The 109,093-nt window shown below is 42.0% G+C and overlaps 3 protein-coding genes and 1 long non-coding RNA gene across 8 annotated transcripts; 2 read left to right on the plus strand and 2 right to left on the minus strand.

Moving 5' to 3' along the window:
* Positions 1–8,571: 8,571 nt before the first annotated feature.
* Positions 8,572–10,204, plus strand: LOC138419634 (zinc finger protein 678-like). The gene is made up of 4 exons (XM_069552479.1): positions 8,572–8,587; positions 9,164–9,568; positions 9,603–9,753; positions 9,906–10,204. The coding sequence occupies exons 1-4, from the start codon at positions 8,572–8,574 to the stop codon at positions 10,075–10,077; spliced, it is 744 nt and encodes a 247-aa protein (XP_069408580.1). The 3' UTR covers positions 10,078–10,204.
* A 20,480-nt stretch (positions 10,205–30,684) lies between these two features.
* LOC138419237 (zinc finger protein 571-like) lies at positions 30,685–90,883 on the minus strand. 5 transcript variants are annotated; one of them, XM_069551813.1, is made up of 7 exons: positions 90,731–90,883; positions 90,050–90,133; positions 85,872–85,958; positions 72,387–72,513; positions 41,431–41,523; positions 31,754–36,839; positions 30,685–31,612 (listed from the first exon to the last, which is right to left on the minus strand). In XM_069551813.1, exons 2-6 carry the CDS (start codon positions 90,062–90,064, stop codon positions 34,696–34,698), a joined length of 2,466 nt encoding a protein of 821 aa, XP_069407914.1. In that variant the 5' UTR covers positions 90,065–90,133; positions 90,731–90,883; the 3' UTR covers positions 30,685–31,612; positions 31,754–34,695. The 5 variants fall into 5 exon arrangements, with proteins under 5 accessions (XP_069407914.1, XP_069407913.1, XP_069407917.1 ...); XM_069551812.1 differs by having other exon boundaries at positions 90,050–90,263; positions 90,731–90,863; XM_069551816.1 differs by lacking the exon at positions 85,872–85,958 and having other exon boundaries at positions 90,050–90,263; positions 90,731–90,863.
* Positions 60,619–71,792, minus strand: LOC138419244 (zinc finger protein ZFP2-like). The gene is made up of 2 exons (XM_069551852.1): positions 62,930–71,792; positions 60,619–60,973 (listed from the first exon to the last, which is right to left on the minus strand). The coding sequence occupies exon 1, from the start codon at positions 65,800–65,802 to the stop codon at positions 63,994–63,996; it is 1,809 nt and encodes a 602-aa protein (XP_069407953.1). The 5' UTR covers positions 65,803–71,792; the 3' UTR covers positions 60,619–60,973; positions 62,930–63,993.
* LOC138419253 (uncharacterized) lies at positions 90,578–103,598 on the plus strand. Its single transcript, XR_011248907.1, has 2 exons — positions 90,578–90,816; positions 102,828–103,598. It is a non-coding gene; the product is annotated as an uncharacterized lncRNA (long non-coding RNA).
* Positions 103,599–109,093: the final 5,495 nt, after the last annotated feature.

Genomic DNA, 109,093 nt, shown 5'->3' on the forward strand with positions numbered 1-109,093 from the left:
TATTGTTCAAAATAATGTCCAAGTCTCTCATTAGGTGAGCTTCTTTGGCTACCTTGTAGCTATTGTGCTTCATTTAGTTTAAAATTTCAACTAGTCTAAATAGTGATAGCTTCATCTGTAATTTGGCAGGTTCCCTCTATTTAGGCTTTATTATTATTATTATTATTCAAAATTGTGTTAGCTCTCCTAGATACAGCTGAGACTTACATTTGAAATTTCCATGTTTGTTTTGAGTTTGAACTGTTCTGAATTTGCAGTCAATGAAGTCTTTATATCACTACATCTTCCAAGTAAAACTTGTGATTTTCAGACTTTATGTGCTTCAGTAAAGTTTTACAGTTTCTTCACATAGGTCTGGAAATGTGTTGTTAATATGTGTCATGGTATATTTACTAACAAAATATAGACTGTTTCTCCTATTGTGTTTTCAATTACTGTTACTAAAGAGGAAACATTGTTTTCAGTGTACCCAGTTGGCTCAGCGCTAAAGAATCTGCCTGCCAATGCAAGAGACCTGGGTTTGATCCCTGGGTGGGGAAGGTCCCCTGGAGATGTAAATGGCAACCCACTTCAGTGTTGTCACCTGGGAAATCCCATGGATTGAGGAACCTGGAGGGCTACAGCCCATGGGGGCCACAAAGAGTTGGACATGATTGATGGGACTCAGAACACATTCATGCACAATTAGAAATAGCTGTTTTACCATATATGCTAAAATACCAATGAATTTTTAAAAAAGGTAGATTAAAAACGTTTCTTCCAAAGGATGTTTTTTATTCACAGAAGATTGTTTTTGCCTTATGTGTGTTTATGTGCATGTGTGTATGCAAGCAACACCTAGGGTATATATTAAAGACATCATCATTTCATGAATATTTTATTTATTCTAACCTTCGAAAATTGTACTTACATATTCCATGGCCTTAGACTGTTTCACTTGTTGAAATGAATATATAGTTCCATTATAATATACATGCATGAAAATGTTCATATGATTTGATCGATTATTTTGCTTGCTTTTTGTATTTTTCACAATTAGTGAAACTTCTATGAACTTTCATTAGAGTTGTCCCTGTGTATCTGTCTGTGTTTTATTAGTTAGAGTCTAGAGTACATAAAGTGAAGTAAATTTAAGCTACTTAGGAATGTTTGCTAAATATTTGCAAAAAGGTGGGGCAACAACACTATTGATTTTAAATTATTTCTGTTGCACATCCAAGACTCTGTAAAAACTCTCAGAAAGATATATAGTATATCCTAAATAGTTAAAATGATTGTTTCTGCTGAGGATGTTATCCTATTAGACCTGTAAAATTTGTAAAGCACTTGATGTTCAAATATCAATTACCTCAGATACGCAGATGACACCACCCTTATGGCAGAAAGTGAAGAGGAACTAAAAAGCCTCGTGATGAAAGTGAAAGAGGAGAGTGAAAAAGTTGGCTTAAAGCTCAACATTCAGAAAACGAAGATCATGGCATCCAGTCCCATCACTTCAAGGGAAATAGATGGGGAAACAGTGGCAACAGTGTCAGATTATTTTTTGGGGCTCCAAAATCACTGCAGCCATGAAATTAAAAGAGCTTACTCCTTGGAAGAAAAGTTATGACCAACCTAGATAGCATATTCAAAAGCAGAGACATTACTTTGCTGACTAAGGTCTGTCTAGTCAAGGCTATGGTTTTTCCTGTGGCCATGTATGGATGTGAGACTTGGACTGTGAAGAAGGCAGAGCGTCGAAGAATTGATGCTTTTGAACTGTGGTGTTGGAGAAGACTCTTGAGAGTCCCTTGGACTGCAAGGAGATCCAACCCGTCCATTCTGAAGGAGATCAGCCCTGGGATTTCTTTGGAAAGAATGATGCTAAAGTTGAAACTCCAGTACTTTGGCCACTTCATGCGAAGAGTTGACTCATTGAAAAAGACTCTGATGCTGGGAGGGATTGAAATGCTGGGGGCAGGAGGAGAAGGGGACGACAGGATGAGATGGCTGGATGGCATCACTGACTCGATGGACGTGAGTCTGAGTGAACTCCGGGAGTTGGTGACGGACAGGGAGGCCTGGCGTGCTGGGATTCATGAGGTCTCAAAGAGTTGGACATGACTGAGCGCCTGAACTGAACCGAACTGATGTTCAAAAGTAAGTATGAATGTTTACCTTAGTATTCTACTTCCTTTCTGTTCAAAATGGTCATTCATGAAGCAGAATTTCGAGATTACTAATTAAAAGAAGTTTGTTCAAAATACTAAGAAAAAAAAATAAGGCTGTTAAAATAAATGGCACATTTGTCCCACTCAAGAACTCTTGGATCACAGTATGCTTTGTAAAAATATTACCTGTTTCCTTGATAGGCAATTCATCCTGTGTTATACAAATACAACACTCAAAAATATATATGCCAATGTTGATCTGATTATTTTATCACTTCTCTTCCAGATCAGAATAGTTTTTGAAATGATTTGTGGGCCATAGGTCATTTCTTCTTGGGTTAGAAATATGGTGGAAATATTACTGTGTAAAAGTCATAGTATAGCATAACACCAGACCCTCTCCTGTATCAAAACCAGTTCTGTGTGAGCTTGCTGTTGTCGTCTTTGGGCACATTAGGAAGTCTTCTCACAGTCACACGGCCTATGTACTTTGTGTTTCGGGGACAGCTGAATACTAGATTGGAAAGTGATGAATCTCTGGCAAAACAAATATTTTTTTCTCTGATGAACAGGTCTTGTGGTCTGTAAGCCGGACCTTGTGACTTTTCTGGAGCAAATGAAGGAGCCCAGGAATAGAAGGAGAATGAAGACAGTGGCTGTATACCCAGGTACGTGTGAATGGATGGAGCCGATGACTCAGGTGAGAGGTCCAAGTATCAGTGAGGAAGGCATTCTTTGTCATGTGGTTTGGGAAGATCTGCTTCATTGGAAATCATTTTGGGGAAGTCTGGATTTATTTCTGTTGCTGTCATAGACGGCTGTCACCTGCCCCATTTTGTCTGTTAAACCATCATGAATTTTTCTCTGTTGATTACCTTTCTCATTCACAGTGAGAACTAAAATGCCCTTCTTGGACTGTGACAACTTGCATGAATTGGTTGCTGTTTCATTTCTCTGGGACCTTAATAAAACTGTGCACATTTCTGAGTACTCTGATGATCCTATTAAACTTTGTTTCCACCTCTAGACAGAAGTGTCTGGTTATAGACAAACTGCAAAGGTTCTAGGAGTACTGGGGACAGACTTTTGTTTTTCTAATTTATAATTCCTAAAACACTGGAAGCTACAGATATGACTTGACAAATTCTAGACTTAAGTACGTCTTTGCTGTATAAAGCAAAACCTCTCTAAAATGGGCTTCTCTGGTGGCTCAGATATTGCCAGGGTCCAGCCCCGGTGGATCCAGGGAATTCAAAGGGTGGACGGCGTTGGCGTGGAAAGACTTGTTTATTGATTGATATAAGATTAGATTAAGAAACTATAGTGTAGTAGGAAGATTAAGTGGAGGAAGAGGGCTGGATAGCTTGGTTTATGCGGAAGACCAATAAAATTCCAGACAAGGAATTTGCACCATCTATGTTGGGCCACCGGCGCCTGCTTGAATATCTAAGGGTGCCTCGCCTTAAGCTCCCTTTCGCGCGGGTCTTAACAGCCAGGGCAAGTAAGTAGACCTGGCGAGCCTCCGCGCCCCAGATGGAAATTCAGCCTGAAATTAAAGTAAAGAGCAGAGGGAGGGAAAGGGAGAGAAGAAGAGAGAGAGAGAGACACGGGGGGAGCCAGATTCCCAAGAAACCAAGCCGAGAGACTAGTTCGAGAAACTGGTCCGAGAAACTGGTCCCATCCTTTATTGTTCAGAAGGCCTTTTATACTTTTGATAAAATATGGAGATCAACGGATAACACAAAATTATGTAGCGTTCGCAACCCAGATTCTTTCCGTATATCATTTTGTATACAAAAGGTGATTTACATTATCTTCTGGCCAAGAGGCTTGTTAACACTTTTTGGCTCTCTTCCTTAATGAATGTTATTTTTGTTTCCCCTGAAGTGTTTTTCTTTAATCTACATCTCCTTAAAGCGCTAAAGTTACATCTCTATAGAACAAAGGTGCAGTGGGATATAACAAAGAAGGTACTTAACTCAAAGATCTAATGTTGCTAATACAAGGTCTACTACTTGTTTTTCTATATACCAACTATATCTACAAATAAAGGATATGAAAATTTGGCAGCAAGTATTGGCTCAACAAATGAAACTTTTAATCAGTCCTATTCTAAAGATTTTGACTCTTCGGAAGCCCCTACATTCCTAGGATGTTTTAAGCTTCCTGTGCCTCCTGCGGTCAGGAGGCCTCAAACAATCACACGCGCAGCTGTACAAGTCCTGCAGGCAGGCTAGAAAGCCATCAGAGGGTTTTTGGATTGAAACACTCTTTCAAGTGCAGAAGACGAAAGCCCTGAATTGACTTTTTCCAGAAAATGTCAGAAGAGTGGAAAAGCAGAGCACAAAAGCCGGCAGATTTTTGTTGGGGTACATGCTTAGGAATTTCCAGAGGGGCCCCTGAAGTCTGAGCACGCCTTGCATATGTCAGCTTCCTTCCTCATGACCTTGTCATGGGCGGGATTCCTCACACTGGCTCCCGGCAAGATATAAAGAACCTGCCTGCATTGCAGGAGACTTGGCTTTAATCCCTGCACCGGGAAGATCTCCTGGAGAAGGGAATGGCAACCCACTCCAGTATTCTTCCTTGGAAAATTCCAGGGAGAGAGGAGCCTGGAAGTCTGCAGTCCATGAGGTCACAAACAGTTGGATGTGACTGAGGGACTAACACTTTCACTTTCTTTCCCTAAAATGAGAGAATGCAAATCTCAGGGTTACTTCCAAGTTTCACTTTTCTTTATATGAACTCATGTTAAATATCTTAAATGCATTTGCCCTAATTCTTCAATGCTAAAATACTTTAATATATTCAGTTAACTCAAAGAGTTTTTAAATAAATTCTCATGAGACCCTAGAAGATTCTCCACCGTATTTTTAATTGTTGTTTCTCACTCTTAAGATTTTTAGATTATATGAAGACATCTTTTTAAAAAGTTCTTATTGGAATATAACTGTTTTACAATGTTGTCCTGCTGTACATCAAAGAGAATCAGTCTTATGTATATATATCGGCTCTGTTTTAGATTTCCTTGCAGTTAGGACTCCACAAAGCATTGGTAGACTTCCCTAGGTTCTCACTATATTTTCAAAGTCCCATTTCTTAAGTACTGCAGCATTATTAAGGTTATCTTGTTTGTTATCAGCTTCCGTGGACTTTATCCTATATGTCCTCACTTTTTGATTCATTGTATGTCAATATCGTTTATGATTTTTACATTCAAATATCCAATAGAATATGCTCAAATAAGAACAGAAGTGGGAAGAAGCGGATTAAAGAAACATTCAGTTCAATTCAGTTCAGTCGCTCAGTCGTGTCTGACTCTTTGCGACCCCATGAATCGCAGCACGCCACGCCTCCCTGTCCATCATTAGGCACCTACTATTTGTCAAAATGTTTGATGCCAGCACAAGCTGGAATCAAGATTGCCAGGAGAACTATCAGTAAGCTTAGATATGCAGATGACACCACCATTATGGCAGAAAGTAAAGAGGAACTAAAGAGCTTGTTAATGAAGGTGAAAGACGACAGTGAAAAAGCTGGCTAAAAACTCACCATTGAAAAAAGTAAGATCATGGCCTCTGATCCCATCGTTTCATGGCAAATAGACGGCAAAACATTGGAACCAGTGAGAGAACCTTTTCCTGGGCTCCACAATCACTGCAAGCGGTGACTGCAGTCATGAAATTAAAAGATACTACCTCCTTGGAAGAAAAACTTTGACAAACCTAGACAGTGTATTAAAAAGCAGAGACATTACTGACAAAGGTCAATATAGTTAAGCTATGTATTTTTCAGTAGTCATGTATGGATGTAAGAGTTGGACCATAAAGAAAGCTGAGCACCAAAGAATTAATGCTTGTAAATTGTGTTGTTGGAGAAGATTCTTGAGAGTCCCTTGGACAGCAAGGAGATGCAACCAGTCAATGCAGAAGGACATCAGTCCTGAATATTTATTGGAAGGACTGATGCTGAAGCTAAGCTCCAATAGTTTGGCCACCTGATGCAAAGAAGTGACTCATTGGAAAAATCCCTAATGCTGGGAGAGACTGAAGGCAGGAGAAGGGGATGACAGAGGATGAGATGGTTGGATGGCATCACCGGCTCAATGAACTTGAGTTTGAGCAAGGTTGGGGAGTTGGTAATGGACAGGGAAGCTTGGCATGCTGCAGTCCACGGGGTCACAAAGAGTTGGACATGACTGAGTGACTTAACTGAATTGAACGGGAAAGTTAATCATTATACTGACTAATATCTCCTCTTCATTTATTGGTTCCTGTAGGCTTTTATCTTGTTCCTTTCTCCACAGCATATTTCTCTGTATGATCATTTTGTGCAATTTTTGGGGGGGTTTGTGTTCTGTGTTATGAAAGCTGCAGAATCCTAGTTTTTTCCTTCTGGTGTCTGTCCCCTGGAGTGTGAGGTTGGTCCACATGCTTGTGTCCTTATCCCCTTGATAGGGGGTGTGATTGCTGTTATTGTGACCCGAGCCTGCCCTGGATACTGAGGGGAGTTTCCCACTGCTCTCTGGTTGTCACTGCCCTGTCAGGGGTGGAGTCTGCTCCCCGGTTGGTGGAATAGAGTCCCCAGATCTGTTTCTTCACTTTGTTTCTGATCTGTGGTGGAGGCAGGTGGGATTGGAGCACACCCACTGGGAGAGAAGCCACTGAGTATTGCTCCTCTGGGGATGTTCACCTCGGGGAGTATTCTGTGTGTCACGGTTCATGCCTTGTGCGAGCTCTCACGTGACGCTGGTCAGCACTGCTCCTGGCCCCACCTTAACCATGAGTATCTTGGCACATGGCCCCGGTGTCTCTCAGATGTTGTTTTCACCAGGTCACCAGCATAGACCCACTGAAATCAGGGCCCAGGATTGCATTCATCATGGAGCTGGATCCACTGTGGTGCTGTGGGGGCAGCTCAGATTCCAGCCTGGCCCCGTCCCCTCATGTACGAGCCCACAAAGTCTAGAGCTGCTAAAGCTACACCTGCTGTGACATGGTGGTTGAGGGGGAGGGTTCCTGCTGTTCCATTCAGATGCTCTTCAGGGGCTGAGGTTACAAAGCCGGTTGTGGGTGTAAAAGCATTGTTTGTGCAGCTGTGAGGAGAGGTTTCAGCTTTTCTTCCTTAACCCTGGGACTAGCTGTGCTTTCAGCTCCATCCGCGCATGTGGCCTACCCACAGGTGTCTGCTCCAGAGGCTTCCCCAGAGCACAGGAGTCTGCTGACGGTTGAGGAAGTGCTTTGGGGGAGGCCGTGGCTGGGGCTCAGTAGAGCCCACCTGAGTGGGAGCCCTTCCTCGACGCTGGCGAGGCAGGGGCCAGCACAGGGAGAGATGGGCTGTGGTGGGGTTCTTCTCTGGTCATCAGTCAGCAATGGTGCTATGCTGTATGGTGGTTCAGGCTTCCGCCACAACATCCCTATTTATAGAGCTCCTCCCTCCCTGCCTTTCCTGCAGGATGGCTCCTCACAGAGGACCCACAGCAGTCCTCTGCCTGGGTCTGCTCTCCAGACCCCACATTCCAGCACCCAGCCCTTGTCTACAGTAGTGGACACCCTCTCAGGCTGGGTGGGGAGGGCAGGGGTCAGTACCCTGTGTGCAGGTCTCACACTGTCCTGCTGCCACGGACTGTTGCTGTGTTCTCTTCCCACAGAGAATGAGGCTCCCCTTCTGTCTCAACTGGACTGCCTCCAGCAGTGAGGAGCTTCCCCAGATGTGGAGGCCTTTTCTCTCTTCAGATCCCCCCAGGGTTGCAGGTGCCACTCCACTCCCTTTCCTGTTCCTTTTCCTTCATTTTTCTCCTGTCCTACCTGTCAAAGCAGGAATCTTTCCTTTCCTTTTCATTGTCCACAGCTTGTGTTCACCGGGGGCTCTGAAATTTCTTCCCTTTCTGATGTATTCTTGTTGTGTTTGTGGAGAGAGATGAACTGTCTCTGCCTGATCCTCTGGCATCTTGATCTTTCTGTCTCTATTTTATTTTTAAACAAGCGAAGGATTCATCACTTTTCTCTATTTCTTTAAGGATATTTACTGAGAATAGTAGGCAAAATAACTTGTTATTTGGTATCTTTCAGCTTTGTCTCCTCATGACACCCAGGATTTGATGCCAAAGAATCCAGGATTAGAAGATCTATTCCCAAAAGCAAACCTAGGAAAATATGAAGTATTTCACCTCAGAAATTTGCATTTAATGAATGACTGGGAACATACGAGGGCATATGAAGGACAGAGAGGATGTTTATATGGACATAAAGAGACTGAGAGAGTTATACATAAGGCAAACATTACTGCAAAAAGAAATGAGCAATGCAAGTCAAACTGGGGAGAACACCAACTTCAGTCTTCAACATCTGATGAGAACTGTAAGTTTTTAAGAAAAGATCTCTATCCTTTTTTGAAACATACCTGTTCTCCGAAAGGAAACATGGAAAGCCCAGAAGGTAATCCAGTCTCTCCTACGAATACTGATTCAAACAATATTCAATATAGCCTTAGATTAAACAATCATTCAAGCATATCTGAACACCGGAAATTTAAAAATGAGGGGGAAAACTCACAATATAATCAATTTGAGGGATCTGTGAGCAGGGGGTCATTATTCTTCCACCAACAGCTATTTTCTCCCCATGCCAAAGTGTGTAATGTTGATAATAACGGAGGAGATATAATCCAACCATCATTGTTGAATACATCCCATGGTATGGTTAATATGGAAGAACTTTTGATGTATAATAAAATGAGTCAACCCTTAAGTAAGAGCTCCAACCCCAATCATTGCAAGAGTATTTATGATGGAGTGAGAGGGTATTCAGGCAATAAAACTGGGTATAAGGTTGAAGGACACTGAAACCTTATGAAACATCAGGGACCTGAATCTTCACACAGGGATTCAAAAAGTAATTAATGTAGAAATATCTTTTATCAGATGCCAGGTCTTTCTCTATATAAGAGTACTCATACTGGAGAGAGGACTTATAATTGTAGTGAATATGGTAAAATTTCTAATCACTCTTCAGAACTTGTTCAACAGCAGACTATTCAGAATTCACAGAAAGAAAACAAGTGTAAGATATGTGGGAAAGTCTTTAGTAACTCATCCAATCTAAGTAGACATAGGAAAATTCATACAAGAAGGAAACCTTTCAAGTGTACAGAATGTAGCAAAGCATTTATCAGTTGCTCACATCTTACTCAACATCAGCGAATTCATACTGGAGAGAAACCTTATAAATGTATAGAGTGTGGCAAAGCCTTTAATCACAACTCAACACTTTCTGAAAATCAGCAAATGCATACTTCAGAGAAACCTTATAAATGTACAGAATGTGGCAAAGCCTTTATCTATTATTTATATCTTTCCCAGCATCAGCAAATTCATACTGGGGAGAGACCTTATAAATGTACAGAATGTGGCAAAGCCTGTAATCAGAACTCAACTCTTACTTTGCGACAAAGCCTTTATCCGTTGCTCACATCTTACTCGACATCAGCGAATTCATACTGGCGAGACACCTTATCATTGTACAGAATGTGGTCAAACCTTTATTTGCAGTTCAACTTTAACTGCACATCATCAAATCCATACTGGGGAGAAACCATACAAATGTAAAGAATGTGGCAAAACCTTTATTTCAAGTTCAAATCTTACTCAATATCACTGAATTCACATGGAGGACAGACGTTATAAATGTACGGAGTGTTGGCAAGGCCTTTATTAACAGTGCTTGTCTTAATAAACATCAGCGAATCCACTGGGGAGAGACGGTATAAATGCATCGAATGTGGCAAAGCCTTTAATCGGAACTCAATTCTTACTACACATTTGCGAGTTCATACTGGAGAGAAACCTTATAAATGTGCAGAATGTGGCAAAGCCTTTAGTCATAGCAGTCATCTCACTAAACATCTCAGAACACTCACTGGAGAGTGATGGAAGAAGTGATGGAAGATGTTTGCCCTAAACATACATCAGAAAACAAGAGTTTATACAAGAAACCTATGGAAATGTTGTAACAAATATGTAGAAAAGTATTTAATCAAAAATCAAATTGAAATAAATTACAGAGATTTTCATACTAGAAAGTATTTCATCAACCCTCTTTTCTAAATTTTCTCTAGAAGGAGAATTACTATAGAGAGCAATCCATAGTTAAAAAACAGAAAATGGATATATTACCCAGGATCGTGAGATGAAGGTTGACAGTTAGAAGGCTACACTTATTAGCAATGTATCTTTGTTAACAATAACTTGATTTGAGGTTAGTTGAAAAGCAAAATGAATGTAATTCAATGCTCAAATAATCCATACTATGCTTTGTTTCTAGTCTGAATGGAAAAAAGTTGTTGATGGTCTATAGTTCAAAGATTAGCCTTTTTATGTTGCGTTGCAACCATTTCTATACATTCTCTATTAGAAGATGAAGGATCAGTTCAGTTCAGTTCAGTCGCTCAGTCATGTCCAACTCTTTGCGACCTCATGAATCACAGAAGGCCAGGTTTCCCTGTCCTTCACCAACACCCAGAGTTTACCCAGACTCATGTCCATCAAGTCTGTAGTGCCATCCAGCCATCTCATCCCCTGTTATCCCTTCTCCTCCTGCCCCCTCAGTCTCTCCCAGCATCAGGGTCTTTTCCAGTGAGTCAACTCTTCACATGAGGTGGCCAAAGTATTGGAGTTTCAGCTGTAGCATCAGTCCTTCTAATGAACACCCAGGACTGATCTCCTTTAGGATCGACTGGTTGGATCTCCTTGCAGTCCAACGGACTCTCAAGAGTCTTTTCCAACACCACAGTTCAAAAGCATCGATTCTTTGGCACTCAGCTTTCTTCAGAGTCCAACTCTCACATCCATACATGACCACTGGAAAAACCATAGCCTTGACTAGACCGACCTTTGTTGGCAAAGTAATATCTCTGCTTTTGAATATACTATCTAGGTTGATCATAACTTTCCTTCCAAGGAGTAAGTATCTTAATTTCATGGCTACAGTCACCATCTGCTGTGATTTTGGAGCCCAGATACATGGCCCAAGTAGAAAAGCTGCTCAGGGGCTAGCCAGGACAACCAGGACCGGACATTGGTTCGTGACGTGAGTATTTCTCTAGGTATGAGAAGAAGCCAGAATTTGGGCTCATAAAATCTTTACCTGAAAACATCTCACTCTCAGAAGGCCAGTTCTGGGTTTTTCCCAGAGCACAGAGTCCCTTATTTCTGATCTCTACTGTGAACTGCTTTTGGCGGTGGGGGTGGGGTGGGGGTGGGGATGGGTTGAAAGTCAGGAGCTTGCAGTGGTCATGATGTCATCTTTGTAGAGACAGCTGGCAGAGTCCAGTCAGCAGGGTCCCTTCATAGCTACATATCTGACCATGCTTTGGGGGGCATTTCTTGGCCATTCTGTTCTGTGACACTGGGAAGGCTCATTCCCAGGTCTAGGGGAGGTTCCATTGATAGGCCACTCAGTGTGCTGTTTCTGGAGCAGGCCTTGTGAGTAGCAAAAGTCTTTGAACCATACCTCTCTTACTAGCCTCTTGGTCCTGGAATATATTTCCTCTTGTTGCTTCTTCCCATATCTAGAGTTACATTACTACAATCATTGATCACATATGGAAGAGCATATCAACATTTTATCACAGGCTCAGTCACACATTTAGTAACCAAGAAACAATCTTCTGAAACAAGCAACATAAAAAATAATATAGCTACAGCTAGCAGTTATTAGTCAGCTCGTAAGTAAGAATGATGTCAAGAGCTTTCATTAGGTAGAGCCCAGTATACCCCAGGTCATCTGATTTCGTTTGTTCAATGACTATAGTCAGGTGTTAATCTCCTGGTTATACATCATGGAGCATCTCATCTTTATCTGAAGATTGCTTCCTGAGATTACCTTTAGAAATAAACTTAGAGTATCCTTTTTAATAACTTAATTAAATCTTTTATAAATATAACAGAAAAAGGAACTATGTCAAAAGTGAGTCTTAGTAAACACTCAGTCCAGTTCAGTTAGGTTCAGTCTCTCAGTCGTGTCCGACTCTTTGCGACCCCATGAATCGCAGCATGCCAGGCCTCCCTGTTCATCACCATCTTCCGGAGTTCACTCAGACTCATGTCCATCGAGTCTGTGATGCCATCCAGCCATCTCATCCTCGGTCGTCCCTTTCTCCTACTGCCCCCAATCCCTCCCAGCATCAGAGTCTTTTCCAATGAGTCAACTTTTCGCATGAGGTGGCCAAAGTACTGGAGTTTCAGCTTCAGCATCATTCCCTCCAAAGAAATCCCAGGATTGATCTCCTTCAGAATGGACTGGTTGGATCTCCTTGGAGTCCAAGGGACTCTCAAGAGTCTTCTCCCACATCACAGTTCAAAAGCATCAATTCTTCAGCACTCAGCTTTCTTCACAGTCCAACTCTCACATCCATACATGACCACAGGAAAAACCACAGCCTTGACTAGACGGACCTTAGTCGGCAAAGTAATGTCTCTGCTTTTGAATATGCTATCTAGGTTGGTCATAACTTTTCTCCCAAGGAGTAAGCGTCTTTAATTTCATGGCTGCAGTCACCATCTGCAGTGATTTTGGAGCCCCCCAAAATAAAGTCTGACACTGTTTCCACTGTTTCCCCGTCTATTTCCCATGAAGTGATGGGACCAGATGCCATGATCTTTGTTTTCTGAATGTTGAGCTTTAGGTCAACTTTTTCACTCTCCACTTTCACTTTCATCAAGAGGCTTTTTAGCTCCTCTTCACTTTCTGCCATAAGGGTGGTGTCCTCTGCATATCTGAGGTTATTGATATTTTTCCTGGCAATCTTGATTCCAACTTGTGCTTCTTCCAGTCCAGCGTTTCTCATGATGTACTCTACATAGAAGTTAAATAAGCAGGGTGACAATATACAGCCTTGACGTACTCCTTTTTCTATTTGGAACCAGTCTGTTGTTCCATGTCCAGTTCTAACTGTTGCTTCCTGACCTGCATACAGATTTCTCAAAAGGCAGGTTAGGTGGTCTGGTATTCCCATCTCTTGAAGAATTTTCCACAGTTTCTTGTGATCCACACAGTCAAAGGCTTTGGCATAGTCAATAAAGCAGAAATAGATGTTTTTCTGAAACTCTCTTGCTTTTTCCATGAGCCAGCGGATGTTGGCAATTGATCTCTGGTTCCTCTGCCTTTTCTAAAACCAGCTTGAACATCAGAAAGTTCACGGTTCACGTATTGCTGAAGCCTGGCTTGGAAAATTTTGAGCATTACTTTACTAGCATGTGAGATGAGTGCAATTGTGTGGTAGTTTGAGCATTCTTTGGCGTTGCCTTTCTTTGGGATTGGAATGAAAACGGACCTTTTCCAGTCCTGTGGCCACTGCTGAGTTTTCCAAATTTGCTGGCATATTGAGTGCAGCACTTTCACAGCATCATCTTTCAGGATTTGAAATAGCTCCACTGGAATTCCATCACCTCCACTAGCTTTGCTCGTAGTGATGCTTTCTAAGGCCCACTTGACTTCACATTCCAAGATGTCTGGCTCTAGATGAGTGATCACATCATCATGACTATCTGGGTCGTGAAGATCTTTTTTGTACAGTTCTTGTGTGTATTCTTGCCACCTCTTCTTCATATCTTCTGCTTCTGTTAGGTCCATAGCATTTCTGTCCTTTATCGAGCCCATCTTTGCATGAAATGTTCCCTTGGTATCTCTAATTTTCTTGAAGAGATCGCTAGTCTTTCCCATTCTGTTGTTTTCCTCGATTTTTTTGCACTAATCTCTGAAGAAGGCTTTCTTATCTCTTCTTGCTATTCTTTGGAACTCTGCATTCAGGTGCTTCTATCTTTCCTTTCCTGCTTTGGTTTTTGTCTCTCTTCTTTTCACAGCTATTTGTAAGGCCTCCTCAGACAGCCATTTTGCTTTTTTGCATTTCTTTTCCATGGGGATGGTCTGGATCCCTGTCTCCTGTACAATGTCACGAACCTCAGTCCATAGTTCATCAGGCACTCTACCTATCAGATCTAGGCCCTTAAATCTATTTCTGACTTCCACTGTATAATCATAAGGGATTTGATTTAGGTCATACCTTAATGGTCTAGTGGTTTTCCCTACTTTTTCAATTTAAGTCTGAATTTGGTAATATGGAGTTCATGATCTGAGCCACAGTCAGCTCGTGGTCTTGTTTTTGTTGACTGTATACAGCTTCTCCATCTTTGGCTGCAGAGAATATAATCAATCTGATTTCAGTGTTGACCATCTGGTGATGTCCATGTGTAGAGTCTTCTCTTGTGCTGTTGGAAGAGGGTGTTTGCTATGACCAGTGCTTTCTCTTGGCAAAACTCTATTAGTCTTTGCCCTGCTTCATTCCGCATTCCATGGCCAAATTTGCCTGTTACTCCAGGTGTTTCTTGACTTCCTACTTTTGCATTCCAGTCCCCTATAATGAAAAGGACATCTTTTTTGGGTGTTAGTTCTAAAAGGTCTTGTACTAGACTTTAATTAACAAAACTAGAAATTTCGTTTAACAATGAATAAAACTTAATATTCAGTGAAACAATTTTTTCATTATGAGGGCATTAACCCTGTAGCAAGGGAAGGCTTTAACCCATCAAATAGAAATGAGGTTTGTCAGGGAGCTGGGAAAAGCCATGCAGCCATCTTGGATTTCTCATAGCACTGACTCTTTGATTTACAGCTATTGTTCACCCATTTTTAATTCTGCAATTCAGGAGCAGACCATGGCCATGTTTTAAGGACATCAGGATGGCAAAAGTCTAACCATGAGGGGTTATATTTGTAGAAGAAGAATTAGCTTTGTCTACATGTACCATAATCTTGCTGCTGCTGCTGCTAAGTTGCTTCAGTCGTGTCAAACTCTGTGCGACCCCATAGACAGCAACCCACCAGGCTCTGCTGTCCTTGGGACTCTCCAGGCAAGAACAATGGAGTGGGTTGCCATTTCCTTCTCCAATGCATCAAAGTGAAAAGTGAAAGTGAAGTCGCTCAGTCGTGTCCGACTCTTAGCGACCCCATGGAGTGCAGCCTACCAGGCTCCTCCGTCCATGGGATTTTCCAGGCAAGAGTACTGGAGTGGGATGCCATTGCCTTCTCCGATCATAATCTTAAGTAATGCTTATTTACTTTACCAAAGTAACAAAAGATTTTGAGAATGAATATAAATTACTTAAAGGGAAAGAAACTCATAATGAAAGATTATGAATCTCACCTGAGAGATAAGCTTAGTTAGAAGGGGATTCTTTAGAACATAAGTACAGCTTCTGATCCTTTGGGCTTTTGAATATAGAAGAAAGACCTGGACCAAAGAGAACCTCAGAATCCTTTCCTAGAGATCATGTGGATATGAAAGGTTGAGGAGGGGCCATCTAGGAAATCTGATGGAGAGAGACAGAGAGGGACAGGACACAGGGAGACAACAGAACGTAAGGAAATTCTGAGTCTTTTCCCTTCTTTTGGAAAAACCTAGTGTGCCATTCAGAGGCCATTTTTGGGGGACCCCCCCATTTCTATTGGAGCCAGGCCTTCTGGAGGGTCAAAATCTTCCAGTTTCTTAGAATGTAGCCAAGGGTTGAGTATGAGAGAGCCTCCTGGGATGTAACAGAACCCACTTTTAGCCTACCTACCATAGAATGGGAATACTGAGAGTCACTGGCTGACAGAAAGGCGTCCCTTTTCCTCCAGTAATCTCTCTGTGCAACTAATGCACAAAATGGCCGAGCATCCCAACAGTTGCGTCCAACAGTGAGAGGAGACCTCTGATAACCGTGCAGCTAAGCCACCAGGTGACACGGGCAGAGAAAGACAGATATTCCAGGTGACTCATCATTTGGTGATTCCCTGAAACGTGAAAGGCACTCTTGGAATGGCTCAGACAACACCCAGGCTACTGTAAATCAATCCGGACCAAAAGGGAAAGAAGAGAAAGTGACAGGGAAGAAGGCTGAGGAATCCGCTTTACAATATATCCGGGGGGTGGTGGCCCAGGGACAATGGTCTCTGTTTTGCTTCAACCAGTATGTGCCTGACATGGTGGGCGGAAGTTGTCCTGCTGGGAGCGGATGCCCTGATCTGTTCTGCGTGCCCCCCTATCCTCACATGGGAGGCCTCCTGTGGCAGGCGCCCTAATGGCTTTTATGTGTCTGACCTGTGCCCACACAATACTGGTTGGTGTAGTCCTCAGTTGGAAAAAAGACAAAGGAGAGACCCTCACCCATTCAAGTGGCAGCTACTCTGGATGCAGTGAGCAGTGGGGCATTTGGAACACACCAGAGGGTTACTCTGGCCAGAGTTCCTCAATTGCCTCCACAACAGTTGCCTGTTGGCAGAGGGTCCCTATGAGAAAGCAGAAGCGAGGAGATGGGGAAGAGACTCCAAGTCCCTGAACAAGCCACCAAAAATGTCATGGTCTGGGTGCAGGTTGGAAAAGAATTTTCAGACACGAGACAATAGGGGTCTGGTTTTTCGGTTTCTGCATTCTAAGACCCTCCTTGGTTTTATCTGCTCTTCACTTTGGGTAACCACAACCTTGGCAGAAAGAATCATTTTAACTATTTAGTATATACTCTATATCTTTGATTGTTTTTATCAGAGTCTTGAAAGTGCAAGAGAAATAACTAAAAATCAGTAATGTTGCCCTTGTACCATTTGGCACATATTTTAACAAACAGCTATTAAATGGCAGAGCTTAAACTTTACTTCAGTTTATGTACTTTAGACTTTAACTAATAAAACAAAGACAGATTCACAGAGACAACTCTAAGAAAAGTTGATAGAAGTTTCTGTAACTGTAAAGAATACAAAAGACAAGAAATGTTTTAGTCACTCAGTCATGTCCCATTCTTTGTGACCCTATGGACTCTAACTTGCCAGATTCCTCTGTCCAAGAAATTCCCAAGCAGGAATACTGGAATGGGGAGTCACTCCCTTCTGCAGAAGTTCTTCAAAAAAACAAAGCAAAAAGAAAAGAAGAAGAAAAAAAAATTGATCAAGTCATGTTAATATTTTTGCATACGGTTCAGTTCAGTTGCTCACTCGTATCTGAATCTTCATGATCCCATGGCCCACAGCACACCAGGCCTCCCTGTCCATCACCAACTCCCAGAGCCTACTGAAACTCATTTCCACTGAGTGCAGACATACACTCAAATGGGGCTATATGCTCATTAGGAGGAAGAGAGAAAAATGTTCATCTCACTAAACTCAGGTAATTTTGAATGGATTAAAATGTACATCATGTTAGAGGATGATATTCTTTATTTGCACTGAGCTGTATTTTAGATTTTAATACAGTTGAGCATAGACTAGGACTAATAAGATTCTTGTAAGTATTTTGGAAAATACAAAACTGTGATGAGACTCTGTGATGTGAGCATGGAGTGTACTGGAAAGATCAGGCCTGGGCCTGGGATGAAAACCGCCACTCCCAAATCCCAGTATCTCTGCTAAACACATGTGAGTGTTCATTTTCCAAAGCAGAAAGAACGTAAGAAGACATGAAGTTACTCCCTTAACTGTGATAGTTTAGGTACATCCCTCACTTTTTCTTTGCAAGACACTTGTTCTAGTCAAGTGGAAAAAAACAAATTTATAGCACGGGAATCTCACAGAAACACCTAAACCAGTCAACATGAGTCATGGAGTTAGAAGTACATGGAGGAATTCATTATCACTGCATGGGTATTTGGGCACTATTATGGAAAAGATGATCTGAATCTATCATTAAAAAACATTAGTTCGGGGACTGCGTGATGATCCAGTGACTAAGACCCTGAGCTCCTAATGCACGGAGCTCTGGTTCTTTCCCTGATCAGGAAACTAGATCCCACATGCTGTAGCTAAGAGTTTACATGTCACAACCAAAAAACCTGAAAACTACAAGGACGACCGAAGTTCCTACCTGCCACAACAAAGACTCAGTGCTGCCAAATAAACAAATATTTTATAAATGTGTCCTAAGCAACTTCACTTCATATATGCTTTCCCTGATCTGTAGCCTAATACTACATTTAAGTAGTCTCACTTATCCATATAGAACAGTCTCTGCAACGTTTTTATTTCTGAAACTTTTCTGAAGAATGTGGATCACTGAATTCACTCTATTTATAAGGACAATCTGTAACTCTTGTTCTAATCAGCTGAAGCTGCATGCACATGTCAACTCACCACAGCATTTCCCCTACTTCACTATGATCCTAACACCAGACCACATCCCAGTGGGAATCTCTGGTACCAGTGCCTCCCCGTGTTGATCTCATCCAAAGGGCATATAGTGAACAACTGAACGTCACTAATTCATGTTGAGAATTCATCATGCTCTAGAGAAAGCCGGGATACAGACAATGGATAACAGGCTCTTGGATTTAAAGGAGAAGTTAGTCTAAAGAGCTGCTCTTCACTATTATAAGGAAAAAATAAGAAGATGACAACAAATCCCCCAGAGAGAAAACTTAGAGAACTAAAGGTTTGCAGTTCTCAGTCCAGGCATTTCAGGAGGAAAAGCAGACACAGCCCCAGACCCGGGACAGGACATTTACCTGAGAAGCTGCCATTTCCTCCTCTTCTTCCTGCTGCTCTGAGTCTTCTCTGGGGATGTTATGTCGCAAACGCACATTCACAGGTTGAGAAAATACCTTCAAAGGCATCCACACAGCTCTTTCACCTGCAACTGCTGCAGTGAAAATGGAGGAAAAAACGTTATTGTTTCTCCTGCCCTTTTCTGAGCCTTTTTTTTTTTTGGCTTCCTCTGTTCCTGATCGGTAGGCGGCAATCAAGACTAATCTGATATGCTAATCACAGCTTCTGACCCAAATCCCAGTCCTGGGCTGTGACTGAAGCTAGTCCTGTAGTGACCAGCACAGCAATAATACCAATCAGGGATAGAGGCCAGGGTTGACAATAAAAATCTATTAATATTTGGATAGCCATATCCTCAAGCTTCCGCTGAGCATTTACCAGCCAGCTGCTGGAGTCTGTCTGGAGCAAGGCTGAGGAATCCTCAAGCTTCTGCTGTGCATGGACTAATCAGCTTCTGGAGCAACTAGAGCAGGGCTCAGCGTCTTTGGTGGGTGAGGGCCATTGTTTTTGAAACCAGACCTTGACGGGATTTCCGGGGTCCTGAACTGTTTTCCAGGGGTTCTCATCACAGGAAGCCTCTGCCTTCTTGACTCTGGTTTGGTGGATCCAAGGGATGATGCCTGTAAGTTTAACAGCAGTAGGGGTTGCCAGGACAACCGTGTGAGGGCCTGTCCCAACTGGCTGACTTGGTTCTTTTTTCCAATCTTCCACCCATGCCTCATCTCCTGGCTGATTGGGATGAACTCAATTGCCCAAAGGAATGGGTGTCCTTTCTAAGGTTTCTTGGGCGATAAGTTAGAAGACTTTTCCCAGGATCTGGAGGTGTCAGGACATCTCCAGGTCGGCTAGTTGTTGGGGGTTTCCCTTGAGCTTTCCTACCACTGGGGGTTTCCTCTCATATAACATCTAAAAGGGAGAATAGCCTGAGGACTCAGGGTGCATCGGGCTTGGAGTAAGGCCGGGGGGTAACTTGTCGACCCAAGATAACTGGTCTCCTTACAGAGTTTAGCTAAGGTAGTCATGAGGGTACAATTCATGCGTTCAACTTTCCCTGAGCTCTGTGGGCTGTAAGCAGTGTGAAGCTTCCATTTGAGTTCCAGTGTCCAGGATAGAGTTTGGATCATCTGAGACACAAAAGCTGGCCCATTGTCAGACCCTATGGAGAGAGGCAGCACATATCTCGAATCATGTCTCTTCACAGGGCCTTGGCTACTTCTCTGCCCGTTCAGTTGCACGTGGAGTGAAAGTGAAAGTGAATTCGCTCAGTCGTGTCCAAGTGTTTGCAACTCGTGGACTGTAGCCCACCAAGCTCCTCCGTCCATGGGATTCTCCAGGCAAGAATACTGGAGTGGGTTGCCATTTCCTTAGCTTCATCCAATCCCAAGTAGGTGCAGACTACCACAAGGAAATACTTACGGCCCTTATAGGGCTTGACTTCAGTAAAATCCACTTCTAGATCCTCAAAGGGCAGTGTCCCAATGGTCAGCACCCCTGGGTTGGGTTTTGGTCCTTGGCTGGCATTGTTTTGAGCACAAGTCACAAAACTAGCACTGATCTGAACACACAGGCCATTCCACAGCCACTGGATCCAGTGGTTTCGACAAGTATGCAACTGGGCACTACCATGGCCCAAGTGTTTGTGTGAGGACCCCCAGTGCAGTGCAAAGAGGGTAAAGTCCCATGTCTCATCTGGCAGCCCTAATGCTGGAGCGCTAGTCGAGAGTCTCTTAATCTCCTTGAAGGCCTTTCTTTTTTCAGGTTCCCACCCCAGGGGGTCCTTACCAGACCCGGCTGTGGCTATAAAAAAAGGCTTCATTATTTCAGAGAAACCCGGTCTCCACATCCAACAGAATCCAGCAGCCCCATTCACGGACTTCTTTCTTGGTATTCAGCCGAGGTATTGAACAGATGGCTTGTTTCCCCTCATGTCCGAGTGCCCGATGCCCTTTTGAGATGACAAACCCGAGGTACTTGACCTCCTGTCTGCAGATCTGAGCCTTTTTCCATGGCACCTTGTGCCCTGTGGTGGAGAGTAGAGCCAGCAGGGCCCTGGTGCCTCCAAAAGTCCCCTGGGTGGGACTGGCTAGCAACAGGTCATCCTCGTGCTGGAGTAGGGTGCAGTTCACAATTTCTCCGGGAAATGCAGCAAGGTCCATAGCCAAGTGTTCACCAAACTGGGTGGTGAGTTTTTGAAGCCTTGTGGCAGTCGGGTCCAAGTCAGCTGTGTCTTTTTCCCAGTGTGTCTGTCATCCCATTCAAAGGCAAACAAGGGCTGGCTGGCTGGTGACAGTCAGAGAAAGAAGAATGCATCCTTGAGATCGAGGCATGTGAACGGCATGTCTGAGCTGATAAGAGACTCAGAAGAGTGTAAGGATTTGGGACCACTGGATGGAAGATGATCACTGCACTGCTGACTGCGTGGAGGTCCTGGATGGTGCAGTAGTCGTCCCCTCCAGACTTTTTGACTGGTGAGAGTGGGGTGTTCCAAGGAGACTGACATTTGATTATGAACTTGGCATCTCGTAGGTGCTGGATGTGGTCCTGAATTCCCAGGCATGCCTCTCATGGTACTGGATATTGTTTCCATCTAACAGGTGTGGCTTCTGGCTTCAGGTCCACTATAATGGGCACATGATTATTGACCAAACCTGGGAGCTCTTTCTCACAGGCTTCTCACAGGCTTTCCGGGGGCAACGGTGATTTTTGTCCCTGCTTTGCCAGTAGGTCTCTCCGTAGCAGGGGAATGGGGCATTCCGGTAAGTAGAGAAATTCACGGGTCCCCAGATGGCCCCCTAGCTGGCACGAATGGGCCTTGCAAAATGAACGGGATGTCATGTCCCCTGTGGCCCCAACAATAGTCACTGTTCAGCCTGTGAGGGGAGCCACAGGTGTGGTTACCACGGAGTGTTCAGCCCCGGCATCCACTATAAAAGTCATTGATTGGCCCCCGACTTTTGTTGAGATCATGGGTTCCTGGGGGCCTAGGATCAGGGAGCTGGGTATTCCCCACTCTGATTCTGTTCCAGCCAGGCCAATAAGGTTTTGGAGGGCCGGCTCAGGCTGGTACATTTCTTTGTGGGGTCGACTGAACTTCTTTGACCTTTTAGATGTCCCTCTGTGGTGGGGGCACTCATTCCTCCAGTGTCCGGTCTCTTTGCAACAGGCGCACTGGTCATGGCATAGAGGTGGTCTCTTAGTTTCCCCTTTTCCACTAGGGAAGTCTGTTTCACTGGATCTGAGCCCCTCAATGCTGCTCCTAGCAGGGCTGCTTTCTGTTTCATTCTTTTACCTGCTTCTTGTTGGACTTCATGGTCTCAGTTCACAAAGACTTTATTTGCTACTTCCAGAAGATGTGCAGCATTCATCCCAGCAAAGCCTTCTGGCTTTTGGAGCTTTCGTTGGATATCTGCACAGGATTGAGCCACAGTGGCAGTGTTAATTATTCGTTGATTCTCAGGAGTCTCAGGGTCGAATGGGGTGTATGTCCAGAATGCCTCACACAGTCTTTCATAGAAATTGGTGGGAGTCTCATCTACTTTCTGTATTATTGTTGTAATTTTGGACACATTGGTGGGCTTTTTGATTCCCGCTCAAAGTCCATGCAGAAAGGCATCACGGTAGCGATCAGGGTTTCTGGCCTTCTCTGATATTGAAATCCCGATTAGGTCTTGTCTCTGGCATCGCTTCTCATGCCCATCCTTCTACATTTAAGACCTCTGCAGGGGCTTGCCCTCCGAGCCATTTTTGGGCTTCTGTCGAGATGCGTTGCCTTTCCTCAGTGGTGAAGGAAGACATAAGGAACTGGTGATAGTCATCCGATGTAGGCTGATGGGTGTGGAAAATGGACTCTAGGAGATCAGTCATAGCCTGTGGTCTATCAGAGTAAGCTGGGTTATGCTGTTTCCAGTTTAAGAGATCAGTAGTGCTGAAGGGCTGGTAATAGAGGATGGAGCAACCAGGCTGGACTGAGTCATCCTCGTTCACTTGTTGAGGATCTTCAGTTTCTCTCAGTGATATCTGATGGGCTAAGGCCAGCTGGTTAGATTGTTTGGCTGAGCAGAGCCGTGTCCCTCCTTGTTCAGGGCGGGAGTCCTGCTCATGAGGTGGTACGGGGGACACGGAGAGAGGTGGACTGCTGGCAATGGTTCTGGTGCTGGCTGTGCTGGGGCTTGTGGAGTCAGGGGACTGTATGGTGGGGGCATCAGTGGGTCTTCTACTGGATCTCCCTGGAATATAGGTGTTTTTTTTTTCCTTCTTGTTTTGTGAATGATTGGGCCACAAATACAATACTCTGTCCCTGTCCATTTGCTCAAAATCTTGCCCGTGGGGGCAGGGTCTGTGCTATTAGAAACCAGGAGTACTAGGGTCCATCCTTGGTTGGATCCAGGGTATTCTCAGGGTAACGGTGTCCGCGACTGAGAAAGATAGAGAAAGAGATAAGGAAAGAATGACACGGGGCGACCAAGCTTCAGTGAGCGAGGCCCGTCACTTTATTTTCAGAGAGGGCTTTTATACCCTGAGTTGTACATTGAGCAAAGCGAAAAATGCAGAGTCAACTCAACATTCCATCAGTATTAACTTTTATCGACACCAGATTCCTTCCTGCAAGAGTCTTATTTTTTGTGCATTATCTTCTGGCCCAGAGGCCTGTTGATATTTTATGACCCCCTTTTTGATAAAGGTTGGTCAGCCAGAATAATAATTTTCCCTTGAAGTGTTTCTTCTTAAATTCCTAGCCTGCATCACCCTTAAAGTACAGAGTACAGATTCAGTGGGTTACAGCAAAGAAAGAACTTATTAACTCAAAGTCTAATGTTGCGAATGCTAAAGCTGCTGCTTGTTTTTTCTACATCCTGACTATATGCATTCCCAGGAACATAATGGATAAGGGATGTGAGAACTTGGCAGCAAGCATTGGCTCAACAATGTTGCAAGAGTCTGGATAAACCTGCCAAGTAAGCTAGAATGCTAACAGGAGGTTTGAAATACTTCTTTCATGCCCAGGAGATTTATCAACTAGAGCCCGAAGTTGATTTTCCCCAGAAAAGAGGTGGTTGGGGATAGCCCCCTGTTAATGTCAGGAGTTGGTGAAAGACATAAAATAGTAAGACAGACAGATTCTGGTTTTGGGGTAGATGCTCGAGCAGGTCCAGGGGGTCCGTTGAGTCCTGAGGCCTTGCTTATCAGGTCTCATCCACTTGACCTTGTCATGGGTGGGATGGCCCAGGGAGTCCCTCGAGTTCTGCATGACCTTGTCATGGGTGGGCTCTCCCATGCTGGCTCCCAGCACAGGCGTCTATGTATGGAAACTGATCTGGATGTCATGGAGTCGCAGTGACTGCCTGGAACACTACTTGGACAGTGGGGAGGTCGAGTGCCCTCTGGTGGCCACCCAACATCAAAAGATGGCCAATGGAGCTCACATAAGTTACAAAGCTTCCTAAGGGTCATCTTGACTCCAAAATCTCCTCCAAAGCCCTTCTTAAAGTTCTTTATCAAGACTGTTGGTTTAGAGGAGCTTCCACCCATGTTGACAAATGTAATCTACTTGGAAGGGTTTTGAGGAAAACCTAATCTCTTAGATGTCGGCTCAAGGAGTCAGTCGACAGAAGAATAACAAGCAACCAATAATTTCTCCCTCCCTGTGTATCCTGTCCTGAGTCAGGGACAAAAAGACAAACAAGGGTGGATGCCCCCTCAAAAGAGGAGACCATTTAGGTGTCTGCTTGGGCGTGGCCTCAGGGAGATCTTAGGTGCCTCTTAGCATTGGCAGATCAGTATAAACCCCTGATGCAGATCTGTCTTGCAGGGAGGGACTGGGTCCCCCAAAGGCAGACACCACCTTGAGCTGTATGAGGTCGCAAGGGAACTGCAAGCTAGGGCCCACTTGGACTCCATAGCCATGAAGGCCATGAAGCCACACAATCGAGCCTGAAACTCGAGGAAATCAGGCCACACACTTATTCACATTCATTTTGTATCCACCTGATCACCCTCCGGTGGGAAATTTAAGATGCCTCTTAATACTGGCAGATTGGTATAAACCCCCAACCTGATCCAGCCTCTCAGGAGAGATAACGTCCCCCAGAGACTGGCACCACCTTTCAGCCTTATGAGGTCATCATGGAACCTCAGGTTTTGGACCCTCTCAGGCTCTGTAGTCCATGGACTGTGAAGTTCTCTTTCACTTCCTTCAGTGAGCAATCATTCATACACAGTCACTCAGAGCTTATCATCAGTTCAGTTCAGTTGCTCAGTCATGTCTGACTTTGCGACCTCATGAATTGCAGCATGCCAGGCCTCTCTGTCCATCACCAACTCCCGGAGTTCACTCAGACTCACGTCCATCTAGTCAGTGATGCCATCCAGCCATCACATCTTCGGTCGTCCCCTTCTCCTCCTGCCCCCAATCCCTCCCAGAATCAGGGTCTTTGCCAATGAGTCAACTCTTCACATGAGCTGGCCAAAGTACAGGAGTTTCAGCTTTAGCATCATTCCTTCCAAAGAAATCCCAGGACTGATCTCCTTCAGAATGGACTGGTTGGATCTCCTTGCAGTCCAGGGGACTCTCAAGAGTCTTCTCCAACACCATAGTTCAAAAGCATCAATTCTTTGGTGCTCAGCTTTCTTCACAGTCCAACTCTCACATCCATACATGACCATGGGAAAAACCATAGCCTTGACTAGATGGATCTTTGTTGGCAAAGTAATGTCTCTGCTTTTGAATATGCTATCTAGGTTGGTCATAACTTTTCTTCCAAGGAGTAAGTGTCTTTTAATTTCATGGCTGCAATCACCATCTGCAGTGATTTTGGAGCCCCCCCAAAATAAAGTCTGACACTGTTTCCACTGTTTCCCCATCTATTTCCCACGAAGTGATGGGACCAGATGCCATGATCTTAGTTTTCTGAATGTTGAGCTTTACGCCAACTTTTTCACTCTCCACTTTCACTTTCATCAAGAGGCTTTTTAGTTCCTCTTCACTTTCTGCCATAAGGGTGGTGTCATCTGCATATGTGAGGTTATTGATAATACCTCCCTTTTCCTGAGTGCCCAGGTCTCCCTATCTGATGCTCCCTTCCTGGGAGCTCCAAGGAGGTGATCAGTCTCTTCTACCTATTTGGGTAAGATCTCCTGACTGAGGTTTGACCCCAGGGCTTTACCTGATCCTGTGGTCATTCCTGGTGAGTTGTTCTGTCCCTCTAATGGGTCTGGTCAGGGCTCGGCCATCCAAAGAGTTGGAACACCATTCCAGGAATACCATCAGGTGTCATGCTACCTTGTTCATCTCAGGGCTCCTTCACTATGACCTGGCTGAGCCACCAGTCCAGTGGATCAAGGGGCCTGAGTAGTTGGAATCTCTCTGGAGCCTCTGAAATGTTGTAGAAACCAGTACTCGAGAAACCAAGCACCACACTCAGAGAGTTGGAAAACTCAGGTTCATTACACTGGTGGGCCCAGAGGAGTGAACACTTCAAGCTCTGAGCTGGAACAAAGGGGTTACAGAGTTTTCATACAGGAATGATTAAGCAGGTTTGCAGTTGCTAGGGTGATTGCAAAGAGCAGTAAAAGGGTGAGTGAGATAAGTTCCAGTTCCTAGTATTGTGATTCCGCATTTTCTGAAACCTATGTGATATAGACTTTGCAAGGAGTAAGCTGAGTTACAGAGGCAGAAGGAGCAGGAGGTCATGTAAAAATTGAACTTTTTCTCTTGACAATCACAAATTTCTTTGAAAATAAACCAGGGACAGTAACGAACCTCAGGTTTAAAATGTATGTGCCTAGACACTCAGTAATGTCTGACTCCTTGTGACCCTTTGGACTGTAGTTCACCAGGCTCCTCTGTCCATTCAATTTGCAGGCAAGAATACTGGAGTGGAGTGCCATTTCCTCCTCCAGGGGATCTTCCTGACCCAGGGATCAAGCCCATGTCTCTTAGGCCTCCTGCATTGGCACTTAGACTCTTTAGTACTACTGCCACTTTGGAAGTCCAAAAGTGTGTATGGCAATGGAGAAATACCTGTGAAAATGATGCCTTAAATGCATATCTGGTGATCACCAAGGGAAATAATTATCTGCATTAAGTAATAAGTGAGATAACTATAGCCTGGAAAAAAACAAAACAAAACAAAACAAAACATGTGGCCTGAACATTGAGTGTTAGGTTTTATTTTGTGGGAATGTTAGGACTTGAGCCCAGGAGACAGTGTGTCAGGTGACCCCAAGACAGATGACTCTGAGGAAGCAAGGAAGGAGCCACACTATATACAAGTTTGCAGCAAGGGGCAGGTAATCTGAATATTAGAAGTGACAATTAATGTAAGGGAAAAGCATCTCTCACATGAAGAGATTTAATGATTTTTCCTGTATAGGAAGATGGAAACATCTGAACTTATTGAAATCACTTCTTTCATATGCATCTAGCTATCTGGGGACAATCCTTCAACCTTGATTGTTCACATCCTGATTCTAAGGAGACAACAGTGGACTAGAGATTTTGATGGCATCACCATCTCAATGGACATGATGAGCAAACTTCAGTAGACGGTGAAGGAAGGGAAAGCCTGGCATGTTGTAGTCCGTGGATCTCAAAAAGTTGGACAGGAGTGAGTGACTGAACAACAACAAACATAGAGACAGAAGCCCATCGTACCCTGACTTCTGAAAGGATGAGGGGGCTCTCTGATCACTAAGTCACACCCTCTATGAATCAGTCTATTCAAGAATAAAAGTCTGAACAACAATGGCGGATGGCAGTCTCTCACCCCCATCCCACTACCCCCCCCACCCCCCACCCCATTCTCAGCACTTACCAAATAGGAAATATCTGGTGGCTTCTGAACAGCTGCCTTTGTTTCACCTAGGCTCAGAGATCTGCATTTAGAAAAAGGCTTCTTTAGTGTTAGAGTCAAGATTGTCTGGATAAACAGCAACAACTTAGATATACAGATGATAACACACTACTGGCAGAAAGTGAAGAGGAGCTAAAGAGCCTCTTGACGAAGGTAAATGAGGTGAGTGAAAAAGCTGGCTTAAAACTCATTATTAAAAACTATGATCATGATATCCGGTCCTATCACTTCATAGCAAATAGAGGGAAAAAGTGGAAACAGTGACAGATTTTCTCTTTTGGGGCTCTAAAATCACTGTGAACGGTGACTGCAGCCATGAAATCAAAAGATGCTTGCCTCTTGAAAGGAAAGCTATGAAAAACTTAGTGTAATAAAAAGCAAAGACATCAATTGCTAACAAAAGTCCATCTAGTCTAAACTATGGTCTTTCCAATAGTCATTTGAGATTTGGACCATTAAGAAGACAGGGCACTTAAGAATTGATGCTTTCAAATTGTGGTGCTGGAGAAGACTCTGGAGAGTTCCTTGGACAGCAAGGGGATCAAACTAATCAGTCCTAATGAAGGAGGAAACAGAACTGGCTCCACCTTGAAAGCAGGAGTCCATCTTGGGTCGTACTGTGGACTTTGAGCCATATGCCCAGTATCTGTGGAAATAACATACCAATGGAAAACCAGACCCCTGGATGAAGGAGCCTTAGGAATTGTACCTAGACTCTCCGTCGCCTAAAAGAATATGCTAATTATCTCTGTAACAGAACAAAGTCATAAATCCCATTATGCCTATCGGGGTATGACCACAGGCCTATTGATAAATGTTTGCTGCTTAACTATCCAGGCTTATGACACCTGAATCATGGGTTAACTTTGATCATATCTCTCTTTCACCTTGTCCAGACTAGTTTCAAGGAATTTGGGGAGGTGGGTTTGAGCATGTACACTTAAGGTATATAAGGTTTTCATAAAAACTGTTGGGGGTCCCTGGCTAACTCTGCCTTGGGCCCGCTGGTGTAACAAACTGCATTCCAATATCTGCACTGTCCTTCTGAGTAAGTTTGTTTCCCGGAACGCGTGGCTACAACACTAAAGGATTGTGAAGTTGCTCAGTCGTGTCTGACTCTTTGTGACCCCATGGAGTGTAGCCCACCAGGCTCCTCATCCATGGAATTTTCTAGGCAAGAGTACTGGAGTGGGTTGCCATTTCTTTCTCCAGGGGATCCTCCCAATCCAGGGATAGAACCTGTGTCTCCCGCATTGCCAGCAGATGCTTTACTGTCTGAGCCACCAGGGAAGCACTACACTAAAGGATATCAACCTTGAATATTCATCGGCAGGACTGACACTGAAGCTAAATTCCAATATTTTGGCCTCCTGGTGTGGAGAGCTCACTCATTGGAAAAGACCCTGCTGCTGGGAAAGATTGATGGCAGGAGGAGAAGGTGATGAGAGAGAATGAGATGGTTGTTTGGCATCACCGACTCAATGGGAAAAGTTTCAGCAAGCTCTGGCAGATGGTGAAGGACAGGGACCCCTGGCAAGCTGAAGTCCATGTGTTTGCAAAAATTCGGATAATACTGAGCGACTGAACAACTCACATCCGTATATGACTACTGAAAAATCCATAGCTATATTTGCTGAAAATAAAATGTCATACTGTAAAAATCATAATTTCTGTAGTCATCACTCCATTTCCCAACGTCCCTAAAATCCCAACACCAAACCACATCCCAGTGGGAGTGAGGATAGGAGTGACTCCCCATGCTGATCTCTCACAAAAAGAATAGTTTCAACATTTGAAAGTCGCTGATTCACGTTGAGAATTCATCATGCTCCATAGAAAGCAAGGATGCAGACAATGGAGCAAAGGCTCTGGGACACAAGGAAGTAGTCCAAAGGGCTGGTCTTCACTATTATAAGAAGAAATGGGAAAAAATAAGATGATAACAAATGCCTGGGAAGAAAAATTAGGATCAGAGAGCTAAAGGCTTAGAGATTTTCATTTTGGCATTGCAGGAGGCAAAGCATACACAGCCCCAGACTCAGAATAGGACATTTACCTGAGAAGCTGCCATTTCGTCATCTTCTTCCTCCTACTCTCTCTTCTCTGGGGATTTTACGCTGCAAATGCACTACTGAGTTTTGAGAAAATACCTTGGAGGGCATCACCACAGCTCTTTAACCTGCAACCACCACTCCTACAGACAGAAGGACCTTGAAAAGGTAAGACCACCCTCGCCTGTCCTCTGTCTCAGGAGAGATTCTGGAACAATCAATTCCTACCTGGAGACCAGCCTGTGAACTTATTTCTTGATTGTTTTCTCCTCATACAGAGCTCCTAACACTCTGCTCACCCAGACGATGTGCGCTGACTTCCCTGGTCGAAATCCAGCTAGACCAACCCTGTTGCCTCTCCTCAGACTGACGACGGGACTCAGCTCTCACAAACGGACCAGAAGCCACATCCTTAACCCGGGCCTCCCCTTAGAATCCCCTGGAGCACTTCCTACACACCACACTGATGCTCCCACAGGACCAACACAGAACTCTGTTGGGAGGGCATCAGTGAGGTCATTTCCTAATGATGGTCAAGTGATTCTGATGGGAAACCAGATGGAAACCTCTTGCCTAAATATTCTTTATGAACCATTTCAATGAATACAAATCCCTGGTTGTCAGGTCCCACTGTAAGAACTTATGAATTTGCAGGTCTACATTGGGGCCATGAATGGAGTCATCAGCAAATTCCATTTTTTTCTGATATTTCTTCCCTTAAACCAACGTTCAGGAGTCCTGAGCTCAAGGCCTCACACTCATCATACCTGAGACCTCTCTATAGGGGAGGATTTAGGGAGGGAATTTCTGAGAGAGGTCAAAGCTGGAATCAGACAAAGAAAACAGGACTACTTGCAGTTCAGCTTTTATAAGTTACCCTGGGTGAAGTGCTCTGGGCTCCCTAAGCTGAGTGTGGATTAATCCATTCAAACCAAGAAAAGGATTCTGGTGAGTGCTGTGAGGGTATTGAAAGGTTGTTGCTGAACCACAAAAGATGCAGGGATTCTTGGCCTCCAGTGGAGAAGAAATCAATCCAGGGCCAGAGACAAGGCTTGATTGGTCAAAATTTTTGTGTAATAAAGTTTTATTAAAGTATAAAAGAGATAGAGAAAGCTTCCGACATAGACATCAGAAGGGGGCATAAAGAGTGCCCCCTCGCTAGTGTTAGCAATGGAGTTACTTATTTTTAATTAGTTATTACAGTGAATCAAAAGACTGTCTGGAGGTTGTAAAGACCTCACTAGACCCACTCCCATAATTTACATTTTAAGATAACAGGATTAGCCAGAAGGTTTTTTTTCAGAGACTGTCCTCAATCAGGATAGATTATTTTTATATAATCTTAAGGAATGTAGAGGGGAAAAAAAACCAAAAAACAAAAAATTTTTGTCCTTTCTTCCTCCTTGAGAATTCTAGATTCCTCTCTCCTTGGGGACCCCTGGACTTGTTATCCACCTGGCTAGAAACTGACACTCTCATTCCCCCTTTTCTTTTAGAATTATGTTGCCAAGGGAAAGGGGTGTCATTTTCAATTCCTAACTACTCCTGCTGTTTAGGGGCATATTCTACTAACCTTCATATTGAGGGTCCACAAATAAAAGTTGTGGAGCCCGTAGCACTCGTAGGAACTTGGACAATGGTTTGTAACTTAAAAGCTTTCTGACGGTTAAAAAATATAGTTACAGATATAAGGCAAGATAGTCATTAAACCAAGTTAAAATCAAAATCAAAAGTCACATTATGTCCATAGTTATATCAGTCCATCTTAGGATTGTTAGATGTCATCACAGAGTTGAAGAAAGTCCTTTCCTTGAAGTAGGGAAACCCACCATGGGAAGTCTTCCACTTGATGAGGAGGGGAGCGCTCTGCAGACCCAGCAGTTAGACCGCGTAGGATGAGCCCAGGACAAGAAGGCGTTGTCTTCAGTGTCAAATGGCAGATTCAGGACTTTTGGAGTCAACAGAAGTAGGCTCATATAGATTATCAGGCCCATCTGAAAAGTCAGAGCATAGAAAGTAAAGACATGAAAAGACGTCACTTAGTTCTGGTCAGGGTGCCATGTCTTAACTTGAGTGTGATGCACCCACGAATCAATTCCTGGCACTGTAACAGCTGTGGGAAAAGAAAGACTAACCTGGTAAGGGCCTTCCCAGAGGGGCTTGAGAGATTCGACCCCCAGATTCCAACGTTTTTTATCAGGACCTCAGTTCCTGGTTCAAATACAAGTTTGCTTGACTCAGAGGCTGGGTCTGGAGTCACCTCCTGGAGTTCCATTAATGCCTGTTGTAAAGCTGAGAGCTGAGTTATATAATTAGTTCATTCCAAGAACATAGAACAACAGACTGGTTCCAAATAGGAAAAGGAGTACGTCAAGGCTGTACATTGCCACCATGCTTATTTAACTTATATGCAGACTACATCATGAGAAACGCTGGACTGGAAGAAGCACAAGCTGGAATCAAGCTTGCTGGGAGAAATATCAATAACCTCAGATATGCAGATACCACCACCCTTATGGCAGAAAGTGAAGGGGAACTAAAAAGCCTCCTGATGAAAGTGAAAGAGGAGAGTGAAAAAGTTGGCTTAAAACTCAACATTCAGAAAACTAAGATCATGGCATCTGGTCCCATCACTTCATGGGAAATAGATGGGGAAACAATGGAAACAGTGTCAGACTTTATTTTTGGGGGCTCCAAAATCACTGCAGATGGTGACTGCAGCCATGAAATTAAAAGACGCTTATTCCTTGGAAGAAGTTATATATGACCAACCTAGATAGCATATTGAAAAGCAGAGACATTACTTTGCCAACAAAGGTCCATCTAGTCAAGGGTATGGTTTTTCCAGTAGTCATGTATGGATGTGAGTGTTGGACTGTGAGGAAGGCTGAAGAATTGATGCTTTTGAACTGTGGTGTTGGAGAAGACACTTGAGAGTCCCCTGGACTGCAAGGAGATCCAACCAGTCCATTTTGAAGGAGATCATCCCTGGGATTTCTTTGGAGGGAATGATGCTAAAGCTGAAACTCCAGTACTTTGGCCACCTCATGTGAAGAGTTGACTCATTGGCAAAGACCCTGATTCTGGGAGGGACTGGGGGCAGGAGGAAAAGGGGACGACAGAGGATGAGATGGCTGGATGGCATCACTGACTCAACGGACTTGAGTCTGAGTGAACTCCGGGAGTTGGTGATGGACAGGGAGGCCTGGTGTCATGGGGTCACAGGGTCAGACATGACTGAGCGACTGAACTGAACTGAAAGTATAAAGGAGATAGAGAAAGCTTCTGACATAGACTTCAGAAGGGGGCAGAAAGAGTGCCCCCTCGCTAGTGTTAGCAAAGGAGTTATATACTTTTAATTAGTTATTCCATTGAATCAAAAGAATGTCTGGAGGTTGTAAAGCCCTCACTAGACCCACTACCATAATTTACATTTTAAGACAACAAGACTAGCCAGAAAGTTTTTTTCCAGAGACTGTCCTCAAGCAGGATAATTTGTTATATAATCCTAAAGAATGTAGAGGAAAACAAACAAACAAACACGTTTGTCCTTTCTTCCTCCTTGAGAATTCGACCCCTCTCTCCTTAGGAACCCCTGGACTTATCAACCTGTCTAGAAACTGACTCTCTCAGTGTGATTGAACGGGGGTCTGTGAATAGACCCTGAGGTCCAGTAAGACTGCTGGTCTCAAGGGAGGGGGTCATCTAGTGCCGGTGCTCACAAGACTGGCTGGTGTGAGCTCAAGGACCTGCAGGCTGCCTGCTCCCCAGACAGATGCTGAGGAAGCAACATCATGGAGCAGTTTAGGGAAACTGTCAACAATACGCTGTATCATCTTTCTTATTAGAACCATCCCAGTGTCTAAGTAGTTACAAAATGGGAGAGGAGATACAACATAGAAATGATGGAATGTACATGAAGTTATGAGAAGTTTAAATCCAGTGAGTAAACTAAATTCCCCATATGCCATCTTTGTGTGGTACCGAACAGTTAATTGAGGTCTCTTCACTACAACCTTAGATAAGGTGGACGAGGTTGCTGTTGGTGGTGGGTTAACATTTCATTCATTACCATCAACCGAAACAATAAAAGCCATTCACTTTTATGAACAACCACGTATTAAATTTCACACATAGTTGAAATAAAACCTTTTACAATCCACGGTATGATCCATGATTAAATACAGATCAAAAGTACAGAGAAAGACATTCATTTTTTGATATAATGATGTGAGATTTCTGATTTTCACGGCTTACCATACAAAGCCTAGGAAGCACTTAGCAAGCATGATATACACCAATTCCATGCCTTTTCCAGGAAGGGTTTCTTACATTTCTAGGTTATCACTGTCTTTATTTCAACACTGTCAAGTAATAATCATGACGTGTTGATATTATAAAGATACATCAATATTGCAGTGAACTGTCATTGCGTTTTTACAAATCAAGGATATTACTATTGAAACATTACAACCAACATCTGTCTTACTTTAATACATGGAAAGATTAAATGATCACTTATTTAATGGCAACCTCCAGATAGTTCATGTCAACGACAAACACCTCTATTTAAATGTTCATTGTCCATTTTACATTATGGTATCCTCAATCTTCTAATGGAGATTAGATAGAAATGGTTGCAACACAATATAAAAAGGCTAATCTTTAATAAACCATCAAAAACCTATCTTTGCAAACACACTAGAAAGAAAGCATAATGTGGATTTGAGTGGTGAATTACATTCACTTCAAATAACCTCACATCACATCATTAACAAGCATATATACATTGCTAAGAATTGTAATGTTCTAACCATCAACTTTCATCTCACGACTCATGCTAAAATATCCATTTTCTATCTGTTTTAACTATGGAGTGCTCCCTACAGTCATTCTCCTTCAGAGAAACTTCTGAAAACAAAATTGATGAAATGCATATTTACTTCAATTTAACTTTTGATTAAATACCTTTCTATATATTTGTTACATCATTTCCATTGGTTTCTTTTATAATCTCTTGTGTTTTCTGATGCATGTTTAGGGCAAACCTCTTTGATCACTTGTTCCATTACTAGGGTTAAGTGTGTGTTCTCAGATGTTTAGTGAGATTACTACTATGACTAAAGGCTTTGCCACATTCTGTACATTTATAAGGTCTCTCTCCAGTATGAATTCGCTGATGTTGAGTAAGATGTGAGCACTGAATAAAGGCTTTGTTACATTCTTTACATTTATAAGGTCTCTCCCCAGAGTGAATTAGTTGATGTCGAGTAAGAAGTGAGGGACGATGGAAGGCTTTGTTACATTCTTTACATTTATAAGGTTTCTCTCCAGTATGAACTCGCAAATGTGTAGTAAGAATTGAATTCCGATGAAAGGTTCTGCCACATTCTGTACATTTATACGGTCTCTCCCCAGTATGTGTTCGCTGATGCTTAGTAACTCTAGAAACCTTAATGAAGGCCTTGCCAATTTCTGTACCTTTATAACATCTATCCCAAGTATGAATTCGGTGATGTTGAGTAAGGGCTGAACTCGTAATAAAGGCTTTGCCACATTCTTTACATTTATAAGGTCTCTCTCCAGTATGAATTTGCTGATGTTCGGTAAGATGTGAGCAACGGATAAAGGCTTTGTTACATTCTTTACATTTATAAGGCTTCTCTCCAGTATGAATTCGCTGATGTCGAGTAAGATTTGAGCGATGAATAAAAGCTTTGTTACATTCTTTACATTTATAAGGTCTCTCCCCAGAATGAATTCGCTGATGTCCAGTAAGATGTGAGGAACGGATAAAGGCTTTGCTACATTCTGTACATTTATAAGGCTTCTCTCCAGTATGAATTCGCTGATGATAGGTTAGCTGTGAGTAACAGATAAAGGCTTTGCTACATTCTGTACATTTATAAGGCCTCTCTCCAGTATGAATTTGCTGATGATAGATTAGATGTGAGGAACAGATAAAGGCTTTGCTACATTCTGTACATTTGTAAGGCTTCTCTCCCGTATGAATTCGCCAATGTTGAATAAGATTTGAGTTGTGATTAAAGCGTTTGCCACATTCTGTACATTTATAAGGTCTCTCTCCAGTGTGAATTCTCTGATGTTTAGTAAGAAGTGAGCTATGGTTAAACGCTTTGGTACATTCTGTACATTTGAAAGGTTTCCTTCCTGTATGAATTTTCTTATGTCTACCTAGATGGCATGAGTTACTAAACACTTTCCCACATATCTTACACTTCTTTTCTTTCTGTGGATTCTGAACAGTCTGCTGTTGAGTAAGTTCTGAAGACTGATTAGAAACCTTCCCATATTCAGTACAAGTCGTCTCTTCAGTACAATTACTCTTATCTAGAGAAAAATCTGACATTTGATCAAAGGTATTTCTACATTTATTACTTTTAGAATCCTTGTTTGATGATTTGGATCCCTTATGTTTCACAAGGTTTGAGTCTCCTTCAACCCTATACCCATTTTCATTGCCTGAATACCTTCTCAGTCCACCATTAATACTCTTATAATTATTGGAGCTGGAGCTCTTACTTAAGGTCTGACTCATTTTATTACATATGGAAAGTTGTTGTGTATTAACCATATCACAATATGTATTGAACAATGATGGCTGGATTATGTTTCCTCCATTATCATCAACATTATACATCTTGGAATGGAGAGAAAATATCTGTTGGGGGAAGAAAAATGACCCTCTGCTCACGGATCTCTCAAATTGATTAGATTGTGATTTTTCCCACTCATTGTTTAATTGTAGGTGTTCAGACATTCTTGGATGTATGTTTAGTCGAAGCCTACGTTCAGAATTGTCTGAATGAGTATTTGCAGTAGAGACTAGATTACTTTCCAGATTTTCCACGTGTCCCTTTAGAGAATATGCATGTTTCAAAAAAGGATGGAAATCTTTTCTTAAACACTTATACTTCTCGTCAGATGTTGAAGACTGAAGTTGCTGTTTTTCCCAGTTTGACTCATGTTTCTCATTTCTTTTTGCAGTAATGTTAGCATTATGTGTAACTGTCTCCATTTCTTTATGTCCATAGAAACATCCTCTCTGTCTTTCATATACCCTTGTATATTCCCAGTCTTTCATTAAATTTAAGTTTCTGAGGTGAAATATTTGATATATTCCTAGGTTTGCTTTTGGGAATATATCTTCTAACACTGGATTCTTCAGCATCAAATCCTGGGTGTCTTGTGGAGACATAGCTGAAAGATACCAAATAACAAGTAATTTTCCCTGCTATTCTCAGTGAATATCTTTAAAAATTTAGAGAAAATTGATGACCATTAGCTAGTTTAAAAATAAAATAGAGACCGAAGGATCAAGATGCCAGAGGCTTAGGCAGATGTGAAGATCATCTTTCTCTCCACAAAGGAATGAGAAATGGAACAATTTTCTCAAAGCCCAGCTGAACAGTAGCAGAGGCCCTTGGATATGTGAAAGGACAAGAAAGATTCCTGATGAGCCAGGTAGGACAAACGAAAGAAGAAGGAAAAGGAAGAGGAGAGGAAGTGGGTTGGGGCCTGTAACCCTGTGAGGAGATGAAAGTGAGTAGAGGTCTCCATATCCAGGGAAGACTCTCAGTGGGGGAGCTCAGTTTGGACAGAAGGAGAGCCTCATTCTCTGTGGGAAGAGAACATGGCAAACAGTGTGCGGCGGCAGGACAGAGTGAGACCTGCACACAGGGTACTGACCTCAGCCCTGCTCACCCAGCCTTAGAGGCATGTCCAGCAATGCAGACAAGGGCTGGGTGCTGGAATGTGGGGTTTGTAAAGTGGACCGAGGCAGAGGACTACTGTTGGCTATAAGGAAACATCGTGAAGGATGGGCATGAGGGAGGAGCTCTGCAACCGGGATGCTTGTGGTGGAAGCCTGAACCACCAGAGAGCAGAGTGCCATTGGTGAATGACGCCCAAACAAGAAGCCCACTGCATCCCTTCCACCCACATAGGACTTTTGAGCTCCCAGCCACAGCCTCCCCCATCGACCTCCTCCATAGTCAGCAGAATCCTGTGCTCTGGGGCAGCATCAGGAGCAGACACCTGTGAGCTGGCCACATGCACAGATGGAGCTGAAAGCACAGGTGAAACCCAGGGATAAATAAGAAAAGCTGAAACCTCTCCTTGCAGCAACACAAGCCATGGACCTACACCCACGACCAGCTTTGTAACCTCAGCCCCTACAGAACATCTGAATCAACTACCAGGATTCTCCCAGTCATGGCAGGTGGAGCTTTAGCAGCTGTAGACTTTGTGGACTCCTACACATGGGGGCTGGGCCAGGACAGAGCCTGAGCTGCCCCATAGCACCACAGCGGGTCCAGCTCCATGCTCAATGCAATCCCAGGACCTGACTTCATTGAATCTATGCTGGTGACCTTGCGAAAACAACATCTGAGAGACACCAGGGCCATGTGCCATCATGCCCATGGTTAAAGTGGTCCAAGAGCAGTGCCAACACTACATAACATGAGAGCTTACGCATGAGAGGGGACACCAGAACATACCCTGAGGTGAACATCCCCAGAGGAGTAATACTCAGTGACTTCTCTCCCAGTGGGTGGCTCCAATCCCACCTGCCTCGCACCACAGATCAGAATCACAGTGAAGACTCAGATCTGGGGGCTCTATTCCACTACGCAGGGAGCAGGCCCCACCAGAGAGAGGGCAGTAACAACCACAGAACAAGGGGGAAACAGCCCTCAATATCCAGGGCAGGCTCTGGTCACAGTTAACAGCAATCAAAGCACAGATCAAGAGTATAAGGGCACAATCCTCTGGACCACCCTCACCCACCAAGGTGCAGATACCAGCAGGAAGATTAACTAGGTTTCTGCACCCTTCAAAACAGAGACCACAAATAGAACGCTAGACAAAATGAGATGGCAAAGAAATAGGTTATAGGGGAAGAAACAAGATAAAAACCTCCAAGGACCACTGAATTAAGAGGTGATAGGCAATCTAATGATTACTTCTTGCTTTCAGTCATCTTAAGTGGAGCACCAAACACTTTCACATATCCTAGGTGCCTAGTAATTCTTTAATGCACTTCTTGCCACACATGTTTCTGAGAATGTTCTATTAGATCTTTCAATCTAAAAATCATAAATGATAGTGACAGAGAACTAATCATAAACTGAGGACACATAAGACAGTGCCCGAGGAAGCTGAGTACAAATAAGATAAACTTAATATAGCACTAGTTTTAAGAAATTAAATAAGAAGAGAGGCTTTAAAACTATGATTGAAAGAGGGAATTCTATTCATTGCTCTGTGGAGACCTAAATGGGAAGGAAATCAATAGAATGGTAAAGAGTAGAGATCTCTTTAAGAAAATTAGAGGTACCAGGAATATTTCATGCCAAGATGGGAACACTAAAGGACAGAAATGGGATGGACCTAAAAGAAGTAGAAGTTATTAAGAGAAGTTAGCAAGAATACATGGAAGAACTATACAAAAATGACCTTAATGACTGAGATAACCACAATGGTGTGATCACTCACCTAGTAACAGACATCCTGGCATCCAAAGTCAAGTCAGCCTTAGAAGGCATGACGACCAACAAAGCTGATTGAACTCCAGCTGAGCTATTTCAAGTCCTAAAAGATGATAATGCTAAAGTTCTGCACTCGATAAGCCAGCAAATTTGGAAAACTCAGCAGACAGGAAAAAGTCAGTTTTCCTTCCAATCACAAAGAAAGGCAATGCCAAAGAACACTCAAACTACTACACAGTCTCCCTCATTTCAAACAACAGCAAAGCCTCAAAATTGTACAAGCGAGGCTTTAACAGTATGTGAACCGAGAGCTTCCAGATGTTTAAGCTGGATTTAGGAACGGCAGAGGAACCAAAGATCGAATTGGCAACTTCCCTTGGATTATATAAAAAGCAAGAGAGTTCTGGAAAAACAACTACATCTGCTTTATTGACAACACCACAGCCTTTGATTGTGTAGATCACAAGAAACTGGAAAATTCTTAAAAAGATGGGAACACCAGACTACCTTACCTGTCTGCTGAGAAATCTGTATGCATGTCAAGAAGCAACAGTGAGAACTGGACATGTGACAGTGGACTGATTCCAAACTGTGAAAGGAGTACATCATATTGTCACCCTGCTTATTTAACTTATGTGCACAGTACTTCATGCGACATACCAGGTTGGATGAAGCACAAATTGGAATCAAGATTTCAGGGAGAAATATCCATAATCTCAGATACACAGATGACACCACCCTTATAGCAGAAAGTGAAGAGGAACTGAGGAATCTCTTGATGAAACTGAAAGAAGAGGATGAAAAAGCCAGTTGAAACTCAACATTCAAAAAACGAAGATCATGGCACCGGTCAGGTCATTTCATGGCAAACAAGGGGAGAAACAGTAGAAACAGTGAGAGACTTTAAGTCTTGGATTCCAAAATCACTGCAGATGGTGACTACAGCCATAAAAGTAAAAGATGCTTGCTCCTGGGAAGAAAAGCTATGACCAATCTAGGCAGCATATTAAAAAGCAGAAACATTACTTTGCCGACAAAGGTCCATCTAGTCAAAGCTATGGTTTTTCCAGTAGTCATGTATGGATGTGAGAGTTGGACCATGAAAAAGCTGAGTGCCGAAGAATTGATGCTTTTGAGCTGTGGTGTTGGAGAAGACTCTTGAGAGTACCTTGGACTGCAAGATCATACCACTTCATCCTAAAGGAAATCAGTCCTGAATATTGATTGGAAGTACATGGTGAAGCTGAAGCTCCAATACTTTGGCCACCTGATGCAAAGAACTGATGCACTGAGAAAGACCCTTTTGCTGGGAAAGATTGAAGATGAGAGAAGAAGGGGATGATAGAGGATGAGATGGTTGCATGGCATCACTGACTCGATGGACATGAGTTTGAGCAGGCTCTGGGAGTTGGTGATGGACAGGGAAGCCTGGTTGCTGCAAACCATGGATCACAGACTCAGACTTGAGTGAGTGACTGAACTGAACTGACTGATATTTTATAGCTATATTTCAATTAGATCTTTTAATAAACATTTCTTTATATAATTTAAAAATTGTCATAGTTTGAATCAACCATTAATAATATAGTGGAAAATGTGCTAAGATTTTATGCCAATTTATTTTAAAATTCTATGAGGTAATAGAACACAATAAAGTATTTTAGCATGTTAGGATTGGGGCAAATACACTAAAGATGTTTAATATGAGATCATATAAGGAATAGAGAAACTTTCAAGTCAACCTGAGATGTGCATTGTTTCATTTTCACCAGGTTTTGCTTTCTGCAGTGAAAAATTACTTGAATTTGAAATTTATTTAGAAGGTCCTGTGTGTCGCTCCCAGTGGATAGGAAATTATAAATCAGAGAACAAAGACCCGTCCCCAGTATTCCAAGCAGTTTGGCAGTTTGTCTACCACTCCACTCACACATTTCTGTCTAGAGGTAGAAGGAAACTTTAAAAGGACTGTCATACAGTTACTCAGAAATGGGCAGAGTTTTCCTAGGGCCCCAAAGAAATCAAAGAGCAACGAATGAATGGAGTTTGTCACAAGCCAAGAGGAGACTTTTAGGTCACACTGTGATGGAGAAAAGTAATCACTGGAGATAAATTCATGAATGATTTCAGAAAGAGAATGGGGCAGGTGATACATTTCTATCACAGTAGCAGATACAAACCCAGGTTATTGAAAACTATTTCTATTGAAGCAAATCTTCCAAAAAACATGTGACAAAAGATGAGTTCCTCCCTGCTCCTTGGACCTCTCATCTGAGTCATCATCTTCATCCATTCATACCTACCTGGGTAAATGGCTGTTGTCTCCTTTCTCCTCATACTCCTGGGATCCTTCAATTGCTCCAGAAAGGCAACCAGGTCCAGCATAGACACAAGCCCTGTTCATCAGAGAAAGAAACAGTTGTGTTGTTAGAGATTCATCAGTATCGAATCCAATATGTATTCAGGTGAGATGAGAATGCCATTTTGTTCTAGAAAATGATTTCCTGAAATACTTTATTCAAAGCAGCTATACAATACTAACAAACACCTAACAGTCAGATCCTGAGATTCTGGTCAAGTAGTACTAAGGCAAAAGTAAGTAGTGTCAATATGAAATTAAGAGAGGGTGCAACTATTTAATACCACAGAACTTACACAATTACCACTAACCTAGAAGGAAGGAGGCCGAGTACATCAAGGAAGAAAAACGTCACCAGCATAACGACTCATCATGAAGGCTTTCTTTCTAAACTCACAAATACCCTTTTTCCCCTAGAAAGCAGAGATCTGAAACTACTATGGGAAGCAGAAAATTTCAGAAGACATTCTTGACATGACGGAACTAAAACCCAGTGGGTAGATAAGGGATTCTGGAAGGCAGTTATCCTCACCCAAGGAGGCCAGGTTCCCATAGTTCTGTAACATCACGTCCCTGTACAATTCCCGCTGACCGAGGTCCAGGCATTCCCACTCCTCTTGAGTGAAGTCTATGGCCACATCCTGGAACGTCAGCTGTCCCTGAAATACAAAATACAGATGCCATGTGGCTGTGCGAAGACTTCCTAATGTGACCCAAGATGAAAACGGCAAGTTCAGAGAACTGATCGTGATTTAGTGGCTTGGCTTGTATTACAAAATATATTTTTTTACATAGTAATCCTTTCTACCCAATTTCTAATATGAACAAAAAACGATGAGTTATGATCTACAAGCCATTAGGGAAACTATTCTCATCTGAAAGAGCAATGATAAAATAATCAGGGCAACGTTATCATATTTATTCTTCAGTGTTCTACTCATGCGACATAGGATAAATTGTTTAACAAAGAAACAGGAAACTTTTTTTTTTTTTTTAAAGTGTATTCTGAGCCAAGAGTTCTGAGGTGGGGCCAAAGTGCCACATTTTTAGCAAGGTCATTTGACTTAGTAATGTTGAAAATTCTGCTCGATGAATGACGATTTTGCACCACAATGAAACAGAATAGTAAGGTAAGAATTCATACTTAAGTTGAACTCTAATTGTTTTACAGATTTTAAGAGGTCTAATAGGATAGTAACCTTTCTTGTGGTCTGGGCTCGTGTTGGAAAAGAATTTCCAGACATGAGACAAAATGAGAGGGAAATAAAGTTTATTAGAATGGGGGACATTGTTAGAACAGCTGGCCAGCTCAAGGGAGAATGGATGTTGAACAGGGGTCCTCAGTCCACTTTCATAGCCAGGGTCCAAGGAGTGGGATAGGGGGTCTTTCAGATCATTTGCTGAATGGATGAGGCACCTATACTGGGTGGGGGAAGAGTAAGAAAAATACTTTCTCCTTACGGGGTAGGAGGGGAGAGCGTTTATACTGCTCAGGAGGACCTGAAATCCATCAACAGTTACAACATGGGGAGGGAAAAATGCTAATGGGTCTTGTTTTTCCGTTCCTGCATTCCAAGACCCTCCTTGGTTTTCTCGTCTTTTGTCCCTGGGTCACCGCATACCTCCCTCTCTTTATTTTTAGGGCCAATTCTTTGGCCCTTGTTGATACCCTGCTCATGTCTAACTATCTACCCATTTCCCTTCTCACACATTTGGGAATCCAGTTTCAAGGAAAATGGAGCAATGACCGCTCTGGCTTCTTCAGGCTGAGCAGGGGTGCCATGGGGCTCTGGGTTCCCTTTGCCTACTCTGTCAGGGTGCATTTATGGAGGGAGATGAGAGTCCATTGAATGATAAGGTGACTTGTTTCACCATTGTTTAGGTGTTAGTCAGGGAATATTCTTGCACGACCACTTAGAAATTCGTGGTATTTTAGAAGAAACAAACTTTACAAGAAAGTTAAAGGTACACGGTCCAAAGATTAGGGGCTAGCCAGGAAAACCAGGACCGGACATTGGTTTGTGATGTTAGTGTTTTTTTAGGTACAAGAAGCAGCAAGAATTTGGGCTCATAAAATCTTTACATGAAAACATCTGACCTTCGGAAGGCCAGTTCTGGGTTTTTCCCAGAGCACAGAGTTCCTTGTTTCTAATCTCTACTCTGAACTCCTTTCAGGGGGTGTTGAAAGTCAGGAGCTTGCAGTAATCATGATGTCATCTTTGTAGAGACAGCTGGCAGAGTCCAGTCAGCAGGGTCCCTTCATAGCCACATATTTGACCATGCTTGGCGGGCATTTCTTGTCCATTGTGTCCTGTGGCACTGGGAAGGCTCATTCCCAGGTTTGGGGAAAGTTCCATTCATAGGCCACTCAATGTGCTGCTTCTAGAGCAGGCCTTGTGAGTAGCAAAAGTCTCTGGACCATACCTGTCTTACAGCTTCTAGGTCCCAGAAAATATTCCCTCTTGTTGCTTCTTCACATATCTAGAGTTACATTATTACAATCATTGATAGCATATGGAGCTGCATATCAACATTTTATTACAGGCTCAGTCACACGTTAGTAACCTAAGAAACAATCTTCTGAAACAAGCAACGTAGAAAATAATATAGCTATAGCTAGCAGTTATTAGTCAGGTCGTAAGTAAAAATTAAATGTCAAGCACTTTCATTAAGCAGAGCCCAGTATACCGCAGGTCATCGACTTCATTTGTTAAATGACTACAGCCAGGTGTTAATCTCTTGGTTGTATATCATGGAGCATCTACTCTTTATCAGAAGATTGCTTCCTGAGATTACCTTTCAAAACAAGCTTAAAGTGCACCACAACGACTGAAGCCTGCATACTCTCGAGCCCATGCTCTGCAGCAAGAGAAGCCATGGCAATGAGAAGCCTGTAAAACGTAACTAAAGAGTAGCCTCCACTAAATCTTTTAGAAATATAACATAAGAAGGAACTATCTCAGAAGTGAGGCTTAGTAAACACTAGACTTTAATTAACTAGACACTTCGTTTAACAATGAACAAAACTTAACATTCAGTGAAACAATTTTTTTCATTATGAGGGCATTAACCCTGTAACCAGGGAAGGCTTTAACCCATCAAATAGAAGTGAGGTTTGTCAGGGAGCCAGGAAAAGCCAGGCAGCCATCTTGGATTTCCCATAGCCCTGACTCTTCGATTTACAGCTACTGTTCGCCCATTTTGAATTCCCCAATTCAGGAGCAGACTATGGCCATGTTTTAAGGGCATCAGGATGGCAAAAGTCTAACCATGGGGGGTTATTTTTGTAGAAGAAGAATGAGCTTTGTCTACATGTACCATAATCTTAAGTAATGCTTATTTACTTTATCAAAGCAACAAAAAGTTTTTAAAATGAATATAAATCATTTAAAGTCAAAGAAATTCATAATATCTTAATGAAAGCTGCATTCTAAGAAAACTTTGTTCTATTAACATAGAGATTAGACTAAATTCCAGTCTGGTACCAGCTTCAGTTCAGTTCAGTTGCTCAGTCGTGTCCGACTCTTTGCGAGCCCATGAATCGAAGCACGCCAGGCCTCCCTGTCCATCACCAACTTCTGGAGACTACTCAAACTCACCTCCCTCGAGTCAGTGATGCCATCCAGCCATCTCATCCTCTGTTGTCCTCTTCTCGTCCTGCCCCCAATCCCTCCCAGCATCAGAGTCTTTTCCAATGAGTCAACTCTTCGCATGACGTGGCCAAAGTATTGGAGTTTCAGCTTTAGCATCAGTCCTTCCAATGAACACCCAGGACTGATCTCCTTTAGAATGGACTGGTTGGTATCTCTAATTTTCTTAAAGAGATCTTTAGTCTTTCTCATTCTATTGTTTCCCTCTATTTCTTTGCATTGATCACTGAAGAAGGCTTTCTTATCTCTCCATGCTATTCTTTGGAACTCTGCATTCAAATGGGCATATCTTTCCTTTTCTCCTTTGCTTTTGGCTTCTCTTCTTTTCACAGCTATTTGTAAAGCCTCCTCAGACAGCCATTTTGCCTTTTTCATCAGATAGCAAACAAAACTTGTTTATCAGTTAACCTCAGAAAAATCTTTTCCATAAATCTTGAAATAGCAGTATTCTTACAAAGGCATCAGAGTGAAACCACAGAAATCATGTTTAAATCTGATTAAACTGCAATTGACAATGTAGCCTGGTTACTGCTGTGACTTGTAACACTTTAACAGTATAAGCAGAATTATAGTTGACCACATTGTATTAGGGCATATCAGATCTATATGACTTCCACATAATTTTAGGATATCTATATTAGTAACATCAACCATATAGCATAATCTGAGAAGATTTATCACCCCTTCAACAGTACTTCCCATGTAATTTAACATGTCCAACGAGCCCAGGTAGTTTAATAGCTCCCTGGGATGTCTCAGGGGCCCTCTGAAGCAATCCAAAGTCAGCTAGAAGTCAAGTCATTTAGGATGTTTTGTGGACAAATATCAAAAGGGGATATAACACTCAGTCAGATAAAATCATATAGATCACTGGGAAACAATATATTTACTCAGCCAAGGTAACAATGATTTCAAAGATAAACAGAACAGAACAGATCACTTTACAGAAACTTAAAATCCATTATCAAAGGCAGCTCAACATCTCAAGAAAACATGTATTTATGCTCAAAACTCTTCCCTTGGCGTCCACTTTCCATAAAACCTTATCACTTTCTGTACCCATTACTTTGTTCTCCCATGCTGAAACAGCCACCTGTAAGTCAGACCTATTTCCTTTTCTCTTCATAAATTGTAATTTCTTTCCTCATACCTTCTTTACTGAAAATACACTACTTTCCTTAAGCAGCCAAAAACTTAAGCATTCTGTGGATTGGTGAACATAAATAACAGTGATAATTTCTAAAAAAAATATTCTAGATGCCATTCTCAGGATGGCATCAAGCATTATTCATGAACAGTCCAAAATATCTAGTTTCTCTGTAAGAGGAAAGTTAGTCCTCAGTAATGAATGTTTCAGAATCTTATTTTATTTGGAAATGACCTAGCTATTCAATAAACTTCCATCACTTAGTTTGGCACAGCCCTAGAAAGTCAGGTTACTGAAATCTAGAGAATGTTTTAGAGAGACATTTCTAAAGTATAATTATTCTTAAAAGAGTTTCTCTGAAAGATCATATCTCTTTTACAGTTTCTTTGAAGGTCCCCCCCCCCTTTCCTAGAGGTACTTTCCTGGTTGAAAAACTTGTAACAGATATAAAAATATAACAATATGTAAGTAATAATAAACCTAGGCACAATGAAAATACTGTGCTTAATGACTCTTAGACATATCTACATTAGATTAGCAAACAAACATTAATACTAGATATTTAATATTGAATATTTCCCAGTTCACGTGAATCTGAAATTCATTTAGGTAAATTTCTCTTGGAGTTAGAACTGTCTGATTTGTAAGCACTTACCTTCTTTTGCGTGAAGTGAGTGAAGTCGTGTCCAACTCTTTGCGACCCCATGGACTGTAGCCCACCAGGCTCCTCTGTCCATGGGATTCTCCAGACAAGAATACTGGAGTGGGTTGCCATTTCCTTCTCCAGGGGATCTTCCCGACCCAGGGATCGAACCCAAGTCTCCCGCATTGTGGGCAGACGCTTTAAACTCTGAGCCACCAGGGAAACCCTTTAGGCCAATTAAATTAGAACTCATTTAGAACTTCAGCAATATTATTAAAAAAAAAAAAAAAAAACAGCACACTGAGACATACATAAATCCAGACCGACCAACAGAGATTTCATAGTTTCCTGCTTAAGATTTAAAACATCTCTTTGACCCTTTTTTTGTTTCTTTGTATCTTTGTTTGGCTTGAAGTTCTGATTTGCCCAAGGCTGAGCCAGGTCTCAGGCAAAGTGGGCAGTGACATTCAAGGACATGGAAGGGGTTAACTATAAGCTTTTCCCTAGGCAGGCCTCTTAACAGGCTGCTGCTGCTGCTGCTGCTAAGTCGCTTTAGTCCTGTCTGACTCTGTGCGACCCCACAGACAGTAGCCCACCGGGCTCCCTCACCGCTGGGATTCTCCAGGCAAGAATACTGGAGTGGGTTGCTATTTCCTTCTCCAAGCTAGTTGTTAACAAGCTAATTGCTTTAAAATACATATGCAAAAACAATCGGTTTTACAGTTTCCAAGGGAAAGAAAATTTCATTTTAAGCAGTTTTCTCCAGAGTCTAAATAATATCAGGGCCATCCTATGTCAAAAAGTTATCTTTCCTTTCTGTAGTCTTAGTTTTATAGCTAAAATATAGACCAAATAATGCTCAAATTGACTCTGATATCAGGAGCATTTCAGCTCATAAAAATTTTGGACTGTCCTTCTGGTGGGAAGTGAGGTCTTTGTCCCATCAGAAGAATCTGAAGGGTTAAGGGAATTTGCAGGACCAGGAGAAGCTTGGTCCTTCCCAGCCCTGAGAAACAGGAGTACTCAGAAGGGAATTCTTTAGGCTGTTCAGGAGTGGGGGAAGCTTGGTTCCCTCTCCACCTGAAAGATAAGCTTCCTTAAAGGGGATTCTTTAGAATGTTAGGACAGTTTTTGATCCTTCAGGCTTTTGAATATAGAAGAAAGACCTGGACCAAAGGGAACTTCATAATCCTTTCCTAGAGATCATGTGGATATGAAAGGTCGAGTAGGGGTCATCTAGGAAATCTGACGGAGACAGACAGAGAGGGACAGGAGACAGAGAGGCAACAGAACGTAAGGAAATTCTGAGTCCTTTTTCTTCTTTTGGGAAAACCTAATGTGCCACTCAGAGGCCATTTTGGGGGGGGTCCCTCGTTTGTATTGGAGCCAGGACTTTCGGAGGGTCAAAAGTTTCCAGCTTCTGAGAATGTAGCCAAGGGTTGAGTATGAAAGAGCCTCCTGGGATGTAACAGACCCACTCATAGCCTATGTACCATAGAATGGGAGTACTGAGAGTCACTGGCTGACAGAAAGGCATCCTGTTTCCCCCAGTGATCTCTCAATGCGACTGAGGCCACAGAATGGCTGAGCGGCCCAACAGTCACATCCAACAGTGAGAGGAGACCTCTGAGAACCATGCAGCTAAGCCACCAGGTGACATGGGCAGAGAAAGAAAGATTCCTGGGAGCAACCAGGTGACTCATCATTTGGTGATTCCCTGAAACGTGGAAGACACTCTTGGGATGGCTCAGAGGCAACACCCAGGCTCCTGTAAATCAATCCGGACAAAAAGAGAAAGAAGTGAAAGTGACAGGGAAGAAGGCTGAGGAATCCACCTTACAATATATCCGGGAGGCGGTGGCCTGGGAACAATGGTCTCTGTTTTGCCTCAACCACTATGTGCCTAACATGGTGGACAGAAGTTGTCTTGCTGCGGGCTTGTGCCCTTGTGCCCTGATTCGTTCTGTATGCCCCCTATCCTCACATGGGAGTCTTTCTGTGGCAGGCACCCTAATGGCTTTTATGTGTCTGATCTCTGCCCACAGAATACTGCTTGGCATAATCCTTAGTTGTGAAAAAGACAAAGGAGAGACCTTCACCCACTCCAGAGGCAGTTACTTTGGGTGGAGTGAGCAGTGGGGCATTTGGAACACACCAGAGGGTAACCCTCGCCAGAGTTCCAAAGTTGCCGCCACAGCAGTTGCCTGTTGGCAGAGGGTCCCTATGAGAAAGCAGAAGTGAGGAGGGGGGACAAGAGACTCCAAGTCTTTGAACAAGGCACCAAAAATATCATGGTCTGGGTGCGAGTTGGAAAAGAATTTCCAGACATGAGACAATAGGGGTCTGGTTTTTCAGTTTGTGCATTTTAAGACCCTCCTTGGTTTTACCTGCTCTTCACTCTTTGGGTAACCACAACCTTGGCAGAAAGAATCATTTTAACTATTTAGTATATACTCTGTATCTTTCTGATTGTTTTTATCAGAGTATTGAAAGTGCAAGAGAAATAACTAAAAATCAGTAATGTCGCTCTTATACTTTTTTGGCACATATTTTAACAAATAGGCATTAAATAGCAAAGCTTAAACTTTACTTCAGTTTATTTACTTTAAACTAATAAAACACAGACAGATTCACAGAGACAACTAAGAAAAGCTGATAGAAGTTTCTGTAACTGTAAAGAATACTAAAGACAAGAAATGTTTTAGTCACTCAGTCATGTCCCATTCTTAGTGACCCCCTGGACTCTAACTTGCCAGATTCCTCTGTCCAAGAAATTCCCAAGCAGGAATACTGGAATGGGGAGTCATTCCCTTCTCCAGAAGTTCTTTAGAAAAACAAAGCAAAAAAAAAAAAGAAGAAGAAAAAATTGATCAAGTCATGTTAATATTTTCATACACACAGTTCAGCTGCTCACTCGTATCCGACTCTTCGTGATCCCATGGCCCACAGCACACCAGGCCTCCCAGTCCATCACCAACTCCCAAGGCCTACTCAAACTCATCTCCGCGGAGTACAGACAGACACTCAAATGGGGTTATATGCTCATTAAGAGGAAGAGAGAAAATTTTTCATGTCACTGAACTCAGGTAATTTTGAATGGATTAAAATGTACATCATGTTAGAGGATGATACTCTTTATTTGTACTGAGCTGTATTTTAAATTTTAATACAGTTGAGCATAGATTAGGACTAATAAGATTCTTGTAAACATTTTGGAAAATACAAAACTGTGATGAGACTCTGTGATGTGAGCATGCAGTGTACTGGAAAAGATCAGACCTGGGCTTGGGATGAAAACCGTCATTCCCCAAAACCAGCATCTCTGCTAAACACACATGAGTGTTCATTTTCCAAAGCAGATAGAAAGTAAGAAGACAGGAAGTTACTCCATTAATTGTGATAGTTTAGGCACATCCCGCATTTTTCTTTCCAAGACACTTGTTCAAGTGAAAAAAAAAAAAATCATAGCATGGGAATCTCACAGAAACATCGAAACCAGTGAACATGAGACATGGGGTAAGAAGTACATGGAAGAATCCATTATCACTGCATGGGTATTTTGACACTATTATGGAAACTATGATCTGAATCTATCATTAAAAAATGTTAGTTTGGGGACTTCATGACGACCCAGTGACTAAGACCCTGAGCTCCCAATGCACAGAGCTCTGGTTCTTTCCCTGATCAGGAAACTATATCCCACATACTGTAGCTAAGAGTTTACATGTCACAACCAAAGAAACTGAAGATTACAAGGATGACTGAAGATCTTACCTGCCACAAGAAGACCCAGTGCAGCCAAATAAATAAATATTTAAAAAATGTGTTGTATGCAAATTTCAGTTCATATATGCCTTCCCTGATCTTCCGGAACCTGGTGATCTGGCTTTAACGATAAGAAAGCAAAAGAGAGAAGAGGCTGACATTTCCTGGTTTATGCAGAGAACCAATAAAGCCCTTGACACAGGGCTTGTACCACTCACAAACGCACAGAGCGTCCTCTCGAGGATGTCTTGAAAGCCTGGGTGAGAAAGTGAGCTCACCAGGTTTCCACGCTCCAGAGAATTAGCCTGAAGGGGAGAGACAGAGAGAAAGAAAGAAAGAAAGACACAGGGACCCAAGCTCTGATGGAAAAAGGGTGCTTTAATGATCTTTGCATGAGCATATATAGGCTGTTAAAGAATTTCTTTGACAATGATAAAGATCAGAAAACCAAATGTATAGTTACTGTTACCAAGGAAAGAAGGAATTAACAATGGTCATAAAGTCAGAAGACAACAAATATCTCAAGAAGGAGGGTCGTGACTAGGCAGATTTACCGAAGGGAAAGAGTTTACTGAAGGAAATCCATACATGCAATTCATCTCATTATTTCAGTTCTGGGAGCAGGACTGAACTGGTGTTATACTATAATATGACTTTTACACAGCAATATTTTCTACCATAATCCTAACCAAAAAAAAAAAGATGAGAAATGACCCACACACCATTTCAGAAACTTCTGATCTGGAAAAGAAATGATGAAATAATCAGAACAACATGGGCATATTTATTTTTGAGTGCTGTATTTGTATGACACAGGATGAACTGTCTATCAAGGAAACAGGCAATATTTTTCAAAAGCATACTCTGACCCAAGAGTTCTTGAGTGGGAGAAATGTGCCATTTATTTTAGCAAACTTAATTTTTTTCAGAGTATTGTTAACAAACTTCTTTTAACTAGTGATGTTCAAAATTCTCCTCCATAAATGACCACTTTGAATAGTAACGAAATACAATAGTAAGGTAAGCATTCATACTTACTTTTGAACTTCAAGTGTTTTACAAATTTTACAGAGCAAATATGATAGCATCCTCAGCAGCAACAATCATTTTAACTATTTAGAATATACTATATATATTTCTGAGAGTTTTTACAGAGTCTTGGATGTGTAATGGAAATAATTTAAAATCAATTAAGTTGTTGTTCCACCTTACTGCAAATATGTTGCAAACATTCCTTAAACAGCTTAAATTTAGTTCACTTTATGTACTCTAAACCTTAATAATACACAGACAAATACATAGGGACAATTCTAAAGAAAGTTCATAGAAGTTTTTCTGTGAAGAAAACAAATTATAAGAAAAATAACTGATCAAATCATATGAACATTTTCATGCATAAATATATTAAAATGGAACTATATATTCATTTCACTAAAATGAAACAATCTAAGGCAATGGAAAATATGTCAGAACAATTTTCAAAGGTTAGGATAAATAAAAATATTCATGATATGATGATGGCATTTGTATAAACATTAGGTTTATGCCTGCACACACATATGCACACATGAAGACACTTCAGGTAAAAACCTTCCCTAAGTAACAGATCTTTTGGAAGAAACATTTTTAATCCACCTTTTTTTTTTTAACTCAAGTATACTTTACCATTTATGGTAAAACAAACATTTACAAATTGTGCATGAATGCTTGCTAAGTCACAACAATCATGTCTAACACTTTGGGACCGCACGGACTGTAGCCATCCAGACTCCTCTGTCCACGGGATTTCCCAGGCAGGAATACTGGAGGGGGTTGCCATTTCCTTCTCCAGGGGACTTTCCCAACCTGGGGATCAAACCCAGTTCTCCTGCTTTGGCAGGCAGATTCTTTACCACTGAGCCACCTGGGTTCACTGAAAACAGTTTTGAATGATCAAAAACACAATATGAGAAATAGTCAACATTTATTAGCAAATATACCATGACACCTATTTAGAACACATTTCCAGACCTATATGAAGAAATGCAAACCTTTACTGAAAATCACAAGTTTTACTTGGAAGATGTGGTGACATAAAGACTTCAGTGACTGCAATTTCGAACAATTCAAACTCAAAACAAACATGGATATTTCAAATATAAGTCTCAGCTGTATCTAGGAGAGCCAACACAATTTTGAATTTAAAAATGAAAAAAAACCAAAATAGAGGGAAATTACAGATTTCTGTAATTACAATCTGTAAATCTGTAATTCTGCCAAACTACAGATGAAGTTATCACTGTATAGACCAGTGAAACTTCAAACTAAATGAAACAAAACAGCAACAAGGTAGCCAAAAAAGCTCACCTAAAGAGAGACTTAGACATTATTTGAACAATAAAATAGAAGGTAAACATAACAAAATATTTTTTAATAATGCAACAGGTGAGGTATTCCAAGGTAACAACAAAAATCAGAGGAGGGGCGGAAATCAAAGCGCATAAAGGAAAGATTTCAGTTTCAGTGTTGTGTAATGAAGAATTTAGGGACTTTCCTGATGGTCCAGTGCTGAAAACCTGCCTGTCAATGCAGAGGACATGGGTTCCATCCCTGGTCAGGGAAGATCCCACATACCTTGAAGCAACTAAGCTAGTGTGCCACAACTACTGAAACCCACCTGCTCCAGAGGCTACCAGTTATTAACACAATGACTGAACCCATGCCTTAGAGCCAGAGCTCCACAACAAAGAAAGCCCAAGTGCAACAGCAAAATCCCAGTATAGCCAAAACTAAATAAATATTAAAACTAAAAAAAAAAAAAAAAAATTTGGTAGGCTTTGGTCTCCAGGTTGTGGAAGTTTGTTAACTACTCTTGGAATTTTAGTTTTTTTCCCTTGGAATGTCCTTAGTGACTGAAGTGGCTTTATTACTCTCCGTGGGCCCTGATTATTTATGCTAACAACATGACCTACGGTGGGCCCCTAGTTTAATAATGGGATGACTCAGGTTGTGAGGCTGGCCATTTCACAAAGACCAAGGAAATGACTAGAGGTTTGGGGCTTTGAGCCAGGTGAACTTATTAGCCCAACCTCTAAGGAGTAGAGAATGCTGGAGATGTTATCAAGCAGGGCTATGTAGCTAAACCCCAATAAAAACTCAAGACTTAAAAGTTTGAGTGAGCTTCTTTGGCTGGCTATACTCTGTTTTCTGTCACATTGATGTGCCAGGAGGGCAACGGGTCTCTTGGGATGATGACCACGGGTGAGTTAAAAAAAAATTCATTCAGAAGTTAAGAAGCTTATCAAGTCCAAAGAAACAGCATTTCAGGAAACAGAGACAGAACAAACAAACAAAAGGATTACGCCTCTTACCTCGGAACGAGTCATTTCTGATTCCTTGCTTTCCTCTTCCTCTGGGATTCCGTCTCAGGTAAGATCAGCCTTGGGAAGTGAGCCCTGAGTGTTGAAAATAGGCTGTTCAATACTTAGATAAACACACCGAGGTCCCTGTAACACAGCCACACACAGAGGGACGATCTCAACAAACACAAAACACAATCCTCTACGGCCACTAACACAGCAGGGATTCTGGAACACAGAATTAAACGAGGTGTTTTTAGTCTTATTGTTTTCTTCAGAACTCGCGGCCCTTCCTGTGAAAATCACACGTTCTAGGCTGACCCTCCCCTTCAAACTGTAGGCGAGACCATGACCAAACTCCATACAGAATAGAGCCTCCTTCACCTCTTTGTGGATCAGGGATCTAGTGGTTGGGCAATACAGGACTTTAAGCAGCGGTCTCTACAAGTTAGAACGTAGACCTGCCAAAGAACGTGGACTCTAGAACATTAACAGGAAGCGGACGTGGACCGCAGGGACCCGCAGCTAAGCTAACGGACTTCAGAACTTCTCACGGCGATGCACGGACACACTGGGGACGGGAACATGGGACGGCAGATTGAACGTCCACAGAGACCCCCGAAACCACGTGTGAAAGACAACAGGCTGTGGGACTACGAAATCCGGGTTTTAAACAAACAAACTCACCAGAACTCTCTGTCGCTCATTTAAACTCAATTCCCACTCTGCAGGGTACTGCGCACGCGCGGGCGGAAGATCCGGTACAGAGGAAGGTGAGTGCGCTACACCGCGGCCAATGAGAGGCGACCTAAGGAGAGAGGGTGGGACGAAGCCGGAAGCGCAGGTTATGGGGCGGGGCGAGTGGGGACGGAGCCTTGCCTCCCTTCACCCCGCCCCTGTCAGTTTTCGGTCTGTTTGTCCTTCTGTCCAGCTGTGCTTCCTTTCTCTGCCCGTTGATGCCTTTAAATCTCATTGGTTTACTCTGGAGCAGAGCTGCTTCCTGCCTGTTCTAAGTTAGTGTTTCACACAACTTAAGGCAAAAGAGAAGAATTTTGAGAGCTGACTCTATGGGAAGCCGAGATGTTTTCAGCAAGTTGTAAAACAGGGAAGATGGAAAAGCCCTTTGTGTGAGTGTGTGAAGATGGGTGTCTCCACAATGAGGAAAAGTAGAATGTAATCAATTAGAAGGAATTCATAGGGCCTGGACTCCATCATAGACCTGTTCATGCTGATCGTGCTCGGCCACCTTTCCAATGGACTCTAAACTCTGTGTTTAGTGCCTATGAAAACAACAACAGAAGGATAAGACCCCCCCCTCCAAACAGGGGAACCTTGAAGATCATATCTAGGTTACACATGGCCTAAGACAAAACATACACTAATCACCTCTTCCTACAGACAGTCCATCAATTTTCTGTGTCTACCAGAGTGTAACCTAGAGCTTATTGATTACTAATTGTTTGACTGTTTGAGCACATAGCACCTGAATGATGGGGTTATTGTGACTGTATTTTCCTTGGTTTATGTAAGTCTCAAAGAATTTGGGGTGGTGGGTTCAGATATGTGCACATGGGGTATAAAAGATTTTCACAAATGCTGGTCAGGGTCCTTGGCTAAGAGGAGACTCTGCCCTGGGCCCGCTGGTGCAATAAACTGCACTTCACTATCTGCATTGTCCTTCTGAGTGAGTTTGTTTCCCAGAACGTGTGGCTACAACAATCACTTCAGCAGCAGCAGCAACAATTAACAGAGGCATATAGATGTGAGAGTTGGACTATAAAGAAAGCTGAGCGCTGAAGAATTGATGCCTTTCAACTGTGGTGTTGGAGAAGACTTGAGAGTCCCTTGGACTGCAAGAAGATCCAACCAGTCCATCCTAAAGGAGATCAGTCCTGGGGGTTCATTGGAAGGACTGATGGTGAAGCTGAAACTCCAATACTTTGGCCACCTGATGCGAAGAGCTGACTCATTGGAAAAGACTCTGATCCTGGGAAAGATTCAGGGCAGGAGAAGGAGATGACGGAGGATGCGATGGTTGAATGGCATCACCGACTTGACGGACATGGGTTTGGGTGGACTCCGGGAGTTGGTGATGGCCAGGGAGGCCTGGCGTGCTGCTGTTCATGGGGTCGCAAAAAGTCGGACACAACTCAGCGACTGAACTTAACTGAACTGAATCTCTGTATCAACAGATTCTGCCAGGAGTAACGGTATGCCATTTCTGTGGTTATGTTATAAACGACAGTGTGGGTTCTGGTCTCCCTCTTTCTTCCTGGACTCACTTCCTAAGACAAAAGCCAGCTGCCCTGTTTTAAGCAGGTCTCCGGTTACAATTACTGAGGTTTCCTCCCAACGGATCACCTGAATGATTCAGTTCAGTTCAGTCCAGTTGCTCAGTCGTCTCTGACTCTTTGGGACCCAATGGACTGCAGCATGCCCGGCCTCCCTGTTCATCACCTATTCCCGGAGTTTACTCAAACTCATGTCCATTGAGTCAGTGATGCCATCCAACTATTTCATCCTCTGTTGTCCCCTTCTGCTCCTGTCTTCAACCTTTCCCAGTATCAGGGTCTTTCCCAATGTCACTTCTTTGCATCAGGTGGTCAAAGTATTGGAGTTTCAACTTCGGCATCAGTCCTTACAGTGAACACCCAGGAATGATATCCTTTAGAATGGATTGGTTGGATCTCCTTACAATCCAAGGGACTCTCAGAGTCTCCTCCAACACCACAGTTAAAAAGCATCAATTCTTCAGTGTTCAACTTTCTTTATAGTCCAACTCTCACATCCAGACATGACTACTGGACAAACCATACCTTTGACTACATGGACCTTTGTTGGCAAAGTAATTTTTCTGCTTTTTGATATGCTCTCTACATTGGTCATAACTTTTCTTCCAAGGAATAAACGTCTTTAATTACATGGCTGCAGTCACCATCTGCAGTGAGTTTGGAACCCGAAAAAATAAAGTCTGTCACTGTTTCCATTGTTTCCCATCTATTTGCCATGAAGTTTAGGGACCAGATGCCATGATCTTAATTTTCTGAATGTTGAGATTTAAGCCAACTTCTTCACTCTCCTCTTTCAGTTTCATCAAGAGGCTTTTTAGCTCTTCTTCGCTTTCTGCCCTAAGGGTCGTGACATCTGTATGTCTGAGATTATTGGTATTTCTCACAGCAATCTTGATTCCAGCTTGTGCTTCATACAATCCAGCATTTCTTATGATGTACTCTGCATATGAGTTAAATAAGCAGGGTGACCCATGCTTAAGCTGGGGCCAAGAGCAGTGCCAATAATAGGATCACACAAGAGCTTGCTGGAGAATGAAAGTTGGCACACAGAGTACACCTCGAGGTGAACATTCTGAGAGGAGCAATACTCAGTGGCTTCTCTCCCAGTGGGTGTGCCCCAATCCCACCAGCCTCCCAGCACAGATCAGAAACACAGCTAAGAAACATCCGGGGCTCTATTCCACCAACCAAGGAGCAGACATCACCACAGAGAGGGCAGTGAAAACCACAGAGCAATGGGGAAGTTCCCCTCAGGGCAGGCACTGGTCATAGTAACACAATCAAAGCCCTGATCAAGGGGATAAGGGCACACCTCTGGACCAACCTCACCCACCAAGTTGCAGACACCAGAAGGAAGACTGACTAGATTCCTGTAGCCTTCAAAATAGAGATCACGGACAGAAAACTGGATAAAATGAGATGGCAAAGAAATAGGTTATATATAGAGAAGCAACATCAAACCCTGTAAGAACCACTAATTGAAGAGGAGATAGGCAATCTAATGACGACCTCTTGCTTGTAGTCATCTTAAGTGGAGATACCAGACGTTTTCACAAATCCTAGGTGCCTGATAATTCTTTAATCCACTTCTTTTCACACATTTTTCTGAGAATGTTCTAGTAGATGTTTAAATCTAAAAATCATAAATGATAGTGACAGAAAACTAATCAGAAACTGAGGACACATAAGACAGTGTCTGAGGAAGTGAAAAACTTCATAAAGTTAAGTTCTTAAGAAATTAAATGAGAGCATTTTAAAAATATGGTTGAAACACAGGGAAGTCTACTCATAGCTCTGTGGAGACCAAAGTGGAACGGAATTGAATAGAATGCAGAAGACTGGATAGCTCTTCAAGAAAATTGATATACCAAGGGAACTTTTATACAAAGATGGGCACAATAAAGGACAGAAACGGTGTGGACCTAACAGAAGTGGAAAATATTAAGAAAAATGGGGAAGAATACACAGAAGAGATATACAAAAAAGATCTTAATGACTAACATAACCAGGATAGTGTGATGAGTCACCTAGAGACAGACATCCTGGAGCCTGAAGTCAAGTGGGCCATGGGAAGGAACACTATGAATAAAGCTAGTGGAGGTGATAGAATTCCAGTTGAGCTGTTTCAAGTCCTAAAAGATGATGTTGCTCAAGTGCTGCACTCAATATGTCAGCTAATTTGGAAAACTCAGCTGTAGCCACAGGACTGGAAAAAGTCTGTATTCATTCCAATCCCGAAGAAAGGCAATGCCAAAGAATGATGAAACTACCACACAATTGCACTCATTTCACATGCTACCGAAGGTTCAAAATTCTCCAAGCATGGATTCAACAGTATGTGAACCGAGAACTTCCAGATGTTCAAGCTGGATTTAGAAAAGGCAGAGGAACCAGAGATTAAGTTGCAAACATCCTTTGAATCATAGAAAAAGCAAGAGAGTTCCAGAAAAATATCTACTTATGCTTTATTGACTATGCCACAGCCTTTGACGGTGTGGATCATAACAAAGTGTGGAAAATTCTTAACGAGATGGAAATACCAGAACACCTTACCCACCTCCTTAGAAATCTGAATGCAAATCAAGAAGAAACAGTACTGGAGATGGAATAACGGACTAGTTCCAAATGGGGAAAGGAATATGTCAAGACTGCCTACTGTCACTCTGCTTACTTGACTTATATGCAGAATACAACATGCAGGAGACCTCGGTTTGGTCCCTGGGTTGGGAAGATCCCCTGCAGAAGGGAAGGGCTACCCACACCAGAATACACCAGTATTCTGGCCTAAAGAATTCCATGGGTTATATAGTCCATAGGATCACAAAGAGTTGGTCAGAAGTGAGTGACTTTCACTTTCACTATGCATCATGTGAAATGTCGGGCTTGAAGAAGCACAAACTGGAATCAAGACTGCAGGGAGAATTATCAATAACTTCAGATATACGGATGACATGACCCTACTGGCAGAAAACAAAGAGGAACTGAAGAGTCTTTTGTTGAAACTGAAAGAGAGGAGTGAAAATGTTGGCTTCAAACTCAGCATTTAGAAAACTAAGATCATGGCATCCAGTCCCATCATTTCATGGCAAATAGATGGGAAAACAATCAAAACAGTGACAGACTTGATTTTCTTGGGCTCCAAAATCACTGCAGATGTTGACTTCAACCATGAAAGTAGAAAATGCTTGCTCCTTGGAAGGAAAGCTATGAGCAATGTAGACAGCATAATAAAAAACAGAGACATTACTTTGCAGACAATTGTCTGTCTAGTCAAAGCTATGGTTATTCCAGTGTCATGTATGGATGTGAGAGTTGAACCATAAAGGCTGAGGGTTGAAGAATTGATGCTTTTGAACTGTGGTGTTGGAGAAGACTCTTGAGAGTCTCTTAGACTGCAAGGAGATCACAGCACTCCATTTCTTTAGAAGAAAATCAATCCTGAATATTCGTTGGAAGGACTGATGCTGAAGTTGAAGCTCCAATACTTTGACCATCTGATGTGAAGGACTGATGCATTGGAAAACATCCTGATGCTGGGTAAGACTGAGGGCAGGAGGAGAAGGGGACGACAGAGGATGAGATGGTTGGATGGCATCACTGATGGACATGAGTTTGAGCAGGGTCTGGGAGTTGGTGATGGACAGGGAAGCCTGGCGTCCTGTAGTCCATGGGGTCCCAGAGTTGGACACGACTGAGTGACTGAACTGAACTGACTGATAGGTATAATGGATTCTCTTTGCGGTACAGTAGTACAAAACTGTAAAACAGCTAAATTCCAAATAGAACTTTTTAAACTGATTTCTTTACATGATCTAGAAATTGTTATAGCTTGAATCAGCTATTAACAATATGGTGGAAAATGTGCTAAGCATTTATTCCAGTTTATTTTAAAATTCTATGAGGTAATCGAATATATTAAATATTTTAGCATTTTAGAATTGGGGCAAATACATTTAAGATATTTAATATGAGATCATATAAGGAAAAGAGAAACTTTGAAGTCAACCTGAGATGTGCATTCTTTCACTTTCAGAACGTTTTGCTTCCTGCAGTGAAAAAAGTATTTGAGTTTGAAATTTATTGAGAAGGTCTTATGTCTAGTTCCCAGTGGATAGGAAGTTATAAATCAGAAAACACAAACCTGTCCCCAGTATTCCTAGAAATTTAGCAGTTTGTCTGCCACTTCACTCACACATTTTTGGCTACAGGTACAAAGAAACTTTAAAAGGACTGTCATACAGTTATTCAAAATGGGCTGTTTTCTTGGACCCCCAAGAAATGGAAAAGCAACCAATGAATGCAGATTGTCACAACACAAGAGGAAACTTTTATTTCACACTGTGATGAAGGAAAGTAAACACCAGAGATGAATTTATGAATGATTTAAGAGACAGAATAGGGCAGGTGATACATTTCTATGACAGCAGTGGACACAAACCCAGGTTTTCCAAAATCATTTCCACTGAAGATGATCTTCCAAAACCATCTGATGAAGGGTTACTTCCTCACTGCTCCCCGGACCTCTCCTCTGAGTCATCTCCATCCATTCGTACCTACCTGGATATATGGCTGTTGTTTCCCTTCTCCTTATATTCCTGGGATCATTCAATTGCTCCAGAAAGGTGATCAGGTCCAGCTTAGAGCCCACAGGACCTGTTCATCAGAAAAAGGAATAGTTGTGTTGTCAGAGACTCATCAGTGTCCAATCCAATATGTATTCAGTTGAGACGAGAATGCAAGGGACAATGTTAAAGAGCCTGGAAAATGATTTCCCCAAATTCTTTATTCAAATCACCTATATAACACTAACAAACACATAACATCAGATCCTGAGATACTGATCAAGTACTACCAGGCAAAATAAGTGTGTAACTGTGAAATTAAGAACATATGTGACTATTTAATAGTGGGGCCGTGAAAGGAGTCATCAGCAAATCCCATTTTTTCTGATGTTTCTTCCCCCAAACAAACGTTCAGGAGTCCTGAGATCGAAGCCTCACACTCATCATACCTAAGACCTCACTGTAGGGGAGGATTTAAGGCAGGAATTTCTGAGAGAGGTCTAAGCTAGGATCAGGCAGAAAAAACAGGAGTACTTGCAGTTCAGCTTTTATAATTTACCCTGAATGAAGTGCCTCAGGCTCCCTAGGCTGAGTGTGGGTTAATTCATTGAAACCAAGACAAGGATTCTGGTGAGCACTGTGAGGGTATTGAAAGGCTGCTGCTCAACCACAAGAGATGCCTGGATTCTTGGCCTCCTGAGGAAAAGAATTCAATCTGGGGCCAGAGATGAGGCTTGATTGTCCAGAGCTTTTGTGTAATAAAGTTGTATTAACATATAAAAGAGACAGAGAAAGATTCTGACATAGACATCAGAAAGGGACAGAAAGAGTGCCCCCTCGCTAGTGTTAGCAAAGGAGTTATATACTTTTAATTAGTTATTCCATTGAATCAAAAGAATGTCTGGAGGTTGTAAAGGCCTCACTAGACCCACTCCCATACATTTTAAGACAACAGGACTAGCCAGAAGGTTTTTTTCCAGAGACTGCCCTCAAGCAGGATAATTTCTTACATAATCCTAAGGAATGTGGGGGGGGGGGGGGGAGTTTGTTCTTCCTCCTTGAGAATTTCAGAACCCTCTCTCCTTGGGGATCCCCGGACTTATCAACCTGCCTAGAAATAGACTCTCTCAGTGTGACTGAAGGGGGACCTATGAATAGACCCTGGGGTTCAGCGAGACTGCTGGTCTCAGGAAGGTGGTCACCTAGTGCAGGTGCTCACAGGACTGGCTGGTGTGAGCTCAGGGACCAGCAGGCTGCCTGCTCCCCAGACAGGTGCTGAGGCAGCAACAGCATGGAGCAGTTCAGGGAAACTGTCAACAATACTCTGTATCATCTTTCTTATTAGAACCATCCCAGTGTCCAAGTAGTTACAAAATGGGAGAGGAGATACAACATAGAAATGATGGGATATAGCTGAAGTTATGAGAAATTTAAAGCTAGTGAGTAAACTAATTTCCACATCAAGGATATTTCTATTGAAACCTTACAGCCAGCTTCTGTCTTACTATAAATAGTTCATTGTGATCTCTTCACTATAACCTTAAATAAGGTGTGCGAGGTTACTGTTGGTGGTGGGTTAACATTTCATTCATTACAACCAACCAAAACAATAAAAGCCATTCACTTTTATTAATAACCAGGTATTAATTTTACATATAGTTGAAATAAAACCCCTTTTCAATCCACGGTATGATCCATGATTAAATACAGATCAAAAGTACTGAGAAAGATATTCATTTTTTGATATGACGTGAGATCTGTTATTTTTACAGCTTATCATACAAAGCCTAGGAAGCACTTAGCAAGCATGGTATACAGTAATTCCAAGCCTTTTCCAGGAAGGGTTTCTAATACATTTCTAGGTTATCACTGTCTTTATTTCAACATTGTTAAGTAATAATCATGATGTGTTCATATTATAAAGATACATTAATACTGCAGTGAACTGTCATTGTGTTCTTCTTACAAATCAAGGATATTACTGTTGAAACCATACAACCAACTTCTGTCTTATTTTACAACATGGAAAGATTAAATGATTACTTACATCATGGCAACCTCCAGATATTTCACATCAATGACAAACATTTAGATGGTCATTGTCCATTTTACATCATGGTATCCTTCATCTTCTGATGGAGAATAGATAGAAATGGTTGCAACACAATATAAAAAGGCTAATCTTTAATAAACCATCAAAAATCTATGTTTGGAAACACACTAGAAACAAAGCATAGTATGGATTATTTGAGTGCTGAATTACATTCACTTCAAATAATCCCAAATCACGTCATTATTAACAAGCATACATACATTTTTAAGAATTGTAACTTTCTAATCATCAACCTTCCTCTCACAATTCATGCCAATATATCCATTTTCTATGTGTTTCAACTATGGAGTAATCACTACAGTCATTCTCCTTCAGAGAAACTTCTGAAAACAAAGTTGATGAAATGCCTTCTAGTGAAAGCAGAGATATTATTTTGCCAACAAAGGTCTGTCTAGTCAAGGCTATGGTTTTTCCAGTGGTCATGAATGGATGTGAGAGTTGGACTGTGAAGAAAGCTGGGCGCCGAAGAATTGATGCTTCTGAACTGTGGTGCTGGAGAAGACTCTTGAGAGTCCCTTGGACTGCAAGGAGATCCAACCAGTCCATTCTGAAGGAGATCAGTCCTGGGTGTTCTTTGGAAGGACTGATGGTGAAACTGAAACTCCAGTACTTTGGCCACCTCATGTGAAGAGTTGACTCATTGGAAATGACCCTGATGCTGGGAGGGATTGGGCGCAGGAGGAGAAGGGGATGACAGAGGATGAGATGGCTGGATGGCATCACCAACTCGATGCACATGAATCTGTGTGAATTCCGGGAGTTGGTGATGAACAGGGAGGCCTGGCGTGCTGTGATTCATGGGGTCGCAAAGAGTCGGACATGACTGAGCAACTGAACTGAACTGATGCAATCTCTGATAGTTATTTTGATTTAACTTTTGATTAAATACCTTTCTACATATTTGTTACATTATTTCCATAGGTTTCTTATATAAACTCTTGTGTTTTTTGATGCATGTTTAGGGCAAACCTCTTCCATCACTTGTTCCATTACTAGGGTTAAGTGTGTGTTCTCAGATGTTTAGTGAGATTACTACTATGACTAAAGGCTTTGCTACATTCTGTACATTTATAAGGTCTCTCTCCAGTATGAATTCGCTGATGCTGAGTAAGATGTGCGCACTGAATAAAGGCCTTGCTACATTCTTTACATTTATAAGGTCTCTCCCCAGAATGAATTCGCTGATGTGTAGTAAGAACTGAGTACTGATGAAAGGCTTTGTTACATTCTTTACATTTATAAGGCTTCTCTCCAGTATGAATTTGCTGATGTCGAGTAAGATTTGAGCACCAAATAAAGGCTTTGTCACATTCTTTACATTTATAAGGTCTCTCCCCAGAATGAATTTGCTGATGTCCAGTAAGAAGTGAGAGACGATGAAAGGCTTTGTTACATTCTTTACATTTATAAGGCTTCTCTCCAGTATGAATTCGCTGATGATAGGTTAGCTGTGAGTAACAGATAAAGGCTTTGCTACATTCTGTACATCTATAAGGTCTCTCTCCAGTATGAATTTGCCGATGATAGGTGAGATGTGAGTAACGCATAAAGGTTTTGCTACATTGTATGCATTTATAAGGTTTCTCTCCAGTATGAATTCGCAGATGTTGAGTAAGATGTGAGTTGTAAGTAAAGGCTTTGCCACATTCTGTACATTTGAAAGGTCTCTCTCCAGTGTGAATTCTCTGATGTTCAGTAAGAAGTGAGCGAAGGTTAAACACTTTGCTACATTCTGTACATTTGAAAGGTTTCCTTCCTGTATGAATTTTGTTATGTCTACTTAGATGGCATGACTTACTAAACACTTTCCCACATATCTTACACTGGTTTTCTTTCTGTGGATTCTGAACAGTGTGCTGTTGAATAAGTTCTGAAGACTGATTAGAAACCTGACCATATTCACTACAAATCCTCTCTTCAGGACAAGTAGTCTTATCTAGAGAAAAACCTGACATTTGATCAAAGGTATTTCTACATTTATTACTTTTAGAATCCTTGTCTGAAGATTCGGGTCCCTGATGTTTCATAAGTTTTGCGTTTCCTTCAATGGTGTACCCAGTTTCATTGCCAGAATATCTTCTCACTCCACCATAAATACTCTTGTAATTATTGGAGCTGTAGTTGTTACTAAAGGTCTGACTCATTTTATTACACATAGAAAGTTGTTGTGTATTAACCATATCACAGTATGTATTGAACAAGGATGGTTGGATTGTGTCTCTTCCATTATCATCAACATTGTACATCTTGGAATGGTGAGAAAATATCTGTTGGGGGAAGACAAATGACCCCCTGCTCATGGATCCCTCAAATTGATTAGATTGTGAGTTTTCCCACTCACTGTTAAATTGTAGGTGTTCAGACATGCTTGAATGTATGTTTAGTCGAAGCCTACATTCAGAATTGTCCGAATGAGTATTTGCAGTAGAGACTAGATTACCTTCCAGATTTTCCATGTTTCCTTTTAGAGAACATGTATGTTTCAAAAAAGGATGGAAATCAGTTCTTAAACACTTACACTTCTTGGCAGATGTTGACGACTGAAGTTGATGATTTTCCCAATTTGACTCACATTGCTCATTTCTCTTTCCAGTACTCTTAGCATAATGTGTAACTGTCTCCATTTCTTTATGTTCATATAAACATCCTCTCTGTCTTTCATATACCCTTGTATATTCCCAGTCTTTCATTAAATCTAAATTTCTGTGGTGAAATATTTGATATATTCCTAGGTTTGCTATTGGGAACACATATTCAAATGCTTTTTGATTCTTTGGCATGAAATCCTGGGTGTCTTGTGGAGACATAGCTGAAAGATACCAATTAACAAGTAATTTTAACTGCTATTTTCAGAAAATATCTTTAAACATTTAGAGAAAACTGATGACCATAGCTAGGATCAAGGATCAAGATACCAAGGTTTAGGCAGATTGTGGAGATCATCTCTCTCTCCACAAATGAATGAGAAATGGAACAATTCTCACACGGCCCAGCTGATACTAGCAGAGGCCCATGGAAATCTGAAAGGATAAGGATTCCTGCTCTGCAGGGTAGGACAAAAGAAAGAAGGAAAAGGAGAGGAGAAAAGTGGGTTGAGGCCTGCGACCCTGTGGGGAGATGAAAATGAGGAGAGGTACCCATATCCTGGGAAGCCCCTCTCTGGGGGAGCTCAGTTTGGACAGAAGGAGAGCCTCATTCTCTGTGGGAAGAGAACACGGCAACCAGCGTGTGGGAGCAGGACAGAGTGAGACCTGCACACAGGGTACTGACCCCAGCCCTGCCCACCCAGGCTTAGAGGAATGTCCACCAATGAAGAAAAGAGCTGCGTGCTGAAATGCGGGGTTTGGAGAGCAGACCGAGGCAGAGGACTGTCAATGGTGATGAGGAAACATCCTGAAGGGATGGGAGTGAAGGAGGAGCTCTGCAAACGGGTTGTTTGTGGTGGAAGCCTGAACCACCAGAGAGCAGAGCACCATTGGTGAGTGACACCCAAAGAAGAAGCCCATTGCATGTCTTGTTACTTGTGCCCACTCCTGCTTGCCAAGGACTACGAAGAACTCCACACACGTAGGTCCTTTGAGCCCCCAGCCACGGCCTCCCCCATCGACGTCCTCCAAAATCAGCAGAATCCTGTGCTCTGGGGCAGCATCAGGAGCAGACAACTGTGAGTTGGCCAGATGCACAGATGGAGCTGAAAGCACAGGTGAATCCCAGCAATAAAGAGGAAAAGCTGAAAACACTCCTTGCAGCAACACAAGCCACGGTCTTACACCCACGACTGGCTATGTAACCTCAGCCCCTACAGAGCATCTGAATCAACGACCAGGGCTCTCCCAGTCATGGCAGGTGGAGCTTTAGCAGCTGTGGACTTTGTGGGCTCCTACACAAGGGGGCTGGGCCATGACAGAGCCTGAGCTGCCCCGCAGCACCACAGCGGGTCCAGCCCCATGCTCAATGCAATCCCAGGACCTGACTTCACTGAATCTATGCTGGTGACCTTGTGAAAACAACATCTGAGAGACACTAGGGCCATGTGCCATCACACCCACAGGTAAGGTTGGCCAAGAGTAGTGCCACAACTACATAACATGAGAACTTGAAACGCATGAGAGGGGACACCAGAGCACAACCTAAGGTGAACATTCCTAGAGGAGTAATACTCAGTGATTTCTCTCCCAGTGGCTGTGCTCTGATCCCACCTGCCTAGCACCACAGATCAGAATCACAGCTAACATTCAGATCTGGAGTGTCTATTCCAGCACGTAGGGAGCAGGCACCACCAGAGAGAGGGCAATAACAACCACAGAACAATGGGGGCAAAAGCCCTGAATGTTCCGGGCAGGCTCTGGTCACAGTTAACAGCAATCAAACCACAGATCAAGAGAGGATTAGGGCACAAACCTCTAGACCAATCTCACCCACCAAGGTGCAAACACCAGAAGGAGGACGAACTAGGTTCCTGCACCCTTCAAAACAGAGAGCACAAACAGAACGCTGGACAAATGAGATGGCAAAGAAATAGGTTATAGGGGAAGAAACAAGGTAAAAATGTCCAGTTTAGTTCAGTTCAGTCGCTCAGTCGTGCCTGACTCTTTGCGACCCCATGAATTGAAGCACGCCAGGCCTCGCTGTCCATCACCAACTCCAGGAGTTCACTCAGACTCACATCCATCGAGTCGGTGATGCCATCCAGCCATCTCATCCTCTGTCGTCCCCTTCTCCTTCTGCCCCCAATTCCTCCCAGCATCAGAGTTTTTTCCAACTCTTCGCATGAGGTGGCCAAAGTACTGGAATTTCAGCTTTAGCATCATTCCTTCCAAAGAATACCCAGGACTGATCTCCTTTAGGATGGACTGGTTGGATCTCCTTGCAGTCCAAGGGACTCTTGTCAAGAGTCTTCTCCAACACCACAGTTCAAAAGCATAATTCTTTGGTGCTCAGCTTTCTTCACAGTACAACTCTCACATCCATATGACCACTGGAAAAACCATAGCCTTGACTAGATGGACCTTTGTTGGCAAAGTAATGTCTCTGCTTTTGAATATGCCATCTAGGTTGGTCATAACTTTCCTTCCAAGGAGTAAGCATCTTTTAATTTCATGGCTAATAGTTCTTAAATCCACTTCTTGCCACATGTGTTTCTGAGAATGGTCTACTAGATGTTTCAATCTAAAAATCATAGATGATAATGACAGAGAACTAAGCAGAAACTGAGAACACATAAGACAGTGCCTGAGGAAGCTGAATGCAAATAAGATAAACTGAATAAAGTACTAATTTTAAGAAATTAAATAAAAAGAGAGAGTTTAAAACTATGATTGAAAGAGGGAACTCTACTCATTGCTCTGTGGAGACATAAATGGGAAGGAAATCAATAGAACGGTAAAGATTGGAGATCTCTTTCAGAAAGTTAGAGGTACCAGGAAAATTTCATACAAAGATGGGAACAATAAAGGACAGAAACAAGATGGACCTAAAAGAAGCAGAAGTTATTAAGAGAAGTTGGCAAGAATACATGAAAGAACTATACAAAAAAGATCTTAATGACCAAGATAACCACGATGGTGTGATCACTTACCTAGTAACAGACATTCTGGCATCCAAAGTCAAGTCGGCCTTAGAAGGCATGACTACCAACAAAGCTAGTCCAGGTGTTAGAACTCCAGCTTAGCTATTTCAAGTCCTAAAAGATGATAATGCTAAAGTTCTGCACTCAATAAGCCAGCAAATTTGGAAAACTCAGCAGTGGCCTCAGGATGGAAAAAGGTCAGTTTTCATTCTAATCACAAAGAAAAGCAATGCCAAAGAATGCTCAAACTACTACACAATTTTCCTCATTTCAAACAACAACAAAGGCTCAAAATTCTCCAAGCGAGGCTTTAACAGTACATGACCAAGAGCTTCCAGATGTTCAAGCTGGATTTAGAAATGGCAGAAGAACCAGAGATCAAATTGCCAACATCCCTTGGATCATATAAAAAGCAAGAGAGTTCTGAAAAAACAACTACATCTGCTTTATTGACAATACCACAGCCTTTGATTGTGTGGAACACAAGAATCTGTGGAAAATTCTTATAGAGATGGGAATACCAGACTACCTTATCTGCCTCCTGAGAAATCTGTATGCATGTCAAGAAGCAACAGTGAGTACTGGACATGTGACAATGGACTGATTCTAACTTGGGAAAGGAGTACGTCAAGGCTGTATATTGTCACCCTGCTTATTTAACTTATATGCAGACTACATCATGAGAAATGCTGGGCTGGAAGAAGCACAAGCTGGAATCAAGATTGCCAGGAGAAATATCAATAACCTCTGATACGCGGATGACACCTCCTTTATGGCAGAAAGTGAAGAGGAACTAAAAATCCTCTTGATGAAAGTGAAAAAGGAGAGTGAAAAAGTTGGCTTAAAGCTCAACATTCAGAAAACTAAGATTATGGCATCTGGTTTCATCACTTCATGGGAAATAGATGGGGAAACAGTGGAAACAGTGTCAGACTTTATTTTGGGGGGCTCCAATTTCACTGCAGATGGTGATTGCAGCCATGAAATTAAAAGACGCTTATTCCTTGGAAGGAAAGTTATGACCAACCTAGATGGCATATTCAAAAACAGAGACATTATTTTGCCAACAAAGGTCTGTCTAGTCAAGGCTATGGTTTTTCCTGTGGTCATGTATGGATGTGAGTTGGACTGTGAAAAAAGCAGAGTACTGAAGAATTGATGCTTTTGAACTGTGGTGATGGAGAAGACTCTTGACAAGAGTCCCTTGGACTGCAAGGAGATACAGCCAGTCTACTCTAAAGGAGACCAGTCCTCCGTGTTCTTTGGAAAGAATGATGCTAACGCTGAAACTCCAGTACTTTGGCCACCTCATGCGAAGAGGTGACTCACTGGAAAAGACTCTGATGCTGGGAGGGATTGGGGGCAGGAGGAGAAGGGGACGACAGAGGATGAGATGGCTGGATGGCATCACTGACTCGATGGACGTGAGTTTGAGTGAACTCCTGGAGTTGGTGATGGACAGGGAGGCCTGGTGTGCTGCAATTCATGGAGGTGAACTAAGATAAAGGATTATACAGAACGTTTAATCCAGAGACTGTCCTCTGGCAGGATACATAATCCTAAGGTTTGTAGAGGGAAAACAATTTTGTCCTTTTTTTCCTCCTTGAAAATTCCAGACCCCTCTCTCCTTGAGGACCCCTAGACTTTTAATCAACCTGCCTAGGAAATGACTCTCTCACGAAGAGGAACTGAGGAGTCTCTTGATGAAACTGAAAGAAGAGGTGAAAAATCTGGCTTCAAACTCAACCTTCAAAAACCAAGATCATGGCACCGGTTAGATCGTTTCATGACAAAGAGTGGGAGAAACAGTGGAAACAGTGATAGACTTTAGTTTTTTGGTTCCAAAATCACTGCAGTTGGTGACTACAGCCATGAAAGTAAAAGATGCTTGCTTCTTGGAAGAAAAGCTATGACCAACCTAGGCAGCATATTAAAAAGCAGAAACATTACTTTGCTGACAAAGGTCCATGTAGTCAAAGCTACAATTTTTCCAGTAGTCCTGTATGGATGTGAGAGTTGGACCATGAAGACAGCTGAGTGCCAAAGAACTGATGTTTTTGAACTGTGGTGTTGAAGAAGTCTCTTGAGAATCCCTTGGACGGCAAGAAGATCACACCGCTCCATCCTAAAGGAAATCAGTCCTGAATATCGATTGGAAGTACATGGGGAAGCTGAAGCTCCGATACTTTGGCCACCTGATGCGAAGAAAAGACTCACTGAGAAAGACCCTACTGCTGGGAAAGATTGAGGATGAGATGAGAAGTGGACGACAGAGGTTCAGATGGTAGGATGCCATCACTGACTCGATGGACATGAGTTTTAGCAGGCTCTGGGAGTTGGTGATGGACAGAGAAGCTGCAGACCATAGATCACAGAGTTAGACTCGACTGAGCAACTGAACTGAACTAATATGTATAATTGATTCTCTTTGCTGTATAGGAGTACAAAATTGTAAAACAGCTATATTCCAATTAGAAATTTTAATAAAGATTTCTTTAGATAATCTAAAAATAGTCATAGTTTAAATCAGCCATTAATAATATAGTGGAAAATGTACTAAGACCTTATGTCAATTTATTTTAAAACTCTATGAATAGAATATAATAAGGTATTTTAGCATGTTAGAATTGGGGCAAATACACTAAAGATATTTAATATGAGATCATATAAGGAAAAGAGAAACTTTGAAGTCAATCTGAGATATGCCTTGTTTCATTTTCACCAGGTTTTGCTTTCTGCAGTGAAAATTTACTTGAATTTGAAATTTATTTAGAAGGTCCTATGTGGCACTCCCAGTGGATAGGAAATTATAAATCAGAGAACAAAGACCCGTCCCCAGTATTCCTAGCAGTTTGGCAGTTTGTCTACCACTCCACTCACACATATCTGTGTAGAGGTAGAAGGAAACTTTAAAAGGACTGTCATACAGTTACTCAGAAATGGGCAGAGTTTTCCTAGGGCCCCCAAGAAATCAAAGAGCAATGAATGAATGGAGTTTGTCACAAGCCAAGAGGAGACTTTTAGTTCACACTGTGATAGAGAAAAGTAATCACTGGAGATAAATTCATGAATGACTTCATGAGAGAATGGGGCAGGTGATACATTTCTATGACACAAACCCAGGTTGTCAAAAACCTTTTCCACTGAAGCAAATCTTCCAAAACTATGCGACGAAGGATGAGTTCTCTCCTTGGACCTCTCATCTGAGTCATCATCTCCATCCATTCATACCTACCTGGGTTAATGGCTATGGTCCCCATTCTCCTTATATTTCTGGGATCCTTCAATTGCTCCAGAAAGGCGACCAGGTCCAGCTTAGAGACAAGACCTATTGATCAGAGAAAGGAATACTTGTGTTGTTAAGAGATTCATCAGTATCGAATCCAACATGTGTTCAGGTGAGATGAAAGAACATTTTGTTCTAGAAAACGATTTCCCAAAATACTTTATTCAAAGCTGCTATACAATACTAACAAACACCTAACAATCAGTCCTAAGATTCTGGTCAAGTAGTACTAAGGCAAAAGTAAAGTAGTGTCAAAGTGAAATTAAGAGAGGGTGCAACTATTTAATATCACAGAATTTACACAATTACCACTAACCTAGAAGGAAGGAGGCAGAGTACATTAAGGAAGAAAAACATCACCAGCATAACGAATTGTCATGAAGCCTTTCTTTCTAAATTCACAAATACCCTTTTCCCCCTAGAAAGCAGAGATCTGAAACTACTGTGGGAAGCAGAAAATTTCAAAGACATTCTTGACATGACAGAACTAAAACCCAGTGGGTAGATAAGGGATTCTGGAAGGCAGTTATCCTCACCCAAGGAGGCCAGGTTCCCGTAGTTCTGTAACATCACGTCCCTGTACAATTCCCGCTGACCGAGGTCCAGGCATTCCCACTCCTCTTGAGTGAAGTCTATGGCCACATCCTGGAACGTCAGCTGTCCCTGAAATACACAGTACAGACGCCATGTAGCCGTGGGAAGACTTCCTAATGCGACCGAAGATGAAAACAGTAAGTTCAGAAACCTGGTCATGATTTAGTGGCTTGGCTGTTATTACAAAATATATTTTTTACACACTAATCTGATCCAGAAGCCATTAGAGAAACTATTCTTATATGAAAGAGCAATGATAAAATAATCAGGGCAACATTAGCATATTTATTCTTCAGTGTCCTACTCCTGTGATATAGGATAAATTTTTTATCAAAGAAACAGAATTTTTTTTTTCTCTCTTTTTAAAGAGTGTTCTGAGCCAAGAGTTCTGAAGTGGACCCAAGTGTCACATTTTTAGCAAGGTTATTTGACTTAGTAATGTTGAAAATTTTGCTCGATGAATGACGATTTTGAATTCCAATGAAATAGAATAGTAAGGTAAGAATTCATACTTAATTGGAACTTTAATTGTTTTACAGATTTTAACAGGTCTAATAGGATAGTAACCTTTCTTGTGGTCTGGGCTCGTGTTGGAAAAGAATTTCCAGACATGAGACAAAATGAGAGGAAAATAAAGTTTATTAGAATGGGGGACGCTGTTAGAATAGCAGGCCAGCTCAAATGAGAATGGCTGTTGAACAGGGGTCCTCAGTCCACGTTCATAGCCAGGGTACAAGGAGTGGGATGGGGTCTAGTGGATCATTGGTGAATAGATGAGGCACATATACTGGGTGGTGGAAGAGTAAGAAAAACACTTTCTCCTTATGGGGTAGGAGGGGAGATCATTTAAACTGCTCAGGAGGACCTGAAATCCATCAATACTTACAACATGGGGGAGGGAAAGATGGTAAGTGGTCTTGTTTTTCCGTTCCTGTGTTTCCTTTCTGTTCCAAGACTCTCCTTGGTTTTATCTATTCTTTTGTCCCTGGGTCACCACATACCTCCCTCTCTTTATTTTTAGGGCCAGTTCTTTGGCCCTTGTTGATACCCTGCTCATGTCTAACTATCTACCCATTTCCCTTCTCACACATCTGGGAATCCAGTTTCAAGGAAAAAACAGGCGATGACCGCTCTGGCTTCTTCAGGCTGAGCAGGAGCACATGGGGCTCTGGGTTCCTTTTGCCTACTCTCTTAGGGAGCATTTATGGAGGGAGATGAGAGTCCATGGAATAAGGTGACTTGTTTCAGCATTGTCTAGGTGTTAGTCAGGGAATATTCTTGCACGACCACTTGGAAATTTGTGGTATTTTAGAAGACGCAAAGTTTACAAGAAAGTTAAAGGTACATGGTCGATAGATTAAGAGAAGTAGAAAAGCTGCTCAGGGGCTAGCCGGGAGAACCAGGACTGGATATTCTTTCATGACGTTAGTGTTTCTCTAGGTACGAGAAGAAGCAAGAATCTGGGCTCATAAAATCTTTACCTAAAAATATCTCACTCTCAGAAGGCTAGTTCTGGGTTTTTCCCAGGGCACAGAGTGCCTTATTTCTGATCTCTACCCTGAACTGCTTTCGGCGGGGATGGGGGTTGGGGGGGGTGGGGGAGTGGGGTTGAAAGTCAGGAGCTTGCTGTGGGTCATGATGCCATCTTTGTAGAGACAGCTGGCAGAGCCCAGTCAGCAGGGTCCCTTCATAGCCAGATATTTGATCATGTTTTGGGGGCATTTCTTGGCCATTGTGTCCCATGGCACTGGGTAGTCTCATTCCCAGGTCTAGGGAAGGTTCCAATGATAGGCCATTCAATGTGCTGTTTCTAGAGCAGGCCTTGTGAGTAGCAAAAGTCTCTGGACCATACCTGTCGTATTAGCCTCTTGATCCCGGAAAATATTCCCTATTGTTGCTTCTCCCCATATCTAGATTTACATTATTACAGTCATTGATAGTATATGGAGCTGCATATCAACATTTATCACAGGCTCAGTCACACATTTAGTAACCTAAGAAACAATCTTCTGAAACAAGTGACATAGAAAATAATATAGTTATAGGTAGCAGTTATTTGGAGAAGGCAATGGCACCCCACTCCAGTACTCTTGCCTGGAAAATCCCATGGATGGAGGAGCCTTTTGGGCTGCAGTCCATGGGGTCGCTAAGAGTCGGACACGACTGGGCGACTTCACTTTCACTTTTCACTTTCATGCATTGGAGAAGGAAATGGCAACCCACTCCAGTATTCTTGCCTGGAGAATCCCAGGGATGGGGGAGCCTGGTGGGCTGCCGTCTATGAGGTCACACAGAGTCAGACACGACTGAAGCGACTTAGCAGCAGTAGCAGTAGCAGCAGCAGCAGTTATTAGTCGGGATGTAAGAATGAAAAGTCAAGAACTTTCATTAGGTAGAGCCCAGTATACCCCAGGTCAAATGACTTCACTTCTTAAATGACTATAGCCAGGTGGTAATCTCCTGGTTGTATATCATGGAGCATCTAATCTTTATCTGAAGATTGTTTACTGAGATTAGTTTTAGAAACAAACTTAGAGTGTCCTCTTTATAATTTAATTAAATCTTTAAAAAATATAACATAAGAAGGAACTATCTCAGAAGTGAGTCTTAGTAAACACTAGACTTTAATTAACAAAACTAGAAACTTAGTTTAACAATGAAAAAAAGTTAATATTTAGTAAAACATAATATTTTCATTATGAATGCATTAACCCTGTAACCAGGGAAGGCTTTAACCCATTAAGTATAAATGAGGTTTCTCAGGGAGCTGGGAAAAGCCAGGCAGCCATGTTAGATTTCCCATAGTCCTGACTCTTTGATTTACAGCTGTTCTTCACCAATTTTTAATTCCCTGATTGAGAAGCAGACCATGGCCATGTTTTAAGGACATCAGGATGGCAAAAGTCTAACCATGAGGGGTTATTTTTGTAAAAGAGAAGGAGCTTTGTTTACATGTACCATAACCTTGCTATTGCTATTGCCAAGTCACTTCAGGCAAAGAAACTCATAATCTTTTATTGAAAGCTGCATTCTAATAAAACTTTGTTCTATTAACATAGAGATTAGACTAAATTCCAGTCTGGTACCAGCTTACCAGATAGCAAACAAAACTTGTTTATCAGTTAACCTTAGAAAATCTTTTCCATAAATCATGAAGTAGCAGTATTCTTACAAAGGGATCAGAGTGAAACCATAGAAGGCATGTTTAAATCTGATTAAACTGCAATTGACAGTGTAGCCTGGTCACTGCTGTGACTTGTAACACTTTAACAGGATAAGTAGAATTATAGTTCACCACATTTTATTAGGGCATATCAGATCTATATGAACTCCACACAATTTTAGGATATCTATATTAGTAACACAAGAATACAGTATAATCTGAGAAGATTTATCACCCCTTCAACAGTACTTCCCATGTAATTTAACATGTCCAATGAACCCAGGTAGTTTAATAGCTCCTTGGGATGTCTCAGGGGCCCTCTGAAGCATTCCAAAGGCAGCTAGAAGTCAAGTTACTTAGGAAGTTTTGTGGACAAATATCAAAAGGGGATATAACACTCAGTCAGATAAAATCACATAGATCACTGGGAAATAATATATTCACTTAGCCAAACTAACAAAGAGGATTTCAGAGGTAAACCTAGAACAGATCACATCAGAGGTAAAGAAACTTAAAATCCATTATCAAAGGCAGCACAGCATATCAATAGAACTTGTATTTATGCACAAAATTCTTCCCTTGGGGTCCACTTTCCATAAAACCTTATCACTCTCTATACCCATAACTTGGTTCTCCCATCCTGAAACAGCCGCCTGTAAGTCAGACCTACTTCTTTTTCCCTTCACAAAAGGTAATGTCATTCCTCATACCTTCTTTACTGAAAATAAATATGCTGCTTTTCTTAAGCAACCAAGAACTTAAGCATTCTGTAGATTGGGGAACATAAATACCAGTGATAATTTCTAAAAAAAAACAAAAAACAAAAAACAAATCTAGAGAACATCTCAGGATGACATCAAGCATTATTCATAAATAATTCAAAATCTCTAGTTTCTCTGTAAGAGGAAGTTAGTCCTCAGTAGTGAATGTTTCAGAATCTTATTTTATTTGGAAATGACCTAGCTATTCAATAAACTTCTGTCACTTAGTTTAGCACAGCCCTAGAAATTCAGGTTACCAAAATCTAGAGAATGTTTTAGACAGACATTTCTAAACTATAATTATTCTTAAAAGAGTTTCTCTGAAAGCTCATATCTCTTTTACATTTTCTTTGAAGTTTTTTTTCCTCCCTTTCCTAGAGGTACTTTGCTGGTTGACAAACTTGTAACAGATATAAAAATATAACAATATTTAACTTATAATAAACCTAGGCACAATGAAAATACTGTGCTAATGACTCTTAGACATATCTACATTAGATGAGCAAACATTAATACTAGATATTTAATATTTACATTTCCCAGTTCACATGAATCTGAAATTCATTTAGGTTAATTTCTCTTGTAGTTAGAATTGTCTGATTTGTAAGTGATTGCTTTCTTTTAGGCCAATTAAATTAGAACTCACTTACAACTTCAGCAATACTATTAAAAAAAAAAAAAAAAGAAACAGAGCGCACACTGAGACCTATATAAATCCAGGCATACAGAGATCTCATAGTTTCCTGCCTGACATTTAAAACATCTCTTTGACCCTTTGTTTGTTTGTTTGGCTTGAAGTTCTGATTTGCCCAAGGCTGAGTCAGGTCTCAGGCAAAGTGGGCAGTGTATTTCAAGGACATAGAAAGGGTTAATTTCAAGCTTTTCTAGACAGGCCTTTTAACAAGCTGCTTCTGCTAAGTCAATTCAGTCGTGTCTGACTCTGTGCGACCCCATAGAAGGCAACCCATCAGGCTCCCCCGTCCCTTGGATTCTCCAGGCAAAAGCACTGGAGTGGGTAGTTGTTTTTAAATGTATATGCAAAGAGAATTGGTTTTGAAGTTTCCAAGAGAAAGAAAATTTCATTTTAAGCAGTTTTCTCCAGAGTCTAAAGGATATCAGGGCCATCCTGTGCCAAAAAGTCATGTTTCCTTTCTGTAGTCTTAGTTTTATAGCTAAAATATAGACCAAATAGTGCTCAAATTGACTCTGCTTTCAGGGGCATTTCAGCTCATAAAAATTTTGGACTGTCCCTCTGATGGGAAGTGAGGTCTTTGTCCCATCAGAAGAATCTGAAGGGTTAAGGGAATTTGCAGGAATGAGGGAAGCTTGGTACTTCCCAGGCCTGAGAAAGAGTAGTAGTCAGAAAGGAATACTTTAGGATGTTCAGGAGTGGGGGAAGCTTGGTTTCCTCTCCACCTGAAAGATAAGCTTCCTTAAAGGGGATTCTTTAGAACGTTAGGACAGTTTTTGATCCTTCAGGCTTTTGAATACAGAAGAAAGACCTGGACCAAAGGGAACCTCAGAATCCTTTCCTAGAGATCATGTGGATATGAAAGGTCGAGTAGGGGTCATCTAGGAAATCTGACGGAGACAGACAGAGAGGGACAGGAGACAGAGAGGCAACAGAATGCAAGGAAATTCTGAGTCCTTTCCCTTAGTGTGCCATTCAGAGGCCATTTTTTGGGGGTCCCCCATTTGTATTGGAGCCAGGCCTTTTGAAGGGTCAAAATCTTCCAGTTTCTGACAATGTAGCTAAAGTCTGAGTATGAGAGAGCCTCCTGGGATGTAACAGAACCCACTCTTAGCCTACCTTCTATAGAATGGGAGTACTGAGAGTCACTGGCTGACAGCAAGGAGTAGTTTTTCTCCCAGCGATCTCTCGGTGCAACTAATGCACAAAATGGCCGAGTGTCCCAACAATCGCATCCGACAGAGAGAGAAGACCTCTGAGAACCCTGCAGCTAAGCCACCAGGTGACACGGGCAGAAAAAGACAGAGATTCCCGGGTGCAACCAGGTGACTCACCATTTGGTGATTTCCTGAAACGTGGAAGGCACTCTTGGGATGGCTCAGAGGCAACAACCAGGCTCTTGTAAATCAATCCAGACCAAAAGGGAAAGAAGTGAAAGTGACAGGGAAGAAGGCTGAGGAATCCGCCTTACACTATATATGGGAGGTGGTGGCCAAGGGACAATGGTCTCTGTTTTGTTTCAACCGCTATATGCTTGACACGGTGGACAGAAGTTGCCTTGCAGGGGGGTGGCGGGGGGTGTGGGGAATGTCCTTGTGGCGTGATCCATGCTGTGTGCCCCCTATCCTCACATGGGAGTCTTCCTGTGGCGGCCGCCCTAATGTCTTTTACGTGTCTGACCTGTGCCCACACAATATTGGTTGGCACAGTCCACACTTGCAAAAAAGAAAAAGGAGAGACCCTCACGCATTCAAACGGCAGCTACTTTGGGTGCAGTGAGCAGTGGGGCCTTTGGAATGCACCAGAGGATAACGCTGGCCAGAGTTCCTCAGTTGCTGCCACAGCAATTGCCTATTGGCAGAGGGTCCGTATGAGAAAGGAGAAGTGAGGAGGTGTAGAAGAGACTCCAAATCCCCGAACAAGCCTCCAAAAATGTCATGATCTGGGTGCGCATTGGAAAACAATTCCCAGACATGAGACAATATGGGTCTGTTTTTACAGTTTCTGTATTCTAAGACACTCCTTGGCTTTATTTCCTCTTCACATTATGGGTAACCACAACCTTGACAAAAATAATCATTTTAACTGTTTACTATATACTCTATATCGTTGTGCTTGTTTTTATCACACTCTTGAAAGTGCAAGAGAAATAACTAATAATCAGTAACGTTGCTCTTGTTCCTTTTGGCACATATTTTAACAAACAGCCATTAAAGGCAGAGCTGAAACTTTACTTCAGTTTATGTACTTTCAGTTCAGTTCAGTCGCTCAGCCGTGTCCAACTCTGTGTGACCCCATGAATCGAAGCACGCCAGGCCTCCCTATCCATCACCAACTCCCGGAGTTCACTCAGATTCACGTCCATCGAGTCAGTGATGCAATCCAGCCATCTCCTCTGCTGTCCCCTTCTCCTCCTGCCACCCATCCCTCCCAGCAACACAGTCTTTGCCAATGAGTCAACTTTTCGCATGAGGTGGCCAAAGTACTAAAGTTTCAGCTTTAGCATCATTCCTTCCAAAGAAATCCCAGGGTTGATCTCCTTTAGAATGACTGGTTAGATCTCCTTGCAGGCCAAGGGACTCTCAAGAGTCTTCTCCAACACCACAGTTCAAAAGCATCAATTCTTCGGCGCTCAGCCTTCTTCACAGTCCAACTCTCACATCCATACATGACTACTGGAAAAACCATAGCCTTGACTAGATGGACCTTAGTCGGCAAAGTAATGTCTCTGCTTTTGAATATGCTATCTAGGTTGGTCATAACTTTCCTTCCAAGGAGTAAGCATCTTTAATTTCATGGCTGCAGTCACCATATGCAGTGATTTTGGACCCCCCAAAAATAAAGTCTGACACTGTTTTCACTGTTTCTCCAACTATTTCCCATGAAGTGATGAGACCGGATGCCATGATCTTCGTTTTCTGAATGTTGAGCTTGAAGCCAACTTTTTCATTCTCCTCTTTCACTTTCATCAGGAGGCTTTTTAGTTCCTCTTCACTTTCTGCCATAAGGGTGGTGTCATCTGCATATCTGAGGTTATTGATATTTCTCCAGGCAATCTTGATTCCAGCTTGTGTTTCTTCCAGTCCAGCATTTCTCATGATGGACTCTGCATAGAAGTTAAATAAGCAGGGTGACAATATACAGCCTTGATATACTCCTTTTCCTATTTGGAACCAGTTTGTTGTTTCATGTCCAGTTCTAACTGTTGCTTCCTGACCTGCATACAGATTTCTCAAGAGGCAGGTCAGGTGGTCTGGTATTTCCATCTCTCAGAATTTTCCACAGTTTATTGTGACACACACAGTCAAAGGCTTTGGCATAGTCAACAAAGTAGAAATAGATGTTTTTCAGGAACTCTCATCCTTTTCCCCTGATCCAGCAGATGTTGGCAATTTGATCTCTGGTTCCTCTACCTTTTCTAAAACCAGCTTGAACATCAGGAAGTTCTCGGTTCACGTATTGCTGAAGCCTGGCTTGGAAAATTTTGAGCATTATTTTACTAGCATGTGAGATGAATGCAATTGTGCGGTAGTTTGAGCATTCTTTGGCATTGCCTTTCTCTGGGATTGGAAGGAAAACTGACCTTTTCCAGTCCTGTGGTCACTGCTGAGTTTTCTAAATTTGCTGGCATATTGAGTGCAGCACTTTCACCGCATCCTCTTTCAGGATTTGAAACAGCTCCACTGGAATTCCATCACCTTCACTAGCTTTGTTCATAGTGATGCTTTCTAAGGTGCACTTGACTTCACATTCCAGGATGTCTGGCTCTAGGTGAGTGATCACACTTTTGTGATTATCCGGGTCGTGAAGATCTTTTTTCTACAGTTCTTCCGTGTATTCTTGCCACCTCTTCTTAATATCTTCTGCTTCCATTAGGTCTATACCATTTCTGTTCTTTATCGAGCCCATCTTTGCATGAAATGTTCCCTTGGTATCTCTAATTTTCTTGAAGAGATCGCTAGTCTTTCCCATTCTTTTGTTTTCCTCTATTTCTTTGCATTGATCGCTGAGGAAGGCTTTCTTATCTCTTCTCGCTATTCTTTGGAACTCTGCATTCAGATACTTATATCTTTCCTTGTCTCCCTTGCTTTTCACCTCTCTTCTTTTCACAGCTATTTGTAAGACCTCCCCAGACAGCCATTTTGCTTTTTTGCATTTCTTTTCCATGGGGATGGTCTTGATCCCTGTCTCCTGTACAATGTCATGAACCTCATTCCATAGTTCATCAGGCACTCTTTCTATCAGATCCAGGGCCTTAAATCTATTTCTCACGTCCACTGTATAATCATAACAGATTTGATTTAGGTCATACCTGAATGGTCTAGCGGTTTTCCCTACTTTCTTCAATTTGTGTCTGAACTTGGTAAAAAGGAGTTCATGATCTGAGCCACAGTCAGCTCCTGGTCTTGTTTTTGTTGACTGTATAGAGCTTCTCCATCTTTAGCTGCAAAGAATATAATCAATCTGATTTTGGTGATGACCATCTGGTGATGTCCATGTGTAGAGTCTTCTCTTTTGTTGTTGGAAGAGGGTGTTTGCTATGCCCCGTGCTTTCTCTTGGCAAAACTCTATTAGTCTTTGCCCTGCTTCATTCCGCATTCCAAGCCCAAATTTGCCTGTTACTCCAGGTGTTTCTTGACTTCCTCCTTTTGCATTCCAGTCCCCTATAATGAAAAGGACATCTCTTTTGGGTGTTAGTTCTAAAAGGTCTTGTAGGTCTTCATAGAACCATTCAACTTCAGCTTCTTCAGCATTACTGGTTGGGGCATAGACTCGGATAACTGTGATATTGAGTGGTTTGCCTTGGAGACGAACAGAGATCATTCTGTCATTTTTGAGATTGCATCCAACTACTGCATTTTGGACTCTTTTGTTGACCATGATGGCTACTCCATTTCTTCTGAGGGATTCCTGCCCGCAGTAGGAGATATAATAGTCATCTGAGTTCAACTTACCCATTCCAGTCCATTTTAGTTCTGATTCCTAGAATGTCTACATTCACTCTTGCCATCTCGTTTGACCACTTCCAACTTGCCTTGATTCATGGACCTGACATCCCTGGTTCCTATGCAATATTGCTCTTTACAGCATTGTAGCTTGCTTCTATCACCAGTCACATCAACAGCTGGGTATTGTTTTTGCTTTGGCTCCATCCCTTCTTTCTTTCTGGAGTTATTTCTCCACTGATCTCCAGTAACATATTGGGCACCTACTGAGCTGTGTAGTTCCTCTTTTAGTATACCATCATTTTGCCTTTTCATACTGTATTTTAGACTTCAAGTAATAAAACACACACAGATTCACAGAGACAAATCTAAGAAAGCTGATAGAAGTTTGTGTTCATTTCAGTTCAGTAGCTTAGTCATGTCTGAATCATTGCGACCCCTTGAATCGTAGCACACCAGGCCTTGCTGTCCATCACCAACTCCTGGAGTTCACTCAAATTCACGTCATCGAGTTGGTGATGCCATCTAGCCATCTCATCCTCTGTCGTTGCGATCTCCTACTGACCCCAATCCCTCCCAGCATCAGAGTCTTTGCCAATGAGTCAACACTTCACATGACGTGGCCAAGGTACTGGGATTTCAGCCTCAGTATCAGTCCTTCCAATGAACACCCAGGACTGGTCTCCTTTAGGATGGACTGTTTGGATTTCCTTGCACTCCAAGGTACTCTGAAGAGTCTTCTCTGACACCACAATTGAAAAGCATGAATTCTTCGGTGCTCAGCTTTTTTTCATAGTCCAACTCTCACATCCACACATGACTAAAGGAAAAACCAAAGCTTTGACTAGATGGACTTTTGTTAGCAAAGTAATATCTCTCCTTTTCAAGATGCTACCTAGGTTGGTCATAACTATCCTTCCAAGGCATAAGCATCTTTTCATTTCATGGCTGCAATCACCATCTGCAGTGATTCTGGAGCCCCCCAAAATAAAGTCTGCCACTGTTTTTACTGTTTCCCCATCTATTTCCCATGAAGTGATGGGACCAGATGCCATGATCTTCGTTTTCTGAATGTTCTGCTTTAAGCCAACTTTTTCACTAACCTCTTTCACTTTCATCAAGAGGCTTTTTAATTCCTCCTCACTTTCTACCATAAGGGTGGTGTCATGCACATATCTGAGGTTATTGATATTTCTCCCAGAAATCTTGATTCCAGCTTATGCTTCTTCCAGCCCAGCGTTTCTCATGATGTAATCTGCATATAAGTTAAATAAGGCGGCTGACAGTATACAGCCTTGACATACTCCTTTTCCTATTTGGAACCAGTGAGTTGTCCCATGTCCAGTTCTAACTCTTGCTTACTGACCTGCATATAGGTTTCTCAAGAGGCAGGTCAGGCAGTCTGGTATTCCCATCTCTTTCAGAGATTTCCACAGTTTATTGTGATCCACACAGTCAAAGGCTTTGGCATACTCAATAAAGCAAAAATAGATGTTTTTTGTGGAAGTCTCTTGCTTTTCCGATGATCCAGTGAGTGTTGGCAATTTGATCTTGGTTCCTCTGCCTTTCTTAAAACCAGCTTGAACATCTGGCAGTTCATGATTCATGCATTGCAAAATCCTGACTTGGAGAACTTTGAGCATTACTTTACTAGCATGTGAGATGAGTGCAATTGTGTGGTAGTTTGAGCATTCTTGGGCATTGCCTTTCTTTGGCACCGGAATGAAAACTGACCTTTTCCAGTCCTGTGGCCACTGCTGAGTTTTCCAAATTTGCTGGCATATTGAGTGCAGCAGTTTCACAAGCTTCTATAACTGTAAAGAATACTAAAAACAAGAAAAGTTTTAGTCATTCAGTCATGTCCCATTCTTTGTGACTCCATGGACTCTAATTTGCCAGATTCCTCTGTACAAGAAATTCCCAAGCACGAATACTGGAATTGGTAGTCATTCCCTTCTCTAGAAGTTCTTCCAAAACACAAAGCAAAAAAAAAAAAAAGAATAAAAAATTGATCAAGTCATGTTAATATTTTCATACATACAGTTCAGTTCAGTTGCTCAGTAGTGTCTGACTCTTTGTGATTCCATGGCCCACAGCATGCCAGGCCTCCCTGTCCACCACCAATTCCTGGAGCCTACTCAAACTCAACTCCACTGAATACAGACATACACTCAAACGGGACTATATGCTCATTAGAAAGAAGAGAGAAAATTTTTCATGTCACTAAACTCAGGTAATTTTGAATGGATTAAAATGTACATAATGTTAGAGGATGATATTCTTTATTTTCACTGAGCTGTATTTTAAATTTTAATACAGTTGAGCATAAATTGGGACTAATAAGATTCTTAACAAGGGCCTCCTGCATCGCAGGTGGATTCTTTACCAACTGAGCTATCAGGGAAGCCACAACTAGAATTAAGGTTACATAAAAATTGAGTTTTGATGGGGAAACAGTGGAAACAGTGTCAGACTTTATTTTTGGGCGCTCCAAAAGCACTGCAGATGGTGACTGCAGCCATGAAATTAAAAGATGCTTACTCCTTAGAAGAAAAGTTATGACCAACCTAGAGAGCATGTTGAAAAGCAGAGACATTACTTGGCCAACAAAGATCCATCTAGTCAAGGTTATGGTTTTTCCAGTGGTCATAAATGGATGTGAGAGTTGGACTGTGAAGAAAGCTGAGTGGTGAAGAATTGATGCTTTTGAACTGTGGTGTTGGAGGACTCTTGAGAGTCCCTTGAACTGCAAGGATGTCCAACCAGTCCATTCTGAAGGAGATCAACCCTGGGATTTCTTTGGAAGGAATGATGCTAAAGCTGAAACTCCAGTACTTTGGCCACCTCATGAGAAGAGTTGACTCATTGGAAAAGACTCTGATGCTGGGAGGGATTGGGGGCAGGAGAAGAAGGGTACGACAGAGGATGAGATGGCTGGATGGCATCACTGAGTCGATGGACCTGAGTTTGAGTGAACTTGGGGAGTTGGTGATGGACAGGGAGGCCTGGCGTGCTGCGATTCATGGGGTCACAAAGAGTCGGAAATGACTGAGTGACTGAAGTGAACTGAACTGAACTGAAACATTTGGAAAATACAAAACTGTGATGAGACTCTGTGATGTGAGCCTGGACTATACTGGAAAAGATCAGACCTGGGTTTGTGTTGAAATTCCCACTCTCAAAACCCTACATCTCTGCTAAACACGCATGAGTGTTCATTTTCCAAAGCAGAAAGAAAGTAAGAAGACATGAAGTTACCCTGTTAATTGGGATAGTTTAGGCACATGCCTCACTTTTTCTTTCCAAGACACTTGTTCAAGTCAAGTGGAAAAAAATTCATAGCACGGGAATCTCACAGAAACACCTAAACCAGTAAACATGAGTCATGGAGTAAGAAGTTCATGGAGGAAAGCATTATCGCTACATGTGTATTTTGGCATTATTATGGAAACTATGATCTGAATCTATCATTAAAAAATGTTATTTTGGGGACTTCAGTGAATAAGCGCTCCCAGTGCACAGAGCTCTGGTTCTTTCCCTGATCAGGAAACTAGCTCCCTCATGCTGCAGCTAAGAGTTTACATGTCACAAGCAAAGAACTTGAAAATTACAAGGATGACTGAAGATCCTATTTGCCACAAGAAGACCCAGTGCAGCCAAATAAATATTTTAAAAATGTGTTGTAAGCAAATTTCACTTCATATATACCTTCCCTGATCTGTAGCCTAATGTTGCAGACCTTTAATGGACCGGAATCTGTTGGTCAGGAATCGAGGATAAGAAAGTAAAGGAGAGAAAGGTGCTGATATTCCCTGGTTTATGCAGAGAACCAGTAAAGCCCTTAACACAGGGCTTGTACCACTCACGAAGGCAGAGGGCATTCTCTTGAGGAGGTCTTGAAAGCCGGAGCGAGAAAGTGAGCTCGGCAGGATTCCACGCTCCAGAGAATTAGCCTGAGTGAGAGAGAGAAAGAAAGACAGACAGATAAACAGATACATACGGGGATCCAAGCTCTGATGGAATAAGGGTGCTTTAATTATATTTATGTGAGCATATATAGGCTGTTAAGGAATTTATTTGACAATGATAAAGATCAGAAAACCAAACGTATAGTAACCATTACCAAGGAAACAAGGAAGTAACAATGGTCATAAGGTCAGAAGCCAACCCATATCTCAAGAGGGAGGGTCATGACTAGGTAGAGTAACTGAAGGAAAAGAGTTTACTGAAGTAAATCCATGCATACAATTCATCTCATTATCTCAGTCCTGGGAGCAGGACTGAACTGATGGTGTACTATAATATGACTTTTACACAGCAATATTTTCTACTGTAATCCAAACCCCAAAAAAGATGAGAAATGACCCACACACCATTTCAGAAACTATTCTGATCTGGAAAAGAAATGATAAAATAATCAGAAACACATGGGCATATTTATTTTTGATTGTTGTATTTCTATGACACAGGATGAACTGTCTATAAAGGAAACAGGTAATATTTTTCGAAAGCATACTCTGACCCAAGAGTTCCTGACTGGGAGAAATGTGCCATTTATTTTAACAAGCTTAATTTTTTTCAGAGTATTGTTAACAAGCTTCTTTTAACTAGTGATGTTCAAAAACTGCTCCATGAATGACCGTTTTGAATAGTAACGAAATACAATAGTAAGGTAAGCATTCATACTTACTTTTGAACGTCAAGTGTTTTATAAATTTTACAGTTCAAATATGATAGCATCCTCAGTAGCAACAATCATTTTAACTATTTAGGATATACTGTATATATTTCTGAGAGTTTTTACAGAGTCTTGGATGTGCAACAAAAATAATTTAAAATAAATTTAAATTTACTTTACTTTATGTACTCTAAACTTTAACTATAATATACAGACAAATACATAGGGACAACTCTAAAGAAAGTTCATAGACATTTCTCTAACTGTGAAGAATAAAAAATACAAGAAAAATAACTGATCAAATCATATGAACATTTTCATGCAACAAACTGATTGAACCATATGAACATTTTCATGCATACATATATTAAAATGGAACTATATATTCATTTCACTAAAATGAAACAATCTAAGGCCATGGATGAAAGTGAAAGAGGAGAGCGAAAAAGTTGGCTTAAAGCTCGACATTCAGAAAACGAAGATCATGGCATCCAGTCCCATCACTTCATGGGAAATAGATGGGGAAACAGTAGAAACAGTGTCAGACTTTATTTTGGGGGGCTCCAAAATCACTGCAGATGGTGACTGCAGCCATGAAATTAGAAGATGCTTACTCATTGGAAGAAAAGTTATGACCAACCTAGATAGTATATTCAAAAGCAGAGACATTACTTTACCAACAAAGGTCCGTCTAGCTGAGGCTATGGTTTTTCCTGTGGTCATGTATGGATGTGAGAGTTGGACTATGAAGAAGGCTGAGCACCGAAGAATTGATGCTTTTGAATTGTGGTGTTGGAGAAGACTCTTGAGAGTCCCTTGGACTGCAAGGAGATCCAACCAGTCCATTCTAAAGCAGATCAACCCTGGGATTTCTTTGGAAGGAATGATGCTAAAGCTGAAGCTCCAGTACTTTGGACCCTCATGCGAAGAGCTGACTCATTGGAAAAGACTCTAATGCTGGGAGGGATTGGGGGCAGGAGGAGAAGGGTACGACAGAGGATGAGATGGCTGGATGGCATCACGGACTCGATGGCATGAGTCTGAGTGAACTCCGGGAGATGGTGATGGACAGGGAGGCCTGGCGTGCTGCGATTCATGGGGTTGCAAAGAGTCGGACACGACTGAGCGACTAAACTGAACTGAACTGAAGGCCATGGAAAATATGTAAGAAGCATTTTCAAAGGTTAGAATAAATAAAAATATTCACAAAATGATGATGGCTTTTATATAAACCCTAGGTTTCTGAACACACAGATGCACACATAAACACACTTAAGGTAAAAGCAACCATCCATAAGTAACATATTTTGGAAAAAACATTTTTAATCCATCTTTTTTTTTTAAAACTCATGTATTTTAGCATCTATGGTAAAACAAACATTTACAAATTGTGCATGAATGCGTGCTAAGTCACATCAATCATGTCTGACACTTTGCGACCCCAAGGACTGTAGCCATCCAGACTCCTCCGTCCATGGGATTTCCCAGGCAAGAATACTGGAGGGGGTTGCCATTTCCTCCTCCAGGGGACCTTCCCAACCTGGGGATCAAACTCAGTTCTCCTGCTTTGGCAGGCGTATCCTTTACCACTGAGCCACCTAGGTTCACTGAAAACAATATTTTCTCTTTAGTAAGAATGATCAAAAACACAATATGAGAAATAGTCTACATTTTATTAGCAAATATAGCATGACACCCATTTAGAACACATTTCCAGACCTATGTGAAGAAACTGTAAACCTTTACTGAAGCACATAAAGACTGAAAATCACGTTTTACTTGGAAGATATGGTGACATAAAGACTTCAGTGACTGCAAATTCAGAACAATTCAAACTCAAAACGAACATGGAAGTCTCAGCTGTATCTAGGAGAGCCAACATAATTTTGAATTTAAAAAAGAAAAAAACCTAAATAGAGGGAAATTACAGATTTCTGTAATTACAATCTATAAATCTGTAATTCTGCCAAATTAGAGATGAAGTTGGAGAAGGCAATGGCACCCCACTCCAGTACTCGTGCCTGGAAAATCCCATGGACGGAGGAGCCTGGTGGGCTGCAGTCCATCAGGTCGCTATAAGTCGGACACGACTGAGCGACTTCACTTTCACTTGTCACTTTCATGCGTTGGAGAAGGAAGTGGTAACCCACTCCAGTGTTCTTGCCTGGAAAATCCCAGGGACGGGGGAGCCTGGTGGGCTGCCGTCTATGGGGTTGCACAGAGTCGGACACGACTGAAGCGACTTAGCAGCAGAGATGAAGTTATCACTGTATAGACTAATTGAAATTTTAAACTAAATGAAGCAAAATAGCTAAAAGGTAGCGAAAAAAGCTCATCTAAAGAACTCATCTTAGACATTATTTTGAACAATACAATAGAACGTAAACACAACAAAATGTTTTTTCATAATGCAACAGGTGAGGTGTTCCAAGGTAATAAAAACCAGAGGAGGAAAAAAAAGTCAAAGGGCAGAAAGGAAAGATTTAGATTTCAGTGTTGTGTAATAAAGAATTTAGGGACTTGCCTGATAGTCCAGTGGTGAGCAATCTGCCTGTCAATACAGACGACATGGGTTCCATCCCTGGTCAGGGAAGATCCCACATGCCTCGAAGCAACTAAGCTAGTGTGCCACAACTACTGAAGCCCACCAGCTCCACAGCCTGCCAGTTATTAATACAATGACTGAACCGGTGCCTTAGAGCCAGAGTTTCACAGCAAGATAGTAGCTCCTCCTAATCACAACAGAGAAAGCCCAAGTGCATCATCAAAATCCCAGTATAGCCAAAACTAAGCAAATACTAAAATTAAAAGAAAAAAAATAAAAAGAATTTGGCAGGCTTTGGTCCCCAGGTTGTGGAAGTTTCTTAACTACTCTTCGAATTTAAGGTTTTTCCCTCTTGGAATTTCCTTAGTGAGTGAAGTGGCTTTATTACTCTCCGTGGGCCCTGATTATTTATGCTAACAATATGACCTACAGTGGGCCTTTAGTTTAATAATGGGATGACTCAGGTTGTGAGGCTGGCCATTTCACAAAGACCAAGAAAGTGACTAGAGTTTTGGGGCTTCGAGCCAGGTGAGCTTATTACCTCAACCTCTAAGGAGGGGAGAATGCTGGAGATGTTATCAATCCTGCCTATGTAGCTAAACCCCAATAAAAACTCGGGACTTAAAAGCTTGAGTGAGCTTCTTTGGCTGACAATACTCTGTTTTCTGTCACACTGATAGCCAGGAGGGTAATGGGTCCCTTCGGATTATGAATATGGGTCAGTTCAAATAAACCCGTTCAGAAGTTAAGAAGCTTATCAAGTCCAAGGAAACAGCATTTCAGGAGAGAGAGACAGAACAAACACGGACTATGCCTCTTACCTCGGAAAGAGTCATTTCTGACTCCTTGCTTTCCTTTTTCTCTGGGCTTCCTTCTCAGGTAAGATCAGTCTTGGGAAGTGACCCCTGAGTGTTGAAAATAGGCTGTTCAATACTTAGAAAAACACACCGAGGTCCCTGTAACACAGCCCCACACAGAGGGAGGATCTCAACAGGTACAAAACACGATCCTCTACGTCCACGGACATAGCAGATTCTGGAACACAGAATCAAACGAGGTGTTTTTAGTTTTATTCTTTTCTTCAGAACTCGGGGCCGTTCCTGTCAAAACCACACGTTCTAGGCTGACCCTCCCGTTCAAACCTTAGGCAAGACCCTGACTAAACTCCATACAGAATAGAGCCTCCTTCACCTCTTCGTGGATCAGGGACCTAGAGGTTGGGCAATGCAGGACTTTAAGCAGCGGTCTCTACAAGTTAGAAGGCAGAGCTGCCAGAGAAGGACATGGACTCTAGAACGGTATTAACAGGAAGCGGACGTGGGCCCCAGGAACCTGCAGCTAAGATAAAGGACTTCAGAAATTCTCACGGCGATGCGCGGACACACTGGGGACGGGAAAATGAGAACGGTAGTTTCAACGTCCACAGAGACCCCCGAAACCCACGTGTGAAGGACAACAGGCTGTGGGACTACGAAATCCGGATTAAAGAAAAAAAAACTCACCGGAACTCTCTATCGGTCATTTAAACTCAATTCCGGGTTTGCAGGATACTGCAGACGCCGCGGAGGAAGATGCGGTACGGAGGAAGGTGAGTGCGCTTCTCCGCTGCCAAGGAGAGGTGACCTAATGGGAGAGGGTGTGACGAGGCCGGAAGCGCTGTTACGTAGGCGCGGGGCCAGTGGGGGCGGAGCTCTGCCTCCCTTCACCCCGCCCCTGTCAGTTTTGGGTCTGTTGGTCCTTTTGTCCAGCTGTGCTTCCTTTCTCTGCCTGTTGATGCCTTTAAATCTCTTTGATTTCCTCTGGAGCAGAGCTGCTTCCTGCCTGTTCTAAGTTAGTGTTTCACACAGCTTAAGGGAAAAGAGAATTTTGAGAGCTGCCTCTAAGGGAAGCTGAGATGTTTTCAGCAAGTTGAAAAACGGGGAAAATTCAAAAGCCCTTTGTGTGAGTGTGTGGACATGGGTGTCTCCTCAGTGACGAAAAGTAGAATGTAATCACTCAGATGATCCGTTGGGAGTGTCACGCGAGTGTAGGCTCCTCAATTCTGTCTCATCACAACAAAGATTTAAGCCCCCCTCGACGTGTCACAGCTCTCGGGTCTTGAACAGACCGTGTTATAGCGCTCAGGTCTTGAATGGACAGTGTTATAGCTCTTTGGCAAATCAGTGTTACCTCTCTATTTTATTTAGATAATAGGAAAGTCCATCTTCGAGGTGTGAGGGCGTGTCGACCCAAAGACACGAAGAGAAAAGCGCTCCACAGCGGGGGGAGAGAAAGGGAGAGAGAGGGGGAGAGAGAGCCAGCCCCTTGGCTCCTCTTTTTAAATGTTTTTTTTTTTAACTTCCCCTTGGTCCTGCCCTATGCAAATTGGGCTTAGCCAGGAGTGCTGTTCTACCTGAAGTCCTCAGTCCACTCCTCACACCTTCCTTTGTTCTATTTTAGCGGGCTTTCCCCTTCCCTGTCTTTTAGCCACCGCCATTCTGCACTCCTGTTTTGTATTCTACCTACCTAACAGGAGGAAGCCTCAGTAATTGTAACCAGAGCTCTGCTTACACCAAGGCAGATGGCTTTTCTCTTACGAAGTGATTGCGGAAAGAAAGAGGGAGACTTGAATCCACATTGTCATTTATAACGCAGCCACAGAAATGACATACCGTTACTCCTGCCAGAGTCTATTAATACATAGATTGCCTCTGTTAATTGTTGCTGCTGCTGCTGCTGCTGCTGCTGCTGAAGCAACCAATTGCCCTGCTTCTCCCAGGACTGAACAAGTTTCCAAGAACCAGGACTTTTTGTGCTAAAACTGGGCACAAAACTAGGCAAATGGACCCGTGGATCATACCAACTGCTCTGCACTTAGCTTCCCAAACACCCTCCCCCACTGTTGGCTTTCTTTCCTACCCTCCTCCTCTTCATCCAGTCCTTGAAACCATAATTGGGAGAAGAGCAAACAGAAGACAGGAAAAACAGTGATAGGCCCACAGACAATTGTATCCCAGGAGAGCACACCTTTCTCCTTAAATGTGAGATATGCAATTTCCTTGGTAGTCCAGTGGTTAAGACACTGTGCTTCCTTTATAGGTTAGTGGGTTCAATCCCTGGTGGGGGAGCTAAGATCTCAGAGTTGAAGTTTTAATCATTTCTTACACAGAAAGCATTAATCACTACAATATAAAGGAAAATGTATGTCAAGTTAATAAATTACTTATTAAAGAAAAAGTGTTTAGGAGCTTCCCTGGCAGTCCAATGATTAAGACCTCACCTTCTGATGCAGAACTTTCTCTAGCAGGGGAACTAAGGTCCCACACGCTTTGGGGTGTGAACAAAATGAAAAGAAATATTTTTTTCTTAAGTATCTGTGCTGCTGCTGCTGCTAAGTCACTTCAGTCGTGTCTGACTCTGTGCAACCCCATAGACGGCAGCCCACCAGGCTCCCCCGTCCCTGGGATTCTCCAGGCAAGAATACTGGAGTGGGTTGCCATTTCCTTCTCCTATTAACAAAAGTGAAAACTGAAAGTGAAGTCATTCAGTCATGTTGGACTCTTAGCAACCCCATGGACTGAAGCCTGCCAGGCTCCTCCATCCATGGGATTTTCCAGGCAAAAGAGTACTGGAATGTGGTGCCACCGCTTCCTCTGAAGTATCTGTGAGTGGGGACAAATCCTAAGTAGAGGATATTGATACTGATTTTCATGATAAAAGTATCAGTAGGTCAAATCTCACAGTTCTCTGCTGGACCTTCTTGTTCTGAATATGACTTTGGTCCCTAAGAAGTACCTACTATTGCAGACTACAGTGGAAATTATGCAGAAATTTCTATCTATCAGACATTGAACCCTAACTGTATAGACAGGGGGTATTTGCCTCAAGATATGTTTTGAGAAGTTATAACACTGAAATCACATTGATCATATTCTTTGCAGCCAAAGGTGGAGAAGCTCTACACAGTCAGCAAAAACAAGACTGGGAGCTGACTGTGGCTCAGACCATGAACTCCTTATTGCCAATTGAGACTTAAATTGAAGAAAGTAGGGAAAACCGCTAGACCATTCAGGTATGACCTAAATCAAATCCCTTATGATTATACCGTGGAAGTGAGAAATAGATTTAAGGGACTAGATCTGATAGGCAGAGTGCCTGATGAACTATGGAATGAGGTTCATGATATTGCACAGGAGACAGGGATCAAGACCATCCCCATGGGAAAGAAAAATGCAAAAAAGCAAAATGGCTATCTGGGGAGGCCTTACAAATAGCTGTGAAAAGAAGAGAAGTGAAAAGCAAAGGAGAAAAGGAAAGATATAAGCATCTGAATGCAGAGTTCCAAAGAATAGCAAGAAGAGATAAGAAAGCCTTCTTCAGTGATCAGTGCAAAGGAATAGAGGAAAACAACAGAATGGGAACGACTAGAGAAAATTAGAGATACCAAGGGAACATTTCATGCAAAGATAGGCTCCATAAAGGACAGAAATGGTATAGACCCAACAGAAGCAGAAGATATTAAGAAGAGGTGGCAAGAATACACAGAAAGACTGTGGAAAAAAGATCTTCACGACCAAGATAATCATGATGGTGTGATCACTCACCTAGAGCCAGAATGTGAAGTCAAGTGGGCCTTAGGAAGCATCACTACGAACAAAGCTAGTGGAGATGACGGAATTCCAGTGGAGCTATTTCAAGTCCTGAAAGATGATGCTGTGAAAGTTCTGCATTCAATATGCCATCACATTTGGAAAACTCAGCAGTGGCCACAAGACTGGAAAAGGTCAATTTTCCTTCCAATCCCAAAGAAAGGCAATGCCAAAGAATGCTCAAACTACCACACAATTGCACTCATCTCACACGCTAGTAAAGAAATGCTCAAAATTCTTCAAGCCAGGCTTCAGCAATACGTGAAACATGAAATTCCAGATGTTCAAGCTGGTTTTAGAAAAGGTAGAGGAACCAGAGATCTAATTGCCAACACCCACTGGATCATCAAAAAAAAACAAGAGAGTTCCAGAAAAACATCTATTTCTGTTTTATTGACTATGCCAGCCTTTGACTGTCTGGATCATAATAAACTGTGAAAAAGTCTTCAAGAGATGTGAATACCAGACAACCTGACCTGCCTCTTGAGAAACCTATATGCAGGTCAGGAAGTAACAGTTAGAACCACATGGAACAACAGACTAATTCCAAGTAGGAAAAGGAGTACGTCAAGGCTGTATATTGTCACCCTGCCTATTTAACTTCTATACAGAGTACATTATGAGAAACGCTGGGCTGGAAGAAGCACAAGCTGGAATCAAGATTGCCGGGAGAAATATCAGTAACCTTAGATATGCAGATGACACCACCCTTGTGGCAGAAAGTGAAGAGGAGCTAAAAAGCCTCTTGATGAAAGTAAAAGAGGAGAGTGAAAAAGTTGGCTTAAAGCTCAACATTCAGAAAACGAAGATCATGGCATCCGGTCCCATCACTTCATGGGAAATAGATGGGGAAACAGTGGAAACAGTGTCAGAGTTTATTTTTTTGGGCTCCAAAATCACTGCAGATGGTGACTGCAGCCATGAAATTAAAAGACGCTTACTCCTTGGAAGGAAAGTTATGACCAACCTAGATAGCATATTCAAAACAGAGACATTACTTTACCAACAAAGGTCCGTCTAGCTGAGGCTATGGTTTTTCCAGTAGTCACGTATGGATGTGAGAGTTGGACTGCGAAGAAAGCTGAGCTCCCAAGAACTGATGCTTTTGAACTGTGGTGTTGGAGGAGACTCTTGAGAGTCTCTTGGACTGCAAGGAGATCCAACCAGTCCATTCTAAAGGAAATCAATCCTGGGTGTTATTCGGAAGGAATGATTCTAAAGCTGAAACTCCAGTACTTTGGCCACCTCATGCAGAGTTGACTCATTGGAAAAGACTCTGATGCTGGGAGGGATTGGGGGCTGGAGGAGAAGGGGACGACGGAGGATGAGATGGCTGAATGGCATCACCGACTCGATGGATGTGAATTTGAGTGAAATCCCTGAGTTGGTTATGGACAAGGAGGCTTGGCGTGCTGCAATTCATGAGGTCGCAGAGAGTCGGACACGACTGAGCAACTGAACTGAACTGAACTGATGACATTCCAGACAATGAACTATGGAAATTTCACCTTTGTAAAATTATGGAGAAATTCTTTTAAATCCCTCTTTGGTGTTTTGGCTCCATTTCTCTACTCATAATCTAAATGGAGGCACCATTCAGCGGTCTCAAGAATAGGAAATAACTCGTTTTTGGTAGAAACACTTCTCATGGATACAAGCTATACAAGCAGACACATAATATTCCTTTCCTTTGTCAGACTTCAGTATTTACTACTGCTTCCATGTGAGTCCCTGTCTGTCTCCACGGACAAAGGGAATAGAACCTTCCTCAAGCATTTCAAGAGTCCCTTTGGAGATGATCGCTACAAACTTTTAATTCATTAGCAACTGAGCAATAAAAGTTTTCACAAACAATCTCAGTTCCCCAAGCCTGTCTCACATCGCAGCTACAGGTGTAAAGATAATTGCAGTTCTGAGGGGACGTGAGGTACAGAATCACAAACCCATATCTAGGTGTCTGGCTGCCTCCCTCCCTGTCACAGGAGTAGTTTGACGTGACCAGCACCCTGAACCCAGAATCCGGGCAATGCAAGGACATTAGTTCAGTCGCTCAGTCGTGGCCGACTCTCTGAGTCTGGGTTGGTGACCATACAGGAAAAAGGAAGTCTTGGTTGAAGTAGTCCAGTGCCAAAGCAACACTGGAAGGAAGAATAATTCAAAAATTAAATGGAGCTATTAAAGAGAGATTAGGTGCTACCAGATGTCAGCTGCCCATGCCTCCTAGTGTATCTTAGTGTAATTCTTTTCGAAAAATATTTATTTATTTGGCTGTACTGGATCTTACTTGTGGCATATGGAATCTAGTTCCCTGACCAGGGATCAAACCTAGACACCTCCCCTCAATCCCGACACCCACCCCCCACACCCCTACTCTTGCTGTCACTGCAGCCAGCATTGAGAGCGAGGTGTCTTAGTCACTGGACCACCAAGGAAATCACAGTGTAATTTTTGTGACAGTGATTGTTATTGTAGAATCCAAGCGATATGAAATCTGATGTTTAATGTAACTAATGACTGGAGTTGCAGAGATATATGTGAAATCATGGAGTACCTTCCAGAAATCAAACATTTTTAGGATTACTACATGTGTGCCAACAGCACCTCCATGACTAATAAAAATAAATCTATAGGAATAATCTTTTATAGAAACAGTGTATACAGTTGACAATTGTGTGCTTAGTCCATCAATCATGTCTGATTCTTTGCAAAGCCATGGATAAGCCAGCCAGGCTCATCTATCCACGGAAGTCTCCAGGGAAGGATAGTGGAGTAGGTAGCCATTTCCTTCTCCAGGGGATCTTTCCCACCAAGGGATCAAACCCTGGTCTCCTGCATCGTAGGCAGGTTCTCTACCATCTGAGCTACCAGAAAGTGGAAGAAATACCTTTTCTAACTCGGCAATTTATGAAGTGCTTAACAACGACATTGTTTCCTACTGAAAACATCCATAATTGGCTGATTTGGGTCAGATCATTTTCCAAAAGTAACTTCAGAAGTGGGTTTCAGATGGCAGCTATCAGGCATAAATTATAGTGTGTCCTATTCTCTGATTTGAAAATATTCTCAAAATTTATATTTGGATAACTTCAATTTACAAAATAAAAATCACTTTTAAAATATTCATTTTCTTTAAATGTGATATATTAATGTTTCAGAAATCTTGACTTCCACTTAATACTTTTAATGTCACATTAATTAACAGATCAGTTAATGATTTGGAATTAGTCATGTTTATTTTGTAAGTCACATCAGTTTACCACACATTGTTGTTTCAAAGTATCAGAGTTTAGGTTATAGTCTTCCATGACTGGTAGATGTTTATTCAATTCCTGTCAAAAAACCAACTGGTATTTCCGTCTCCAAGCAAGTAAAGAGCTCATAGTGCATTTGAAAAACAAAATTTGTCAAAAATTTTTTAAATATTTAAAAATTTTATTTTTTATTTGAAGGATAATTGATTTACAGAATTTTATCCTCTGTCAAACCTCAACATGAATCCGCCATAGGCATACATATATCCCCTCCCTCTTGAACATTCCTCCCATCTCCCTCCCCCATTGAACCCCTATAAGTTGAAAAAGAGCCCCATTTGAGTTTCTTGAAACATTCAGCAAATTCCCACTGGCTACATATTTTACATATGGTAATGTAAGTTTCCATGTTACTTTCTCCATACATCTCACCCTCTCCTCCACTCTCCCCATGTCCATACGTCTATTCTCTATGTCTGTTTCTCCATTGCAGCCCTGCAAACACATTCTTTCATACCATCTTGCTAGATTCCGTATACATGCTTTCAGTTCAGTCGCTGTCGTGTCTGACTCTTTGCAACCCCAGGAATGGCAGCACGCCAAGCCTCCATGTCCAACATCATCTCCCCGAGTTCACTCAGACTCACGTCCATTGAGTCCGTGATGCCATCCAGCCATCTCGTCCTCTGTCGTCCCCTTCTCCTCTGGCCCCCAATCCCTCCCAGCATCAGAGTCTTTTCCAATGAATCAACTCTTCGCATGAGGTGGCCAAAGTACTGGAGCTTCAGCTTTATCATCATTCCCTCCAAAGAAATCCCAGGGTTGATCTCCTTGCAGTCCAAGGGACTCTCAAGAGTCTTCTCCAACACCACAGTTCAAAAGCATCAATTCTTTGGTGCTCAGCCTTCTTCACAGTCCAACTCTCACATCCATACATGACCACAGGAAAAACCATAGCCTTGACTAGACGGATCTTAGTTGGCAAAGTAATGTCTCTGCTTTTGAATATGCTATCTAGGTTGGTCATAACTTTTCTTCCAAGGAGTAAGCGTCTTTTAATTTCATGGCTGCAGTCACTATCTGCAGTGATGTTGGAGCCCCCCCAAATAAACTCTGACACTGTTTCCACTGTTTCCCCATCTATTTCCCATGAAGTGATGGGACCGGATGCCATGATCTTTGTTTTCTGAATGTTGAGCTTTCAGCCAACTTTTTCACTCTCTGCTTTCACTTTCATCAAGAGGGTTTTAGCTCCTCTTCACTTTCTGCCATAAGGGTGGTGTCATCTGCATATCTGAGGTTACTGATATTTCTCCCGGCAATCTTGATTCCAGCTTGTGCTTCTTCCAGTCTAGCGTTTCTCATGATGTACTCTGCATAGAAGTTAAATAGGCAGGGTGACAATATACAGCCTTGACGGACTCCTTTTCCTATTTGGAACCAGTCTGTTGTTCCATGTCGAGTTCTAACTGTTGCTTCCTGATCTGCATACAGATTTCTCAAGAGGCAGGTTAGGTGGTCTGGTATTCCCATCTCTTTCAGAATTTTCCACAGTTTATTGTGATCCACAGAGTCAAAGGCTTTGGCATAGTCAATAAAGCAGAAATAGATGTTTTTCTGGAACTCTCTTACTTTTTCCATGATCTAGCAGATGTTGGCAATTTTACCTCTGGTTCCTCTGCCTTTTCTAAAACCAGCTTGAACATCAGGGAGTTCACGGTTCACATATTGCTGAAGCCTGGCTTGGAGAATTTTGAACATTTCTTTACTAGCATGTGAGATGAGTGCAATTGTGTGGTAGTTTGAGCATTCTTTGGCATTGCCTTTCTTTGGGATTGGAAGGAAAACGGACCTTTTCCAGTCCTGTGGCCACTGCTGAGTTTTCCAAATTTGCTGGCATATTGAGTGCAGCACTTTCACAGCATCATCTTTCAGGATTTGAAATAGCTCCACTGGAATTCCATCACCTCCACTAGCTTTTTTTGTATATATACTTATACATATATAATTTATATGTTTATATAATTATATAGCTTTTAATAAAAAATAAAACGTCATCGAAATGTGAAAGTGACTCGGTCATCTCTGACACTTTGCAAGCCCATGGACGATAGAGTCCATAGAATTCTCCAGGCCAGAATACAGAAGGGGTAGCCTTTCCCTTCTCCAAGGGATCTTCCCAAGCCAGGAATCCACCCGGGGTCTCCTGCATTGCAGGCGGATTCTTTATCAACTGAGCGATCACGGAAGCCCTGCCATAGAGCAGGCCTCTAAATTAGACTACAATCGGGGTGTCCCTGGTGGTTCAGACAGTAAAGAATCTACCTGAGATGCAGGAGACCCATATTCAATCCCAGGGTCAGGAAGATCCCCTGGAGTAGAAATGGCAACCCACTCCAGTATTCTGGCCTGGAGAATTCCATGAACAGAGGAACATGGCGGGCTATAGTCCATGGGGTCACAAAGAGTTAGACATGACTGGACATGACTGAAGATGACTGAATGGCTAATACTTTCTCCTTCTTTCAGTATATCTACATTTTATTAGATGCATAAAATTTACCCGTACTCCCTATTGACTTAATAGTAACTATTTGAAGATAAACAGAAATTTGCTACCCAAATAATATATTTAGAAATGCTATCAAACTTAAAATTAAATGACAAGGCATGGCAACATATACGTATACATGTATCTTTTATTTTAAAACATAACCACTTTTGTAAAATACATTAATATCATTGTAATTAAATACAATTATTTTATAGATCAAGTAAAGTTCACAAAAAAGGACAGAAACAGTATGGACCTAACAGAAGCAGAAGATATTAAGCGGTGGCAAGCATACACAGAAGAACTATACAAAAAAGATCTTAATGACTCAAATATCCACAATGGTGTGATCAGTCACCTAGATCCAGACATCCTGGAGTGCAACCTCAAGTGAGCCTTAGGAAGCATCACTTACAAAGCTAGAGGTTTTGGAATCCTAGCTGAGCTATTTCAAATCCTAAAATATGATGCTACACTCAATGTGCCAGCAAATTTGGAAAACTCAGCCCTGGCCACAGGACTGGAAAAGGTCTGTTTTCATTCCAATCTCAAAGAAAAGCAATGCCAAAGAATGGTCAAACTGAAGCACAGTTGTTGCACTCATCTCACATGCTAGCAAAGTAGTGCTCTGAATTCTCCAAGCCAGGTTTCAATAGTATGTGAACCAAGAACTTCCATATGTTCAAGCTCGATTTAGAAAAGGCAAAGGAACCAAAAGAGCACTTTGCCAATATCCCTTGGATCATAGAAAAAAGAAACAGAGTTCCAGAAAAACATCTACTTCTGCTTCATTGACTATGTAAAAGCATTTGTGTGGATCAAAAGAAACTGGAAAATTATTAAAAAGATGGGAAAGCCAGAACACCTTAGCAGTCTCCTGAAAAATCAGTATGCAGGTCAAGAAGCAACAGTTAGAGCTGGAGATGGAACAACAGACTGGTTCCACATTTCGAAAGGAGTACATCAAGGCTGTATGTTCACATCTTGCTTATTTAACTTAAATACAGAATGAAAGTGAAAGTGAAGTCGCTCAGTCGTGCCCGACTCTTTGCGACCCCATAGATAGTAGACTGCACGAAGCTCCTCCGTCCATGGGATTTTCAAGGCAAGAGTACTGGAGTGGGTTGCCATTTCTTTCTCCAGGGAATTTTCCCAACCCAGGGATCTAACCCAGGTCTCTCACATTGTTGACAGACGCTTTACTGTCTGAGCCACAAGGAGACCAGGGATGTCCTGCGAAATGCGTGGCTGGATGAGGCACAAACTGGAATCACGATTTCTGGGAAAAATAACAATAACCTCTGATATGCAGATGACACCACCTTTAGGGCAGAAAGTGAAGAGGAATTAGAGAGTCTCTTGATGAAAGTGAAAGAGGAGAGTGAAAAAGCTGGCTTCAAACTCAACATTCAATAAAGATCATTCAGTAAAGATCAAACCATTCATCAAAGATTCAATGAAGATCATGAAACCTGGTCCCATCATTTCATGGTAAATAGAGAAACAATGGAAACAATGACAGACTTTATTTTCTTGGGCTCCAAAATCACTATAGATATTGACTGCAGTCATGAAATTAAAAGATCTTTGTTCCTTGGAAGAAAAGCAATAACCAACCTAGAGAGCATATTAAAAATCAGAGTCATTACTTTACTAACATAGGTCTGTATCATCAGAGCTATGGTTTTTCCAGGAGTCATGTATAGATGTGAGAGTTAGACCATAAAGAAAACTGAGCACTGAAGAATTGATGCTTTTCAACTGTGGTGTTGGAGAAGATTCTCAAGAGTCCCTTGGACAGCAAGGAGATCATAACAGTCAATCCTAAAGGAAATGAGTCCTGAATATTCATTGGAAAGACTGATACTGAAGCTGAAGCTCCAATACTTTTGGCCACCTGATGCAAAGAACTGACTTATTGGAAAAGACCCTGATGCTGGGAAAGATTGAAGGGAGGAGAAGAAGGGGATGACAGAGGATGAAATGGTTGGATGGCATCACTGACTCAATGGACTCCAGTTTAAGCAAACACTGGGAGTTGGTGATGGACAGGGAAGTGTGCCGTGCTGCAATCCATGGGGTTGCAAAGAGTCGGTCACAACTGAGCAACTGAACTGAACTGAATTAAGTTGGAGAAGGAAATCGCACCCACTCCAGTGTTCTTACCTGGAGAATCCCAGGAACGGGGGAGCCTTTTGGGCTGCAGTCTATGTGGTCGCAGAGTCAGACACCACTGAAGCAACTTAGCAGCAGCAGGAGAACTAAGTTCTAATTTCCACCTTTTTTATAAAAAGGCTTTAATGTTTACAAATCTGTAAACTGTATTAGCCTCACTGCTACTTAGGGTTCAATGAAAATACCCATCCTGGCAAAAATTTTGAGGTACATAAAGGTATATTATATATATGACTTTTATAATTTCATGTATGTTTTACCAAGATTTTTAAAAACTTTGATTTACTTGGTATGTACAAAGGTGGGAAGATAGTCACCATTATTCTAATTCATTTGTTGAAAAAAAAATCATCTTTTCTCTACTGATTTGTAATGCAGTATTTATCCTCCTTCCCACCATTATACTGAAATTATCAATTCACATCCACCTATTTCTACTTGATTATCAAACTTTCATTTATTGTAACTAAATGATGTGCTTTAATAATTTTTTTACTCTTATCTTTACCCTATGTGAACTTAAAAATCATCATGTGTAGTTTAAAATATAATCATGGTATATTTATTGATATTACACTTATTTGTTCCTTACCCAGAGATTGAACACTGGTCTCCTGCTTGGCAGTGGACTCTTTACCATTGAAACAACAGGGCATGACTTTTAAATCCTCATTGATATTAAGTTTTTTCACTGTTACACATTCAAATATCGGACACTTGTTTTACAGGAAGAAATATAAATAATTCCTTTGCAGTGGGATCTAAGGTAAATGAAGAATACTTAAGAGTATCAATTCCAGTTGATACGGTACAGAGTTCTGCCTCGTCTTCTCATGCAGGATTCTCTGGCTCAGAAGATTATCAGTTCCTGAGATTAACAGAATGGCCTCCAAGAATTCGGCAATAGGAGTGATCTCTTTATTGCAGACTATGGCAGGGATTATAGGGAGTTTCTGTCTTGTTTACCATCTTCTCTCCCTTTATTTCACAGGAGGCAAATGTTGGTCTACAGATTGGATTCTCAAGCATGTGACTCTAGCCAAACTCTTAGTTGTTCATTTGAAAGGAATTCCTGAAACACTGGCAGCTTTGGGGTTGAAACAGTTCATCAAGGAGATTTGGATGCACACTTGCTTTTTATGTTCAGAGTCAGCAGAGATGTGTCCATTGGCACCATCTTCGTCTTGAGTGTCTTGCAGGTGATCATTGTTCCCAGTGACTCCAGGTGGGCAGAGCTTAAGAGCAAAGCTCCCAAATATGTGGGCACCTTCAGTATCCTCTGCTGGATCTTCAGCATCATTCTCAGTATTTTGGTTTCATTTTATATGACTGCCAAGTGGAACAACACAATCAACACAAACAATATAGATCATGGCTACTGTTACTTGTGGTGTGCTGCCCCAAGGCCACAGATGTGAAGCCTTGTACCAAGAACACAGAAGTGGAGCTCAGAATCAAGGACACTTTCAAAGCTGACTAAGCCCCTTTGTAACCTTTTTAAATGTCCACTGACAGTCATTACCAAGCTTCCCGACTCCCAGTGGGGCACAGATGCCCACTCCATTAAGCACCCTATAGTGCCCCAACCAATCACCTAACGTCAACCATCCAGCAGCAATTTTGCTTTGAGGCTGTAAAAATTGGCTATTAGCCCATGGAAACTGTCAGCATCCCCTGGTCTGTCCAGATGTGGGCCCACTGCACTCTCAGTGCCTGCTTTATCTCTGCCCTTTGTTTTCCATAAACTCACTCCTTTCTGAAATGCCCTGTGTCTGGACATTCTTTTCTAACCTGCACTCAGACTGCCTCAACACTTATGGCTGATTGACAATGTTGTACAGCAGAAACGAAAACAGTGCAGTAACAATCTAGAAGGGTGGGATGGGGAGGGACATGGGAGGGAGGCTCAGAAGGGAGGGGCGGGTGTACCTATGGCTGATTCTTGTTCATGTTTGACAGAAAACAACAGAATTCTGTAAAGCAATTACCCTTCAATTGAAAAATTTTAAAAAGACAAAAAAACTCAAAAACAAAAAATATATACATCTCAAAAGGAAAAAAAAAAAAATCCCTGTTTTTACAAAAAACTGTGAAACAACTGCCCGGTGGATACAAATCTGCCAGCAAGTGCAGGGGACATGGGTTTGAACCCTGGCCCAGGAATATTCCACATGCTGCAGGACACCTTAGCCGGTGCGCCACAACTACTGAGCCTGTGTGCTGCAACTACTGACATCTAGAGCCGTGCTGCACAGAAAAGGCCACTGCAATGAGAAGCCCATGCGCCACAACTAGAGGAAGCCTGCACACAGCCACAGACCAAAGTTTAAAATTAAAAAAATCAGAGACAAAAATAACTCAATCAAAAATTGGGCCAAGACCTCATATCTCCAAAGAAGACATTTAGATGGGCAAGAGGCAAATGAAAGACACTCAGCATCCCTAATTATTAAGAAATTGAAAACAAAACTACCATGAGGTATCACCTCATTCCACTCAGAATAACCATTATCAAAATGCCCGCTAATGATATAATAAAGGCTGAAGAGGCTATGGAGATCAGGGAACCTCCTACATGACTGAAGGGAATGGAAGCTGGTGCAGTGACTAGGGAGGACAGTGTGGAAATTCCTTAACAAACGTAACCTCCTGACAGTTAAGAAAATAAAGTCCATGAAGAGTCGACAAAAGAGATTAGTTGACAACTCTGTAAGTTCTTCGTAAATCATCTGCAATGCTGAGAATCTCACTTTTGATCTATCATTACCAAATTCTTTAAATAAATATGCACTGATACACCTACACTGACACATTCTCTATTACCTTTCTCACTGCTAATGTGTGTACCTTCAGATCTTTATGTATTGCAATCAATGTATGTCAAAGGCATGAGAAAACAGTTCCTTTAAGCCCAGATGAGAGACATGCTGAGAATTTCACATGGCATAAAATTTTATGAATCTTAGTTCAGAATTTTACAATCATGCTTTTAAATTATTCTTCCTGTGACTTTGTTAAATTTACATTTGCTAAAATGACCCCATGGAAAGTCTTAGTTCAACAGAAGAAGAAAGGAAAATTGAAGCCAGTGAGTTTATGAGAGAACTCACAGCAAGTATTGAGGGATGCTGTGGGAGGTCGAGGCTAGAGCCAGGCCCAGACAGTGCCAGTACGTGGGGCTCAAGCTTATAAATGACCCTGGGTGAAATGCTCTGGGCTCCGCAGACTGAAGGTGGATTGGTCCCAGACCAAGACGAGCAGGATTCTGGTGAGCTCTGTGAGGGTGTCATTGAAGGGGGCCTGTGAAGTAGACCCTGGGGTTGAGTAAGACTGCTGATCAGAGTCTTAACACTTCATTCATTATAATCAATTGAAACACTAGAAGCCATTCACTTTTATTAATAATCATGTATTAATGTCACACAAGGTTGAAATCAAGCATTTTACAATCCACAGTATGCTGCTGCTGCTGCTGCTGCTGCTGCTAAGTTGCTTCAGTCATGTCCGACTGTGTTCATGGTCTACATATTGCTGAAGCCTGGCTTGGAGAATTTTGAGTATTACTGTACTAGTGTGTGAGATGAGTGCAATTGTGTGGTAGTTTGAGCTTTCTTTGGTATTGCCTTTCTTTGGGTTTGGAATGAAAACTGACCTTTTCCAGTCCTGTGGCCACTGCTGAGTTTTCCAAATGTGCTCACATATTGAGTGCACCACTTTCACAGCATCATCTTTCAGGACTTGAAATAGCTCAACTGGAATTCCATCACCTCCACTAGCTTTGTTCATAGTGATGCTTTCTAAGGCCCACTTGACTTCACATTCCAGGATGTCTGGCTCTAGGTGAGTGACCACACCATCGTGATTATATGGGTCATGAAGACTTTTTTTGCACAGTTCTTCTGTGTATTCTTGCCACCTCTTCTTAATATCTTCTGCTTCTGTTAGGTCCATACCATTTCTGTCCTTTATTGAGCCCTTCTTTGCATGAAATATTCCCTTGGTATCTCTAATTTTCTTGATGAGATCTCGAGTCTCCATTTTGTTGTTTTCCTCTATTTCTTTGCATTGATCGCTGAGGAAGGCTTTCTTATCTCTTCTTGCTATTCTTTGGAACTCTGCATTCAGATGCTTGTATCTTTCCTTTTCTCCTTTGCTTTTCACTTCTCTTCTTTTCACAGCTATTTGTAAGGCCTCCCCAGAGAGCCATTTTGCTTTTTTACATTTTTTTTCCCATGGGGATGGTCTTGACCCCTGTCTCCTGTACAATGTCACAAATCTCCGTCCATAGTTCATCAGGCACTCTATCAATCTAGTTCCTTAAATCTATTTCTCACTTCCACGGTATAATCATAAGGGATTTGATTTAGGTCATACCTGAGTGGTCTAGTGGTTTGCCCTACTTTCTTCAATTTAAGTCTGAATTTGGCAATAAGGAGTTCATAATCAGCTACAGTCAGTTCCCAGTCTTGTTTTTGCTGACTGTATAGAGCTTCTCCATCTTGGCTGCAGAGAATAAAATCATCTGATTTTGGTGTTGACCATCTGGTGATGTCCATGTGTAGTCTTTTCTTGTGTTGTTGGAAGAGGGTGTTTGCTATGACCAGTGTGTTCTCTTGGCAAAACTCTATTAATCTTTCCTGATTCATTCTGTACTCCAAAGCTAAATTTCCCTGTTACTCCAGGTGTTTCTTGACTTCCTACTTTTGCATTCTAGTCCCCTATAATGAAAAGGACATCTTTTTTGAGTGTTAGTTTTAAAAGGTCTCAAAGGTCTTCATAGAACCATTCAACTTTAGCTTCTTCAGCATTACTGGTTGGGGCATAGACTTGGATTACTGTGATATTGAATGGTTTTGGAAACGAACAGAGATCATTCTGTCGTTTTTGAGATTGCATCCAACTACTGCATTTTGGACTCTTTTGTTGACCATGATGGCTACTCCATTTCTTCTAAGGGATTCCTGCCCACAGTAGTAGATATAATGGTCATCTGAGTTAAATTCACTCATTCTAGTCCATTTTAGTTCGCTGATTCCTAGAATGTCGACGTTCACTTTTGCCATCTCCTGTTTGACCACATCCAATTTACCTTGATTCATGGACCTAACATTCCAGGTTCCTATGCAATATTGATCTTTCCAGGATCGGACCTTGCTTCTATCACCAGTCACATCCACAACTGGGTATTTTTTTTTTTTTTTTTTGCTTTGGCTCCATCCCTTCATTCTTTCTGGAGTTATTTCTCCACTGATCTCCAGTAGCATTTTGGGCACCTACCGACCTGGGGAGTTACTCTTTCAGTAGCCTATCAATTCTTCAGTGCTCAGCTTTCTATATAATCCAACTCTCACATCCCTACATGACTACTGGACAAACCATACCTTTGACTATATGGACCTTTGTAGGCAAAGTAATATCTCTGCTTTTTAATATGCTGTCTACGTTGGTCATAACTTTTCTTCCAAGGAATAAATATCCTTAAATTACATGGCTGCAGTCACCATCTGCAGTGATTTTGGAACCCGAAAAAATAAAGTCTGTCACTGTTTCCATTGTTTCCCATCTATTTGCCAAGAAGTGATGGGACCAGATGCCATGATCTTAGTTTTCTGAATGTTGAGTTTTAAGCCAACTTTTTCACTCTCCTCTTTGAGTTTCATCAAGAGGCTCTTTAGCTCTTCTTCACTTTCTGCCCGAAGGATCGTGTTATCTGCATATCTGAGATTGCTGGTATTTCTTCCACCAATCTTGATTCCAGCTTGTGCTTCATGCAGTCCAGCATTTCTCATGATGTACTCTGCATATGAGTTAAATAAGCAGGGTGACCCATGCTTAAGCTGGGGCCAAGAGCAGTGCCAATAAAAGGATCACACAAGAGCTTGCTGGAGCATGAAAGGTGACACACAGAGCACACGCCAAGGTGAACATTCTGAAAGGAGCAATACTCAGTGGCTTCTCTCCCAGTGGGTGTGTGCCAATCCTACCAGCCTCACATCACAGATGAGAAACACAGATAAGAAACAGATCTGGGGCTCTGTTCCACTGACCAGGGAGCAGGTATCACCACAGAGAGGGCAGTGAAAACCAGAGAGCAATGGGGAAGTTCCCCTCCATATCCAGGGCAAGCTCGACAATCTAATGATTACTTCTTGCTTTTAGTCATCTTAAGTGGAGACAACAGACATTTTCACAAATCCTAGGCTCCTGATAATCCTTTAATCCACTTCTTTTCAAACATGTTTCTGAGAATGTTCTATTAGATGCTTCAATCTAAAACTCATAGATGATAGTGACAGAAAACTAATCAGAAACTGAAGACACATAAGACAGTGTCTGAGGAAGTGGATTACAAATAAGATAAACTTAATAAACTGCTCGTTCTTAAGAAATTAAATAAGAAGAAAGCCTTTTTAAAATATGGTAGAAACACAAGGATGTGTACTCATAGCTATGTGGAGACCAAAGTGGGACAGAAATCAATAGAATGCGGAAGACTGGAGATCTCTTCAAGAAAATTGATATACCAAGGCAACTTTTCATACAAAGATGGGCACAATAAAGGACATATATAGTATGGACCTAACAGAAGTGGAAAACATTAAGAAAAAGGGAGAAGAATACACAGAAGAGATATACAAAAAACATCTTAATGACCAATATAACCAGGATGGTGTGATGACTCAGCTAGAGACAGACATCCTACAGTCTGAAGTCGAGTGGGCCATGGGAAGGATCACTATGAACGGAAGTGATAGAATTCCAGTTGAGCTGTTTCAAGTCCTAAAAGATGATGTTGCTAAAGTGCTGCACTCAATATGCCATCTAATTTGGAAAACTCAGCTGTGCCCACAGGACTGGAAAAGGTCAGTTTTCATTCCAATCCCAAAGAAAGGCAATGCCAAAGAATGATCAAACTACTGCACAGCTGCACTCATTTCACATGCTACCAAAGTAAGGTTCAAAATTCTCCAAGCATGGCATCAACAGTATGTGAACTGAGAACTTCCAGATGTTCAAGCTGGATTTAGAAAAGGCGGAGGAACCAGAGATTAAATTGCCAACATCCTTTGAATCATAGAAAAAGCAAGAGAGTTCCAGATAAACATCTATTTATGCTTTATTGACTACACCACAGCTTTTGATGGTGTAGATCAAAACAAAGAGTGGAAAATTCTTAATAAGTTGGGAATATCAGACCACCTTACCTGCCTCCTGACAAATCTGAATACAAGTCAAGAAAAAACAGTACTGGACATT

The sequence above is a fragment of the Ovis canadensis genome, chromosome 14 (genome assembly GCF_042477335.2).
Source record: "Ovis canadensis isolate MfBH-ARS-UI-01 breed Bighorn chromosome 14, ARS-UI_OviCan_v2, whole genome shotgun sequence".
Taxonomy (NCBI): domain Eukaryota; kingdom Metazoa; phylum Chordata; class Mammalia; order Artiodactyla; family Bovidae; genus Ovis; species Ovis canadensis.

Coding starts and splice junctions, on each gene's coding strand:
- LOC138419634 (XM_069552479.1), top strand. Junction 9,569..9,602: donor TACAGAATGTGGCAAAGCCT/GTAATCAGAACT, acceptor TTTGCGACAAAG/CCTTTATCCGTTGCTCACAT. Junction 9,754..9,905: donor GGGGAGAAACCATACAAATG/TAAAGAATGTGG, acceptor ATCCACTGGGGA/GAGACGGTATAAATGCATCG.
- LOC138419244 (XM_069551852.1), bottom strand. CDS start 65,802: ATGTCTCCACAAGACACCCAGGATTTCATGCCAAAGAATCAAAAAGCA.
- LOC138419237 (XM_069551813.1), bottom strand. Junction 41,524..72,386: donor CGGGAACCTGGCCTCCTTGG/GTGAGGATAACT, acceptor TCTGATGAACAG/GGCTTGTGTCTATGCTGGAC. Junction 36,840..41,430: donor GACAACAGCCATTTACCCAG/GTAGGTATGAAT, acceptor GGTATCTTTCAG/CTATGTCTCCACAAGACACC.